Source organism: Moschus berezovskii, chromosome X (assembly GCF_049115385.1).
Source record: "Moschus berezovskii isolate FMDL1 chromosome X, NW_MosBer_1.0, whole genome shotgun sequence".
In the NCBI taxonomy this organism is placed as follows: Eukaryota; Metazoa; Chordata; class Mammalia; order Artiodactyla; family Moschidae; genus Moschus; species Moschus berezovskii.
Window position 1 is genome coordinate 95,666,668 of NC_142488.1, and position 127,072 is coordinate 95,793,739.

General features: G+C 42.5%; 3 long non-coding RNA genes and 2 pseudogenes across 25 annotated transcripts; 2 read left to right on the forward strand and 3 right to left on the reverse strand.

The window, feature by feature from the left end:
- Positions 1-9,326: 9,326 nt before the first annotated feature.
- On the reverse strand, positions 9,327-11,025 carry LOC129564582 (E3 ubiquitin-protein ligase RNF168 pseudogene; annotated as a pseudogene).
- A 3,114-nt stretch (positions 11,026-14,139) lies between these two features.
- On the forward strand, positions 14,140-27,271 carry LOC129549526 (uncharacterized). The gene is made up of 4 exons (XR_016036853.1): positions 14,140-14,210; positions 22,204-22,347; positions 23,538-23,665; positions 26,764-27,271. It is a non-coding gene; the product is annotated as an uncharacterized LOC129549526 (long non-coding RNA).
- A 9,028-nt stretch (positions 27,272-36,299) lies between these two features.
- Positions 36,300-42,940, reverse strand: LOC148773389 (uncharacterized). Of its 2 annotated transcripts, none has more exons than XR_016036755.1 (3): positions 42,747-42,940; positions 39,743-39,913; positions 36,300-36,717 (listed from the first exon to the last, which is right to left on the reverse strand). It is a non-coding gene; the product is annotated as an uncharacterized LOC148773389 (long non-coding RNA). The 2 variants fall into 2 exon arrangements; XR_016036756.1 differs by lacking the exon at positions 42,747-42,940 and adding an exon at positions 40,839-40,952 and having other exon boundaries at positions 39,743-39,882.
- LOC129564600 (uncharacterized) lies at positions 40,962-72,961 on the forward strand. Of its 22 annotated transcripts, XR_016036738.1 has the most exons (15): positions 41,116-41,254; positions 43,815-43,933; positions 44,055-44,255; positions 44,585-44,674; positions 46,309-46,445; positions 48,365-49,627; positions 50,166-50,277; positions 50,837-50,920; positions 52,228-52,276; positions 58,222-58,302; positions 63,662-63,765; positions 65,310-65,607; positions 67,214-67,441; positions 68,003-68,105; positions 68,359-72,961. It is a non-coding gene; the product is annotated as an uncharacterized LOC129564600 (long non-coding RNA). The 22 variants fall into 22 exon arrangements; XR_016036735.1 differs by lacking the exon at positions 50,166-50,277; XR_016036733.1 differs by lacking the exons at positions 50,166-50,277; positions 50,837-50,920.
- A 27,387-nt stretch (positions 72,962-100,348) lies between these two features.
- Positions 100,349-102,047, reverse strand: LOC148773390 (E3 ubiquitin-protein ligase RNF168 pseudogene; annotated as a pseudogene).
- Between the last annotated feature and the right edge of the window lie 25,025 nt (positions 102,048-127,072).

The following is a 127,072-nucleotide window of genomic DNA, read 5'->3' on the forward strand; positions in this document are numbered from 1 at the left end:
CTCCAGACTGTTTTCCAGAGTGGTTGCACCTATTTACATTCCCACGAACAGTGCACAAAGTGCTCCACGGCCCTGCCAACACTTGCTATTTCCTGTCTTTTCTAAAATAACAGTCATTCTAACAAGTGTAAAGTGATATCTCATTTTGGTTTTGATTTGCCTTTCCCCAACAATTAATAATGCTTAACAACTTTTCATGTACCTCCTGGCCATCTGTATGTATTCTCTGGAAAAATGTCTCTTCGGATCTGCCCATTTTTAAATTGGATTATTATTATTTGCTGTTGAGCTGTATGTGTTCTTTGTGTATTTTGGACATTGGCCCCTTATCAGATATTTGCAGTCATTTTATCCCATTCAGTAGGTTGTCTTTTAATTCTGTTGATGGTTTCCTTTGCTGTGCAGAAGCTCTGTAGTTTGATGTAGTCCCATTTATTTTTGTTGCTTTTGCTTTGGTGTCAGATTGAAAAATCACTGCCAAGATCTATGTCAAGAGGTGTACTGCTTGTTTTCTTCTAGGAGTTTAGTGATTTCAGGTCTTATGTTCAAGTCTTTAACCCCATTTTGAGTTCATTTTTATGTATGGTTGAAGATACTGGTCAAGTTTCATTATTTTGCATGTGGTTTTCTAATTTTCCCAACACCATTTCTTGAAGAGACTGTCCTTTCCCCAGTGTATATTCTTGGTTCCTTTTGTCATAAATTAATTGACCAGGGACTTCGCTGGTGTTCCAGTGATTAAGAATCAGCTGCCAAGCAGGGGACACAGTTTCCATCCCTGGTCGAGGAAGAGCCCACACACTGAGGAGCAACTAAGCCAGTGCACCACAACTACTGAGCCCACACTCTAGAGCCCACGAGCTGCAACTACCGAAGCCTGTGAGCCCAGAGCCCATGCTTGCAACAGGAGAAGCCACCACAATGGGAAGCCTGCACACCAGAACTAGAGAGTAGCCCGCACTCACTGCAACTAGAGAAAGCCCACACACAGCAACAAAGACCCAGTGCAACCAAAAATAAAGAAATAAAAATAATAATCTATAAAATAAATTAGTTGATTACACATGTGTCTAAATCTATATTTTTAAGAAATTGAGTGGACCCAAAGCAGAGTACACCTAAAGAAGTTTAGGAAAAGACACATCATAGTCAAAGCTCAGAAAAGTAACGGCAAAAGGGAAATCAGGGAAAGAAAACAACATACTACCTATAGGAGAAAAGGAAGCAAAGTGGCTCAGTCGTGTCTGACTCTTTGCGACCCCATGGACTGTAGCCTACCAGGCTTCTCCGTCCATGGGATTTTCCAGGCAAGAATACTGGAGTGGGTTGCCATTTCCTTCTCCAGGAGATCTTCCTGACCCAGGGATTGAACCTGGGTCTCCCCCATTGTAGGCAGACGCTTTACCATCTGAGCCACCAGGGAAGGAGAAAAGTGGTATATAAAGGACAGCAATTTCTTATCGGAAATGATGTGGTCCACAAGGAAGTGCACATTTTCCAAGTGCTGAAATAAAGGAACTGACAACCTCAAATCCTGTATCTAGCTTAATTATCCTTCAGAAATTATTGGGGATTAAAAAGGCATTCTCAAGTGAAGAAAGATTAAGAGAAAGTTTTTACTAGCAGATGGAACAACAGATTGGTTCCAAATAGGAAAAGGAGTACGTCAAGTCTGTATATTGTCACCTTGCTTATTTAACTTATATGCAGAGTACATCATGAGGAATCCTGGGCTGGAAGAAGCGTAAGCTGGAATCAAGATTGCCAGGAGAAATATCAATAACCTCAGATATGCAGATGACACTACCCTTATGGCAGAAAGTGAAGACGAACTAAAAAGCCTCTTGATGAAAGTGAAAGAGGAGAGTGAAAAGGTTGGCTTGAAGCTCAACATTCAGAAAACAAAGATCATGGCATCTGGTCCCATCACTTCACGGCAAATAGATGGAAAAACAGTGGAAACAGTGTCAGATTTTATTTTTTTGGGCTCCAAAATCACTGCAGATGCTGATTGCAGCCATGAAATTAAAAGGTGCTTACTCCTTGGAAGGAAAGTTATGACCAACCTTGATAGTATATTAAAAAGCAGAGACATTACTTTGCCAACCAAGGTCCGTCTAGTCAAGGCTATGGTTTTTCCAGTGGTCATGTATGGATGTGAGAGTTGGACTGTGAAGAAAGCTGATCGCCGAAGAATTGATGCTTTTGAACTGTGGTGTTGGAGAAGACTCTTGAGAGTCCCTTGGACTGCAAGGAGATCCAACCAGTCCATTCTAAAGGAGATCAATCCTGGGTGTTCATTGGAAGGACTGATGCTAAAGCTGAAACTGCAATACTTTGGCCACCTCATGCGACGAGTTGACTCACTGGAAAAGACTCTGATGCTGGGAAAGGTTGAGGGCGGGAGGAGAAGGGGACGACCGAGAATGAGATGGCTGGATGGCATCACCGACTCTATGGACATGAGTTTGAGTGAACTCCAGGAGTTGGTGATGGACAGGGAGGCCTGGCGTGCTGTGATTCATGGGGTCGCGGAGAGTCGGACACGACTGAGCGACTGAACTGAACTGAACTGAACTGAACACCCTGAAGAATGAATAGACGAAACAGAAAGGAAGTAGTAAAAGAATAAATCTAGAAACATCTGGAAGGAAAAACAGCCCCAAAATATGATTAAATACTTTCCTTTTCCTCTTGAGATTTCCAAATTCTGTTTAAGAGTAGAAGCAAAATATATAATACCAGGGAGGTCCCCAGAGGTCCAGTGCTTAAAACTCCACACTTCCACTGCAAGGAGCATGGGTTTAATCCCCAGTTGGGGAACTAATATTCTGCATGCCATGCAACATGGTAAAAAAAAAAACAACCCCCCAAAATGCAGTATGATACTAAAGGATGTTGTTTCAATGTATGTAGCAGAAAACTGAAAGTGTCTTGTTCTACAAATCGTAGATGATAAAGGGACTTCATTGACCACACCAGTGGGAAGAGCTAGGTGTGCAGACACTCACCGCTGTTGGGGCACATAGTATTTATTAATATGAATGTACAAGTCAATGAGTTAATGACAGATAAGGATACACATTTTCTCCATATCCTAAACAGGCAGTTGGGAAGTGAACATCACCTCCTTGGATATTTGGTTACTTTGACTTCAATGACTTTTTCTCTTTCCTTGAAACATAGCTCTATTTGAATGTGATGTTCCAAACTGTACTAGCACCTCCTATCTGATTTTGTCAGATCGATTCCATGGTTATTAAATATTTCTCCTCTAAGGTCAAAGGACTCAGGGAAGCCTAGGAATTATCCCTTGTATCTTTGTTAATCTCCATCTTCAGAGGTTGGCAGAGATGAATTTAAGATAAATGGCAGGGGCATTGTGGGCCCACCTGGTAAAGCACAAAAGCTACAAAGAAAAGAAGAGAGGGATAACTTAGGTATGGCATTGCATTTGTTTTTTCTTTTTGCAGCTTGAGGCAGTTGTAAAATAACTTATAGCTTTTTGCAACTGTGTATTCTATAGTATCTTTTTCATTTGGTGAAATTTTAACTGTTAATGTTTATGGCATTGTGCTTTGTACCATTTATTAAATAAAAATTTTTTAAAAAAGAATCCAAAATGATAGGGCCAACTGTGTATGAAGGAACCTCTCCAGATAACACATTTCTATTTACAGAAACAAACTATTATATCCCAGGGGAGATCCTGTGCAGAGATTCTACTAAACAGAGTTTGAAAAGGTCAGTTAGTGTGGACAACAGTAAAATGCACACTTGAGTAGTAAGATAGGAATAACCCATGTGCCTCCCACAGCACAGAATTACCCAAACATAAGGGGGTGGTTTAGTCAACAAATGCAGTTCTGTGTGGGAGGTGGTCATGATGTTGGATTTAACTCTGCAGAAATAAGTGCACAAAAGCTAGGTCCAGCCTGCCCAAGGCCCACTTCTCTTCAGGGCCCCCACACAAGTGCATGGCTCCATGCAGCAGGAGGAGGAGGCAGAAGGCAAGGGGTCCCATCCACCTTGGCTGCGTCTGAGCCAGGAGGAAAGGTATGGGAAGAAGGAAAAGAACCACAAGGAAGAAAATTCATTTCCAAGACAAAATAGTGTCTTGTCTCTGTTTCCCAGAAAATGCAAACTTTCTGCTTCCAGGTTCTGCAGCATTCCAGAACTCAAGCCTTGAATCAGGATGGGCTCCACTTGAGCCCAAGTTGGCAGCATGTGCTGTTTGGGGTCTAGAAGCCCAAGTTATCTGGAAGTGGAACACACAGTCACAGAAACCTGTCCTCAGCTGTAGTTCAGGACCTCTTCAAAACCACCAGCCCATGCATGGCAGCATAGGTTGGGAGAATGTGTCGAGCTTAACTCTGGGACCTGTCGATGCTCCCATTATGTGAATGAATCCTGCTGCATTGTCTTCATTTAATTTATTTAAAAATCATGTGGTGGGCTTCCCTGGTGGCTCAGTGGTGAAGAATTCACCTGCCAATGCAGGACGCACTGGTTCGATCTGTGGTCCAGGAAGATACCACATGCTGTGGGACAAGTAAGCCCATGCAACACTCCTGCGCCAGCACTCTAGAGCCCGTGAACTGCAACTGCTGAGCACACATGCTGTAAACACGGACGCCTGCGTGCCTAGAGCCCGTCCTCCGCCAGAAGAGAAGACACCGCAATGAGAAGCTCCTGCACCACCACTGGAGAGTAGCCCCCGCTCGCTGCAACTGGAGAAGACTCATTACAACCATAAAGAAATCAATAAATCTTTACAGAAAAAGTGGGTGGTGATGGTGTGGTTTTACTCAACGGGCAAATATTCAAGTCAAAAGATCTGAGTTTTCTTCTGCCAGGAATGGGAGACGGGGAGAAGCGACACAATCTAAGAAACCATACATGTGCTCTTCAAGACACCGCTGTCTCATTTCTTGGAAGAAATGGGTGAGAGCGAGCAGATTTGCTTGCCACCATCCTCTGCTGTTCCTGAGAATACAGAATGTGCAATGGAACATCAGGATGGGGCTGAGGTCAGAATGCGCTGGGCCAGGCGGCATCACCCATCTTACTGCTGTGCTGCATTCTCACATCCTGCCACTTTCCCCTTGCAACGTCAATGAAAAAAAAGCTTTTGAACATGAAGGGATTGTTCTCTTTATGTAGAATTCATGGTTTTAGAGTCGAGTGGTCATTTACAGTTTTTTTAATAAGTATACTATAAGCTTTTTTAAAATTTATTTATTTTAATTGGAGGCTAGTTACATTAATGCATTGGTTTATTTCACATCTTGTAACTCCACAAATTCACAGAAATCTAATGGATGTGATTACCACAAGGACAAAAGGTGCGATTTGTTCAGAATTAGCACAGAATCCAGGGTATGAATAGGACTTTGACCCCTTGTTCCTTTAACCTTCTTCACGATGTTTGGTTTTAAAGAAGCTGTGTGATTCTCATTGCCAGGATTGTCACTTGTGTCATTTGATGCGATGCTCAGACACCATCTGCCTGGAAGAAGCTTTATCATACATTTGCACTAATCAGGTGATTGTGAAATAGCTTCTAGAAAAAGATAATATTTTCTTTCTTCCTTGAAACAGAAAATTTAGCTACATACACTGATTGCTAGATGTTTTAGCGAGAGCAAATGTCACAGTAGGATACTAGTTTTCTCCTTAACACCAAAACATGAAGGGGTTGTTATAAACAAATGTGATGACAGGTACTGTTAAGTGCCATGGATTGATATCAGGATGGCCAGCTCTGGCCTAAACCACCCACCTTTAATTTGCACAACAGTGTCGATACTCAAGGTTATACTCATTACTGTTGAATTGTTCTATGTTAAAAGTTGTGTTTAATTTCTAAAGGTTAAAAAAAGCATAAAAACATTGATGCTGAACTCTCACCCCCGAGCATGTTTAGTGAGACTGGTCATGCAAGCATTTATAGTGCCATGCTCTTCAAGCCTATATTTTCTGATACAAATGTTGCCCTATTTCTCTTCCCCACTACATAGTGTTTTCATTTCATTGAGGGTGGGATCCAATACCTGCCATTTAACAAAATGAAGACAAAATAGAAAAAAAAAAAATAAGAAGTGTGGGGGAAAAACTGGTGCACAAGAGTTGGGCCAGTTAAGTCCAGCACCACACTGAAGTAGCCTCAGTGGTTTTGGAGTGAAGAAGACTTACTCTCGCATATTCTCTCATGCTCCCACTAAAGTCCAGCAACAAATGTTCTCAAGTTCCTCTTGCCTTGCCATGGGGACTCAGGAGTTGACCAAGAAAAACTACTTGGCCCCATGAAGAATGGCACTGTCAGTGTCTGTCCTGAAAGGAGCCTAGTCAGGAAGCAGTCTCAAAGTATACGGTCTTGATCATCTCATGAAGTTGTGTGGCAAGTGGCTCTCAGGAAAAATATTAAGTCTGGATCATCCACATGGCAGCTTTGCATGGGAACATGGTGGCTCTGAACTGGAACTGATCTGCCTTCCACTCACTTGAGCAAAGCAATGAGACTGACCAGTATGGGTGAAGTGAGTGTGTGTGTATGTGTGCGCACACACGCCCACGTGCATGCTCAGTTGTGTCCCATTCTTTGCGATCCCATAGACTGTAACCTGCCAGACTCCTCTGTCCATGGAATTTTCCAGGCACGAGTACTGGAGTGGGTTGCCATTTCCTACTCCAGGCTATCTTCCTGACCCAGGAAGCGAACCTGTGTCTCTTGTGTATCCTGCAATTGAAGGTAGATTATTTACCATTGTGCCACCTGGGGAGCCCAAGGTAGGTTTACAGAGAAGGGAATGTTTTCTAATTTCCTTTGTCTTTGAGGGCTCAAGCTGAAGAATATGTAACCACTGTTTTAAAGGAAGCAGCTCCGCTTGGCTGGATTGGATCAGACCTCATTTCATCCCAAGTCTTGAGTGCCTTTTGGTCTGGAAAAGTGGCTTGTCTCCTCCTATACACAACTGGGACATTCTCTCTGTAATTATGAATTGTTTTACATAAACTAAAAGAGAATGTCTTTGATCACTAGAGTTTGTCAGTGTTGGATTGCTTACTGTGGTGTTCTGAAACTTTTTCGCCTCAAAATAGTAAAGCAGCTCATGTTAGAGACACTTTAGCATGAAAGTTTTATAGTTGAGACATTACATATATTTTCCTGTTTATAATAAATGCCATCTATACAAAAGCCTGGGTGTTAATTTTAATATTAGCACAAGATCTGTTTTCCGTGATATGTTAACCCCTACAATTTCACTAACTGTTGAGGGACTATTTTTTATTGAGATTCTGAAGGAAAGGAGCCTTGTGTTCTTTTTGTTCATTTTTCTTATGTCCTTGAAATAAGAGATTTTGTACAGTCTTCACTGTGAAGACTTCAGCTCAATCTTTGTATTACACTTGGTTGTCTCTTAGCTATATAACTTCTGAGTGTAAATCATTGAACTCTTCAAAGAAACATTATAAGGAATAAATCATACTAGGGGTGAAGGAAAGCACAGTGTTGTGATAGACCTCACTGAGCTGATGAAAGGGGTTGAGGCAACAGAGGAGGAGAAAAGCCTGAGTGATCTCAGGGACGATGCAGAGATGGAACAAACCAGAGTGTGGGGAGAGCTAACGGGTGGACAGAGTGTACTGGTTAGGACTGTGACTCCAGGAGGCAGACAGGACCTCACTGGCAGATGGAGTCCATGGGACCTGGGGTCAGAAAGAAACTAAAGGGGGTGTATTATCTCCAGAAGGTGTAGGGGACCCTTAGTCATGAATCCTTCTGCTTTATGCCTGCTTCCTACTTTAAAGGAGGCTCTGGGAACTTAGCATCAGCTCGACTTTCCTACTGTCAGTGGACCTGGTCCTTCTCTGCCCTGTAGACCAGTGTCGGAAGCACGGGGCACTTTACTCCTAACCAACGTTGTACACCATATCAGTGTATAAAGGGGCTGTGTAGTGTCCCATGGCAACTCTGGTCCTTCCCCAATCAGTCCTACACCGGGATGGCCTCAGATCCCTGGATGTCCCATCAGTTACCTCTGAGCCCTGTCTGCTCACCTGGCAGCCCCACTCTTCACTCCAGTCAGGATGGACTCCCCATCCCCTCCTTTCCATCTAGCCCCCTTAGGTCCTGCCCACTATCCCAGGCCCAGCTCCTCTTTCAGGGGTTTCTGATGACTCCAGTCAGCCCTTCCTCCTCGCTGTAAATTAAGGGGGTTCTATAGAGATGACACTGGAGAAGGCAATGGCGACCCACTCCAGTACTCTTGCCTGGAAAATCCCATGGATGGAGGAGCCTGGTGGGCTGCAGTCCATGGGGTCGCTAAGAGTCGGGCACGACTGAGCGACTTCACTTTCACGCATTGGAGAAGGAAATGGCTACCCACTCCGGTGTCCTTGCCTGGAGAATCCCCGGGACAGAGGAGCCTGACGGGTTACATTCCACAAGGTCACGAAAGAGTTGGACACGACTGAGCAACTAAACAACAACACACACTTCTGCCTCTCTTTCGAACTTTTTGTATTTTTCTCGGGTAACCTCTTCCCTCTCCCCCAAGTTCTTCTCCCTGTCCCTCAGTTATCCTATTTTTTTTTGGTAAGTTTTCCTATTATAAAATGGGAATTAGTCACGATGACTACCTCACAGGGATGCTGTGAGCACTGAAAGTGACGATCCATTTTAAAAACCTTGCTAATAAGAAATGTTATACATATATTTATTTCACCTTATAAATCTTTATTGCAATTTCTCTCACAGTAGGCATGAGAAATATAGAATGCAGTGTGTTGATTATTTACAAGAACATTTGGGGATGCTGTTAGTGAGCATATTAGCTACTGAAGACTGCTTAACAAAACTCCACAGACTATGTCGTTTGAAATGTCAAAAATGTAATGAGAAAGTTGCAAGAAAACAGATTTTAAACTCTGCCTGGCTTCCTTAGTTACTTGGTATATCATAATGTTGCTCTCATTACTAGTCAGGACAAAAATGTGCTCAAAGGCACTAAAATATGCATCTTGGGGGAAATGCATGGACATGAAGATTTCTTGGGAGTTGGCCAAGGCATGTTTACATCCACAAAGACTGTCAACTTAAACTTAGTCCATCACAGTTATTAAAAAATGAAAGGCGCAGAACTCTTGCTTACCACTGGGATTGGCAGAAACACATCTGTATACTCTGCCCCTGAAATCACACAGGCCTTTAACTAGGGACAATGAGTGTGCCCACAGAGCAGCACTAATGAAAAACTTATCATCTAAGATAGAGCTTCACAATCCAGCTTTACTAGGTTGTAAACACTCTTCTTACCCAAGCATTACTTTGTGTTTCTGTGAAACATCTGAAAAATACTTTGACTTCCCAGGCTGTAGGGAATGAATCGTTTTATTTATAAGTATCTGTAGTAGAACTGGGTACTTTCTTGAATTAACTGAACAATGTTACAACTGGAACTTAAAAGAAGGTTGCCAATTTTTTTTTGAGGCTCTGTGAGGTACTGGATGCTCTAGATCACTTTGTCTTTGGAAGCTTCTCTCTTTGGCATTCTTCCTCTGTCCATTTAATAATTTGCCCGCAGGTGAAGACGGAGCACGTAACTGATATTCATCTGGGGATCCTTTTAGCCAGGCTGGCCTCATTTGTTCTTGATTCACCTCTTTCTGAAGCTGCAATGCTAATAACCTATCCTGTTCTTCTTGCTTATGTCTCTCAAAAAATAGACGTTCCAAATCTATCCGTTTTTGGTAAAGTGGACATGTTTACTCTTGGTCTGAGGAAGCTTTGAGGAACATTTTCCTTTTTGTAGAACAGCATGGATCGCTGACGGCTTCAGACAAAGATTCCTGATTTTTTGCTCTGGAGATATCTTTATTGTTCAGTAGGCGAGGCTCCTCATTTTCTGTCACAGCTGTGTTATTTTTCAGTGTCTGCGTCATAACTGACACTGTACATCCACTCTCTGTTTTGCCATAAGGCTTAACTGCAGCTTCTCCAGAAGAGGAAACTCCAGCTTTAGGTTCTTCATGACTGATGACACATAACTCTCTTTCAGGACTGCCTTGTTTTGTTCTCACTTTTCCTTCAAGGTACCATTCTCCACCACTGGCACATAAGTGAGGTCTAGGTGACTCCACTGAAGCTTCTGCATCTTGCTTTTGAACTTCAAGGCATATCTGAGGAGAAAGTGCTGGCATATCTTCCTCAATTTCTGTGTCTTGCCTTGTAGGCTTCTTCCTATCTCTGCTGTTAGTTCCCTTGGACCTGGAGGTTTTCCTGTCTTCTTCTACAACTTCAGACTGTGACGCTGACTCAAGTTGAGAATTCGGTGGCAAATACTTCTGAATATCGCCAGTGTTTTTTTGTTTGCGCTTCCTTTTCCTTTGTGACTTGGTTGTGACGGGATTCGATGTTTTGGAATCCGAGCGGAAAGCCGGGACACTTTCCTCACAGACATTGCTCATATCAAGGCTTAGCCTTCTTGCCAGCGCTTCATCACTTTTCAGTTGTTCTTCCATCTCTCTGCACCTTTTTTCTGCCTGTCTCTTTTCCTCTTCTTCCTCCTCTGCCAGTAATCTCCGTATGTATTCTTCACTGGCTCTGTTTTCTTCCTCCTGAATGGCTTGTCGCTCTGCCTCCATCTTGTTTCTCTCCTCTTCATATTCTCTTCTTAATTCCCCAGGCTGACTTAGCAGACGAACTGGCTGATGGTCATCAACGATTTCCTCCGATTGTTGCCCAGAGACTCTAAGGCGGCATTCCTCTGGATAGTGTTTTTGAATTATCGTCCACAGTCCCATATTGACAAGAGAATTTCTTGGGGTGTGGTACCGAGTCCACGAAGAGACCCGGCGGCGACAGAAAGGACAGCACAAATTTGCCTTCTCCATAGTCGACTGGAAGCAGGCTTTACAGAGCGTGTGGTTGCAAGGCAGCGTCACAGGTTCAATGAGGATTTCCAGACAGATGTGGCACTGGCATTCCGACAAGGAAGGGATGGTGTCTTTGGGTACAGCCATCGGAATATGCTAATAAGGTGTATTCAACATCAATACCAGAATTCCAGGATTGGGAGCACTGAATGTCTTTAAGTAAAAAGGTTCTGTGGGCCAGGTAAACAGTACGACCCCAGAAGGCGGTGTACCTGTCCGTGTTAAAGACAAGGATCCCAAACGGAGGGAAACGAACCTTGACTGTCCCCAGGCACTGACAACCGTTGAAGTACGGCAGTGGTGGGCACAGGGCTCTCTAGTGAGGCAGAAGGCAGGCGCCAAGTTCCATTCCTCCCCATTCCCAGGTGAGGCTTCTCCCTTAGTTCTTCTCCCGTAGTTTCAGCTAAGCCCGAGACCGCTCAGGTACGCATGCCCCAGGCCACCACTCCGCGAAGACCGAAGCTTCTAACGGAATGCCGCCTCAGCAGAGGAACTTCCGTTTGTTTGACCGTTGCTATGGGGTCGCGCCTGCGCACTTCTCAGGGCTCCGAGCCGACCCTCCTCTCGCGCAGTGCAAGTCCCTCAGGGGTGTCTGACTCTCTGCAACCCCGTGGACTATACAGTCCATGGAATTCTCCAGGTCAGAATACGGGAGAGGGTAGCCTTTCCCTTCTCCAGGGGATCTTCCCAACCCAGGGATTGAACCCAGGTCTCCCGCATTGCAGGCGGATTCTTTAGGAACAGAGCTATCAGGGAAGCCTAATCCTGGAGAAGGCAATGGCAAGCCACTCCAGTACTCTTGCCTAGAAAATCCCATGGACGGAGGAGCCTGGTAGGCTGCAGTCCATGGGGTCGCTACGAGTCAGACATGACTGAGCGACTTCACTTTCACTTTTCACTTTCACACACTGGAGAAGGAAATGGCAACCCGCTCCAGTGTTCTTGCCTGGAGAATCCCAGGGATGGAGGAGCCTGGTGGGCTGCCGTCTATGCGGTCACACACAGTCGGACACGACTGAAGTGACTTAGCAGCAGCAATCTTGGGGGCGGTGCTGTAGCAATCTCAAAAGGGCTAGTGAGGTCACAGCTCTCTCCCTGTCGCCTTTTTCTTATAGGACACCAATCATTAGATGTAGAGTCGATCCTAAATACAGGATGATTTCATGTCAGTTTCATGATTTCCTGTAGTTTCATGCCACAGACCTTATTCCCCAAAATGGTCTCATCACAGGTTCAGGGATTGCGGTTTGGACATGTCTTTTTCCCACTCTAGTGATCGGAGGGTTGGAAAACTAAAATGAGATCTTACCTTTTGTAGATCGGGATAGAAACACATGCCTACATGCATAAATATATGAATGCCTGCATAAGAAAGAATATAATATATTCTTGAACAATGAAATGCAGATAAAAACCTTCAGCAGGTGTTTGGGGGTTGTATGTTTTGGGGAAAGGTTGCTTCTCCGCTCTTTATTATATTATTTATTTATTTTTTTACCTAAAAGAGATGTCTATTGTTCTTGCAAGTGTTAAAAACATAAAATGGCAGGGAAGCAAGTACATTCTTACTACATCCCCAGAAAAGCCTTTAGAACGGTAATGTTTTTTCAGGGACAGGAAGAGAGATGAGAGGTTGAGGAAGCCCCTTCCTCCATATAACAAGAAAATCAGTGCTTTAAATTTCTTGTTATTAAATTGGAGGAAAATATTGGACCTCCGTTTGACAGTTTAATTTTTTAAATGGAGGATAATTGCATTCCAGTGTTGTGCTGGTTTCTGCCATACAACATTACAAATCAGTTGTAACTATGTATATGTATCCTCTCCCTCTCCACTCCCCTCACCCCATCCTGCCCCTTTAGTTCATACAAAGCTCCAGTCTGGGTTCCCTGTGTTACACAGCAACTTCTCACTAGCTGTCTCTTCCACACATGGTAGTGTGTGTGTGTGTGTGTGTGTGTGTGTGTATAGTGCTACTTTTTCAGTTCGTCTCACCCTCTCATTCCCCTGCTATGTCCTCAAGTCTGCTCTCTGTTCTGTTTCTCCATTCCTTCCCTGCAAATAGGTTCATCAGTGCCATTTGTCTGGATTTAATATATATCCTTTAATATACTATATTTGGTGTTCTCTGACTTAAGTCACACTGGATAACAGTCTCTAGGTTCATCTGCCTCATTATGACTGACTCAAATTCGTTCCTTTTCGTAGCTGAGTAATACTCCATGGTATATATGTACCACTACTTCTTTGTCTGTTCATCCGTTGACAGATATCTAGGTTGCTTCTGTGTCCTGGCTATTGTAAATAATGCTGTAGTAAACATTAGGGTACATGTTTCTTTTTGAGTTGTGGGTTTCTCAGGGTATATGCCCAGATGTGGAATTGCTGGATCATATGATAGTTAAAGCTGAAACTCCAATACTTTGGCCACCTCATGCGACGAGTTGACTCACTGGAAAAGAGTCTGATGCTAGGAGGGATTGGGGGTGGGAGGAGACGGGGACGACAGAGCATGAGATGGCTGGATGGCATCACCGACTCGATGGACATGAGTTTGAGTGAACTCCGGGAGTTGGCGATGGACAGGGAGGCCTGGCGTGCTGTGATTCCTGGGGTCGCAAGGAGCTGGACACGACTGAACGACTGAACTGATGATAGTTTTATTCCAAGTTTTTTTTTTGAGGATGCTCCATACTGCTCCCCAGAGTGGCTGTATCAATTTACACTCCCACCCCAGTGTGCAAGAGGGTTCCCCTTTCTTCACATCTTCTCTAGCATTTACTGTTTATAGATTTTTTGATGATAGCCATTCTGACTGGTATTGGGTGGTACTTCCTTTTAGTTTTGATTTGCATTTCTCTAATAATGAGCAATGTGGAGCACCTTTTCATGTGTTTAATGGCCATCAGCATGTCTTCTTTGGAGAATGGCTGTTTTGGTCTTCTGCCTATTTTTTTGATTGGGTTGTTTGTATTTCTGACTGAGATGCTTTGAGCTGACTAAGATGCTTATATATTTTAGAGATTCATCCTTTGTCAGTTTTTTGGTTTGGAATACCTTTTGCTCCCATTCTGAGTGCTGACTTTCCATTTTGTTTATAGTTTCCCTTACTGTACAAAAACTTTTAAGTTTTATTAGATTGCTTTTGTTAATTTCTGCTTTTATTTCCATTAGGTTAGCATGAGGGTCCAAGAGGATCTTGCTACGGTTTATGGCATAGAGTGTTCTGCCTATGTTTTCATCAAACAGTTTTATCATTTCTGGCCTTACACGTAAGTCTTTAGTCCACTTTGAATTTGTTTTTGTGTGTGGTTTTCCAAAGAGTTGTGTGCCCTGATGACAGTGAGTCTTATCAGGTGAGAAGTAGCAGTGGGCACTAGTTAGATGTGGGGCTCAGCAGGCACCTAGAATCTGTTCACGTCTTAGTCTTGTGACTGCTTAGCTCTGCCCTCAATGTGCCTCATTTCCCTGATGTTTAAAGTTGGGCAAGAGTAGCTCCTCCTCATAGACTGTGGTGAGGGTTTAATGAGCAACTACAGGTTTAGCACTTACAACTGTGTGGGGAACCAAGGGAGTCAGCAATAATAATGAACAGTTCTTAGAAGTATCATACCTAAATTGGCCATTGGTGTTTCTATTCCCATTTTTATGATTACATGGGCCTATATTATGTGTGACTCTTTGTGACCCCATGGACACTAGCCGACCAGGCTCCTCTGTCCATGGGATTCTCCAGGCAAGAATATTGAAATGGGTTGCCAGGCCCTCCTTGAAGACATCTTCCTGACCCAGGGATCGAGCCCCTGTCTCTCAGCTCTCTTGCACTGGCAGATGGGTTCTTTTACCACTAGCACCACCCGGGAAGCCCACATTGGTATTGCTCGAAAGAAAGCAGTTGTATGAAATGATAAGTAGGCCATCACCTAATTACTATGCTATAAGATGAACACTTATATAGCAAAATATCTCAAAAACAAACATATAGTCAAATGTTAAGGATTCTTCTCCATAAATAATATGGTTTTAAGAGATTTTAATGATTTTTTCCGAAATGCATTTTCATTTTTTTCTACAAATAGAGTGTCTTGGATAAATCCTCTTAAGTGAGTAATGCGAAGAAATAAAAGAGAACAACAGGATGGGAAAGACTAGAGATGTCTTCAAGAAAATTAAGATATCAAGGGAACATTTTATGCAAGGATGGGCACAATGAAACATGCAAACAGCAAGTACCTAACAAAAGCAAAAGAGATTAAGAAGAAGTGGCAAAAACACATAAGAACTATACAAAAACATAGTAGTGACCCAGAAAGCCACAATGGTGTGGCTACTCACCTAGAGCCAGACATCCTGCAGGGTGAAGTCAACTGGGCCTTCAGTCAGTTCAGTTCAGTTCAGTCGCTCAGCCGTGTCCGACTCTCCGCAACCCCATGAATCACAGCACGCCAGGCCTCCCTATCCATCACCAACTCCCGGAGTACACTCAAACTCATGTCCACAGAGTCGGTGATGCCATCCAGCCATCTCATTCTCGGTCGTCCCCTTCTCCTCCCGTCCCCAACCTTTCCCAGCATCAGAGTCTTTTCCAGTGAGTCAGCTTGTCGCATGAGGTGGCCAAAGTATTGCAGTTTCAGCTTTAGCATCAGTCCTTCCAATGAACACCCAGGATTGATCTCCTCTAGAATGGACTGGTTGGATCTCCTTGCAGTCCAAGGGACTCTCAAGAGTCTTCTCCAACACCACAGTTCAAAAGCATCGATTCTTCGGCGATCAGCTTTCTTCACAGTCCAACTCTCACATCCATACATGACCACGGGAAAAACTATTGCCTTGACTAGATGGACCTTGGTTGGCAAAGTAATGCCTCTGCTTTTTAATATACTGTCAAGGTTGGTCATAACTTTCCTTCCAAGGAGCAAGCGTCTTTTAATTTCATGGCTGCAATCAGCATCTGCAGTGATTTTGGAGCCCAAAAAAATAAAGTCTGACAACTGGGCCTTAGGAAACATGATTATGAAAAGCCAGTGGAAGTGATGGAATTCCAGCTGAGCTATTTAAATCCTAAAGGATGATGCTGTTAAAGTGTTGCACTCAACATGCCCGCAAATATGGAAAACTCAACAGTGGCTATGAGACTAGAAAAGTCAGTTTTCATTCCAATCCCAAAGAAGGCCAAGGACAAAGAATGCGCGAACTACCATACAATTGAGATCATTTCACATGCCGGCAAAGTTGTGCTCAAAAACCATCAAGTTAGGGTTCATCAGTAAGGCGAACTGAGAACTTCCAGATGCACAAATGGATCGAGAAAAGGCAGTGGAACCAGAGATCAATTGCCAGCCTCCATTGGGTCATAGAAAAAGCAAGGGGATTCCAGAAAAACACCTGTACTAAGTCGCTTCAACTGTGTCTGACACCTTGTGACACTATGGACCGTAGCCTGCCAGGCCCCTCTGTCCAAGGGATTCTCCAGGCAAGAATACTGGAGTGGATTGCCATGCCCTCCTCCAGGGAATCGTCCTGACCCAGGGATTGAACCTGTTTTGCTGATGTCTCCTGCACTGGCAGGTGGGTTCTTTACCACTACTGCCACCTGTTAGCATATGAAGTGAGCACAATTGTACCATAGTTTGTATATTCTTTGGCATTGCTCTTTGGGATTGGAATGAAAACCGACTATTTCCAGTCCTGCGGCCACTGATGAGTTTTCTAACGTTGCTGGCCTATTGAGTGCAACACTTGAACACCATCCATGTTTTAGGATTTGAAATAGCTCAGCTGAAATTCCATCACATCTGGTAGCTGTGCTCCTAGTAATGCTTCCTAAGGCCCACTTGACTTCACAGTCCAGGATGTCTGGCTCTAGGGGAGTGATCACACCATTGTGGTTATCTGTTTCATTAAGGTCTTTTCTGTATAGTTCTTCTGTGTATTCTTGCCACCTCTTCTTAATATCTTCTGCTTCTGTTAGGTCCATACCATTTCTGTCCATTTTTGTGCCCATCTTTGCATGAAATGTTCCTTGGTATCTCCAATTTTCTTGAAGTGACCTCTAGTCATTCCCATTCTATTGTTTTCCTCTATTTCATCTCATTGTCCACTTAAGAAAGCTTTCTTATCTCTCCTTGCTATTCTTTGAAACTCTGCATTCACATAGGTATATCTTTCCTTTTTTCATCTGCCTTTTGCTTGTTTTTTTCCCCTCATATTTGTAATGCTTTCTCAGACAACCGTTTTGCCCTTTGACATTTCGTCTTCTTGGGGATGGTTTTGATCACCATCTACTGTGAAATGTTATGAACCTCTGTCCATACTTCTTCAGGCATTCTATCAGATCTAATCCCCTGAATCTGTTTTTCACTTGCACTGTATAACCGTAAGGTACTTGATTTAGATCATACAGGAATGGCCTTGTGGTTTTCCCTGCTAACTGCTGCTAAGTCACTTCAGTCGTGTCCGACTCTGTGTGACCCAATAGACGGCAGCCCACCAAGCTCCCCCGTCCCTGGGATTCTCCAGGCAAGAACACTGGAGTGGGTTGCCATTTCCTTCTCCTACTTTCCTCAATTTAATCCTGAATTTAACATTAAGCAGCTCCTGATCTGAGCCTCAGTCAGCTCCCGGTCTTGTTTCTTCTGAGTGCATAGAAATTCTCTACCTTCGGCTGCAAAGAATATAATCAGTATGATTTTGGTATTGACCATCTAGTGATATCCATGTGTAGTCATCTCTTGTGTTGTTGGAAGATGGTGTTTGCTATGACCAGTGCATTCTCTTGGCAAAACTCTATTGTGCTTTGCCCGGCTTCATTTTGTACTCCAAGGCCAAACTTGCCTGATACTCCAGGTACCTCTTGACTTCCTCCTTTTGCATTCCAATGCAAAATGGACAGCTGAAGAAATGGACAGCTCTTTCTGGTGTTTGTTCTAGACGTTTTCTGGTACTGCTTCAACATCATGTGAACTCACTTCATATAATTTGCAATTACTTACTCCAGCCTGGTCAAGCAAGATTTAATGATTATTTTGTAATACTGTTTTTTTTTTTAACATTTTCAATATTATAATTTGAAAATAATATGGCTCATTACACTTTAAAAAATTTGCTATCCTGGAAAGAATGAAATGTGAGTACTGAAAGAATTTAGGATTCGGACATGTTCTGGAGGTTTCAGGACATAATGGAAAAAACTTTAGTGAAATCTAGGTTACATGACTAAGCACATATTAAAAAGCAGTTTCCCCCTTTTATCTAGCTTCTCCTAACTTCTGATTATGCTTGTTTTTGTTGTTCAGTCACTAAATCGTGTCGACCCTTTGCGACTCCATGGACTGCAGCATGCCAGGCTTCTTTGTCCTTCACCATCTCACGGAGTTTGCTTAAATTCATATCCCTTGAGTCGGTGATGTCATCCAATCATCTCATCCGCTGCCATCAACTTCTTTTGCCTCTGTCTTTTCCAGCATCAGGATCTTTCCCGGTGACTCAGCTCTTCACATCAAGTGGCCAAAGTATTGGAGTTTCAGCTTCAGCATCAGCGCTTCCAATGAATATTCAGGACTGATTTCCTTTAGGATTGACTGGTTTGAACTCCTTGCAGTCCAAGGAACTCTCAAAAGTCTTCTCCAATACCACAGTTCAAAAGCCTCAATTCTTCAGCACTCAGTTTTCTTTAAGGTCCAACTCTCACATCCGTATAAGACTATTGGAAAAACCATAGCTTTGACTAGATGGACTTTGTCAGTTAAGTAATATCTCTGCTTTCTAATATGCTGTCTAGGTTTGTCACAGCTGTTCTTCCAAGGAGCAAGTGTCTTTTAATTTCATGGCTGCAGTCACCATCTGCAGTGATTTTGGAGCCCAAGAAAATAGTCGGTCACTCTTTCCGTTGTTTACCCATCTATTTGCCATGAAGTGATGGGACCGGATGCAAGATCTTTGTTCTTTGAATGTTGAGTTTTAAGCCAGCTTCCTCACTCTCCTCTTTCACTTTCATCAAGAGGCTCTTTAGTTCTTCTTCGCTTTCTGCCACAAGGGTGGTGTCATCTGCATATCTGAGGTTATTGATATTTCTCCCGGCAATCGCAATTCCAGCTTGCTCTTCATCCAGCCCAGCGTTTCTCATGACGTACTCTGCATATAAGTTAAATAAGCCTGGTGACAATATACAGACTTGACGTACCCCTTTCCCAATTTGGAACCAGTCCGTTGTTCCATGTCCGGTTCTAACTGTTGCTTCTTGACTTGCACCCAGATTTCTCAGGAGGCAGGTCAGGTGCTCTGGTATTCCCATTTCTTTAAGAATTTTCCACGGTTTGTGGTAATCTACACGGTCAAAGGCTTTGGCATAGTCAACAAAGTGGAAGTAGATCCTTTTCTGGAATTCTCTTGCTTTTTCTATGATCCAGTGGATGTCGGCAATTTGATCTCTGGTTCTCTGCCTTTTCTTAATCCACCTTACTGGATTTCATATAAATAATTCCAGTCCAGTATGAGTGGAATCATTTATATGAAATGTTCAAAAAGACTATGTATATAGCTGTACCCAGGGAATTTCCCCCTTTTACCCAGACTTGTGGAAAGTTTCATCTGGTGGGTTTGGGCTCGAGTGCATGCGTGTTTAGTTGTGTCCCACTCTTTGTGACTCCACGGACTATAGCCTGCCAGACTCCTCTGTTCATGGAATTTTCCAGGCAAGAATACTGAAGTGCGTTGCCATTTCCTCTTCCAGGGCATCTTCCCGATCCAAGGATCGAACCCATGTCTCCTGCCGCTCTTGCTTGGCACGCAGATTCTTCACCACTGTGCCACCTGTGAAGCCCCCAAAGGTCCCTACATCCTTCCTTCAGGCTGCAATTAATGTTCTGTCACAAGTGGCAGTAGTACACTGCCATTTTCAAATCTCTCTACAAAGACATTTATTTATTAAAGAGCGACAAACGAAACACAATACCCTTTCTTAAAATCCAACCTATGATTGGTAAGCACAGAGTGATTCCAATGCTGTCTGAAAAAAAAAAAAAAAAAAACAACCTGACAATGTAAAAGACTGTAAAAACATATTCTGAGCCTACACGTGATGAAATACCAGGTGGCAGAAGTGCATGCAGACAGTGGTGGGTGAAAGGCAGTGTTGGTCCAGGGACATGAGTGAGGTTGGCGAATGAGATCGGCCTCTGGGCAGCTGTGTCCACTATCCTAGCTAGAAGATGACTAGCTAGGGGTGGGAGAAAGACTTGGTGGCAAGTACAGGGGTGGGATAATGCAGGGTGAATGCCCTGCTCCCTGCTCCCTGCTCCCTGAGACAGACTTCCACTGTGGTCCACATTGTACATCATGTGACTCTGATGAGGGATGAATCAATGAACGTAAGCACACTTGGGGTCAACAGCAAGCAGAACTGATTTAATATACGTATCAATATGCCAAATAGAATTTATATCGTTGTAAACAAACTGTTTCATCACATCTTTTCACTCTGAGAATTGTACTGCTTTCCGTTAAAAAAAGAACAAACAAAGAGACGGTTATGATGCCACATGGGGGCCAAATCCAGTATGGAAGCTCTGAGAGTGCTGGGAGAGAGGGTGCTGAGCAAGTAGGAGGGAGAGATGGAGTTTGGGAGCTTGACTGAATGGCAACAGCCAGGGTTTTCTGGATTTTCACGTAACTGGAGCAATCCTCTCTATCCATCACTTTTCTGTGATGTTAAAACATTTCATTTCCTGACATTTGTAAACCTGAGATTGGAAGTCCACCTCCGGTCTGAACCGAGGGTAAAGCTGCAACTGTGAGTGAGTATTTGATGTAGTAGAACCAGAGGGGACAGCGACAGAAACACACACACACAGTCGGTTCAGTTTGAAACTCTACTTCATTTCCCCATGAAATTGAATACAAGGAATGCTTTCACAAAGTAATGAATAGTACACAGTAATTTTTGTCACTCTGTTCACAAGTATTTTCTGCTTTCAAAGTTTTACCCACATACTGGTTTTCCTGAGTAGAGCATTTCAAACACTATATATGAGTATATTTATAAATTGAAATTATCCTACCTCTTTCACCAGTCCTAGTCCTACCCCCCAACCTAAAGGGGGCTGTTGTCATAGGATGGTGCCTCCTCTCCAGGGACCTGTAGGTGAAAGCACACTTGCACACTCTCATGGTCTTTTCCAAGAGATTTCATATCTTTTCTTTTCCACTTAATATTAATTCATAGGATTTAAAAAATATTTTCATAATATTAGTCCTTGTGATTTTGGCATATTTTAACATGTTCATTGTTTCTCTGTATTTTTTATGTGAATCTCAGTTGAAATTATTTGCCAATCTCTTTGAAAGTAAGGATGTTGGACAAATCACAGATACTAACCCAATATCTGGGGTATAGTTTGCAAGTATTCCTCCCAAATTCTTCACAAACTTCTCTGGGTTTTAAAATTTAGAATCTGCTTTTCAATTTCAATCATGTTGTGACTTTAAAACTTTACAGATCATAATACTAAAAAGCATTGGACGGCACTTCGAGAGCATGTAATATCATTTTCAGTCAGTTCAGTTCAGTTCAGTCGCTCAATCATGTCCAGGTCCCTGCGACCCCATGAACCGCAGCACGCCAGGCCTCCCTGTCCATCACCAAATCCCAGGGTTTACCCAAACTCATGTCCATCGAGTTGGTGATGCCATCCAGCCATCTCATTCTCTGTCGTCCCCTTCTCCTCCTGCCCCCAATCCCTCCCAGCATCAGGGTCTTTTCCAATGAGTCAACTCGTCGCATGAGGTGGCCAAAGTATTGGAGTTTCAGCTTCAACATCAGTCCTTCCAATGAACACCCAGGACTGGTCTCCTTTAGGATGGACTGGTTGGATCTCCTTGCAGTCCAAGGGACTCTCAAGAGTCTTCTCCAGCACCACAGTTCAAAAGCATCAATTCTTCGGTGCTCAGCTTTCTTCACAGTCCAACTCTCACATCCATACATGACTACCGGAAAAACCATAGCCTTCTACAGGGAGTTAAATCCTTCAGAGCCCAGAAGGCATAAAGACAAGATGTTAAAAGTTTAGAGTAATTCCAGAGTGAGCTGCATAGGAAGACTATCAAAAGTGTTCCCTGGTTCACATTATCTCCTCTAAAATCAGTACCCTGGTATGAGTGTTGGTCATAATAATAGGTGATTTGAATAGCTGCTAGGATTAAAGATCATGAAATATAAAGTACAATTCCTTAAAGTACTTTCTTACATATCACTTTCCCTCCCTCCAGATCACCTGCTCAAGGTCAACACCTGAGCTTCTGCCCGAGCCCCAGGGATGAGCCAACGCATGTAGCCTGGACACTGGGGTCAGCTGCCGGAAGGGGCAGGGTCTCATCTCCTCTGTCCTCTTCCTCACCCAGAGGGATTTGTGAGTGAGTACTGCGGGACCACAACAGCAAGGGTGTGTGACCATTTCTCTAGCCCTGGAAGCCTATCTTCTGAAAGGGAGGTTCCTCTGTGTCCTCAGGGAGGGTGAGAAATGGTACCTCATCCCATCTGGACACTTACCTCCAGAGGTGACCCAGGTTCTGTCACCATGAGCTTGGACTCTGTGACTTGAACTCACAATATCTTTGTTACAGAGCTGTCCTGAGGGGTGAATGAGGAAACCTTCACGTGGACAGCACGTGGTGGGACTTCAGTGGCCTTTAAGTGTTGGGGGAAAGCTGTAGGGGCTGTCTGAGCCTTGGTCCTAAGGAAGGCACTGTGAAAAGTCATTTCTCATTTTTTTCTCTTAGGAGAATATAAATATCTTTATGAAGGAAGCAAGTATCTTTTTGTTAGATCATGAGACAAACTTTTGAAATGAGATGGCTCCTTCAAATTAACTGGTAATCTTTCAAAGAACTAATGATTTTAAAGAGAGAATAGCACTGAAACACATGCGTTACCATATGTAACATAGATAGCCAGTATCTCTCTGCGTCTGTCCTTCTCTGTTGTGCAAGTGACTTTCTTGATGCCCTTCCTGGGAAAGATAGATATAGAGGAATGCCCACACAGACGGGAAAGTTATTTACACTATCTTGGATTGAAAGATAAAGGCGTTGGAAAAGTGTTTTCCCTTTCTATACACTATGTGCAGATGAGGCTTTGTGCAGAGGCAACATCTGATCGGATGGAATGCCATACAGGAAACCGAGTCACAAAACACTAGGGAGTTATCTATGCTATCTCTATCCATTCACACAGTCTGTTTTCAAAGTGGCTTTTCAGCCGCCCTTCTGGACGAAGATAGAATCAGGGAAATGTTCAGCTACCAAAGACGCAGACTTACTTACAGTGCCTTGGATAGAAAGAGAAAAGCGGCAGTGGTGCTAGTATTCCTATCTCTCTTTCTCCAGGAGGCCGGCAAGCAACCCACTTCCAACACAGACAAGGCTAGACGGATAGAGATAGCCCAGTAACAAGTGCAAGCACATATAACTCCTGGAACTTTTAGACAAGTTTTCCTTCCGTTGTATTTCATAAAGTCAGATGGCACTTGTGTGCAAGGCCTCATTTGCATTCAGCATATATAAATAGACACTATGATCCCCATCGACTTACTCTTTCATTTCAGGGATACTGTAACGTCTGTGCTCGTAACTGAGAACTCTTCTATCTTTGCTCAGAAGGGCATCAAGAATGCCACTTGGAAAACAGAGAATAGCACACGGATCAAGATAGCCCAGGAGATTGCAAGCAAAGGTAACTCTCTCGGGTTTTGTGACACGGTTACCAGTATTGCATGTGATCCAATCAGATGCTGCATCTACTCAAGGCCTCTTTTGCATATTGCTAAGTCACTTCAGTCGTGTCCGACTCTGTGTGACCCCATAGACGGAAGCTCAGCAGGCTGCCCCGTCCCTGGGATTCTCCAGGCAAGAACACTGGAGTGGGTTGCCATTTCCTTCTCCAATGTGTGAAAGTGAAAAGTGAAAGTGAAGTCACTCAGTCGTGTCCGACTCCTAGCGACCCCATGGACTGCAGCCCACCAGGCTTCTCCATCCATGGGATTCTCCAGGCAAGAGTACTGGAGTGGCTTGCCATTGCCTTCTCCGCTTTTGCATATAGGAAGGGTAAAAACATTTGCCAACATCGTTCTCTTTCATCTGAGACTGTAAACGTTTGTTATTTCTGATTGGGCATTCCTCTATATGTGTCTTTCCGAGACAGGGCTTCAAGAAAGTACCTTCCACATCGGAGAAGGAGAGACAAAGAGAAATACTCCAGTAACACTTCCAGACACACTTAACTTCCTGGGATTTTCTTGACATGGCTTCTTGTAGAGCGTTTCGTCCAATCAGATGTTGTCTGTTCACATGGCCTCATTTGCGTACAGTGTATATAAATGGACAACACTAGCACCACAGCTGCTTGTCTTTCAGTCCAAGGCACTTTAAATGTGTGTGCTTGGTGGCTGAACATTTCCCTAATTCTCTCATTGAACAGAGGCGTGCCTGAAAAGCCACTTTGAAAACAGATTTTGATGAACAGATAGACATAGCATAGTAGATCGCAAGCACAGATAACTCCCTATGTTTTGTGATTCAGGTTCTGTATGACGTATCATCCAATGAGATGCTGCCTCTACATAAGGCCTCATTTTCGTACAATGTATAAAATGGAAAATACGTTTGAGACAGCCATTCTCTCTCACTCTTAGAGACATTAAATGTCTGTCCTTCTCGACTGAGCATTCCATCCTCTCTGTCTTTCCCCAGGAACCTGGCAAGGAAGCCATGTCCAATAAATACCTGTTCAAACATTATGTCTTCGTTGCAGTGTGTAGGGTCTTCGTTGTGGTGCACAGGCTTCTCTAGTTGTGGCATGTGGGCTTCAGAGTGAGCGGGCTCAGTAGTTGTGGTGGGTGAGCTTAGTTGCCCCACAGCAAGTGGGATCTTAGGTCCATAACTAGGGACTGAACTTGTGTCCCCAGCATTGAAAGGCAGATTCTTAACCGCTGGAAGTCCCCCCAAATTTAACATTCTTTTTGGCTGTGCCACATGGCATGCAGGTTCTAGTTCCCCAACCAGGATTGAACCGGTGCCTCCCACAGTGGAAGCTCAGTCTTAACCACTGGACCTCCAGGGATGTCCCCAGGGTACATGTATCTTTTTGAATTAAAGTTTTTGTCTTTTTCAGATATATGCCCAGGAGTGGAATTGCTGGATCATATGATAGCTCCATTTGTAGTTTTTTAAGGAACCTCCATACTCTTTTCCATAGTAGCTGTTCTAATTTGCGTTCCCATCAACAGTGTAGGAGGGTTCCTTTTTCTCCACACTCTCTCCAGCATTTATTATTTGTAGACTTTTTGATAATAGCCATTCTGGCTAGTTTTTGAAACTGTAGTTTTTGAAACTGTGACCCTCAGATTGGGACTCAGGTCCACATGACCTGCACTTCAGATGGAACTTGAACCCACAATCTCTGGCTTAGGAGGGGACTCGAACCCAAAATCTTCTAGCTGAATCCGCATACCTGATCTCAGGACAATGAAATTCAGGTTGTTTATGTCTCATTGCAGAAGGAATTCAGTGAGAAGCACAGTGATAAGTAAGAAGTGGATTTGTTTGACAGATAGACACACTCCGAGGACAGAGCATGGGCCATCTCAGAAGATGAGAACGGGCCCCAAAATATAGGGTGGTTAGTTTTTATGGGGTAATTTCATAGACTAAGTGTAAAGAATTGGGCCAAAGACCCGATTTTGGCCTTTTTTGGCCTGGGAACTGTCATGGAGCCTGTGGGTGTGCCCTTTAGCATGCTAATGTGTTACAATGAATGTATAATGAGGCTCAGGGTCTTCTGGACGTCTTCTATCATCATGATATAGAGAGGAAGGCAGGGGGTGGGGCACAACCATTAAAAGATGACACTGCCATTAAGAGCAGGATATCACAAAATCCAGAGAGAACCTAACTAGAAACTGTTCATGGACAAGAGGCCCATATTCCCCCATAACATTTTCTCTATTACAATCATACCCAGTCACAGTTCCTGATCATTTGGTGTTCTTAAAAGATACTATTATTATTCACCAAGGATAGAACATCTTCCCTTTTGTTGTTGGTCAATCGCTAAGTCATGTCGGACTCTTTGCAACTCCATGGACTGCAGCACACCAGGCGTCCCTGTCCTTCACCGTCTCCTGGAATTTGCTCAAGCTTTGTGTCCATTGAGTCTGTGATGCCATCCAGCCCACTCATCCTCTGTCACCCTCTTGTCCTCCTGCCCTCAATCTTTCCCAGCATCAGGGTCTTTTCCAATGAGTTGGCTCTTCACATCATGTGGTCAATGTATTGGCGCTTCAACTTCAGCATCAGTCCTTCCAATGAATATTCAGGGTTGAAATGAACTATGATTCTGAAGGAACATAGATCACATTTATTTAACTTTTTAGCTGTAGCCACTGAACTTCATTTTATTTTTTGCCTTTTTAGATTACAAACCGTATGGAGCTCATTATCATTCCTACATTAATTTCAGTGGATCAGAGAGTTAGACAAATGTGTTTTAAGTGTATAATGAATATTATTTTTATGCTGCTCAGTACTCTCACTGTTTATCATAATATCTTCCATATATACTGTTTCATGATGGATTATAAATATAAATAATTTATGTGTGGCTTAAAATGCCTCACAGCTGGACAAAGTGAAATCCTTTGCATTCCACTCCCCAAAGGTAACCACTGCTACTGTTGGACTGGTACTTGGTATACAGTTTTCTATGTATATTGAAATACACGTAGGTAAGTAGATACATTGGTGTACTCATCAACTGTTTTATTTACTCGTTAGATATGAAATTGGAATCACAGAATAATACTGGTCTGCTACGAGTTTGAGTGAACTCCGGGAGTTGGTGATGGACAGGGAGGCCTGGCGTGCTGTGATTCATGGGGTCGCGGAGAGTCGGACACGACTGAGCGACTGAACTGAACTGAACTTATGTTCTTCACTTAACACGATGCTTCTTTTAAAATATTTTCATTAAGGTATAATTTAAAGAAAATAAAATTCACTTCTTTTAGTGTCCAGTTCGGTAAGCCTTGAAAATTACATACAATTGTATAACCACAACACAACCAGGATATGCGAGAGTTCCATTATGCCGAAAATATCTCCTGTGTCTTTTTGTAGTCAACCTGAAAATGATCTATGTGTTTTCTGACTCCCCAGTTTTGATAACTGTAGGTTTTTGCTTTTATTTTCACTTTAATACTGTTCTATGTATTTTTTAATTTAATTTATTTTGATTGGAGGCTAATTACTTTACATTACTGTATTGGTTTTGCCATACATTGACATGAATCTGCTCTGTTCTATGTATTTTTCATTTCCCTTGAGACTTCCTCTTTGAGCCATGAATTAAATATGTGTTGTTCAGTTTCCCAGTTCTTGGAGATTTCCATATTACCTTTCTGTTATTGATTTCTAGAGTTTTATTCCATTATTTCCAATAGCACAATCCGTTTGGTTTCAGGGTTTTTTTTAATTATTAAGATTTGGTTTTTGACTCAGGATATAGTCAATCTTGCTGAATGTTCTGTGTGCATTTGAAAAGAATGTGCATTCTGCTGTTTTCTGGTGGACCACTCTATAAATGTCAATTAAAATTAGTTGGTTGATGGTGGTGTTCAGTTCATCTATAAATTTGCTGATTTTTTGCCTACTAATTCTATCTATTAGTGAGAGCGGAATGTTGACGATCCCAATTATAATTGTGGATTTGTCTATTTCCCTTTCGGTTCCTTCAGTTTTGCTTCAAGTATTTTAAGACTGTTGTTAGCTATAATGCATATTTATATTATTGTATCTTCCTGGTGAATCGACTGACCCTCTTTATCCCTGGTAACTATGTTTGTTTTCAAGTTGACATTGTCTGATCATATAATCTATAGATTCTCCTGCTTTCTTCTGATCAGTGTTTGCATGGTGTGTTTTTATTCATCGTTTTACTCTTATGCTACCTATGTCACTATATTTGAAGTGAGTCTCGTAGCCAACATATAGTTGGAGCATTATTTGTGTTTCTCGTTATTGTTTTTTAAATCCGTTCTGTCAATCTAGTTCATTTAGTTATGTATTTAGGCCATGGACAATTATTTATTGGTGGTATGTTTTGATTTAGATCTACCACTATTTTTCACGTTTCGTTGGTCCTCTCTGTTTCTCTTTACCCTGTTTCCCCTTTCTTGCTTTCCTCTGGCTTATCTGAATGCCTTGGAGTACTTCATTTTAATTTTTTTACTCTGATTTTGAATGTCTCTCTTTGTATAACATTTTTGTGGTTGCTCTGTGGATTATAAACTACCTACTTAACTTTTCACAGTCTATTCAGAATCAGTATGTTACCACTTCAGTTGATATGTAGAAACCTCACCTTAATAGGTTCCTGTTACCACCCCCTTTATGGTATATTTGCCTTGTGTATTATATATACACTGAAGTGTACATAGATATCTACTATAGCTACTGTATTGAAAACTCCATCGGTCAGTGTTATATTTTGCTGTGGTTTTCCACTACTTACCATGCTTTTAGAAACCCACTCAGCAGCGTCTTCATAGTCACTTCCTCCCTAGATCTCTGTGAATCCCAAATTGGGGGAGGAGGCTGTGGGAATAAAAAATTGCCATTCATAGTGTTTTCAAATGTGTAACTATAGTATAATTTTAAAGTAATATATAGGTCATTATTCATACAAATGGCCAACTGCACACGAAAAGTTGCTTAACAACGCTAATTATTAGAGAAATGCAGATCAAAATTACAATGAGGCATTACCTCACAGTGTTCAGAATGGCCATCATTAAAAACTCCACAAATATTCTAATAAAAACTTTAAAAATAAATAAATAAATAAAAATTCCACAAATAACAAATGCTGAAGAGGGTGTGGAGAAATGGGCACCCTCCTACACTGTGGGTGGGAATGTAAATTGGTGCAGCCAAGAGGGAAAGTAATATGGAAGTTCCTTGCTGTTGTTCAGTCACTAAGTCATGTTTGACTCTTTGCAACCCCACGAACTGCAGCATGCCAGACTTCCCTGTCCTTCACTGTCTCCCAGAGTTTGCTCAAACTCATGTCCATTGAGTCCGTGATGCCACCCAACCATCTCCTCTGTCGCCCCCTTCTCCTCCTGCCCTCAAGCTTTCCCAGATTCAGGGTCTTCTCCAGTGACTTGGCTCTTTGCATCAAGTGGCCAAAGTATTGGAGTTTCAGCTTCAGCATCAGTCTTTCTAATGAATATTCAGGGTTGGTTTCCTTTAGGATTGACTGGTTTGATTTCGTTGCTGTCCAAGGGACTCTCAAGAGTTCTCCAGCCCCACAATTCAAAAGCATCAAACCTTCGGTGCTCAGTCCTCTTTATGGTCCAACTCTTACATCCGTACATGACTAGTGAAAAAAACCATAGCTCTGAATATATGGACCTTTGTCAACAAAGTGATGTCTCTGCTAGTTAATATGCTGTCTAGGTTTGTCATAGCTTTTCTAATAAGGAGCAAATATCTTTCAGTTTCTTGGCTGCAGTCACTGTTCACAGTGATTTGGGAGCCCAAGAAAATAAAGTCTGTCCCTGTTTCCATTGTTTCCCCATCTATTTGCCATGAAGTGATGGGACTGGATGCCATGATCTTCGTTTTTTGAATGTTGAGTTTTAAGCCAGATTTTTCACTCTCTTCTTTCACCTTCATCAATAGGCTCTTTAGCTCCTTATCACTTTCTGCCGTTAGAGTGGTATCACGTGCATACCCAAGGTTGTTGATATTTCTCACAGCAATCTTGATTCCTGCTTGAGCTTCATCCATCCAGCCTGGCATTTCACATGATGTATTCTGCATAGAATTTAAATAAGCAGGGTGACAACATACAGCCTTTTTGTACTCCTTTCCCAATTTGGAACCAGTCCGTTGTTGCATGTCTGGTTCTGTTGCTTCTTGCCCTGCGTACAGGTTTCTCAGGAGATGGGTAAGGCGGTCTGGTACTCCCATATCTAAGAATTTTCCACATTTTGTTGTGATACACACTGTCAAAGGCTTTAGTCAATGAAGCAGTCTTTTTTTTTAATTCCCTTGCTATTTCTATGATCCAAAAGATGTTGCCAATTTGATCTCTGGTTCCTCTGCCTTTTCTAAATCCAGCCTGCACATCTGGATGTTCTTGGTTCACATACTGCTGAAGCCTAGCTTGAAAGATTTGGAGCATTACCTTGCTAGCATGTGAAATATGTGCAACTGTGCGGTAGTTTGAGCATTCTTTGGCAGTGCCTTTCTTTGGGATTGGAATGAAAACTGACCTTTTCCAGTCCTGTGGTCACTGCTGAGTTTTCCCAATTTGCTGACATACTGGAAGTTCCTTAGAAAACTAAAAATAGAGCTGCCATGTGATTCAGCAATTCCACTTCTGGGCATATATCTGGAAAAAAGCTCTAATTTGAAAAGATACATGCACCCCAATATTCATAGCAGCACATTTTACAGTAGCCAAGACATGGTAGCAACCTAAACATCCATCAGCAGATGAATGGATAAAGAGGATGTAGTATATATATATATATGTATATAAAATATACGTATATATATATCTATATATATAAAATAGAATGCTATTTGGCCATAAAACAGGATAAAATGATGCCAATTGCATCAACATGGATGGACCAAGGGATTATCCAGGCAAGAACACTGAAATGGGTTCCCAGGCCCTCCTCCAGGGTATCTTCCTGAGTCAGGATCAAACTGCATCTCCAGTCTCCTGAATCACAGGTGGATTCTTTACTGGCTGAGCCCCAAGGGAAGCCCAATCATTTCCATAAGTTTTCACAAAGGACAGAAGAAACACTGGCTTCAGACTTCTGCTTCCAGCTCTGTTATAAACCTCCCACGCAGCAAGGGGCAGGAGCCCAAGACCTGGCTTCCTGTTGCAGGGAGGGTAATCACAGGGAGGGCAAAGATTAACCAATTCGGAAGTACATGTCCTGATACCTTTGCTAAAGCTCTGCCATCAGCAACTAAAAGTGCCCAGGCTGCCTGCTTCCACCCCTGGCTATGGCAGTTGGCATGGGGAGCAACCTCTTGTTCGTTTTTCTCTGCGCTCAGGAGCACATGCTTTGGAGTCACACACATCCACGAAGAGATGATAATGACCCCTCACTAGTAGGGGTGTTGTGATATGAAATCTAGTCACTAACATGAAGAATCTAGATCTGGGTCCCTCTAAACAATCTGCCTCGTAAATAGTAGCTCTTTCCTCTGTTGACTAGAGAACTCATGTGGTCCTGACCTGCTCATTCAGTCAGGGTCCCTTACCCAGACTGCAGGCTAGAATCACCTTGGGGATCTTTTTCTAAACCCTCATATGAAATTCCCTTGTTGGTGTAAATAGGGCTTCTGTATCAAAAGCCATTCAAGTTATTCAGCCATAATGATATGGGCCTTAAAAGATACATATGCCCATTTGGCACCAATAGTGTATCAGTCAGTTAGTCGGTTCAGTCGCTCAGTCGTGTCTGACTTTTTGAGACCCCATGGACTTCAGCAGGCCAGGCCTCCCTGGCCATCACCAACTCCCGGAGTTTGCTCAAACTTAAGTCGGTGATGCCATCCAACCCTCTCATCCTCTGTTGTCCCCTTCTCCTCCCGTCTTCAATCATTCCCAGCATCTGAATCTTTACAAATGAGTCAGTTCTTCGAATCAGGTGACCAAAGTATTGGAGTTTCAGCTTCAGCATCAGTCCTTCCAATAATATTCAGGACTGATTTCCTTTAGGAAGGACAGGTTGGATCTCCTTGCAGTCCAAGGGACTCTCAAGAGTCTTCTCCAGCACCACAGTTCAAAAGCATCAATTCTTTGGTGCTCAGCTTTCTTTATACCCAACTCTCACATGCATACATGACTACTGGAAAAACCATAGCCTTGACTAGATGGACCTTTGTTGGCAAAGTAACGTCTCTGCTTTGTAATATGCTGTCTAGGTTGCTCATAAACTTTCTCCCAAGGAGTAAGCCTCTTTTACTTTCATGGCTGCAGTCACTATCTGCAGTGATTTTGGAGCCCCCCAAACTAAACTCTGTCATTGTTTCTACTGTTTCCCCATCTATTTGCCATGAAGTGATGGGACCAGATGCCACGATCTTAGTTTTCTGAATGTTGAGCGTTAAGCCAGCTTTTTCACTCTCCTCTTTCACTTTCTTTTTTTTTTTTTTTCCTCTTTCACTTTCATCAAGAGGCTCTTTAGTTCTTTGCTTTTTGCCTAAGGGTGGTGTCATCTGCATATCTGAGTTTATTGATATTTCTCCTGGCAGTCTTGACTCCAGCTTCTGCTTCATCCAGCCCAGTGTTTTTCATGATGTATTCTGCATATAAGTTCAATAAGCAAGGTGACAATATACAGCCTAAATGTACTCCTTTCCCGATTTGGAACCAGTCTGTTGTTCCATGTCCAGTTCTAACTGTTGCTTCCTGACCTGCATACAGATTTCTCAGGAGGCAGGTAAGGTGGTCTGGTATTCACATATCTTTAAGAATTTTCCACAGTTTGTGGTGATCCACACAGTCAAAGCCTTTGGCATAGTGAATAAAGCAGACATAGATGTTTTTCTGGACCAGTATGGAGATTCCTTAAAAAAAACTAAGAATTAAACTACCATATGACCCAGCAAACCCACTACTGTGCATTCAGTTCAGTTCAGTCGCTCAGTCGTGTCCAAATCTTTGCGACCCCATGAATCACAGCATGCCAGGCCTCCCTGTCCATCACCAACTCCTGGAGTTCACTCAAACTCATGTCCATCGAGTCGGTGATGCCATCCAGCCATCTCTATCTCTGTCGTCCCCTTCTCTTCCCGCTCCCAATCCTTCCCAGCATCAGACTCTTTTCCAGTGAGTCAACTCGTCGCATGAGGTGGCCAAAGTATTGGAGTTTCCGCTTTAGCATCAGTCCTTCCAATGAACACCCAGGATTGATCTCCTTTAGAATGGCCTGGTTGGATCTCCTTGCAGTCCAAGGGACTCTCAAGAGTCTTCTCCAGCACCACAGTTCAAAAGCATCAATTCTTCGGCGATCAGCTTTCTTCACAGTCCAACTCTCACATGCATACATGACCACGGGAAAAACCATAGCCTTGACTAGACGGACCTTTGTTGGCAAAGTAATGTCTCTACTTTTTAATATGCTATCTAGGTTGGTCATAACTTTCCTTCCAAGGAGTAAGCGTCTTTTAATTTCCTGGCTGCAGTCAGCATCCGCAGTGATTTTGGAGCCCCCCAAAAATAAAGTCTGACACTGTTTCCACTGTTTTCCCATCTATTTCCCATGAAGTGATGGGACCAGATGCCATGATCTACTGTGCATATACCCTGAGAAAACCATAATTCAAAAAAACACCATACCCCAGTGTTCACTGCAGCACTATTTACAAGAGCCAGGACAGGGAAGCAACCTAGATGTCTATCAACTGATGAATGGATAAAGAATTGTGGTACATATATACAATGGAATATTACTAAGGCCCGAAAAGGAATGAATTCGAGTGAGTTCTAGTGAAGTGGATGAACCTAGAACTTATTATTCAGAATGAAAAGCAAATACATTAATGCATCTATATGGAATCTAGAAAAATGGTACTGATGAACCTCTTTGCAGGGCAGGAATAGAGATGGAGAATAGAGAACAGATTTGTGTTCACAGGGCAGGAGAGGGTAGGATGAAATGAGATAGTAGCACTGAAATATATACATTTCCTTATGTAAAATAGATAGCTAGTGGGAATTTGTTGTATAACACAGGAAGCCCAACCCGGTCCTCTGCGACAACCTAGAGGGTGGGATGGGGTGGGGAGTGGGAGGGAGATTCAAGAGAGAGGAGACCTATGTATATTTATGGCTGATGCACATTGTTGTATGACAGAAACCAATTGAACATTGTAAAGCAATTACCCTCCAATTAAAAAGGGGAAAAAAGCCCCATTGTGCTTGAATTCAGTTAAAGCCCATACCCATCCCAAGCCCACTTTCTCTCCAAAGACTCATCTATTTTGGACATTTCATATGACGAAATGTCACACTATTCTCACTTCTAAAGAATAGAGTTATTCTTTATAACAAGCTCCACTTATTTTTCTGATATGTGGTTTCTTGCACTTGACATACTGTTTTCAAGGTTCATCCCTTTTGTAGCATGTACGAGTACTTCATTTCTGTTTTCTTGCCAAATAATACCCTACATTTGATTTATCTATTCATTAATTGGTAGGCATTTGAGTTGTTTCCTCTTTTGGCTGTTATGAATAATGATGCTACATACATTCACGTACAAGTTTTTATGTAGACAAATGTTGCCATTTCTCTTGGCTGTGTACCAATGCAATCACTGGGTCATATGGTAACTGATTAACTGTTTGAGGAATTGACAGACTGTTTCCATGACTTTGACTGTCTTGAAGAGTACAGGCAGTCTGTTTTTTTCTTATGATTAGACCGTGGTTGTGGGTTTTGAGAAAGAATACCACCGAGTTGAAGCGCCCTTCTCATCACAGCATATCTGGGAGGACACGGTACCTGCATGACATCGCTGAATCACTAGAATTGTTAACCTTCATCACTGGGTTCAGGTGGTGGTTGTTGAGTTTCTGCAGCATACAGTAACTGTTTTCCATTCGCCTATTCGATTCCTTAGAAGTGAGTCAGTCACCAAGTCCACCCTGCCCTCAGAGGTGGGAGGCAGATTTCACGTTCATTTTATAGAGACAGGGTATCTACAGGTACTACTTAGAATACTATATTATAGTATGCAATATTTAGAATATGTCTCCTCACATTCATTTATTAATTCAAATATTTATATAATTGTTTCTATCAATATGGCTTCATTTTTTTTAAAGTCTGCATTTTTATTTCATTTAGCATCATCCTATTCTTTTGTTTTCCACTCTAGAATCTTTCATTTTTAACCAGAAATCTTTATTGCTTGTCTTTATATGTCATTTGACTAACAGCAACCTGCAGTGATGTAAGCCCCCTCCCACCTGCCTGTCCACTGGCCCGGACAGTCAGGAATTGTAGCCCTGAGCTCCACCCTTTGACTCCAAGTGTGGGAAAGTCATCCAGACTGAGTCAGTAGAAGACTTTCTGGGATGTTCAGATTTGTGTAGCATTTGTCTCTTGTTTGTTTGCTTGCTTGCTTTTAATCGTGGATGGGCATGGACATGAATCTAGAGCTGCCAGTGAGCATACCCAGCCTTCCTTGGAGCAAATTACAAAAAGGATGGTGACCAATTAAGGTCACAGGGTGGTGTTCTTTCTTTTTCCTCAAAAAATTTGAGCACTGTTTTGTTTTGTTTTTTTTTTTCACTTTCAAGCACACATGTTGGACAGATAAATCCCACCATGTTAGCTTGGCATGATGAAAAGTACATCCCAGTTCAATGCCCAGTAAAATGGAATTGGTCCTTATTCCCTTCTTGATATTTCATCAAACTTTCTCTTTAATCATGTGCATTGATTATCCATACTCTAAGGAGCATTAAGTATGTGTGTGTGTGTGTGTGTGTGTGTGTATGTGTTTGTGCACCCAACAAAAAGCAAAGGTAAAGAAAATTCTAGACACATGGAGAAGAAATCATTGTGTTCCATCAGAACAATGCTAAGTGTGTTCAGAGCTTAATGAAAATGGTCTTTATAACCAGAAAAACATAAGATAGGCAGCAGACATAGAAAATTAAGCTCAGTTCTAGTAATGAGGCTAAACCTTGTCAGTTCATATTTTAGAAAAAGTCTTTGTGGCAAAATGTACATATAACAGGAGCCTACAACCTTGATAGTATATTAAAAAGCAGAGACATTACTTTGCCAACAAAGGTCCGTCTAGTCAAGGCTATGGTTTTTCCCGTGGTCATGTATGGATGTGAGAGTTGGACTGTGAAGAAAGCTGATCGCCGAAGAATTGATGCTTTTGAACTGTGGTGCTGGAGACGACTCTTGAGAGTCCCTTGGACTGCAAGGAGATCCAACCAGTCCATTCTAGAGGAGATCAATCCTGGGTGTTCATTGGAAGGACTGATGCTAAAGCTGAAACTGCAGTACTTTGGCCACCTCATGCGATGAGTTGACTCACTGGAAAAGACTCTGATGCTGGGAAAGGTTGGGGGCAGGAGGAGAAGGGGACGACGGAGAATGAGATGGCTGGATGGCATCACCGACTCTGTGGACATGAGTTTGAGTGAACTCCGGATGTTGGTGATGGACAGGGAGGCTTGGCGTGCTGTGATTCATGGGGTCGCGGAGAGTCGGACACGACTGAGCGACTGAACTGTACTGAACTGATGCAGATTTTAATGATATAGAAACATTAGTTAACAGAGTTAAAACTTGTTGATACAGGAAGTGCTATAGGTTTGAATGTTTGTGTCCCCTCAGAATTTATATGTTGAAATCCTAACTCCTAAGGTGATGGGGGTCTTGGGTTGATTAGGTCCTGAGGGCAGAACTCTAATGAATGGGCTTAATGCTGTTATAAGAGACTTCAGAGAGCTTCTTCCACCATGTGGAGATACAGTGCAAAACGGGTGATCTGGAGGAGGGCCTTTTCCTGACCATGTTTGCAACATGATCTCGGACTTCCAGCTTCCAGAACTACAAGAAACATATTTCTGTTGTTTATAAGCCATGTGGTTTTTGGTATTTTTCTTACAGCAGCACGAATGGAATAAGACAGGAAATGATGCCTCGGACAGGAATGAAAATGGTTTCTGTTAAAAATGAAAAGCCAGAGATTAAGTTAGTTATTTACATCAAAGGAAAGCTCAAAAAAGAACAGGCAAGGGGATTTCAAAATGAATAAAACCCCATTATTTGGCCACAACTCACTTTTTGTTTAGAGATTTAAAACAAGAAAAATCTGGGCAATTTCCTGGCAGTCCAGTAGTTGGTACTCTGTGCTTTCACTGCCTAGGGCATTGGTTCAATCCCTGGTCGGGGAACTCAGATCCCACAAGCTGTACTGCCAAAACAATGGCAACAAATCTATCCTCATAGTTTTGGAGGACAGAAGTCCAAAATTAGTATTACTGGGCTAAAATTAAGATATCACCTGGGCTGCATCCCTTCTGGAGGGTTTAGGGGAGGACAAGTTTCCTTGCCTATTCCAGCTTCAAGAGGCTGACTGCATTCCTAGGCTTGTGGCCCCTTCTGGCTCATGGATTGAGGCTTGTGGCCTCCATCTTCAAAGCCAGCACGGTAGCAACTTCCAAACTTTTTCTCACTTCTATCCTTGCATCTGTCGTAACATCTCTTTCTCTCATCCTTTTGCCTCCTTCTTTCCCTTGAAATGACACTTTTTTACAAAAAATTGTGGTAAAATATACATGATAGAATTCAGTTTTAACCAGTTTCAAGTATACAGTTCAGTAGCCTTACTTACATTCACAATGTTGTATAAGCGTTACCACTATGTATTTCTAGAACTTTCTTAGCATCTCGAATAGAAACTCTGTACTGATTAAACAATAACTCCCCATTTTCTTCTTCCCCCAGTCCTTGGTAACCTCTCTTATTCTTTCTGTCTCTGAGTTTACCTATTCTAGATACCTCCTGTAAGTCGAATCATACAGTACTTGTCCTTTTGGGTCAGGATTATTTCACATAGCATAATGTTTTCAAGGTTCATCCATGTTGCAGCATATATCAGAATTTTATTCCAATTTAAGGCTGAGTAATATTCCACTGTATGTGTATATCAGATTTTTAAAAATCCATTGATCTTACTGATGGACACTTGGGTTGCCCCCACCTTCTGGCTATTGTGAATAATGCTGCTATGAACTTTGGTGTGTAAGTATCTGTTTGAGTCCCTGCTTTCAGTTCTTTTGGGAATATGCCTAGAAGTGGAACTGTTAGATAATATAGTAATTCTGTGTTTACTTACTTGAGAACCCAGCATCCTGCTTTCTGCACAGGCTGCACCATTTTACATTCCCACCAACAGTGTACAAGTGTCCTAGTTTCTGTATAACCTTGCCAACACTTGTTAGTTTCCATTAAGAAAAAAATCCATACCATTAGATGTGAAGTGGTTTCTCATTGTGGTTTTGATTTGCATTTCCCTAGTGACTAGTGTTGAGCATCTTTTCATGTGTTTATTGTCCATTTGTTTATCTTTTTTGGAGAAATGTGTATTCAAGTCCTTTCTCCATTTTTGCATTGTGTTGTTAGTGTTTTCTGTTCCTGGGTTACAAAACTTCTATATATCCTAGATATAAATCTGTTGTCAGATATTTGATTTAAAAATATCTTCTCCCATTCTGTACATTGTCATTTCACTCTCCTGATAGCGTGCTTTGATTCAGAAAAGTTTGTGATTTTGATGAAGCTCAATTTATGTTTTCTTTTGTTTCCTCATACTTTTGCTGTTGTATCCAAGAAATAACTGCCAAGTCTAGTGTCATGAACGTTCCTCCAGTGTTTTCTTAGAGTTTTATAGTTTTAGCTCTTATGTTTAGGTCTTAGATCCATTTTGAATTCACTTTAAAATATGGTATAAAGTAAGGGTGTAACTTCCTTTTTATGCATATGGATGTCCACCTTCCCCTGCACCATTTGTTGAGAAGACTTTTCTTTTCCCATTGAATAGGGTTGTCAGTGAAGCTCTTCTGTTGAGTTCTTATATTGAATCACTATGTTGTCTACCTGAAACTAATATTATATGTCCACATTTTATCCGTATAAAACCCCCAAAACAAGAAAGTATGCCTCAGGTGATGAATAGGATGCAGCTACAAGATAATGAGACTTTATTAAAGACATATGAAATCTGTAAAACTATCAAAACTATGAAAATATCAAGTTGCTCATATTTATACAAAGTCTAACATTTATTGAGCTGTTACTGTGCCTAGCACTGTTCAAAGGGATTTCATCTATTAATTAAATCTCAAAGTAACAACCCATCGGGAACAAGACAAGGATGCCTGTTTTCGCCACTCCTGTTCAATCTAGTATGGGAATTTCACTACACGGTAGGCATCAAGCTAATGGTACAGAAAGAGAACGCTTCACTGACAACTCCATCTACAGTAATCCCTGACCCAGTGTTCTGCTCTATTTATGTGATTATTTTCTTCAAAACACTCATCCCCATATGAAATTGCTCTGCTTATTCATTTATCTACTCATTGCCAGTTTTCCCAAACTAAAATGAAACTCCAGGGATCTTGCCATGGACCACACTTGGGAAAATGTTGACCAAACTGCTGACATTTGTGTAGCATTAATTTAATGCCTACCATGCAGAGTTCTCGGAGAAGGCAATGGCAAGCCACTCCAGTACTCTTGCCTAGAAAATCCCATGGATGGAGGAGCCTGGTGGGCTGCAGTCCATGGGGTCGCTAAGGGTCGGACACGACTGAGCGACTTCACTTTCAATTTTCACTTTCACACATTGGAGAAGGAAATGGCAACCCACTCCAGTGTTCTTGCCTGGAGAATCCCAGGGACGGGGCAGCCTGGTGGGCTGCCGTCTATGGGGTCACACAGAGTCGGACACGACTGAAATGACTTAGCAGCAGCAGCAGCAGCATGCAGAGTTCTATGATTTCTGGGATCTCCGTTAATGTAATTACTCCAAAATGCATTGGTCCTTCCCTCCCACATACAGTCACAGACTGTTTTCCCACATGGACACATACCTAAACTCCACAATACTCCTGGGTGGTCAGAAGCATTGGGTACTGTTATCCTGTTGTATAGAAGACAATGGAGGGAAGGGTGGTGACTTACCTGGAGTGTCCCGATGATGGGGCCCTATCTCTTCACTCTTGCTCCGGGAACCTGTCTAGCAGACTCAACATCACAGCTGGTTCTTGTCTACTGAATCCTGTTTCTGGGGCTCAGTGTCCACATCCTTCTGTGATGTCCCACTTTAAGGAAGAATACGGAGATAAGACAGCCCTTGGAACAGAGAGGAAAGTGAGAGGAGCGGAAAGTACATGAAACGCAGGGAAAAGGGTTGGGGACTCTCTGCCTGTCCCCTCTCAGTTCCCTGGAAGCTGTGCAATGATGTTTCCCCAGCTCCATCACACAGCCCCCTCCACACGCAGCCCCCTCCACACACTGTGAAACTATTTTGTAAAGAGTAAAAAATGTCTTTAAATGGTTTGTTTTCATTGATATCAACTCTTTTTGGGAAATGCATACGTTTTCAAGGGGCTTCCCTGGTGGCTCAGAGATTAAAGGACCTGGGTTCGATCCCTGGGTCTGGAAGATCCCCTGCAGAAGGAAATGGCAAGCCACTCCAGTATTCCTGCCTGGAGAATCCCATGGACAGAGGAGCCTGCTGGGCTACAGTCCGTGGGGTCGCAAAGAGTCGGACACGATTGAGCGACCTCACTTTCACTTTCACTTATGTATTCAAAGCAGTTCCAAATGCTGTTGACCACAAGTCTGCATTATTTTTATTCAGCCATCACTTCCCTCAACAGTGTAGGTTGACTGGTCCACACTGTGGAGGGGTCCCTCCCAGAGAGCAGGGTATTCACCCTCCATTACCCCACCCCTGCCCAGGCTTCTCAGACTTTCTCCCACCACCTGTCACCCTTTGTCCACAACACTGGACACAGCCTTTGAGACCCCGCTCCTATGCCCCATTGGTCTCTCAAGTCACCTTCCCCCTTGCCTTGTGCTCCTTTTTGCCCGCCCACCACCCACTGCCAAGGTACGGCCGACAGTGTTTCACCTTATGCAGGTCCCGGAGTACATGTGTCTATAGTCTTTTACAACTATCAGTTTTTTTCAGATAGAATTAAGAACCATTCTACACAGACATTCACAGGCTGCCTTTTAAGAAAGGGTATTGCTTTTTTTGCTTCTAGTTGACCTTGTTTGTCGAGTTTGACGATGGTGATACGTTGGTGCCACCTCGTGACAGAAACCTGAACTGCAGCTCGAAAAACCTCAGCGGAGCAGAGGCAGAAGGGAGGGAGGGGCTGCGGCTCACAGAGACCTGGAAGAGCTTTCTGGAAGCCTGAGTGGGGAGTGCGGACAGATTGCCATGGTACGAGGATATTGATGGCCTATAGACAGAAAGTGGGAGAAGGAAATGGCAACCCACTCCAGTGTTCTTGCCTGGAGAATCCCAGGGACGGGGGAGCCTGGTGGGCTGCCGTCTAAGCGGTCGCACAGAGTCGGACACGGACACGACTGAAGCGACTTAGGAGCAGCAGCAGCAGCAGCAGACAGAAAGTGAAGACTCCGTCTACCTTAAAGAGAAAGGTCGATGTGAGTAGAAGTAAGGTAAGGTATTATTTTCATTTCTATTTTACTGGTCCATAAATTGAAAAATTAATGGAACAATAGAAAATAGTGATATAACCCCAATTATAATTAGAAATTTAGACCATAACAAAAGCAGCATTACAAATCAGTGGAGATATGATGGAGCATTAAGAAGTGGTTTTGAGATAACTAGATAACCATCAGGTTAAAAAGATAAAAAGGGATCCATTTCTATATCTTATAGCAGGATACATTCCAAAAAGGTTCTGAATGAAATATGAAAGGAATGTCCATACAAGTATTAGAAGAAAAATAAAAGAAATGTTCATACAAGTATTGGAAGAAAACAGAGGGGAATTCTATGATCTGGAAGCAGAGGAAATTTTCCTAAGTATACATCAATATCCAGGAGCGTTAAGGAAGAAGGTGGACATAAGAATGACAACTCTGCATGGCAAAAATACACTAGCCAATTAAAGACACTGGGGAAAACATTTGCAGCTAACATCTTTACCAAAGCATTACTATCCCTCCAATATAAACACTTATCAATATAAAAGCATGGGAAAACCCTATCAAAGTTAACAGAAAAAAATAGATTGTCTTTAAACCTATGAAAAGTCTCTGGCTTGTTTTAATTAAGTTAAAGTGAAGTGGCTCAGTCGTGTCCGACTCTTTGCAACCCCATGGACTGTGGCCTACCAGGCTCCTCCGTCCGTGGGATTCTCCAGGCAAGAGTACTGGAGCGGGTTGCCGTTTCCTTCTCCAGGAGATCTTCCCAACCCAGGGATCGAAGCCGGGTCTCCCGCATTGCAGGCAGAGGCTTTACCATCTGAGCCACTAGGGAAGCTCTGTTTTAATTAAGAGAGATGCAATTAACAGTACAGTAAAATACTGTTTTTTTTACTCTTAGATTAGCAATGATCCAGATGTTTGTCAACACAGTGGGTGAGGATGTGGAAAACCATGTCCTTTTGCACCCTGCTCACAGGGATGCAAAATGGTGCGCTCACTGTTGTAGGCTTAATGGTCTGCAAAGATAGCAGGTTCTAACTCCTGGAACCTCTAAACATTGCCTTATATGGAAAAGGGTGTTTGTAGAGATAATTGAATTAAGGATCTTAAAATTGGGAGATTACTTTAGATTTTCCACAAGGGCTCTAAAGGCAAACCCAAGTGTCTTTATAAGAGAGGAGTAGAGGGACAGTTGACACAGAGAGAAGAGAAGGCAGTGTGGCCAAGGATGCAGATGCTGGAGTGATGGAGCCACACACTAAGGAATGCTGGTAGCCAACCAAAGCTGAAAGAGGCAAGGAGGCTCCCTTATAGTCCCAGAAAGAAGTTAAGTCTGCCAACACCTTGATTTTGGCCCACTGAAACTATTTTTGGACTTCTAGCCTCCGGAACTCTGAAATAATATTTCTGTTGTTTAAGGACACTAAGTTTGTAGTAATTTATTTTAGTAGTCATAGGAAACAAACGCACTCAAATGGTGGGGAATTTTACATACCTTTACCCTTTGACTCACAGGTCTTGTATAGGAATTCAGTTCAGTTCAGTTCAGTTCAGTCGCTCAGTCGTGTCCGACTCTCCGCGACCCCATGAATCACAGCACGCCAGGCCTCCCTGTCCATCACCAACTCCCGGAGTACACTCAAACTCATGTCCACAGAGTCGGTGATGCCATCCAGCCATCTCATTCTCCGTCGTCCCCTTCTCCTCCCGCCCCCAACCTTTCCCAGCATCAGAGTCTTTTCCAGTGAGTCAACTCGTCTCATGAGGTGGCCAAAGTATTGGAGTTTCAGCTTTAGCATCAGTCCCTCCAATGAACATCCAGGATTGATCTCCTTTAGAATGGACTATATCCTGATGATATATTGGCAGTGACAGAAAAAGATTTTAGATATAATAAAAATACAGATATGGATATTCACTCTGGCACTGTTTGAACAGCAAAAGAATGGCAGCAACTTAAATTTCATCAGTTATGTGATGGATGAATAAAGTACCAAATAACCACACAAAGGTGTACACTAAGTAAGGTATAAAGAATGATGAAAATTTCCACATAGGCTATGGAAGGATCTCCAGAATCAAGGTCTATATGGGTGTATTGTTTACTTACATTTTGAAAAAGTTGCAGGATATAAAATTAATACCCAGAAATCCCTTGCATTCCTATACACTAACAATGAGAAAACAGAAAGAGAAATTAAGGAAACAATGCCATTCACCATTGTGATGAAAAGAATAAAATACTTAGGCATAAATCTACCTAAAGAAACAAAAGACCTACAAAGAAACAAAAGGCGAAGGTGGGATGATTTGAGAGCATAGCATTGAAACATGCATATTACCATATGTGAAATAGACCACCAGTCCAAGTTCGATGCCTGAAACAGGGCACTCAAAGCTGGTATTCTGGGACAACCCAGAGGGAGGGGGATGGGGATTCGGGATGGGGGACACATGTCCACCTGTGGCTGATTCTTGTCAAAGTATGGCAAAACCCACCACAATATTGTAAAGTAATTAACCTCCAATTAAAATAAATAATTTTTTAACTAAAAAAATGTAGATGGATGGAACCTGTGTCCCCTGAATTGGAAGGCTGATTCTTAACCACTGGACCACCAGGGAAATCCCTACACTTCTGTTTCTTCTCCAAGGTGCAGCTAACATCTCTGGATATTACAGGTAAAACAAATATAGAACTCTGAAAGGTAGAAAGAAAAAAGAGAGTATCTTGGGACTTGGGGACCCAAGGTATGACATGCATTGAATTCCTTTGGTTTTATTTCTGTCTCGTCTGTCCTAGGTGGGGTGCTGGAAGAGCAAGTGACTCACAGATGTCAACAGGAAAAAGCAAGAATTGCTCCAGACACAGGACCAGAAAAGAAAGAAAGCTTTTAGACAATAACTGCCCTAACATCACAGAGTTAAACACATCTGTGCCCTCACCATGGCAGCAAAGACTGAGTGGGAAATGTGGATTCCACGCTCACTGGATTGTAACCAGGTACCCCTCCCCCACTCTTTGGGATGGTATCAGAGAAGACCCCATGGGAAAGAGGGACTGTCATCCCCACCTGGTGGAAATGAGCACCCACCTTACTGCCCTGCACAGTGTCGAGGGAGGCCACATAGACAGCAGTAAGGAAGTGTCTTTCCCTACCTTCCAGGGTGGTATCAGTGGAAGGCTGGTGGGAGTGAAATTCTACTTTACCCAAGCAGTAGTAACGAGGCACCACTTCCCTTCCACTCCCATCCCTGTCCCTCCCCATGTTAATAAAGATTGAGTGGGAAGCCTGGACTTTTATCTTCTTTGCCATCTGTCTCTGTGGTTAGGAATGCATGCTTGGAGGCATTAACATCCATGGAGAGGATCCTGATACCTCACCAGCAAGGTTGTGGTGAGGAGTAAATTCAGCCAACAAGGTGAGAAACCTATCCCTTGGCCAAGTTTTTTTTTTTAAGCTTCATGAATATTAGCTGTCTGTCCCCCACAGATCGCAGAACTCATGTAGCTTCTTTATCTGCGCCTCCTCAACTAGGGCCTTTAACCTGGATGCAGGTCAGAATCACCAGCACTGAAACACGTACATTACCATATGTGAAATAGATCACCAGTCCAAGTTTGATGCATGAAACAGGGCACTCAAAGCCAGCTCACTGGGACAACCCTGAGGGATAGGATGGGAAGGGAGGTCAATGTATGGCAAAAACCACTACGATATTGTAAAGTAATTAGCCTCCGATTAAAATAAATAAAAAAAGAATCACCTTGGGAATCCTTTCCTAAACCCTCCCTCACCTCACATTTTCTTGTTGGTGGAAATAGGACTTCTGTATCCAAGGCCATTGAAGTTATTCCGCTGTAATAACATGGGCATCAGAAAATGGATATGCTGATTTGGCATCAACAGTGTATTCCCGTGTCCATTGCCCCTTCATTGCTCCAACACCATCTATTACCATCCTATGTCTTTGTGGTGAATCTGATTGCTCATTTCCCCAGACCTGGCCTATAGGAAGGGTCATCTAAGATGGCTGATCTGAAGAGGGAAGGTCTTTCATTCTGCTGAGAAGGGACATAGTGGTGGCTCAGACAGTAAAGAAATCTGCGTTCAGTGCGAGAGACCTGGGTTCGATCCCTGGGTCAGGAAGATCCCCTGAGACGGGCATGGCTACCCACTCCAATTTTCTTGCCTGGACAAGCCCGTGAACAGAGGTGCCTTGGTGGGCTTACAATCCATGGGGTCGCAAAGAGTCGGACATGACTAAGCGACTAAGCACACATAGTGCCCGCCCGGGCACACACTTACAGCCTGGCGGTTACCATAGAAACGTGACGTCAGCAAGGCGACCTTGACGACTTTTTAATGGAGACAAAAGCGCCCGCTGGCGGCGAGGAGAGCACGTTTCGCCTTCAGTTGTTGGGAACTGAGTTGGGAGGGTGAGGACCTACGGTGGGCGCTGGACCCCCCTGGGGTGTGGGAGACAAGGGATCCGCATTCAAGCCGCCGCTTTCCCGCCTTGGGGCTCGGTGCCCCGCTGTCTCGTAGGTAAAGCGTGGGGTCCCGCCCGGCCCCAGTGAGTGCGGTGTCCTGCTCCAGGGGTGTCGTGGAGCCACTATCCTCCTAAAGGCAGGAGCGCGGGAGGTGAGACAGGTAGCGACTCTCTCTGGCCTCAGCTTTACCCCTCTGTAAAATGAGGCTAAGAATGCTTTCCCCACAGGATCGCTGAGAACGTTCAGTGATAACACATGAGTAAGCCGATGGCCCTCTGGTTATTGTGGGATCATGAACGTCTTTATGACTTCAGGCCACTTTTTATACCGTTTCCACTTTGTTGTTAAGGGCCAGATGAGGAAAGGAGAAGAAAAAGTCCGTGGTGGGAAACTCGTTGTAACATCTGGTTGTTAGGATCACTACCCAATGGTTTCAATGTCCTTGTCACTAAGACAGTACCTAGCACGGCGCGTGGCGCACCGTTAGGCCAGTAAACCATGGGGAGTGCTGGATGTGTCTCTCCCTGTGCAGCCCTCATGCCTGTGGCCTTGCTCATATCAGGTGTCTGAAGGAGACCGCTTCTGAGGAGCAGTGTCCTGCTGGCTGATGGAGCTTCTACTTCTACTCCGTTCAAGGGCAGCGGTCCTCAGGAGACCCCAACACTTCACATCTTCAGTTGGATATGAGGCCTGACTCAAGTGAGTTCCTAGATCTGATAAAAGCATGTTGTGAAATAGCTCCTGTAAGCTTCTAGCCTAGAAATAGAGACGCCACTTTGATCTCATCATGGGAAAGAGATTTAGCAAGTGGAATATCATTCCATCAGGTGCTAGCTTCATGCATAGTAGTAGTCCTGAGGCCCATCTGAGAGAAGACTTTTTTTTCTTTTTGGTTGAGAAAAGCAGTGAATTGTCCAGTTGATGAAGGAACTTACTTAGTCTTAAACAAGCATTTGTAATAAATATACCAAATAGTTTTCACTGTACAAATAATAATCATTTCCCATGAATCTCTCAGATGAATGTGGAAATATACAGTTGTTAGCTCTACTAGCAATTTAAGATTGTAATCTAGATTGTTCTCTGCTGACCATGTTTTTTTGTTGCATCATATATTGAAATTTTTCAAAAAGGCAGAAAATTTTCAAGTGTTAGTGTATTTATTTATTGTTTGGCTACACCTCATGGCAGGTGGGAATCTTAGTTCCCCAACCAAGAATCAAAACCATGCCCTCCACAGTGGAAGTGCAGTCTTAACCACTGGACCACCAGTGAAGTCCAAGTGTTAGTCTAAAATGTCAATTTTGCAACTTCATATGTAAAAATTATCATCGTAGAGTTTACTCTCTCATAATGATACTCAGCCTCATTCTCCAAAAGAACCAGTTACTCTTAAATACCATTATGATTATTTTCCTAGAATATAATATTTTTATTTCTGTATTTCAGATAGAAATGGATATCAGCTTTCACTAAATACTTGGATACATTTCATTGCAAATGATTGTTTCTCTTTTGGTTATATGTTGTGTGGACCAATTTGATAAAATATGGAGTGAACCTGTAAATACTATAAGAGCCTAATTGTGGGAATCTTTCAACTGATTAATTGTATCAGAGAATTTTAAATATATAGATATATTCCAAATATTTTATTGAGGTATGGTTAACATACAATATAATGTACATATTTAAAGTATATGCTTTGATGTTTAGATATAGGTATGCACCTGTGAATCCAAAACTACAGTCCAGATAATGAACATATCCGTCACCTTAAAAAGCATCCTAGTGCTCCTTTGTGATCTACCCACCTCTCTCTCTGCATCACCCCACTCCTTTCCCAGATAACTAGTGACCTTCTGTCACTATAGATTAGTTTTCTTTTCCTATAATTTTGTATGAATGGAATCATACAATGTATATTTTTTGTCTTCTTTCCTTCGACCTAATTATTTCTGAATTTATCCTTCTGTTACACATACAAATACTTCTTTCTTTTTAATGTTGACTAATATTCCATTATACGACTATACCACAATTTGTTTTATCCATTGATCTGTTAATGGGTATTTGAGTGGTTTCCAATTTGGGACTCTGCTAAATAAAGCTGCTACTAACATTTGTATATTAGTCTTTGTATAGACATAGACTTTCTTCCTCTAGGGTAAATGGCTGGATAATGTGATGGATGTGAAGTTAATGTTATAGGAAACCACGAAACTTTTCCAAAGTGGCTGCACCATTTTTCACAGCCAACAGCAGTGTACAACAGTTCCATCCTCCACAACCTTGCCAAGACTTTGGTCAGTCTTTTAAATTGTGTCCTTTCTCAGAGAGGTATAGTGGTCGCACATAGTTTTCATTTATATTTCCCTAATGACTTTGAATATTTGACAAAAGATGATTAGCGTCTTTTCATGTACTTATTTGACATTTGTATATCTACTCTGGTGGAGTGTCTATTCAAATATTTTGTCCATTTATTTGTTAGAGTGTCTGTTTTCCTATTTACCTGTGTGAAATTTTCTATATTCTGGGTACAAGACTTTTATCAGATATGCGATTTGCAAATATTTCCTCCCAGTGAGTGGCTTGCCTTTTAATTCTCTCAACAGAGTCTTTGGAATGGGAAGATGTTGAAGTTTGGGGGATCCCAATTTATTTGTCCGTTCACTTATGGATTGTAGTTTTGGTTTTGCATCTATGGAATCTTACCTGACCTAAGGTCACAAGGATTTTCTCCTGTGTTTTCTTCTAGAAGTTTTATGTTTTATATTTGGGTCTGTGCTCAATTTTGAGTTGACTTTTGTATGAGGTGCATTACTCAGATCAAAATTTATATTTGTGCACGTGGATATTCATCTGTCCCAGCCCCATTTGTTGAAAAAGCTATCTTTTCTTCATTGAATTGCCATTACAGCTTTGTCGAAAATCAGCTGTCTGAGTCCAGAAATGGACTCCTTGTTCTATTCTATTGATATCCTTGTCTTCCTTGATGGCAGTAAGTACCACACTGTCTTGATTACTGAAGATGTATGATGATTCTTTATGTCTTTGATCCTCCAGCTTTGTTCTTTTTCAAAGTTGTTTTTCATAGTTTAGGTCCTTTGCATTTAAATGTGAATTTTAGAATCAGTCTGTCACTTCATGGCAGATAGATGGAGAAACAATGGAAACAATGACAAACTTGATTTGTGGGGGCTCCAGAATCACTGCAGACGGTGACTGCAGCCATGAAATTAAAAGACGCTTGCTCCTTGGAAGAAAAGCTATGACCAACCTAGACAGCATATTAAAAAGCAGAGACATTACTTTACCAAGAAAGGTCTGTCGAGTCAAAGTTATGGTTTTTCCTGTAGTCATGTATGGATGTGAGAGTTGGACTATAAAGAAAGCTGAGTGCCGAAGAATTGATGCTTTTAAACTGTGGTATTGGAGAAGCCTCTTGAGAGTCCCTTGAACTGCAGGGAGATCCAACCAGTCCATCCTAAAGGAAATCAGTCCTGAATATTCATTGGAAGGACTGATGTTGAAGCTGAAGCTCCAGTACTTTGGCCACCTGATGCAAAGTGCTGACTCATTTGAAAAGACCCTGATACTGGGAAAGATTGAAGGCGCGAGGAGAAGGGGATGACAGAGGAGGAGATGGTTGGATGGCATCACCGACTCAAAGGACATGAGTTTGAGTAAACTCCAGGAGTTGGTGATGGACAGCGAGGCCTGGTGTACTGTAGTCTTTGGGGTCGCAAAGAGCTGGACACAACTGAGCGAGTGAACTGAACTGAAATGAGAGAAGAACCAGTTGTGATATTGAGTCTCCTAGACACGTTCCTGGAGCAAGAGTGAAACGATTGGGCCCCGTCATTGGGACACTTTAGGTAAGTCCCTACCCTTTCCCATGCCTTGTCTATACAACAGGATAATGCTCCCAACCATACAGAATTATTGTGGAGTTTAATTGTGATCATGTGAGAAAGCAATCAGTAGTTGTAGGTGGGAGGGAAGGGTCAGTGTACTGCATTGACAGACAAACCCCAGACATATTAGAACTCTACATGGCAGACATTAAAGTAGTGCTACACAAATGTCACATGTTTAGGTCAGGATCTTTTCAGATGTGGTCCGTGGACCACTTTAACAAAATTGTCAGAGGTGCTTATTGAAATTGCCAATTTCTTGGCTCGGTCTAGATCTGAGGGGACATGGGATGGAAAGCGTCAAACAGTTGGTTCTGGCATCAGTTCAGTGTCTACTCATAAATAGAGTAGAAAACTTTGGGTCAGAGGTTCCTGTCCATGGGGTTGTCAGTGAAGCTCTTCCTTAGGAAGTGACATTTGAGCTGAGCCCTGAAAGACAAGCAGATGCCAGGCCTGAGCAGGCCTTTTTGTCAGCAGCCTTTCACTGTGTGTGCCCCAGTTATTCCGGGAGGAGATGACCAGCTTGACTGATTGGAGCCCTGCAGACCAAGTGTGGAGTGGTAGGAGATGAGGTCAAAAAGCCAGATAGGAGCCGATCCAGTGACTGTAAGGTGAGGTGAAAGTATTTACACTCACACGTTTTATAAGTGACAGATCTTACATTTGGCCCTGATCTGTCTCCAGAGCCCACACTCCTAAAAGTGAAAGTGTTAGTCGCTTCTGTCGTGTCCGACTCTTTTTGACTCCATGGGCTGTAGCCCGCCAGGCTCTTCTGTCCATGGAATTCTCCAGTCATGAATACTAGAGTGTGTCGGTATTCCCTTCTCCAGGGAATCTTCCCGACCCAGGGATCAAAACCGGGTCTCCTGCACTGCAGGCAGATTCTTTATCGTCTGAGCCATCACACTGCTAACTGGTACAGTTATGAAGAAGAAAAAGACGTGCTGATAGTGACTGATGTTAGGCCGAGACCGTATCTGTTTGGATGAAGACTATGTTTCAATAGCTGTTGTCCATTTATCGAGGGTATTTATTTAAGAAAAATGAAAAGATAATAATTATAAAAACAAAAAAGTAATAATTATTACAGTTACTATGCATTAGACAATTTGGCTGTTAAAATAGTTATTTGGACTCCCATGGTGAATTCTTTTCCTTTTATGATTTCAGAGTGCTTGTCGAATGGTGATCTGATTGCTCTATGTATGAGGTTTTCCTGGTTGGGCATCAGGGATAGTCTGAATCACTTGACAGGTGAGACCAGAGGAAGTGTGGTGACCTACCCAGTGTCACATAGGGTTAGTGGGTTAGGTCTTCCCCTTGGGTGACTCCTGTCTACCACCCAGTTTTTTGTCCATCAGACATGGCTCTAGCCTGTGTATATGTAGTAAATCACTTCTTGACTCAGAGGATACATGCTTCTTTGAGGTTAACCTGCAGGTAACATAGAACAATACTAAGTGCCTTCAATTAAAAGGTACTTCTTCTTCCCCAAACTCAGCTGGGAGATTAGAAGAAAAATTCCTGAAATCTTACGGCATATACTCTTTTGTGTCTGGCTCCTTTCAGTGAACATAGTGTGTGTGTGATTTATATTACTGTTGTCTGTAGTGGTAGATCATTCATTCTCATTGGTGTACAGTGTTATATTGTGTGGATATTTCACAATATATGTATTTATAATGGAGGTTTGGGTATTTCCCAGTTTTTGACTTACTGTCAATAATGTTGCTATGAATGATCTTGTGCATAGCTTTTGGGTAGATGTTTATTTTCTTTCTCTTGGGCGTGGACCTAAGAGAGGCATTTCTACATCGTAGGACTGAGCTCGGTAGGATTTGCCAAGTAGTTGTCAAAGGGTTCTTTTCAGTCTATATTCCCTATCATCTGCAACACTTGGTAGTTTCCATGTTTCTCATATTTGATGTTCAGGTAAGCATGCTATAGTATCTTACTGTGGTTTTAACTGTGATTTCTCTGAAGTCATAAGTGTCGTGTATATAAAAAAGGCCTCCTTTTTTTTTAACCTTCCACCCATTTGCTTAAGAAATTGCATCTTTTGTCCTGTGGAGTTTATATCCCTCATTCAGTTGATTATATCCTTATTATTGTGTTGTTTGTATTCCTCTGCCTTCCTCCTCTATTACTGTAAAAGTGGTGATTAGATTTAGAGGCTTGACCAGTTCACATTTTTTGGTAAGAATGCTTCACTTTTAATGTTGTACATCTTTTAATCTTACACCAGGAGGCTCATTCTGTCTGGCTGTCTCTTCTGACACTAAATTGATCACTGGATTCAGGTGTTATCAACCTGACCTATCCATTAGAAAGTATCCCATCTGCTTCTTACCTCGTGTTTTTTTGTAGCCTCCCAACATAGTTGGCTAGATCTGCTTGTCATTAACATCTGTAAAAAGGTGATGTGCAAGTTCTGTGATTTCTTAGGCATTTATTAGCCAGAATTCTTCTATAAAACGAACTTCCCCTCATCAACAGTTAGGTTACTCTGAGGTATAGTTTGCACAGGAAGGGCAGAATTAATGTTTTTAATTCTTTTGCAGTATTTCCCGTTTTTGAAAGAATGAGCCTTTTCCCTGGGATCCTCCAAAGGTGAGCAGTGAGTTGGTTTTGTGTTCTGCTTTTCTTTTAGATTGTCATCATGACTCCCAGGCATGTATATATTTGTCCATTGTAGTCATTATTTTCCTTGGTGTCAAGTTGTTCTATCTTTGACCGGTGGGAGGCCCTTTCAAGCTGGCTTCTGAGTCCTTCTGATGTGCTTTCTGGTATGAGAGTGTGGTCTAGACACATGTGGTACACAGTTCCTTCTTTGGAGCTAGAATCATCCATTTCTCCAAAGGCGCCTGGTCTCCTTTAGTGGGATAGGTGCTTAGAGGGTTCAGTCTGGGGGCTAGAATCATTCATTGCTACTTGATTGATCATAGTTGTTTCGTCCTGAGAAAACCACTGTAAGTTGAAAATGCATTTAATACAGCAAACATACCAAATCTAACCTACCTTAAACATGCTCAGAGCACTTATATTAGCCTACAGTTGTGCAAAATCATCAACCACAAAGCCTATTTTATCATAGAGTGTTGAATATCTCATGTACTTTATTGAATGCTGGTCTGAGGTGAAAAGCAAAATGGCTGTGTGGGTACAGATTGGTTGGAAGAGTCCTGGTTGTTTACCCTCATGATCTTGTGACTGACTGGGAGCTGTGGCTCAATGCCACTGACCAGCATTACAAGAGAGTATCGTATCACATATCTTGAGCTCAGGGAAAGATCAAAATTCAAAATTTGTAATGCAGTTTCTACTAAGTATATATGATACCGTCTCACATCCTTTGGTTTCAACTTGAAGGATTCTCTTTAGCAATTTTTACAAGGTAGGTCTAATTGTGATGAACTCCCTCAGGTTTTGTTTATCTGGGATGGTCTCTATTTCTCCTTCATTTGAGAAGGAAAGCTTTGTCAGATAAAGTATTCTTGTTGGGGATTTTTTTCTCTCAACACTGAATGTCTCATCCGACTCCCTTCTAGTCTTCTGAGAAATCCACTTATAATTTTATGAGATCTCTCTTGATACGTGGTGATCCACTTTCTCTTGCTGGTATCCAGATTTTCTCATTGTCTCTACTTTTGACAGTTTGTCATAATGCTTGTTTGTGTTCATCCTAGTTGAAGTCACAGCTATGGTTTTTCCAGTAGTCATGTATGGATGTGAGAGTTTGACTCTAAAGAAAGCTGAGTGCCGAAGAATTGATGCTTTTGAACTGTGGTGTTGGAGAAGATTCTTGAGAGTCCCTTGGACTGCAAGGAGATCCAACCAGTCCATCCTAAGGGAAATCAGTCCTGAATATTCATTGGAATGACTGATGTTGAAGCTGAAACTCCAATACTTTGGCCACCTGATGTGAAGAGCTGACTCATTTGAAAAGACCCCGATGCTGGGAAAGATTGAGGGCAGGAGGAGAAGGGGACGACAGAGGATGAGATGGTTGGATGGCATCACCGACTCAATGGACACGAGTTTGAGTAAACTCCGGGAGTTGGTGATGGACAGCGAGGCCTGGCGAGCTGCAGTCCATGGGGTCGCAAAGAGTTGGACGAGACTGAGAGACTGAACTGAACTGAACTGAAATAGTTGAAGTCATTTGAGCTTCTTGAATTTGGATGTCCATTTTGTGAAATTCGTGGCCATTATTTCCTCAAATCAACTCTCTGCCCTCTTCTCTCCCTCTCCTCCTTCTTGGAGTCCTATAATGTATATACTGATCTTCTTCCTGGTGTACTTTGAATCTCTTAAGCTTTCTTCACTTTTCTTAATTGTTTTTTTCTTTTTGTTCCTCTGACTCCATGCTTTCAAATGACCTATCTGCAAGTTTGCTGATTCTTCTGCTTGATCAAATATTCTGTTGTTGTTGTTGTTGAGTCACTAAGTCGTGTAGACGCTTTGCGACCCCACGGACTACAGCACTCCAGGATTCCCTGTCCTTCACCAACTCCCGGAGCTTACACAAACTCATGTCCATTGAGTGAGTGATACCATCCAGCCATCTCATGCTCTGTTATCTCCTTTTCCTCCAGCTTTCAGTCTTTCCCAGCATCAGAGTTTTTTCCAGTCAGTTGGCTCTTTGCATCACGTGACCAAAGTATTGGAGCTTCAGCTTCAGCATCAGTCCTTAAGTGAATATTCAGGGTTGATTTTCTTTAGGATTAACTGGTTTGATCTTCTCGCAGTCCAAGGAACTCTCAAGAGTCTTCTCCAACACCACAGTTCAAAAGTATCAATTCTTCAGTGCTCAACTTTCTTTATGGTCCAACTCTCACATCTGTACATGACTACTGGAAAAACCATAGCTTTGACAATATGGACCTTTGTCGGCAATGTCTCTGCTTTTTAATATTACACTGTGTAGGTTTGTCATAGCTTTTCTTCCAAGGAGCAAGTGTATTATTTTAATTTCATGGCTTCAGTCTCTATCTGCAGTGATTTTGGACCCGAAGAAAATGAAATCTGTCGCTGTTTCCGTTGTTTCCCGGTCTATTTGCCATGAATTGATGGGACCAGAAGCCATGATCTTCGTTTTTTGAATGTTGAGTTTGAAGCCTGCTTTTTCACTCTCCTCTTTCACCTTCATCAAGAGATTCTTGAGTTCCTCTTCGCTTTCTGCCGTAAGGCTGGTGTCATCTGCATATCTGAGGTTATTGATATTTCTCCCGGCAATCTTGATTCCAGTTTGTGCTTCATCCAGCCTGGCATTTCACGTGATGTACTCTGCATACAAGTTCAATAAGCAGGGTGACAGTATACAGCCTTGATGTACTCCTTCTCCAATTTTGAACCAGTCCATTGTTCCAGGTCCAGTTCTAACTGTTGCTTCTTTGCCTGCATACAGGTTTCTCAGGAGGCAGGTCAGGTGGTCTGGTATTCTCATTTCTTGAAGAATTTTCCACAGTTTGTTGTGATCCACATAGTAGAAGGCTTAGTCAAGGAAGCAGATGTTTTCCTGTAATTCTCTTGCTTTTTCTATGATTCAACAGATGTTGGCCATTTGACCTCTGATTCCTCTGCCTTTTCTAAATCCAGCTTGTACATTTGGAAGTTCTCAGTTCACGTACTGTTGAGCCTAGCTGGGAGGATTTTGAGCATTACCTTGCCAGCATGTAAAATGAGTGCAATTGTGCGGTAGTTTGTACATTCTTTGGCATTGCCTTTCTCTGAGAGATGAATGGAATGAAAACTGACCTTTTCCAGTCTATGGCCACTGCTGAGTTGTCCTAATTTGCTGTCTTATTGAGTGCAGCACTTTCATGGCATCATCTTTTTGGATTTGAAAAAGCTCAGCTGGAATTCCATCACCTCCTATAATGAAATTTTCAATTCAATTATTGTATTCTTCAGCTACATAATTTGTTTGGTTCTTTTTTTTTTTAATTTCTATCCCTGTTGATATATTCATTTCGTTCATGATCACTCTCCTGATTTTGTTCGTTGTCTTTGATGATAATTTTGAATTCTCTGTCACATAATTTTCGATCATTTATCTATCATTCATTTCTCTAGATTTATTTTGTTCCTTTGATTGGGCCAGGTTTCTCTGCATGCCTTTATTACTTATTTTCTGGGATTTGAAAAAGCAGTCTTCTCCCTTAGTCTTTTATAAAACCTATTTTTTTTTTTATTTGACTCTGTCAGTTCTTAATTGAGCATACTGGATCTTTGTTGTGGCACTCGAGCTTAGTTGCTCCATGGCATGTAGGATCTTAGTTCCCTGACCAGGGATCGAACCCATGTTCTTTGCATTGCAAGGTGGATTCTTAACCACTGGACCACCAGGGAAGTCCCCTGCTCCAAGTCTTCATGGACTAGTTTTATACAGGGTAAGATCATCTCCAGCCCAGCCTGGCTGGAAATTCTGGGGGCCTTAACAACACTTTTTGGAGGATGCATATTCTCCAGCTTTGTTCAGGTAATTTCCCAATTTGAGAGATTTGCTGGACTTCTTTTCTTCATTGGAGTTTGTAATCTCTTTCGCTCTCTGATGTCTGTGGTCCTGCAGGATCTCTGGTTGCACAATAAGCTGCAGAGCTCTCATTTTTCTCAGTGGCCCCCAGGCATCCAGAGTAGGCTGATTCCCTGTCAGGAACTAGTCCCTTGGGCAGCACCTGAAGAGACTCCATGTTTGATGTATGAACCACTTTTCCTCCTAAGAGAAAAGCTGCACTTGGCTAACTGGTTGCCAAAACTGGTGGGCGTGCTTTCAATTTAAGGAGCTTTATTTGGAGGGAACAGAAAGCCCACCCAATAATAACAATGACTGTAGAAATCATAATGTTCCATTTAGGGATGATAAGAATGATAAATATTTATTGCTGACTTCCTCAGTGCCCAACAGTGGTATAAGTGCTCAAAGTATACTTACTTGTTTCTTCCTCACTATAACCTGTGAGGAGACTTTAAGCATGAGGGAACTGAGGCACAGTGAGGGCAGGGCTAGCAGGTGGTGGGGCTTTGATTTGAATACAGGTTTGTAGTCCCTGAGCCCTTCATCTAAGCAGTGTACGCTACTGCCTTTCAGATGAGAAGAGCCTACTTTTTCAATCAAGGTAACACAAAGTCAAACACAGTAAAGTACCATGTTTTTCTCCTAATTAACTAAGCAGAGATTTAAATATTGATAATAATTAATGTAGTGTAGAATTTGGGGGCCTGTGACCTGTCCTACCAGTAGGGACTCCCCCAATATCTCGCCTCCCATTCTATGCTTCTGGGTGTTCCTTTTCTAAAGTTGAGTTGCTTTCTTGTAGGTTTCCTGTAAGGCTAAGAATGCTTAAATTTCTCAGAACTTTCTTATTTTAAATGATTGAAACAGTGTGTGCTGTGGGGTGTTTAGTAGAGTAAAAAATTAATTACTAAAAAGGGAAAGAAAATATCCTGAAACATATTACGAAAAGAAAAGCCTCGCTAAGATTTTCATTTGTATCCTATCCTTTTTTTTAAAAGAAAAAAACTTGTCATTGGAGTCTAGTTGATTTACAGTTTTGTGTTAGTTTCAGGTGTACAGCAAAGTGAATCAGTTATTTGTATACATTTATCATACTCTAGAAATTTTCTCTTGCTGTTATTTATACATTTGTGCATGTGTGTCTGTATTTACATATTTACGTATAAAAGATAAGTTCTCATCATACATTGAGTTTTGTGACCCACTCACCTTCTGTCAGCATACCTCCAGAGTCAGTGATTAAAAATCAGTTTATACCACAGGGATGGTAGAAATGCTCATAGCCAGTGAAGATATAAGCAAAGAAATAAAAACGACTAAAATACATTTAACCAAATGCTTTTTATGTATTGACTCATTGTGCTCACAACAGTACTATGAATTAGATATGGTGTTAACCCACATTTCATAGATGAAATGATAAGGGACAGAGACATAAGGACTTAGCTCAGGACTGCACAGTTTGGGAACAGAGCATTTTGGGTTTGTACCCAGTTTCTCATGCTCCAGAACCTGGGAAGATGTCAAAGATTTGTTAGGAGCAGTCTATGCAAGTGTACACATTTTAGATGGTCATTAAAAAGTTATAGTATTTGTATATTAATATATTTATAGAAAGTATTGGACTTAGTGACCAAAAGGTAGCTTGTGACCTCGGTGAGTGCACGTTCATTGCAATCACAGGGACAGAAGCTACAGTGCAGTAAGATGAGGAGACAGTGGGAAGTGAAGAATGTTAACAGGGAATGCAGAAAACGCTTCCTGAAACTTTTGATGAGAGAACAGAGAGATTTTTTTTTTTTAAATCTTCAAATCCTTGAAACTTCAGCAATTTTAAAAGTTAATGTGAAGCTCATCTCAGAAATAACCCTTGAATTTGTCCTTTCTACACTCTTACTTGCACTGTGGAATTAATAAGAACCTTACAATGGAATAGTATGAGCCCTAAAGTTCAATATATATTACGGTATCAGTGAATGGAAGAATGGATAATTGTCTGTCAAGAAATGGTAGTAATTTGTGGAATTTTGCCTCTCAGGAGGCAGCACATGGCTGAAATCTTGATGTGATGTGGCTGGAAAATGTATGATCTGAGAGCCCCTGCACTGCTGACTACGGGGTGAGTCCCAGATTTTCTTATCAATGTATTAACACAAGGAGCAGTCCAGGAGCAGAAGTTAGACAAACACCACAGCCCACTACCGCAGTGCCATCTCTCACTGAGCTCACCAGGTGAGTCAAAGGCAAGTCTGTCTTCCCAGGGTGGGGACTGGATTAGGATCAACACACAGGTATGTTGTGAGCAGCTCTTAGGAAATTCTGGTACACCAAAGAATGAAGAGAACCTGCTATCTCAAACCTTCAAGACAGCACATGTCAGAGAGTTGTTTGCTTCCTTCCCCTAGATGCATGTAATCTCTGTAGGAGAAAGAGTGAGGAATGACTTTTCACCGTGCCTTCCTTAGGACCAGGGCTCAGATAGCCCGCATTGCTATTCAGTTCAATTCGGTTCAGTTCAGTCGCTCAGTCGTGTCCGACTCTTTGTGACCGCACGGACTGCAGCACGCCAGGCCTCCCTGTCCATCACCAACTCCTGGAGTTTGCTCAAACTCAGGTCCATAGAGTTAGTGATGCCATCCAACCATCTCATCCTCTGTCAGCCCCTTCTCCTCACGCCTTCAGTCTTTCCCAGCATCAGGGTCTTTTCAAATGAGTCAGTTTTTCCCATCAGGTGGCCAAAGTATTTGAATTTCAGCTTCAACATCAGTCCTTCCAATGAATATTCAGGACTGATTTCCTTTAGGATGGACTGGTTGGATCTCCTTGCTATCCACGGGACTCTCGAGGGTCTTCTCCAACACCACAGTTCAAAAGCATCAATTCTTCGGCACTCAGCTTTCTTTACAGTCTAACTCTCACATGCATACATGACTACTGGAAAAACCATAGCCTTGACTAGATGAACCTTTGTTGGCAAAGTAGTGTCTCTGCTTTTTAATATGATGTCTAGGTTGCTCATAACTTTTCTTCCAAGGAGTAAGCATCTTTTAATTTCATGGCTGCAGTCACTGTCTGCAGTGATTTTGGAGCCCCCCCAAAATTAAGTCTGTCACTGTTTCCTTGTTTCCCCATCTATTTGCCATGAAGTGATGGGACCGAGTGCCATGATCTTCATTTTCTGAGTGTTGAGCTTTAAGCCAGCTCTTTCACTCTCCTCTTTCACTTTCAACAAGCGGCTCTTTAGTTCCTTTTCACTTTCTTCCATGAGGGTGGTATCATCTGTGTATCTGAGGTTATTGATATTTCTCCCAGCAATCTTGATTCCAGCTTGTGCTTCATTCAGCCCAGCGTTTCTCATGATGTACTCTGCATTTGAGTTAAATAAGCAGGGTGACAATATACAGCCTTGACGTACTCCTTTCCCGATGTGGAATCAGTCTGTTTTTCCATGTCCAGTTCTAACTGTTGCTTCCTGACCTGCATACAGATTTCTCAATGGGCAGGTCAGGTGGTCTGATATTCTCATCTCTTTAAGAATTTTCCACAGTTTGTGGTGATCCACACAGTCAGAGGCTTTGGCATAGTCAATAAAGCAGAGATAAGTGTTTTTCTAGAACTTTCTTGATTTATTGATAATCCAACGGATGTTGGCAATATTGTCTCTGGTTCCTCTGGGGTTCTTTCATAGCTCAGTTGGTAAAGAACCCGCCTGCAATGCAGGAGACCCTGGTTTTGTTCCTGGGTCGGGAAGATCAGCTGGAGAATGGATGGGCTACGCACTCCAGTATTCTTGGGCTTCCCTTGTTTCTCAGCTGGTAGAGAATCCGCCTGCAATGCGGGAGACCTGGGTTCCATCCCTGGGTTGAGAAGATCCCCTGGAGATGGGAAAGGCTACCCACTCCAGTATTCTGGCCTAGAGAATTCCACTGACTGTCTAGTCCACGGGGTCACAAAGAGTCAGACAAGACTGAGGGATTTTCACTTTCTTTCCTCTGCCTTTTCTAAAACCAGCTTGAACATCTGGAAGTTCATGGTTCACATACTGCTGAAGCCTGGCTTGGAGAATTTTGAGCATTACTTTACTAGCATGTAACATGAGTGCTATTGTGCGGTAGTTTGAACATTTTTGGCATTGCCTTTCTTTGCGATTGCAATGAAAACTGACCTTTTCCATCCCTGTGGCCACTGCTGAGTTTTCCAAATTTGCTGGCATATGGAGTGCAGCACTTTCACAGCATCAACTTTTAGGATTTGAAATAGCTCAACTGGAATTCCATCATCTCCACTAGCTTTGTTTGTAGTGATGCTTCCTAAGGCCCGCTTGACTTTGCATTCCAGGATGTCTGGCTCTAGGTGAGTGATCACACCATCGTGATTATCTGGGTCGGGAAGATCTTTTTTGTACAGTTCTTCTGTGTATTCTTGCCACCTCTTAATATCTTCTGCTTCTGTTAGGTCCTTACCATTTCTGTCCTTTCTTGAGCCCATCTTTGCATGAAATGTTCCCTTGGTATCTCTCATTTTCTTGAAGAGATCTCTAGTCTTTCCCATTCTATTGTTTTCCTCTAGTTCTTTGCACTGATCACTGAGGAAGGCTTTCTTATCTCTCCTTGCTATTCTTTGGAACTCTGCATTTAAATGAGTATATCTCTCCTCTGCTCCTTTGCTTTTTTGCTTCTCTTCTTTTCACCGCTATTTGGAAGGCCTCCTCAGACAGCCATTTTGCTTTTTGGCATTTCTTTTTCTTGGGGATGATCTTGATCACTGCCTCCTGGACAATGTCACGAACCTCCGTCCATAGTTCATCAGGCACTCTGTCTATCAGCTCTACTCCCTTGAATCTATTTCTCACTTCCACTGTATAATCGTAAGGGATTTGATTTAGGTCATACCTGAATGGTCTAGTGGCTTTCCCTACTTTGTTCAATTTAAGTCTGAATTTGGCAATAAGGAGTTCATGATCTGAGCCACAGTCAGCTCCTGGTCTTGTTTTCGCTGCCTGTATAGAGCTTCTGCATTTTTGGCTGCAAAGAATATAATGAATCTGATTTCGGTATTGACCATCTGGTGATGTCCATGTGTAGAGTCTTCTCTTGTGTTGTTGGAATGAAGAGGAAAAGTTAAAATTTGACATAATCTCCTTCTCCTTCTGCCTCTGTAACTCGGCTTGCCCCTTGCAAATCTAGATCACATAGGTCACGCAGTCTCAGAAAGTGGGGACTTGCAATACTAGGAACTGGAGTTTATCTCACTCACCCTTGTCCTGCTCTTTGCAATTGCCCAGCACCCGCAGCCCTGCTTAATCAATCCTGTCCAGGCAAGGCATCCCTCTCCCCATCTTGACTGCTGTTCCCATGCATGCAAAGCCCCTTAGTTTAAACCATCCTATTAGCAGCTAGTGTTGCCCACTACAGTCTGTCTATAAGAACTCTGGAACCCTTTGTTCAGGGCTCAGAGCTTGGAGTGTTAACTCCTCTGGGCCCACTGGCGTAATAAACCTGAGTTCTCCAATTCTCTGAGTGGGGTGCTTGGTTTCTCAAGTACTGGTTTCTGTAACAGAAGGAGGGTATTTGCTACGACCAGTGAATTCTCTTAGCAAAACTATTAGCCTTTGTCCTGCTTCATTCCGTGCTCCAAGGCCAAATTTGCCTGTTACTCCAGGTGTTTCTTGACTTCTTACTTTTGCATTCCAGTCCCCTATAATGAAAAGGACATCTTTTTTGGGTGTTAGTTCTAGAATGTCTTGTAGGTCTTCATAGAACCGTTCAACTTCAGCTTCTTCAGCATTACTGGTCGGGGCATAGGCTTGGATTACTGTGCTATTGAATGGTTTGCCTTGGAAATGAACAGAGATCATTCTGTGGTTTTTGAGACTGCATCCAAGTACTGCATTTCGAACTCTTTTGTTGACTATGATGGCTACTCCAATTCTTCTAAGGGATTCTTGGCCACAGTAGTAGATATAATGGTCATCTGAGTTAAAGTCACCCATTCCAGTCCATTTTAGTTCGCTGATTCCTAAAATGTTGATGTTCACTCTTTCCATCCTCTCCTGTTTGGCCACTACAATTTGCCTTGATTCATGGACCTGATATTCCAGGTTCCTATGCAATGTTGCTCTTTACAGCATCATACTTCTATCACCAGTCACATCCACAGCTGGGTGTTGTTTTTGCTTTGGCTCCATCCCTTCATTCTTTCTGGAGTTATTTCTCCACTGATCTCCCGTAGCATATTGGGCACCTAACGACCTGGGGAGTTCATCTTTCAGTGTCCTATCTTTGCCTTTTCATACTGTTCATGGGGTTCTCAAGGCAGGAACACTGAAGTGGTTTGCCATTCCCATTCTCCAGTGGACCACATTTTGTCAGAACTCTCCACCATGACCCGTCCATCTTGGGTGCCCCTACATGGCATGGCTCATAGTTTCATTGAGTTGTACAAGGCTGTGGTCCATGTGATCAGATTGGTTAGTTTTCTGTGATTGTGGTTTTCAGTCTGTCTGTCCTCTGATGGAGAAGGATAAGAGACTTATGGAAACTTCCTGATGGGAGAGACTGACTGAGGGGTATCTGGGTCTTGTTGTGATGGGTGGGGCCATGCTCAGTAAATCTTTAATCCGATTTTCTGTTGATGGGCGGAGCTGTGTTCCCTCCATGCTATTTACCTGGGGCCAAACTATGGGCTTCCCTGGTGGCTCAGAGGTTAAAGCGTCTGCCTCCAATGTGGGAGACCCGGGTTCGTTCCCTGGGTTGGGAAGATCCCCTGGAGAAGGAAATGGTAACCCACTCCAGTATTCTTGCCTGGAGAATCCCATGGACGGAGAAGCCTCGTAGGCTACAGTCCACGGGGTCGCAGAGAGTCGGACACGACTGAGCGACGGAACGGAACGGAACGGAAACTATGGTGGAGGTAATGAAGATAATGGTGACCTCCTTCGAAAGATCCCATGCATGTACTGCTACACTCACTGCCCCCAATCCTGCAGCAGAGCACCACTGACCCATGCCTCCACTGGAGATTCCTGGACACTCCGGGGCACGTCTGGGTCAGTCTCGTGTGGGGTCACTGCTCCTTTCTCCTGGTCCTGGTGCACAGAAGGTTCTGTTTGTGCCCTCCAAGAGTCTGTTTCCCAGTCCTGTGTAAGTTCTGGCAGATCTGTGGTGGGGTTAATGGCGACCTCCTCCAAGAGGGCTTATGCCATACCCAAGTCTGCTGCACCCAGAGCCCCTGTCCACTGCTGACCCGTACCATACCTCCACAGGGGATGCTCAAACACAGTTCTGTCTCAGTCTCTATGGGGTCCCTGAGTCCTGGTGCGTACAAGGTTTGTTTGAGCCCTCTGAGCATTTCTGGCGGGAATGGGGTTTGATTCTAAGCATGAATTCGCCCCTCCTACCATCTTTCTGGGGCTGCTGTACCCCAACATTTATTTAAATGGCACTGAAGTCCCACCTCATGCCATATACTCTGGGCAGGTTTTCTCGTTCACCTCTCAGGACAGCTCTGTGACAGAGGCACCATGAGTCCCAGCCACAGATGCCCAAGATCATGGTGACAAGAGCCTGGGTCACCTCTGCAGGTAAGTGTCAGGATGGGATGGGGTCCCATCCCTCACCCTCCCTGAGGATGCAGAGCAGCCTCCCTTTCCGAAGATGTGCTTCCAGGGCTGGAGAAATGGTCATGCACCCCTCCCGTTGTCGTCCCTCAGTACTCACTCACCTACCCCTCTGGATGAGGAAGATAACGTGCCAGGTGGCATCATATCCATCTCTATTTTTGTTCTTTTTTTTAATGTAAAGGAGTATATTTGGAGAGAGTAAACTAGGAAACTGATGATGATGGTAGCCATTCTATTTGGAAAATTTTTATTTGTGTTGAAGCAATTCCATCTGCTCTTGACTACTCCAAATTTACATCGCGTGCACTGATTTATTTCTTCTCTTATTAATGTTTGCTAATGAACAGTGTGGACTCTACAGAGAGTCCCTACCAGAGAACACGTGCTAACCCCCATTACCCTCCAGGCTGCACATGCTGCCCATTCTTTCTCTCACACACTCTGTCATCCCCTGCTGGGACACTGAACACTACCGCTCAGGCTGCCCACACCAGGATCCAAGGTCCCATACGCCATCAGTCACCTCTTTCCTGCCCTTTGCCCGACCACCAACTGCTGCTGCCACTTGGTGTTTCATCTTGTGCAGGCCCCAGCGTATATTTTCTACCGCCTTCTTTTACACTTATCAGTGTTTTCTAACAGAATTAGTTTCATCCTGTACATATATTCAGAGGCTGAACTTTAATTTTTGGTAGTTGTTTGAATAAACTCGTTTGTAAGAAAATTGAAAGTGGCGATTTGTTAGTGCCACCTAGTGGCAGATGCCTGAACTGTAGCCTGAACGTTTCAAGACAGAAAGGTGGGAGGGAGGGCCTGTGGCAAAGAGCCACAACAAAGAGCTTTCTGGAAGTCTGGTATAAAGGGGGGATTCCCTTGGGTACAGCTATATTGATGACATCTTTCTGGACATTGCATGTAGATAGAATCATATGCTATGTGACTTTTTGCATATTTGGCTTCTTTCCCTTGGCATACTGTTTTCAACGTTCACCGGTCTTATGGCATATATCGGTACTTCATTCCTTTTTATTGTCAAATAGTATGCAATATTTTACTTACACACTCTTTAGTTGGTGGACATTTGGGTTGTTTCCACTTTTGGCTCTTCTGAATAACAATGCTATATACATTTGTGTGCAAGTTTTTATGTAAATATATGTCATCACTTCTCTTGGTTTTGTACCTAGGAGTGCAATTGCTGCGTCATATGGTAACTCTCTGTTTAGCCATTTGAGGAACTGTCACACTGTTTTCATGCCCCTGACAGTCTTGAGTACAGGCTGTTTTTTAGTATACTTGTGATTAGGCAGTTTGCTGGACTATTTGTGGTTATCAGTTTTGAGGAAAAATACCACAGAGTTGAAGTGCCCCTCTTATCACCATGGTACCCACATGACATCACTGAGTCACTGGATATGATGACCTGCTTCACTGGGTTAACGTGCTGTTTGTCCAGTTTCTCCATTGTACAGTAACTTTTTCCATTTGCCTTCTCTATCCTTCAGAAGTCAGTCACTAAGTCCTCTCTGCCCTCAGAGGTAGAAGCCAGAATTATGGGTTACTTCATGGAGGCAATCAGGCTTCCCCAGTGGCGCAGCAGTAAGGAATCCACCTGTAATACAGGAGACGGTGGTTCAGTCCCTGCGTCGGGAAGATCCCCTGGAGGAGGAAAAGGCAACCCACTCCAGTATCCTTGCTTGGAGAATCCCAAGGACCACGGAGCCTGGCAGGCTATAGTCCATGGGGTCACAAAGAATCAGACACGACTGAGCACACACGCAGGCACGCTTCATGGAGGCAATGGTATTTACATATATTATTTGGAATTTTTTGATAAAGACGTTTATTCTCAACACCATTTCTTCATTAATTCAAATATTTGTTGATATCAATATGGATTCATGTATACTTTTTGTAGGTTGGGTTTTATTCTTCTTATTTAATGGATACATCCCCAGAGAATGTCAAGCATCATAATTTCTACAACCCAGTAAAAGAATTTTGACTTAACAGAAAACTGCAAAAGAGGTCCCTATCCCTACCAATATAGTGTCCAAATATGGTATATCGCACAGTTCTTTCAAACAATATATTTTCATGGCAGAGTTTGAATAACAATATAATTTCAGAGAAGTTTATTCCCTACATGCTAAGTTCTTGAGAAAGAAATAAATGGAAAAAACACAGGTTCTTGAAGTGACTATAAAAATTATTGCTAACTTGCACTTAACATATTTGCAAAATCACTTTCATTGAAGTAAAATTATGAGATATGTCTGAGAAAAACTGTGCTTCATTTGAAAGCCTGTTGTTGAAAGCACAGCCTTCATGTTATCTCACTCTTACTCTATGGAATGTATTTTACAGCTTGAGCTTCTGGATAGCTGGCTGTCCTGTAATGTGATTCCCCATCTGTAGTCAAGTAATTGAATTCTGAACTACAGAAGGGAAGTTCTCGTCTCTTTCTCTTTTTATAAAACATATTTATTTGGCTACATGGGGTCTTAGTTGCTGTATGTGGGATCTCATTTAGTTGCGGCATGTGGGATCTATTTCCCTGATCAGGGATTGAACCCTGGCCCCCTGCATTAGGAGCAGAGTCTTAGCCACTGGACCACCAGGGAAGTCCTGCAAGCCTCTTCTCTTGAGAAAATAACCGTATTTGCCTGTATTTGAAAAATCCTCTCAACATTCTGGATCTGTTGTATAAGTGTGACAAACAAGTGGTTGTTGAGTTGGCAAGTGTAATTTCAGTGAAAGCGCAGAGGAACACAGCCCCTTTAGATGAGGGAAGGGAGGTGCGGGAAGATGTGAATTAAGTGTGCAGAATTCTTGGTAGAACTTCGGTGCGAGAGAGAATCCATGGAAAGAGGACAGTAACTAGAAATGTGGAGAGGGAGCTAGGGCTGAAAGCATGTTTTAGAATCATCAAATAGAAACTTGAGCTGGTTGAAATCTTAATATGCATTTATTTGTCCTCAGTTATTCGCTTCAGGTAGCTCTTTGCGACCCTACGGACTGTAGCCCACCAGGCTCCTCTGTCCAAGGGTCTCTTCAGGCAAGAATACTGAATTGCCCTGCCCTCCGCCAGGGAATCATCCCGACCCGGGTATCGAACTCGTGTCTCTTATGTCTCCTGCTTTGGCAGGCGGGTTCTTTATCACTAGTGCCATCTGGGAAGCCTGGAATCTTAAAGGGAGGGAGCCATGTCTTCTTAGAGTTAACAACTGAATTTTCCACACCTGCTTTCCTACACTTTAATTTCCTGTTGCTATTCTAGAGAAGCCTAAAACTTAACCAAAGAGATCATATAAACTTTGGTCTTAATACCTGTTAACTGGGTGAATAGATGGATGGATGCAGGATGTGTCAAACACGTGTTGGGTATTCACGAATTTTTATGCCCCAGTGCAGATGACAGAACCCATGGTGTTGGATGACTGCGAGGATGCAGCTTGTCAAGACTGCAAATGATGGTTACAACATAGGAGACATTCCAGGTGTAAACAGGGCTGCACACCGCGGAGCCGTAGAAACCTGACGTCATTGCGGCGACCGTGATATTTTAATATAGACAGAGGCTGCCTGGCGCGGAAAGCAGGTTTCACCTTCAGGTGTTTGGAACTGAGTTGGGAGAGTAAGTTCCTGCGGTGGGCACGAGCTCACCCTGGGGTGTGGGGAGACAAATGGATGGACACCCAAGTCACCTCTTTCCTGCTTTGGGGTTCGGTGCCCCGCTGTCTTGGTGGTAAAAAGGGTCCCGCCTGGCCCCAGTGAGTGCAGTGTCCTGGAGCCACTTTCCTCCTAAAGGCAGGGTCACAGGAGGTGAGACAGGTAGCAACTCTCTCTACACCTCAGCCTTCCCCTCTGTAAAATGGGGGTAAGAATGTGTTACCTACAATGTCTCTGTGACCATTCAATGATAACACATGAATAAACCCATGGTCCTGTGGTTATTGTGAGATCATGAATGTCTGCATGAATTCAGGCCATTTCTTATTCCTTTTCCACTTTGTTCTCTGGGGACAAACGAGAAAAGGAGAAGAAAGGGGCCTTGGGAGAAGCCCATTATATCGTGTGCTGGGTGTGTCTCCCTGTGCCACCCTCATGCCAGTGGCCTTGCTCATTTCAGGTGTCTGAAGGAGACAGCTTCTGAGAATCAGTGTCCTGATGACTTATGGAGCTTCTTCTATTCCAGGTTCAAGGGCAGCAGTCCTCGGGAGACCCCAACATTTATATTTTTTGGTTTTCCTACACTGATACTGGTTCCCATGGAAGTTTCTGCTGATGGTTTTGCTTTGGTAAGTTGTATTCTCAGTATTCACCTGTCTCTTTAATTTTGGAGACAGAAATTTGACTTGTGGCCTCACCTCTCTGATCTGAGAAGAGCTGTTGTTGTTTTTTTTTTAGTTTGCCTTTGTACTTATTAGGATGGAGTGCTGGCTTCAAAACTCCTTACATATCAGACTAGATTTGGACACCTATTTATTTTTTGATTTATCTATTTTGTTGTATGTGTCAATAGCTCTTTTTTTTTTTTTGATTGCTGAGCAGCAATCCAGTATCTGAAAGAGTTATTCGCTTAGTCGTGTCTGATTCTTTGCGACACCCTGAACTGCGGCCCACCAGGCTCCTTCTTCCATGAGATTTTCAATGCAAGAATACTGGAGTGGGTTGCCATTTCCTTCTTCAGGCGATCTTCCTGACCCAGAGATTAAACCCGGGTCTTTGCAGGCAGATTCTCTACCGTCTGAGCCACCCATCCAGTATATGCGTATGCCACAATTTGCTTTATTCATTCACCTCTTGAGGGACATTTGAGGTGTTTCCAAGTGGGTTTCTTCTAAATAAAGCTGCTATGAACATTGGTGTGTAAGTCTGGGCATGTACATATGCTTTCTTCCTCTAGAATACATCCTTACCAGAGCAACAGCTGGATCATATGGTAGATGTAAGATTAACCTTGTAAGATACGAACAAACGGTTTTCCAAGGTGGTGACACCATTTTCATCACCACCATTAGTGTGTGAGAGGTCCATGTCCCATAGTCGTGCCAAAACTTGATTTGGTCATTCTTTTTCTTCATGAGCATTCCCTGTCAGGTGTAGTGGTAGCTAATTGTAGTTTTCAATTATATTTGCACAATGATAATGATGAGAATAGTTTCATGTGCTTCTTTGCCAATTCTATGTCTTCTTTGATGAAGTCGCTCTTGAAATCTTTTCTCAGTTTATCTATGAGTGTGTCTGTTTTCTTCCTATTGACTTTTGATTCTTTTTTCTGTATAGTAGCCCTTTATCTGGAGAAGGAAATGGCAGCCCACTCCAGTGTTCTTGCCTGGAGAATCCCAGGGACAGGGGAGGCCGTCTATGGGGTCACACAGAGCCGGACACGACTGAAGTGACTTAGCAGCAGCAGCAGCAGCAGCAGCAGCAGTCCTTTATCAGATATATGATTTATGAATATTTTCTTCCAGTCAGTGGCTTGTCTTTGTGGTGGATGAGGTTTTGCATTTGTTTTGAAAAGTCTCACCTTCTGGTTACAGGAAATAAGGGTCTCCTTCAAGGCACTAATGAAAGCTTACAGACCATTTTTGTGGCACTTGAGCTGGGAATTCCAATTTCTGAGCTCATCCTTTTCTTTCTCCATTTTGTCTAGTGACATTAGGGGCAATCAGCCAATCTTCTTATATTTGTTATCTTGCAAAAATGTTTGAAAGTATCATATACACAGTCACCCACATCCTTTCTTCTTTTAGGTATCTGCAGTGGTGACATTTAGGTTATATCCATTCCCAGATCACAGCATGGACTATCAGGGCTCTCTTTACTACTGGAAATATAGCACCTTTAAATATGATCAGATTCGAGAGCCAATTCCAGAAACCTCCCCCTGCCCCCAGGCCAGTTCAGAAAACTCAACCTTAAATTTCTCTCCTTTTAAAACCACTGTTGGTACCAAAATCTGTATTAGTCAGAAACAGAACCAATAGCCTGTTATAGAGGGGGGAGTAGACTGACTTCAGGAATTGTTTCAGGTCATTATAGAAGCTGAGAAGTCCCACGATCTATGTTCAGCAAGCCCTGGGCCTAAAGGAGCCAATGGTGTGAGTTCCAATCCAAAAGCCAACAGGCTCAAGACCCAAGAAGAGCCCATTTTTCATTTAGTCTGAGTGCAGGAACAAGCTGCCAATATGCTTTACTTCATGCACCCGTTCAAATGTTAATCTCATCCAGGAAAACCCCCATAGACGCACAGAATAATGTTTAACCAAATGTGTATGCACTCTGTGGCCCCATCAGGTTGACACATGAAATTAACCATCACATCCTCCAATTTATTTGCATAAGAAGCTATGTCTTTTGTTGTGTGGGTTTGCATTCTAGAGTCTGCTGTGCTCAGTCACGTCTGACTCTTTGCGACTCCATGGACTGTAGCCCACCAGCCTCCTCTGTCCGTGGAATTTTCCAGGTAAAATACTGGAGTGGGTTGCCATTTCCTCCTCCAGGGGATCTTCCCAACCCAGGGATCAAACCCGTGTCTCCTGTGCCTCCTGCATTGCAGTTGGGTTCTTTACCCGCTAAACTATCAATCTGCTGACTCTGTCCCTATTGTTTTGTTTATGTGGTTCTGTCCCCTCCCCCTTTGATCGGTGATTAGATGCAGAGGCTATATCAATTCATATTTTTGGCAAGCATACCTCAGGTGTGGTGGAGTTTACTCCATAGCCTTCTTCCAGGAGACTCGTTGTGTCTAGTTGTCTCTCCAGTTGTGACACTAAGGTTAATCACTGGTTTCATGTATTGTCAGCCCGCTACCACCATTGTAACATTTCCCATGTGTTTTTCACCTGAAGTTTGTGGCCTCCAAATACCATTGCCAAATCTGCATTTCATTTAAGGTTGCAAAATTTTGTATGCATTTGTTAGTTGGAATTCCTTTATAAAAGGAATTTCCTAATCAACTATTAGGTTGCATGGGAGGATAGGATGAATGTTTAATTCTTTTACAGTCTTTTCACTTTTCAGAACAGCAGGTAGTTTCCTTAGGATCCTCCAAAGGTGAGCAATAAGTTGGTTTCTGTGGACTTTTTTTCCCATTAGAATGGCGTTACGAGCTGTAGATTTTTCTATATCTGATGTGTTTTAATATAGTGTAGTCATTATTTTTATGGAGAAGGCAATGGCAAGCCACTCCAGTACTCTTGCCTAGAAAATCCCATGGATGGAGGAGCCTGGTAGGCTGCAGTCCGTGGGGTCGCTAAGGGTTGGACACGACTGAGCGACTTCACTTTCACTTTTCACTTTCACACACTGGAGAAGGAAATAGCAACCCACTCCAGTGTTCTTGCCTGGAGAATCCCAGGGAAGGGGGAGCCTGGTGGGCTTCCGTCTATGGGGTCGCACAGAGTCGGACACGACTGAAGTGACTTAGCAGCAGCAGCAGTCATTATTTTACTTGACATTCTAATTGTTCCGCCTTTAGCCTGTGTGAGCTCCTTCTGGTTGACTTTTGTGCCTTAATTGTGTTTTCTCGTATGAGAGTTTGGTCCAGATTCATCTGGTACAATCCCTACGCAAACCTGCAATCAGACATTTTTTCCAAAGAAGCCTGGTTCTTTGTAGGGCTTCCCTTGTGGCTCAGGGGTAAAGAATCCACCTGCCAAGCAGGAGATGCAGGTTTGATCCCTGAGTCAGGAAGATCCCCTGGAGGAGGAAATGACAACCCACTCCAGTATTCTTGCCTGGGAAATCCCATTGTCAGAGGAGCCCGACTGGCTATAGACCATGAGGTTGCAAAGAGTCAGACACAACTAGGCGACTGAGCATGCACTAGTGTTGCTCATTGCTGCTTTAATTAGATTCTGATATGTTGTGTTTTCGTTAACATTATCGTCATCAAATTCTGCCATTTTTAATGTGTATTTCCATCTGGGCTGAAGATTTGTTTACCAGCCTCAGATAGAGTCAGTTTTCCTGAATGTTCCATATTCATCTAAAAAGTGTGTTATCTAAGACCCTTCACAGTCAGTATGTTCATCTATCAGATCTACTCTTGAGACTGTGTTGTTTAAGTCTTTTCTGCAATGAGTAAATATTTCTCTACTTGACTATTTTGGATTAAGGGAAGTATGTTAGAATCATCTATTATTAGTGCATTTCTTCCTATATCCCTTGCATGTACTGTAGTTTTGGCTCTGTGAATAGTTTTGCTGTGTGATTGGTTATATAACTATTAATATTTCATATCTTCCTTCTGAATTTTAAACCTTTAACAATAACAACTATGCTATTTTGTCTTTTGCCAGTCAACTACCTTACCTAAGATTAATCCCAACTCTTATAGATAGCAACATATATTTTTTTAAAGTTTTGTTCTGATTTGGGCCATTTTAAAAGTCTTTATTGAATTTGTTACTATATTGCTTCTGTTTTATGTTTTGGTTTTTTGGCCTCAAGGCATGTGGGATCTTAGCTGTGCCACCAGAATTGCTCCAGATTTATTCTTATGCAGGTTTTATATATTTACAGATGTACGCATACATTTATATATTTACATACAAAACACAAGGTCTCATCTTACATTTAATTTTGTAGCTTGCTTATGTCACTCTAGTGGTTGAATTGTGTGCCCTCCAATAATTCCAAATCATAACACCCCCATGCCTTAGTTGGAAATAGGGTCTTTGCAGGTACATTTAAGTTAAAGACCTCGAGAGATGACTGGATTTAGGACAGTTCCTAAACCCCAAGACGGGCATCCTTATAAGAGAAAGGAGGGAGACTGCACCCACACAGGGAAGAAGGCCATGCGAAGACAGAGGCAGAGACTGGAGTTATGCTCCCATGAACCAAGAAAGCCAAGAGCCACCAGAAGCTGGAAGACGAACGAAGGAGACTCCTGTGGAAGCTTCAGAGGAAGTTTGGCCCTGCCGACAACCTTGATTTCAGGTTTCTGGTCTCTAAAACGATAAGATAATGAATTTCTCTTGTTCTGAGTCATGAAGTTCCTGTTCATTAGTATCGGCAGCCCTAGGAAACGAACACACTCGCTAACCACATACTTCAAATGTCATTGTGAATAAACACCACTCTGTATCCTGTTTTTGTGCCTGTGGGGATAGTAATGCGAATAAAGATATACATGAAAACTAAACATGGCTACATTTTAAAGTCCTAACAGTATTCCCCATATCAATTCATTTAATGGTCCAGGCACCCCTATGAGGTAGACACTTGCTCATCTCCATTTTGTAGACGAAAAGCTGAGGAACAGAGAGAACTTGGCCTAGGGCTGCGCATTTAGAGAACAGGACAGCCAGGGTTTGTACCTCACGCTCCAGAGCCTGGGAAACAGTCAAAGACTTGTTTCAGTAACAGAAGCAGTCTGCATAAGCGTGTGTACTTTGCTGGTGGTGGTTTAGTTGCTAAGTCGTGTCCGACTCTTTGTGACCCCATGGACTGTAGCCCGCCAGGCTCCTCTGTCCATGGGAGTCTCCCGGCAAGAGTACTGGAGTGGGTTGCCCTTTCCTCCTCCAGGGGATCATCCCGACCCAGGAATTGAACCCTAGTCTCCTGCTTTGAAGGCGGATTCTTTACTGACTGAACCACCAGGGACGTCCATGTATACTTTAGGGAATCGTTAAAGCAATATTCATGTACTAACATATTTACCTAGTGACCTTGGTAAGAGCACGTCCACTGCAATCATGGGGACAGATTCAGTAGTACAGTGAGATAAGAGGTTAGCGGGAAGTGAAGAATGTTAACAAGGCATGCAGAAAATGCTTTCTGGAACTTTGGTTTTGAAGGACAGGAGAGTGGGGGAGAGAGGTCTGTGGTTAAATGGGTAAAAGGGATCCAAAGGAGAATTGTTTTTAACATCTTCAATGCCTTGAACGTATAAAAGTTAACATGCAGGAGCCATGTCATCTCACATTTAACCTCTGACAGGATATTTCCACTACAGAGTTAACGGGATACTTCTAATGAAGAGTATGGGTTTGAGCTCAATATATATTTAGCTGTGAGTGACTGGAAGAATGGATACTTGTCTATCAAAGCGATGGTAGTAATTTGTGGATTTTTGCCTCGAAAGGAGGCAGCACGTGGCTGAAATGATCTGAGGACCCCTGCCATTTTGAATGGAATACAGGTCTCGAATTTCTTACCAATGTAAGGAGCATAGGGAGCAGTTCAGGAGCAGAAGTTAGACAAACATCACAGCCCACTGCCCTGGTGCCATCTCTCACTGAGCTCACCAGGTGAGTCAAAGGCAAGCCTGTCTTCCCAGCGTGGAGACTGGATTAGGATCAGCACACAGGTATTATGTGGAGCAGCTCTTAGGAGATTCTGTAACACCAGAAATTCAAGAGAACCTGCTACCTCAAACCCTTCAAGTCAGCACTTGTCAGAGAGTTGTTTGCTCCCTTCCCCTAGATGCATGTAATCTCTGTAGGAGAATCAGTGAGAGATGACTTTCCACCGTGCCTTCCTTAGGACCAGGGCTCAGATAGACCCCACTGCTGTACCCTAACATTTAAAGGGCACTGAAGAAGTCCCTTATACTGCAAGGAGATCCAACCAGTCCATTCCAGAGGAGATCAATCCTGGATGTTCATTGGAGGGACTGATGCTAAAGCTGAAGCTGCAATACTTTGGCCACCTCATGCGACGAGTTGACTCACTGGAAAAGACTCTGATGCTGGGAAAGGTTGGGGGCGGGAGGAGAAGGGGACAACAGATGATGAGATGGCTGGATGGCATCACCGACTCTGTGGACATGAGTTTGAGTGTCCTCCGGGAGTTGGTGATGGACAGGGAGGCCTGGCGTGCTGTGATTCATGGGGTCGCGGAGAGTCGGACACGACTGAGCGACTGAACTGAACTGAAGTCCTACCACATGCTATACACTCTGGACAGGTTTCGTCATTTACCCCTCAGGGCAGCTCTGTGACAAAGGTATTGCGAGTCCCAGTCACAGATGCCCAAGCTCAGGCTGACAGAGCCTGGGTCACCTCTGCAGGTAAGTGTCAGGATGGGATGAGGTCCCATCCCTCACCCTCCCTGAGGACACAGAGCAGCCACCCTTTCAGAAGATGGGCTTTCAGGGCTGGAGAAATGGTCACTCACCCCTGCTGTTGTCCCGCAGTACTCACTCACCTATCCCACTGGGAGAGGAAGAGGACAGAGGAGATGAAATCCTGCCCCTTCTGCCAGCTGACCTTGGTGTCCGGGCCCCATGCACTGGCTCACCCCTGAAGAGAGGGGTGGGGCTCGGGCAGAAGCTCAGGTATTGCCCTTGAGACAGGTGATCTGCAGGGAGGGCAAGTGATATGTGTTTTAAGGAATTGTACTTTATATTTCATGTCCTTTAATCCTAGCAGCTATTCAAGTTACCCATTATTATGACCATTATTCAGAACAGAGTACTGACTTTGCGTGAGTGTGTGCTAAGTTGCTTCAGTCTTGTCTGATTTTTTGCGACCCTGTAAACTGTAGCCTGCCAGGCCCCTCGTGGGATTCTCCGTGCACGAGTAGTAGAGAGAAGGAACAAGATGGCGGAGGAATAGGTCGGTGAGACCAATCTCTTCCCAACAAATTCATCAAAAGAACATTTGAACGCGGAGTAAAGTCCACAAAACAACTTATGAATGCTGGCAGAGGACATCAGGCACCCAGAAAAGCAGCCCATTGTCTTCGAAAGGAGGTAGGAAAAAACATAAAAGATAAAAAGAGAGACAAAAGAAGTAAGGATGGAGCTCCGTCCCGGGAAGGGAGGCTTTAAAAAGAGAGAAGTTTCCAAACACCAGGAAACACTCTCACTGGCGAATCTGTGGCGAGCCTTGGAAGCTCAGAGGGCCACATAACCCTTTTTTTCTTTAAGATTTTTTTAAAACCCACAGATTACCCACCAAACGGTAACTCCCAGCGGAGAAGCAGCGCAGACGCCTGCATACGCCATTAGCAAGTGGGGGCTGGGCAGGGAGGAGCCGGCTGAACTGCTTAGAGAGAGGACTGGGCTTGAATGCCGCGAGAACAATCTGAGAGAACTGGGGAGAGCAAAGCAGACTGTGGGATAGCTTCCCCACGAAAAGGTGGAAAGCTCTAACCTAAGACTCGGCCAGCCCCGCTCACAGAATAAAGGACTGAGCAGAGCAAGCAGGCTGCAGTCGGCCCATCCCTCATCCCTCGCCGAGACAGGCAGGGAGGGCAGCCAGAGCCGGAGGGGGCAACCGCAGCCCCAGAAAGGCATCTGATACAGACTGCAGGCAGGCTTGTTGCTAATCAGGACTTCTTGGGCTCGGGCCGGTCGATATCCCCCTGAGAAGGTGCGCTGGTTGTACACCCAGCAAACTGAGTGGCGGGGACTGGGGAGGCGATAAGTCGCAGAGACCGCGCTCGCCAAACACCTGGTCCCCTGAGCTGCTCGGACCAGGGAAGGCACAAAACGCAGGCCCAACCAAGTCTGCGCCTTTGTGGAGTACCTGAGAACCTGAACTTGAGCCGCTCAGACCTGGGAAGTGCATACAACCCAGCGCCGGCCTCGGACAGTTCCCGGCAGAGCAACCTAGAGCCCGTGCGGTGTAGACTGGGACAGCATACGTGCTGTGAGCAGGGGCAAACCCAGTGTGGCCGAGACGCTGCGAGTACTCCCCACAGACGCCAGAAATATTCGTCTGCAGCATTCCTCCCTTCCCAGAACAGGACTGAACAACTGAGCCTTAAAAAGTGTCCACCCATCCCCTAGTATCAGGGTGGAAATTAGACACTGAAGAGACCAGCAAACAGAAGCTAAAACAGAGGGAACCACCTTGGAAATGACAGATAGAGACGTCTAGAGGCTACTCCAAGAATAAGACCAAAAACCAGAGGCAAGAGGCTTAAGCCCAAATCCTGAGGACACCAGAGAACTCCTGACTCCAGGGAACATTTATCGATAGGAGCTCATCAAACGTCTCCATACCTACACTAAAACCAAGCACCACCCAAGGGTCAACAAGTTCCAGAGCAAGACATACGACGCACATTCTCCAGTAACACAGGAAACTAGCCCTGAGCTTCAATATACAGGCTGCCCAAAGTCACTCCAAACCCACTGACATCTCATAACTCATTACTGGACACTTCATTGCACTCCAGAGAGAAGAAATCCAGCTCCACCCACCAGAACACCGACACAAGCTTCCATAACCAGGGAACCTTGATAAGTCACCCGTCCAACACCACACACTGTGAGAAAACTACATAATAAAGAGAACTCCACAAACGGCCAGAAGAGGGAAAGGCCACCCCAAACAAAGCAATATAAGCAAGATGAAGAGGCAGAGAAATACCCAGCAAGTAAAGGAACAAGATAAATGCCCACCAACACAAACAAAAGAGGAAGATATAGGGAATCTACCTGATAAAGAATTTCGAATTTTGGTGGTGACAATGATTCAAAATCTTGAAAGCAAAATGGAGTTACAGATAAATAACCTGGAGAAAAGGATTGAGAAGATGGAAGAAAGGTTTAATAAGGACTTAGAGGAAATAAAAAAGAGTCAATATACAATGAATAGTGCAATAGATGAGATCAGAAACACTCTGGAGGGAACAGTAGAATAACAGAGGCAGAAGACAGGATAAGCGAGCTAGAAGATAGAATTGTAGAAATAAATGAAACAGAGAGGAAAAAAGAAAAACAAATTAAAAGAAATGAGAACAATATTAGAGACCTCTGGGACAATGTTAAACGCTCCAACATTCGAAGCATAGGAATCCCAGAAGAAGACAAAAAGAAAGACCATGAAAGAATACTTGAGGAGATAATAGTTGAAAACTTCCCTAAAATAGGGAAAGAAATGATCACCCAAGTCCAAGAAACCAAGAGAGTCGCAACAGGATAAACCCAAGGCGAAATCCTCCAAGACACATATTAATCAAATTAACAAAGATCAAACACAAAGAACAAATATTAAAAGCAGCAAGGGAAAAACAGCAAATAACACACAAGGGGATTCCCATAAGGATAACAGCCGATCTTTCAACAGAAACTCTTCAGGCCAGGAGGGAATGGCAAGACATACTTAAAGTGATGAAAGAAAATAACCTACAGCCCAGACTACTGTACCCATCAAGGATCTCATTCAAATATGAAGGAGAAATCAAAAGCTTTACAGACAAGCACAAGCTGAGAGAATTCAGCATTACCAAACCAGCTCTCCAACAAATGCTAAAGGATATTTTCTAGACAGGAAACACAGAAAGGGTGTATAAACTCGAACCCAAAGCAATAAAGAAAATGGCTACGGGATCGTACGTATCAATAATTACCTTAAACATAAATGGGTTGAATGCCCCAACCAAAAGACAAAGGCTGGCTGAATGGATACAAAAACAAGACCCCCATATATGTTGTCTGCAAGAGACTCACCTCAAAACGAGGGACACATACAGACTGAAAGTGAACGGCTGGAAAAAGATATTGCATGCAAATAGAGACCAAAAGAAAGCAGGAGTAGCAATACTCATATCAGATAAAATAGACTTTAAAACAAAGGCTGTGAAAAGAGACAAAGAAGGAAACTACATAATGATCAAAGGATCAATCCAAGATGAAGATATAACAATTATAAATATTTATGCACCCAACATAGGAGCACCGCAATATGTAAGACAATTACTAACAAGTATGAAAGGGGAAATTAACAATAATGCAATAATAGTGGGAGATTTTAATACCCCACTTACATCTATGGATAGATCAACTAAACAGAAAATTAACAAGGAAACACAAACTTTAAATGATACAATAGACCAATTAGACCTAATAGATATCTATAGGACATTTCACCCCAAAACAATGAATTTCACCTTTTTCTCAAGCACACACGGAACCTTTTCCAGGATAGATCACATCCTGGGCCATAAATCTAGCCTTGGTAAATTCAAAAAAGTTGAAATCATTCCAAGCATCTTTGCTGACCACAATGCAGTAAGATTAGATCTTAATTACGGGAGAACAACTATTAAAAATGCCAACATATGGAGGCTGAACAACACGCTGCTGAATAATGAACAAATCATAGAAGAAATCAAAAGAGAAATCAAAATATGCATAGAAATGAATGAAAATGAAAACACAACAACCCAAAACCTCTGGGACACTGTAAAAGCAGTGCTAAGGGGGAAGTTCATAGCAATACAGGCACACCTCAAGAAACAAGAAAAAAGTCAACTAAATAACCTAACTCTACATCTAAAGCAACTAGAAAAGGAAGAAATGAAGAACCCCAGGGTCAGTAGAAGGAAAGAAATTGTAAAAATTAGGGCAGAGATAAATGCAAAAGAAACAAAAGAGACCATAGCAAAAATCAACAAAGCCAAAAGCTGGTTCTTTGAGAAGGTAAATAAAATTGACAAACCACTAGCCAGACTCATCAAGAAAGAAAGGGAGAAGAACCAAATCAATAAAATTAGAAATGAAAATGGAGAGATCACAACTGACAACACAGAAATACAAAGGATTATTAGAGAATACTATCGGAGGCCTGGCGTGCTGTGATTCATGGGGTCGCGGAGAGTCGGACACGACTGAGCGACTGAACTGAACTGAACTGAACTGATCAGCAATTATATGGCAATAAAATGAATAACCTGGAAGAAATGGACCAATTCCTAGAAAAGTACAACTTTCCAAAACTGAACCAGGAAGAAATAGAAAATCTGAACAGACCCATCACAAGCACGGAACTAGAGGCTGTAATTAGGAATCTTCCAGCAAACAAAAGCCCAGGTCCAGACGGCTTCACAGCCGAATTCTACCAAAAATTTAGAGAAGAGCTAACACCTATTCTACTCAAACTCTTCCAGAAAATTGCTGAGGAAGGGAAACTTCCAAACTCATTCTATGAGGCCACCATCACCCTAATCCCAAAACCTGGTAAAGACCCCACAAAAAAAGAAAACTACAGGCCAATATCACTGATGAACATAGATGCAAAAATCCTTAACAAAATTCTAGCAATCAGAATCCAACAACATATTAAGAAGATCATACATCATGACCAAGTGGGCTTTATCCCAGGAATGCAAGGATTCTTCAATATCCACAAATCAATCAACGTAATACACCACATTAACAAACTGAAAAATAAAAATCATATGATTATCTCAATAGATGCAGAGAAAGCCTTCGACAAAATTCAACATCCATTGATGATAAAAACCCTCCAGAAAGTGGGAATAGAAGGGACATACCTCAGCATAATAAAAGCTATATATGACAAACCCACAGCAAACATTATCCTCAATGGTGAAAAACTGAAAGCATTTCCCCTAAAGTCAGGAACAAGACAAGGGTGCCCACTCTCACCGCTACTATTCAACATAGTTCTGGAAGTTTTGGCTACAGCAATCAGAGCAGAAAAAGACATAAAAGGAATACAAATTGGAAAAGAAGAAGTAAAACTTTCACTGTTCGCTGATGACATGATCCTCTACACAGAAAACCCTAGAGACTCTACCAGAAAACTACTAGAGCTAATCAATGAATACAGTAAAGTTGCAGGATATAAAATCAACACACAGAAATCCCTTGCATTCCTATACACTAATAATGAGAAAATAGAAAGAGAATTTAAGGAAACTATTCCATTCACTGTTGCAACGAAAAGAATTAAATACTTAGGAATATATCTACCTAAGGAAACAAAAGACTTGTACGTAGAAAACTATAAAACACTACTGAAAGTAATCAAAGAGGACACTAATAGATGGAGAAATATACCATGTTCATGGATTGGAAGAATAAATATTATAAAAATGAGTATACTACCCAAAGTAATTTATACATTCAATGCAATCCCTATCAAGCTACCAACGATATTTTTCACAGAACTAGAACAAACAATCTCACAATTTGTATGGAAATACAAAAAACCTCGAATAGCCAAAGCAATCTTGAGGAAGAAGAATGGAACTGGGGGAATTAACCTGCCGGACTTCAGGCTCTACTACAAAGCCACAGTCATCAAGACAGTATGGTACTGGCATAAAGACAGAAATATAGATCAATGGAACAAAATAGAAAGCCCAGAGATAAATCCACACACCTATGGACACCTTATCTTTGACAAAGGAGGCAAGAATATAAAATGGAGAAAAGACAGTCTCTTTAACAAGTGGTGCTGGGAAAACTGGTCAGCCACTTGTAAAAGAATGAAACTAGAACACTTCCTAACACCATACACCAAAATAAACTCAAAATGGATTAGAGAGCTAAATGTAAGACCAGAAACTATAAAACTCGTAGAGGAGAACGTAGGCAAAACACTCTCCGACATAAATCACAGCAGGATCCTCCATGCCCCACCACCCAGAATATTGGAAATAAAAGCAAAAATAAACAAATGGGACCTAATTGAAATCAAACGCTTCTGCACAGCAAAGGAAACTATAAGTAAGGTGAAAAGACAGCCTTCAGAATGGGAGAGAATAATAGCAAATGAAGCAACTGATAAAGGATTAATCTCCAAAATATACAAGCAGCTCCTGCAGCTCAATTCCAGAAAAATAAAGGACCCAATCAAAAAATGGGCCAAAGAACTAAACAGACATTTCTCCAAAGAAGACAAAGATGGCTAACAAACACATGAAAAAATGCTCAACATCCCTCATAATCAGAGAGATGCAAATCAAAACCACAATGAGATACCATTTCACACCAGTCAGAATGGCTGCTATCCAAAAGTCTACATGCAATAAATGCTGGAGAGGATGTGGAGAGAAAGGAACCCTCTTACACTGTTGGTGGGAATGCAAACTAATACAACCACTATGGAGAACAGTGTGGAGATTCCTCAAAAAACTGAAAATAGAACTGCCATATGATCCAGCAATCGCACTCGTGGGCATACACACCGAGGCAACCAGAATTGAAAGAGACACATGTACTCCAATGTTCATTGCAGCACTGTTTATAATAGCCAGGACATGGAAGCAACCTAGATGTCCATCTGCAGACGAATGGATAAGAAAGCTTTGGTACCTTTACACAATGGAGTATTATTCAGCCATTAAAAAGAATACATTTGAATCAGTTCTAATGAGGTGGATGAAACTGGAGCCTATTATACAGAGTGAAGTAAGCCAGAAAGAAAAACACCAATACAGTATACTAACGCATATATATGGAATTTAGAAAGATGCAAATGATAACCCTGTATGAGAGACAGCAAAAGAGACACAGATGTATAGAACAGTCTTTGGGACTCTGTGGGAGAGGGTGAGGGTGGGATGATTTGGGAGAATGGCATTGAAACACGTATGTTGTCATATGTGAAATGAATCACTAGTTCAGGGTCAATGCATGTTATAGGATGCTCGGGGCTGGCATGCGGGGATGACCCAGAGGGAGGATAAAGGGAGGAGGGAGGTGGGAGGGGGGTTCAGGAGGGGGAACTTATGTAAACCCTGGGCGAATTCATGTCAATGTATGGCAAAACCAACCAATATAATATTGTAAAATAATTTGCCTCCAATAAAAAATAAATTAATTACTAAAAAATAAAAACCAAAAAAAAAAAAAAAAAAGAATGGTAGAGTGGGTTGCCATTTCTCTCCTCCAGGGGAATCTTCCCAAGCCAGGGGTGGAACCCATGTCTCCCGCGTCTCCTGCATTGCAGGTGGATGCTTTACTGCTGAGCCACCAGATAAGCAAAAACAAGAATACTGGAGTGGGCTGCTATGCCTTCCTCCAGGACTGACTTTAGGGGATTTCAGTTAATCAGGGACACAGCTTTGTTTTCTTCCTGATCAGTAGTTAACTCTGGAATTTCAGGGTTTTTTTTTTTCCATTTTGCCTTGAAGCCCATAGAGAAGTATAAATGGTTGTTAGCCTTTTACTTACATAGTTATGGACATTTGGACAGCTTCCTATAGTTCCCTTTTTCTTTCCTATTTCATGCAATGCTGCAGCAAATATCCTCTTACCAGCTTACTTTTGTACCTGTGTACCTGTGTAAAAATTTCCCTGCCGTCTTCCCTGGGATGTGATTTCAATAGTTTAAATTCTCTCATAAGGTGTCAGAGCATTGTCATTTCTTACCCACCTCTAAACTTTTGTTCATAATGTTTACATTTATTTCTGACTGTGTTCTGTTTCCTTGACTTATGCTGAAGTTGAGCCTCCCCAACCCGCCCCCCCATACACACAAGTCAGTTTTCAAATGTTTGTGAATTTTTTCTTGATTTTTGTTTTTCATATATTTCATATTTGTCAGATGATAGATAATGAAAGGATATTTAGACGCTTTTACTAGCATTCCTTAAATTATTGGTGAGAACATATTTTTATGATTATCAGCCATTTTAATTTCTTCATCTGTAAACTGTTTACACATTTTGTCCACTTTGGTATTTTGTCGTAGGAGCTCTCCATGCACTCACTGATCCATGGACTTGTGATCTCAATGCATTTTTATTGGGTGAATATTATTTGCCAGACACTCCAGTGAAAATCCATGTCCCAGAAGATCTCTCTTCAGAGATCTAGATGTTATATTTATTGAAAATGTCCACCTGAAGAAAGAAAAGTATTAGTACCCATCCATACATGCATGATTGTCAAGGAAAAAATACTCAGTTCAAAATACTTATCCCTAAGCCCCGCATCACCACAAAGGAAAAAGGATGCAGTGTTTTACATGAGGAGAGCACTGCCTCAGGATTAGCATTTCTGTGATCTCTAAGTAGGATATTTTACATAATTCTTAGAAATTATATAATATTCTTAGAAATTATATAATATTTCTGAGTGTGCCTTTTCTAATTTATAAAATGGAAACAATTGTTCTGAGGAGCAAAAGCAGAAAATATGTCGGATGTCATACACAGCATATTGTACATAGGACACTCAATAGATGTTAGTTCCCCTCCTATCCCATACCCATCCTTCCTTTATAGGAGCGTCCCTTGACATAATCCAAATAACATTACTCTATGATGACAATTGGAAATATTAAGCAGAAGAGAAATGTAGAAGTTTCCATTATGTATTAACTTCTGTGTCCTATCTCTTCGCTGGTGTAACTTGTCAATTAGTTTAGGAAGAAGGAAACAATCACTGGACCAGCTCCGTATGGTTTGAGAAAGAAACCACCAAAACCATTACCCCACGTCACTTTATTGCCTTAGAATGGACTGGTTGGATCTCCTTGCAGTCCAAGGGACTCTCTCTCTCAACATGTGTAAATTTTTGGCATATCAATTATACCTCGGTAAAAGCTGATCACTGAAGAATCGATGCTTTTGAACTGTGGTGTTGGAGAAGACTCTGAGAGTCCCTTGGACTGCAAGGAGATCCAACCAGTCCATTCTAAAGGAGATCAGTCCTGAGTGTTCATTGGAAGGACTGATGCTAAAGCGGAAACTCCAATACTTTGGCCCCTTCATGCGAAGAGTTGACTCACTGGAAAAGACTCTGATGCTGGGAGGGATTGAGGGCAGGAGGAGACAGGGACGACAGAGAATGAGATGGCTGGATGGCATCACCGACTCTGTGGACATGAGTTTGAGTGAACTCCGGGAGTTGGTGATGGACAGGGAGGCCTGGCGTGCTGTGATTCATGGGGTCGCAAAGAGCTGGACACGACTGAGCAACTGAACTGAACTGAACTGAAAGCTAAAACAAAGAAAAAGGGACTATGTTTAAACTATTATAGGTATTTTTGAAAGCAGAGTCCCCAGACAACCTATATGTCATAAGGAATATGCACTCTCTAATAGAGGGACGATTCTCCTGTTGAGGATTAATACTTGAAGGAGCAGTCCCCAAATACATACAGACAGGAAGTGCACAGACTCTTTAATGGACACTGACAAATCAACCTGGAAAGATGTACTGATTGAGGGCCCCACCAGCGGTATCAGAACGTGTAGGTTTCCCCTCATGCTCACCCACTCGAAATACTCCATAGTTTGTTGTTATACTTTCCGATGTGATGAATGAAAAACCTATTGCCATCATTTTTAACTGCATATCAAGGTTATTGAAAATAAAAGTTTTCCTCCTATACAGGACTCTGTCAGTCATAACTGTCATTTTTTTTTTAACTGCAAATAGGTCTAGTTACATAGGAAACCTAACAATGAGTGACAGTCACTTAAGCCTGCAGGTTCTCCTAATGCTACTGCCTGCAAGTTCCAGCTGTGTGTTCATGTGTGTGTGTGTGTGTGTGTGTGTGGACTCTGGGGGCCCCCAATGGTTGTGTATCTCTGGAAAGAGGTTGAGAATATCTCTGTGATGTATGTTGAGTTCAGGATTAGAAAGGAACTGGATCTGCTCATTCCCAAGTCTTTCTAAATGGCACACAGCTAGACCACAAGGTGCTTCTGAGCAGACAGTGGTCCCTTTCCCCAGATGGAAAGCAAGCCTGTCTGCACTCACCTGCTCAGGTCAGGGATGGACGTAAGGTGTGGCAGTCTGGCAGTCTGACTAAATCTGCTGCTGAGCTCTGAAATTGAGGGCTCCCATCTTGCTGCCTCAGTTGCAGAGTCCTGAGGAGCTATATCCTCTCAACCACCCACCACACAGGTTCAGTCATCTGCCTGAGGAGTTCCACACTCATGGATAAAGATCTTAAATTCTTATCACATCTTGACACATTGTGCATCCATCTATTCTTCCATTTGATGGGCCTTAGGAAGAAACTCTACATCACTCTTTGGGTAAGTCTTAGGTGTCTCCAGAAGGGAAACAAGGAAGTAAGGCGTGGGAAGCCTGGTGTGGTACCTTGAGATGTTACATCTAAGAAGAGATGGATCCTTCTCATTAACATTTCAACCTGCTCAAATGTTCTATAAATGGTGATTTTTACAACTTCATTTAATGCTGTGAGCCTCTGTCCGCATCTCTAGTTACTGTCCTCTTGATTTATATTCTTCCCTTTGCACCAAAATTTTACAAAGAATTCTTGATACTCAACTCACATCTCCTTGCACCTGCCCTCTGACTCAATCTTCATCCCTCATCTAACGGGCTGTGTTCTCCCACACTTTTAAATTTACCATGACAGTGTCAATATTCACCTCTTTGTCACATGTATAGATCATGAGTCAAATGTAGACAAACAGATATTTCTCCAGGAGGTATCTGTCCCCAGGACAGAATTCATTTGCTTGTATATAGACAGAGATTATAATGTCATGCTATCAGTTACCAAAAAGCTCAAATTGTAAAATACCTTCCATAGAATCAGTCAGTGTGAAGGCTGTCTTAGACATCGCACTTATAAATAAAGCATACACTTTCCCTTTTACATCCCATATTCTTGCTTCATTGAAAGGGATTTTGCAAAGAAATTTAAGGCATGTTAGCAATTTTTTAATGGTCATTTAAATAAAATCTGATGTACCTGTTTTCATTTCTTTGTTAAAGATTTCCAAGTATGCAATGAAATCATCTAAAATTATGTCTCACACTTTGCCACAGTTAAATGTGTCACCTAAAGTATTGTCTGTTATACCCCAATTAAGCAATATACTAGTTTTGAAATACCAGTGTAAGGGTGGTGATAAGTCTTTGGCAGGTTCCTGGCTCTTAAGTCAAAATATTGTACTGCATTACAGAAATCACAATTTTAGGATGTATCCATTCAGTAAAATAACACCAACTTTATAATAAAAATATATACAAATCCATACTAATATAAATGGATGAATTAATAAAAAGAGCAGATAGTTTTTCTTGATTAAACAATTCAAGATAATACAAATAGATACCTTCCCTCCATGAGATGAACCTTTCCCCTTCTATCCCTGAAGGCAGGGCTGACGTAGTGATTCACTTATAAAGAACAGAGTAGGTGAACGGAAAACTGTTATTGTACACTGGAGGAACTCAGCAAACAGCATCTTAACCCAGTGACGAAGGTCAACCTCTCCAATGATTCAGTGATGTCATGTGGGTACCATGTCCTCCCAGATATGATGTGATGAGAAGGGCACTTCAACTCTGTGGTATATTTTCCCCCTAAATCCACAACCACAGTCTAATCATGAGAAAAATAACGAAACATGCCTGTACTCTTCAGGATTGTCAGAGTCATGAAAACGGTGTGACAGATCCTCAGACGGTTAAACAGAGAGTTCTTGCAATGGAGAAAAGACAGTCTCTTCAATAAATGGTGCATGGGAAAACTGGACAACTACAAATAAAAGAATACAATTGGAGCATTCCCTAACATACAGAAAAATAAACTCAAAATAGATTAAAGACCTAAATGTAAGGCTGCATACTGTATAACTCCTAGAGGAAATCATAGGCAGACCACACTTGGATATAAATTGCAGCAATGTTTTTTGTTTGTTTGTTTTTTGATCCATCTCCTGAAGTAAAGGAAATAAAAGCAAAACTAAACAAATATGGCCTAATTAAACTTGAAAGATTTTGCACAGCAAAGGGAACCACTGACAAAATGAAAAGACAACCTACTGAATGGGACAAAATATTTGCAAATGATGTGATTGATTAGGGATTAATATTCTGCATACATAAGCAGCTCATGCAAATCAACATTAAAAAAACAACCCCACACCAATTAAAAAGTGGGCATAAGAACTGAAGAGACATTTTTCCCAAGAAGAAATGCACATGGCCAATAGGTACATGAAAAGATGTTCACCATTGCTAATGATAAGAGAAATGCAAATCAAAACTACAGTGAGATATCACTTCCCACCTGTCAGATGGCTATCCTTAATGAAAGCCCCACAAATAACAAATGTTGCCTAGGATGTGGAGATTTAGGAACCCTGCTACACTGTTGATGGGAGTGTAAACTGGTGCAGCCACTGTGGAAAACAGTATGGAGGTTTCTTAAAAACTAAAACATAGAACTACTGCATGACCCAGCATTTCCACTTCTGTGTATATAACCAAAACCAAACCACTAACATGAAGAGATACATGTGCATTAATGTTCATGGCATTATTTATATTTGCCAAGATATAGAAGCAACTTAAGTGTCCATCAGCAGATGAATGGATAAAGAAGATGTGGTATATATATATATATAGAGAGAGAGAGAGAGAGAGAAAGGATGGAATGTTTCAGATCAGTTGAGTCGCTCAGTTGTGTCCGACTCTGTGACCCCATGAGCCGCAGCACGCCAGGCCTCCCTGTCCATCACCAACTCCCGGAGTCCAACCAAACCCATGTCCATTGAGTTGGTGATGCCATCCAACCATCTTATTCTCTGTCGTCCCTTTCTCCTCCTGCCCTCAGTCTTTCCTAGCATCAGGGTCTTTTCAAATGAGTACAGCTTTTCGCATGAGGTGGCCAAAGTATTGGAGTCGCAGCTTCAACATCAGTCCTTCCAATGAATGGAATACTACTCAGCCATAAAAAAAGAATGAAATAATGCCTGCAGCAAGCAACGAACATGGATTGACTTGGAGGGAATTATGCTCTGTCTGAAATGTCAGACACAGACAGACAAATACTATATGATATCACTTACATGTGTAGTCCAAAAAATAAACTAGCAAATAGGGTAGAAATAGGCTCACAGATACAGAGAACAAACTCATGGCTAGCAGTGGTGGGTGGGAAGGAACAAAAGAGGGGTGGAGGAGTAGGAGTGGGAGGTGCAAACTATTGGGTATAAAATAGACTCAATGATGTACTGTACATCATGGGGAATATAGCCAATTTTTCATAATAACTATAAATGGAAAGTAACCTTTTAAAATCCAATGAGACATTTAAATATTAAAATCAGTATACGAATGGAAATCATTGTTAATAATAGCCAAAGGTGGAAACAACCTAAATATTCACCAATTTGTGAATGAATAAATAAAACATGGTATGTTATTTGGCAATAAAAAAAATGAAGTACTGATACACGCTACAGCTTAGAGGAACCTTGAAAAATTTACGCCAAGTGAAAACCCGAATATGCAGAAGATCTCGTTTTATATGATTCCCTTTATATGAAATGGCCAGAAAGAGGCCATCAGTATAACCATACCCAAGCAATTCCCCACTTTCCATCCAGACTTCTAGAAAGCTCTGTCTGGTGAGTTTAACCCTCTGTGCCACTTTCCTGTTCCCAAATGTTTAAGCTGCAGTTCAGGCTTTTGTCACAAGGTGGAACCAACATACCTCCGTTACCAGACTTCTGTGTCAGTCAGTTCAATGGCTCAGTCCTGACTCTGACCCCATGGACTGCAGCATGCCAGGCTTCCCTGTCCATCACCAACTCCTGGAGCTTGCTTAAACTCATGTCCGTCGAGTCAGTGATGCCATCCAACCGTCTCATCCTGTGTCGTCCCCTTCTCCTCCTGCCTTCAATCTTTCCTAGCATCAGGGTCTTTTCCAATGAGTCAGTTCGCGTCAGATGGCCAGAGTATTGGAGTTTCTGCTTCAGCATCAGTCCTTCCAATGAATATTCAGGACTGGTTTCCTTTAGGATTAACTGGTTTGATCTCCTCGCATTCCAAGTGACTCTCAAGAGTCTTCTCCAACACCACAGTTCAAAATTATGGAGCTTATTCTAATAATGTAAAGGGGCTTCAATATGAGGACCTGGCACAGCCAAATAAATAATAAATAAAAATAAATAAATAAGATACAGAGTGTCAAATCACCTTATTCAAAATCTGGATACAATATCCAAGAATCAGATAAATCTCAAATTGAAAAAAAGCGATCAACAGACACCAACACAGAAATAACTCGGATGTTGGAATTATCTGACCAGGAATTTAAAGTAGACCTTATGAAAATGTTTCAATAATTACAAATGTTCTTGCAACAAATGAAAAAAAATCAAGTCTCAGCAAATAAACACAAGATATAGAGAAAACCAATTAGAAAGTTTAGAACTGAAACATACAGGGTTCAGGTTACCATTTTTCTAAATTCCATATATATGCGTTAATATACAGTATTGATGTTCTTCTTTCTGGCTTACTTCACTCTGTATAATTGGCTCCAATTTCATCCACCTCATTAAAACTGATTCAAATGCATTCTTTTTGATGGCTGAGAAATACTCCATTGTGTATATGTACCAAAGCTTTCTTATCCATTCATCTGCAGATGGACATATGTTAAAAGCTCAATGGATAGACTGAAGAGCAGAATAGAGAAAAGAATCAGTGAACTTGAAGACAGTATGTTAGAGACTATACAATCAGAACAATAAAGAGAAAAGGTATTTTACAAAAGAACAAAGTCTCAGGAACCCATTGATCTAACAAAGGATATACTATGCTTCTCATTTTTGTTCTGGAAGGAGAGGAGAAAAAAATGCATGGGTGAAAATGGATTTGAAAAATAATGGCTGCTGCTGCTGCTGCTGCTAAGTCACTTCAGTCGTGCCCGACTCTGTGTGACCCCATAGACGGAAACCCACCAGGCTCCCCCGTCCCTGGGATTCTCCAGGCTAGAACACTGGAGTGGGTTGCCATTTCCTTCTCCAATGTGTGAAAGCGAAAATTGAAAGTGAAGTCGCTCAGTCGTGTCCGACCCTTAGCGACCCCACGGACTGCAGCCAACCAGGCCTCCATCCATGGGATTTTCTAATCGTCAAATCTGGAAAAAAATTCTAAACTTACATTTTTAATTAAAGTTCTTTATTTAAGCTAAAAACGGTTCTCCATGTTTCTCACCCCCCACCCCTCACCTACTGTAACCACCAAACTATTCACTCTATCTATGAGCTTGATTGGGGGGGGTTGTTTTAGATTCTACATAAAAGAGATCAAACAGTATTTGTCTTTTTCTGTTTGAATTACTTAGCATGATGCCCTCAAGATCCATCCATGTTATCCCAAGCAAAAAGATTTCTGTTCTTTCTTATGGGCAAATAATATTCCATTAAGTACCTGTACCACGTTGTCTTTATCCATTCGCACATTGTGGATACTTAGGTTGTTTCCCTATCTTCGCTACTGTAAATAATACTGCAATGAACATGAGGATGCAATTTACCTTTTCAGATTAGTGTTTTTATTTTCTTTGGATAAATCCCCAGAAGTGGAACTGCCAGGTCTTATGATAGTTCTTGTGGTTTTTTTTTTTTCAATTTCTCTGGAACCTCCAGACTGTTTTCCAGAGTGGTTGCACCTATTTACATTCCCACGAACAGTGCACAAAGTGCTCCACGGCCCTGCCAACACTTGCTATTTCCTGTCTTTTCTAAAATAACAGTCATTCTAACAAGTGTAAAGTGATATCTCATTTTGGTTTTGATTTGCCTTTCCCCAACAATTAATAATGCTTAACAACTTTTCATGTACCTCCTGGCCATCTGTATGTATTCTCTGGAAAAATGTCTCTTCGGATCTGCCCATTTTTAAATTGGATTATTATTATTTGCTGTTGAGCTGTATGTGTTCTTTGTGTATTTTGGACATTGGCCCCTTATCAGATATTTGCAGTCATTTTATCCCATTCAGTAGGTTGTCTTTTAATTCTGTTGATGGTTTCCTTTGCTGTGCAGAAGCTCTGTAGTTTGATGTAGTCCCATTTATTTTTGTTGCTTTTGCTTTGGTGTCAGATTGAAAAATCACTGCCAAGATCTATGTCAAGAGGTGTACTGCTTGTTTTCTTCTAGGAGTTTAGTGATTTCAGGTCTTATGTTCAAGTCTTTAACCCCATTTTGAGTTCATTTTTATGTATGGTTGAAGATACTGGTCAAGTTTCATTATTTTGCATGTGGTTTTCTAATTTTCCCAACACCATTTCTTGAAGAGACTGTCCTTTCCCCAGTGTATATTCTTGGTTCCTTTTGTCATAAATTAATTGACCAGGGACTTCGCTGGTGTTCCAGTGATTAAGAATCAGCTGCCAAGCAGGGGACACAGTTTCCATCCCTGGTCGAGGAAGAGCCCACACACTGAGGAGCAACTAAGCCAGTGCACCACAACTACTGAGCCCACACTCTAGAGCCCACGAGCTGCAACTACCGAAGCCTGTGAGCCCAGAGCCCATGCTTGCAACAGGAGAAGCCACCACAATGGGAAGCCTGCACACCAGAACTAGAGAGTAGCCCGCACTCACTGCAACTAGAGAAAGCCCACACACAGCAACAAAGACCCAGTGCAACCAAAAATAAAGAAATAAAAATAATAATCTATAAAATAAATTAGTTGATTACACATGTGTCTAAATCTATATTTTTAAGAAATTGAGTGGACCCAAAGCAGAGTACACCTAAAGAAGTTTAGGAAAAGACACATCATAGTCAAAGCTCAGAAAAGTAACGGCAAAAGGGAAATCAGGGAAAGAAAACAACATACTACCTATAGGAGAAAAGGAAGCAAAGTGGCTCAGTCGTGTCTGACTCTTTGCGACCCCGTGGACTGTAGCCTACCAGGCTTCTCCGTCCATGGGATTTTCCAGGCAAGAATACTGGAGTGGGTTGCCATTTCCTTCTCCAGGAGATCTTCCTGACCCAGGGATTGAACCTGGGTCTCCCCCATTGTAGGCAGACGCTTTACCATCTGAGCCACCAGGGAAGGAGAAAAGTGGTATATAAAGGACAGCAATTTCTTATCGGAAATGATGTGGTCCACAAGGAAGTGCACATTTTCCAAGTGCTGAAATAAAGGAACTGACAACCTCAAATCCTGTATCTAGCTTAATTATCCTTCAGAAATTATTGGGGATTAAAAAGGCATTCTCAAGTGAAGAAAGATTAAGAGAAAGTTTTTACTAGCAGATGGAACAACAGATTGGTTCCAAATAGGAAAAGGAGTACGTCAAGTCTGTATATTGTCACCTTGCTTATTTAACTTATATGCAGAGTACATCATGAGGAATCCTGGGCTGGAAGAAGCGTAAGCTGGAATCAAGATTGCCAGGAGAAATATCAATAACCTCAGATATGCAGATGACACTACCCTTATGGCAGAAAGTGAAGACGAACTAAAAAGCCTCTTGATGAAAGTGAAAGAGGAGAGTGAAAAGGTTGGCTTGAAGCTCAACATTCAGAAAACAAAGATCATGGCATCTGGTCCCATCACTTCACGGCAAATAGATGGAAAAACAGTGGAAACAGTGTCAGATTTTATTTTTTTGGGCTCCAAAATCACTGCAGATGCTGATTGCAGCCATGAAATTAAAAGGTGCTTACTCCTTGGAAGGAAAGTTATGACCAACCTTGATAGTATATTAAAAAGCAGAGACATTACTTTGCCAACCAAGGTCCGTCTAGTCAAGGCTATGGTTTTTCCAGTGATCATGTATGGATGTGAGAGTTGGACTGTGAAGAAAGCTGATCGCCGAAGGATTGATGCTTTTGAACTGTGGTGTTGGAGAAGACTCTTGAGAGTCCCTTGGACTGCAAGGAGATCCAACCAGTCCATTCTAAAGGAGATCAATCCTGGGTGTTCATTGGAAGGACTGATGCTAAAGCTGAAACTGCAATACTTTGGCCACCTCATGCGACGAGTTGACTCACTGGAAAAGACTCTGATGCTGGGAAAGGTTGAGGGCGGGAGGAGAAGGGGACGACCGAGAATGAGATGGCTGGATGACATCACCGACTCTGTGGACATGAGTTTGAGTGAACTCCGGGAGTTGGTGATGGACAGGGAGGCCTGGCGTGCTGTGATTCATGGGGTCGCGTAGAGTCGGACACGACTGAGCGACTGAACTGAACTGAACTGAACTGAACACCCTGAAGAATGAATAGACGAAACAGAAAGGAAGTAGTAAAAGAATAAATCTAGAAACATCTGGAAGGAAAAACAGCCCCAAAATATGATTAAATACTTTCCTTTTCCTCTTGAGATTTCCAAATTCTGTTTAAGAGTAGAAGCAAAATATATAATACCAGGGAGGTCCCCAGAGGTCCAGTGCTTAAAACTCCACACTTCCACTGCAAGGAGCATGGGTTTAATCCCCAGTTGGGGAACTAATATTCTGCATGCCATGCAACATGGTAAAAAAAAAAAAAAACCCAAAATGCAGTATGATACTAAAGGATGTTGTTTCAATGTATGTAGCAGAAAACTGAAAGTGTCTTGTTCTACAAATCGTAGATGATAAAGGGACTTCATTGACCACACCAGTGGGAAGAGCTAGGTGTGCAGACACTCACCGCTGTTGGGGCACATAGTATTTATTAATATGAATGTACAAGTCAATGAGTTAATGACAGATAAGGATACACATTTTCTCCATATCCTAAACAGGCAGTTGGGAAGTGAACATCACCTCCTTGGATATTTGGTTACTTTGACTTCAATGACTTTTTCTCTTTCCTTGAAACATAGCTCTATTTGAATGTGATGTTCCAAACTGTACTAGCACCTCCTATCTGATTTTGTCAGATCGATTCCATGGTTATTAAATATTTCTCCTCTAAGGTCAAAGGACTCAGGGTAGCCTAGGAATTATCCCTTGTATCTTTGTTAATCTCCATCTTCAGAGGTTGGCAGAGAGATGAATTTAAGATAAATGGCAGGGGCATTGTGGGCCCACCTGGTAAAGCACAAAAGCTACAAAGAAAAGAAGAGAGGGATAACTTAGGTATGGCATTGCATTTTTTTTTTTCTTTTTGCAGCTTGAGGCAGTTGTAAAATAACTTATAGCTTTTTGCAACTGTGTATTCTATAGTATCTTTTTCATTTGGTGAAATTTTAACTGTTAATGTTTATGGCATTGTGCTTTGTACCATTTATTAAATAAAAATTTTTTAAAAAAGAATCCAAAATGATAGGGCCAACTGTGTATGAAGGAACCTCTCCAGATAACACATTTCTATTTACAGAAACAAACTATTATATCCCAGGGGAGATCCTGTGCAGAGATTCTACTAAACAGAGTTTGAAAAGGTCAGTTAGTGTGGACAACAGTAAAATGCACACTTGAGTAGTAAGATAGGAATAACCCATGTGCCTCCCACAGCACAGAATTACCCAAACATAAATGGCAACCCACTCCAGTGTTCTTGCCTGGAGAATCCCAGGGACGGGGGAGCCTGGTGGGCTTCCGTCTATGGGGTCACACAGAGTCGGACACGACTGAAGTGACTTAGCAGCAGCAGCAGCAGCAAGGGGGTGGTTTAGTCAACAAATGCAGTTCTGTGTGGGAGGTGGTCATGATGTTGGATTTAACTCTGCAGAAATAAGTGCACAAAAGCTAGGTCCAGCCTGCCCAAGGCCCACTTCTCTTCAGGGCCCCCACACAAGTGCATGGCTCCATGCAGCAGGAGGAGGAGGCAGAAGGCAAGGGGTCCCATCCACCTTGGCTGCGTCTGAGCCAGGAGGAAAGGTATGGGAAGAAGGAAAAGAACCACAAGGAAGAAAATTCATTTCCAAGACAAAATAGTGTCTTGTCTCTGTTTCCCAGAAAATGCAAACTTTCTGCTTCCAGGTTCTGCAGCATTCCAGAACTCAAGCCTTGAATCAGGATGGGCTCCACTTGAGCCCAAGTTGGCAGCATGTGCTGTTTGGGGTCTAGAAGCCCAAGTTATCTGGAAGTGGAACACACAGTCACAGAAACCTGTCCTCAGCTGTAGTTCAGGACCTCTTCAAAACCACCAGCCCATGCATGGCAGCATAGGTTGGGAGAATGTGTCGAGCTTAACTCTAGGACCTGTCGATGCTCCCATTATGTGAATGAATCCTGCTGCATTGTCTTCATTTAATTTATTTAAAAATCATGTGGTGGGCTTCCCTGGTGGCTCAGTGGTGAAGAATTCACCTGCCAATGCAGGACGCACTGGTTCGATCTGTGGTCCAGGAAGATACCACATGCTGTGGGACAAGTAAGCCCATGCAACACTGCTGCGCCAGCACTCTAGAGCCCGTGAACTGCAACTGCTGAGCACACATGCTGTAAACACGGACGCCTGCGTGCCTAGAGCCCGTCCTCCGCCAGAAGAGAAGACACCGCAATGAGAAGCTCCTGCACCACCACTGGAGAGTAGCCCCCGCTTGCTGCAACTGGAGAAGACTCATTACAACCATAAAGAAATCAATAAATCTTTACAGAAAAAGTGGGTGGTGATGGTGTGGTTTTACTCAACGGGCAAATATTCAAGTCAAAAGATCTGAGTTTTCTTCTGCCAGGAATGGGAGACGGGGAGAAGCGACACAATCTAAGAAACCATACATGTGCTCTTCAAGACACCGCTGTCTCATTTCTTGGAAGAAATGGGTGAGAGCGAGCAGATTTGCTTGCCACCATCCTCTGCTGTTCCTGAGAATACAGAATGTGCAATGGAACATCAGGATGGGGCTGAGGTCAGAATGCGCTGGGCCAGGCGGCATCACCCATCTTACTGCTGTGCTGCATTCTCACATCCTGCCACTTTCCCCTTGCAACGTCAATGAAAAAAAAGCTTTCGAACATGAAGGGATTGTTCTCTTTATGTAGAATTCATGGTTTTAGAGTAGAGTGGTCATTTACAGTTTTTTTAATAAGTATACTATAAGCTTTTTTAAAATTTATTTATTTTAATTGGAGGCTAGTTACATTATTGCATTGGTTTATTTCACATCTTGTAACTCCACAAATTCACAGAAATCTAATGGATGTGATTACCACAAGGACAAAAGGTGCGATTTGTTCAGAATTAGCACAGAATCCAGGGTATGAATAGGACTTTGACCCCTTGTTCCTTTAACCTTCTTCACGATGTTTGGTTTTAAAGAAGCTGTGTGATTCTCATTGCCAGGATTGTCACTTGTGTCATTTGATGCGATGCTCAGACACCATCTGCCTGGAAGAAGCTTTATCATACATTTGCACTAATCAGGTGATTGTGAAATAGCTTCTAGAAAAAGATAATATTTTCTTTCTTCCTTGAAACAGAAAATTTAGCTACATACACTGATTGCTAGATGTTTTAGCGAGAGCAAATGTCACAGTAGGATACTAGTTTTCTCCTTAACACCAAAACATGAAGGGGTTGTTATAAACAAATGTGATGACAGGTACTGTTAAGTGCCATGGATTGATATCAGGATGGCCAGCTCTGGCCTAAACCACCCACCTTTAATTTGCACAACAGTGTCGATACTCAAGGTTATACTCATTACTGTTGAATTGTTCTATGTTAAAAGTTGTGTTTAATTTCTAAAGGTTAAAAAAAGCATAAAAACATTGATGCTGAACTCTCACCCCCGAGCATGTTTAGTGAGACTGGTCATGCAAGCATTTATAGTGCCATGCTCTTCAAGCCTATATTTTCTGATACAAATGTTGCCCTATTTCTCTTCCCCACTACATAGTGTTTTCATTTCATTGAGGGTGGGATCCAATACCTGCCATTTAACAAAATGAAGACAAAATAGAAAAAAAAATAAGAAGTGTGGGGGAAAAACTGGTGCACAAGAGTTGGGCCAGTTAAGTCCAGCACCACACTGAAGTAGCCTCAGTGGTTTTGGAGTGAAGAAGACTTACTCTCGCATATTCTCTCATGCTCCCACTAAAGTCCAGCAACAAATGTTCTCAAGTTCCTCTTGCCTTGCCATGGGGACTCAGGAGTTGACCAAGAAAAACTACTTGGCCCCATGAAGAATGGCACTGTCAGTGTCTGTCCTGAAAGGAGCCTAGTCAGGAAGCAGTCTCAAAGTATACGGTCTTGATCATCTCATGAAGTTGTGTGGCAAGTGGCTCTCAGGAAAAATATTAAGTCTGGATCATCCACATGGCAGCTTTGCATGGGAACATGGTGGCTCTGAACTGGAACTGATCTGCCTTCCACTCACTTGAGCAAAGCAATGAGACTGACCAGTATGGGTGAAGTGAGTGTGTGTGTATGTGTGCGCACACACGCCCACGTGCATGCTCAGTTGTGTCCCATTCTTTGCGATCCCATAGACTGTAACCTGCCAGACTCCTCTGTCCATGGAATTTTCCAGGCACGAGTACTGGAGTGGGTTGCCATTTCCTACTCCAGGCTATCTTCCTGACCCAGGAAGCGAACCTGTGTCTCTTGTGTATCCTGCAATTGAAGGTAGATTATTTACCATTGTGCCACCTGGGGAGCCCAAGGTAGGTTTACAGAGAAGGGAATGTTTTCTAATTTCCTTTGTCTTTGAGGGCTCAAGCTGAAGAATATGTAACCACTGTTTTAAAGGAAGCAGCTCCACTTGGCTGGATTGGATCAGACCTCATTTCATCCCAAGTCTTGAGTGCCTTTTGGTCTGGAAAAGTGGCTTGTCTCCTCCTATACACAACTGGGACATTCTCTCTGTAATTATGAATTGTTTTACATAAACTAAAAGAGAATGTCTTTGATCACTAGAGTTTGTCAGTGTTGGATTGCTTACTGTGGTGTTCTGAAACTTTTTCGTCTCGAAATAGTAAAGCAGCTCATGTTAGAGACACTTTAGCATGAAAGTTTTATAGTTGAGACATTACATATATTTTCCTGTTTATAATAAATGCCATCTATACAAAAGCCTGGGTGTTAATTTTAATATTAGCACAAGATCTGTTTTCCGTGATATGTTAACCCCTACAATTTCACTAACTGTTGAGGGACTATTTTTTATTGAGATTCTGAAGGAAAGGAGCCTTGTGTTCTTTTTGTTCATTTTTCTTATGTCCTTGAAATAAGAGATTTTGTACAGTCTTCACTGTGAAGACTTCAGCTCAATCTTTGTATTACACTTGGTTGTCTCTTAGCTATATAACTTCTGAGTGTAAATCATTGAACTCTTCAAAGAAACATTATAAGGAATAAATCATACTAGGGGTGAAGGAAAGCACAGTGTTGTGATAGACCTCACTGAGCTGATGAAAGGGGTTGAGGCAACAGAGGAGGAGAAAAGCCTGAGTGATCTCAGGGACGATGCAGAGATGGAACAAACCAGAGTGTGGGGAGAGCTAACGGGTGGACAGAGTGTACTGGTTAGGAATGTGACTCCAGGAGGCAGACAGGACCTCACTGGCAGATGGAGTCCATGGGACCTGGGGTCAGAAAGAAACTAAAGGGGGTGTATTATCTCCAGAAGGTGTGGGGGACCCTTAGTCATGAATCCTTCTGCTTTATGCCTGCTTCCTACTTTAAAGGAGGCTCTGGGAACTTAGCATCAGCTCGACTTTCCTACTGTCAGTGGACCTGGTCCTTCTCTGCCCTGTAGACCAGTGTCGGAAGCACGGGGCACTTTACTCCTAACCAACGTTGTACACCATATCAGTGTATAAAGGGGCTGTGTAGTGTCCCATGGCAACTCTGGTCCTTCCCCAATCAGTCCTACACCGGGATGGCCTCAGATCCCTGGATGTCCCATCAGTTACCTCTGAGCCCTGTCTGCTCACCTGGCAGCCCCACTCTTCACTCCAGTCAGGATGGACTCCCCATCCCCTCCTTTCCATCTAGCCCCCTTAGGTCCTGCCCACTATCCCAGGCCCAGCTCCTCTTTCAGGGGTTTCTGATGACTCCAGTCAGCCCTTCCTCCTCGCTGTAAATTAAGGGGGTTCTATAGAGATGACACTGGAGAAGGCAATGGCGACCCACTCCAGTACTCTTGCCTGGAAAATCCCATGGATGGAGGAGCCTGGTGGGCTGCAGTCCATGGGGTCGCTAAGAGTCGGGCACGACTGAGCGACTTCACTTTCACGCATTGGAGAAGGAAATGGCTACCCACTCCGGTGTCCTTGCCTGGAGAATCCCCGGGACAGAGGAGCCTGACGGGTTACATTCCACAAGGTCACGAAAGAGTTGGACACGACTGAGCAACTAAACAACAACACACACTTCTGCCTCTCTTTCGAACTTTTTGTATTTTTCTCGGGTAACCTCTTCCCTCTCCCCCAAGTTCTTCTCCCTGTCCCTCAGTTATCCTATTTTTTTTTGGTAAGTTTTCCTATTATAAAATGGGAATTAGTCACGATGACTACCTCACAGGGATGCTGTGAGCACTGAAAGTGACGATCCATTTTAAAAACCTTGCTAATAAGAAATGTTATACATATATTTATTTCACCTTATAAATCTTTATTGCAATTTCTCTCACAGTAGGCATGAGAAATATAGAATGCAGTGTGTTGATTATTTACAAGAACATTTGGGGATGCTGTTAGTGAGCATATTAGCTACTGAAGACTGCTTAACAAAACTCCACAGACTATGTTGTTTGAAATGTCAAAAATGTAATGAGAAAGTTGCAAGAAAACAGATTTTAAACTCTGCCTGGCTTCCTTAGTTACTTGGTATATCATAATGTTGCTCTCATTACTAGTCAGGACAAAAATGTGCTCAAAGGTACTAAAATATGCATCTTGGGGGAAATGCATGGACATGAAGATTTCTTGGGAGTTGGCCAAGGCATGTTTACATCCACAAAGACTGTCAACTTAAACTTAGTCCATCACAGTTATTAAAAAATGAAAGGCGCAGAACTCTTGCTTACCACTGGGATTGGCAGAAACACATCTGTATACTCTGCCCCTGAAATCACACAGGCCTTTAACTAGGGACAATGAGTGTGCCCACAGAGCAGCACTAATGAAAAACTTATCATCTAAGATAGAGCTTCACAATCCAGCTTTACTAGGTTGTAAACACTCTTCTTACCCAAGCATTACTTTGTGTTTCTGTGAAACATCTGAAAAATACTTTGACTTCCCAGGCTGTAGGGAATGAATCGTTTTATTTATATGTATCTGTAGTAGAACTGGGTACTTTCTTGAATTAACTGAACAATGTTACAACTGGAACTTAAAAGAAGGTTGCCAATTTTTTTTTGAGGCTCTGTGAGGTACTGGATGCTCTAGATCACTTTGTCTTTGGAAGCTTCTCTCTTTGGCATTCTTCCTCTGTCCATTTAATAATTTGCCCGCAGGTGAAGACGGAGCACGTAACTGATATTCATCTGGGGATCCTTTTAGCCAGGCTGGCCTCATTTGTTCTTGATTCACCTCTTTCTGAAGCTGCAATGCTAATAACCTATCCTGTTCTTCTTGCTTATGTCTCTCAAAAAATAGACGTTCCAAATCTATCCGTTTTTGGTAAAGTGGACATGTTTACTCTTGGTCTGAGGAAGCTTTGAGGAACATTTTCCTTTTTGTAGAACAGCATGGATCGCTGACGGCTTCAGACAAAGATTCCTGATTTTTTGCTCTGGAGATATCTTTATTGTTCAGTAGGCGAGGCTCCTCATTTTCTGTCACAGCTGTGTTATTTTTCAGTGTCTGCGTCATAACTGACACTGTACATCCACTCTCTGTTTTGCCATAAGGCTTAACTGCAGCTTCTCCAGAAGAGGAAACTCCAGCTTTAGGTTCTTCATGACTGATGACACATAACTCTCTTTCAGGACTGCCTTGTTTTGTTCTCACTTTTCCTTCAAGGTACCATTCTCCACCACTGGCACATAAGTGAGGTCTAGGTGACTCCACTGAAGCTTCTGCATCTTGCTTTTGAACTTCAAGGCATATCTGAGGAGAAAGTGCTGGCATATCTTCCTCAATTTCTGTGTCTTGCCTTGTAGGCTTCTTCCTATCTCTGCTGTTAGTTCCCTTGGACCTGGAGGTTTTCCTGTCTTCTTCTACAACTTCAGACTGTGACGCTGACTCAAGTTGAGAATTCGGTGGCAAATACTTCTGAATATCGCCAGTGTTTTTTTGTTTGCGCTTCCTTTTCCTTTGTGACTTGGTTGTGACGGGATTCGATGTTTTGGAATCCGAGCGGAAAGCCGGGACACTTTCCTCACAGACATTGCTAATATCAAGGCTTAGCCTTCTTGCCAGCGCTTCATCACTTTTCAGTTGTTCTTCCATCTCTCTGCACCTTTTTTCTGCCTGTCTCTTTTCCTCTTCTTCCTCCTCTGCCAGTAATCTCCGTATGTATTCTTCACTGGCTCTGTTTTCTTCCTCCTGAATGGCTTGTCGCTCTGCCTCCATCTTGTTTCTCTCCTCTTCATATTCTCTTCTTAATTCCCCAGGCTGACTTAGCAGACGAACTGGCTGATGGTCATCAACGATTTCCTCCGATTGTTTCCCAGAGACTCTAAGGCGGCATTCCTCTGGATAGTGTTTTTGAATTATCGTCCACAGTCCCATATTGACAAGAGAATTTCTTGGGGTGTGGTACCGAGTCCACGAAGAGACCCGGCGGCGACAGAAAGGACAGCACAAATTTGCCTTCTCCATAGTCGATAGGAAGCAGGCTTTACAGAGCGTGTGGTTGCAAGGCAGCGTCACAGGCTCAATGAGGATTTCCAGACAGATGTGGCACTGGCATTCCGACAAGGAAGGGATGGTGTCTTTGGGTACAGCCATCGGAATATGCTAATAAGGTGTATTCAACATCAATACCAGAATTCCAGGATTGGGAGCACTGAATGTCTTTAAGTAAAAAGGTTCTGTGGGCCAGGTAAACAGTACGACCCCAGAAGGCGGTGTACCTGTCCGTGTTAAAGACAAGGATCCCAAACGGAGGGAAACGAACCTTGACTGTCCCCAGGCACTGACAACCGTTGAAGTACGGCAGTGGTGGGCACAGGGCTCTCTAGTGAGGCAGAAGGCAGGCGCCAAGTTCCATTCCTCCCCATTCCCAGGTGAGGCTTCTCCCTTAGTTCTTCTCCCGTAGTTTCAGCTAAGCCCGAGACCGCTCAGGTACGCATGCCCCAGGCCACCACTCCGCGAAGACCGAAGCTTCTAACGGAATGCCGCCTCAGCAGAGGAACTTCCGTTTGTTTGACCGTTGCTATGGGGTCGCGCCTGCGCACTTCTCAGGGCTCCGAGCCGACCCTCCTCTCGCGCAGTGCAAGTCCCTCAGGGGTGTCTGACTCTCTGCAACCCCGTGGACTATACAGTCCATGGAATTCTCCAGGTCAGAATACGGGAGAGGGTAGCCTTTCCCTTCTCCAGGGGATCTTCCCAACCCAGGGACTGAACCCAGGTCTCCCGCATTGCAGGCGGATTCTTTAGGAACAGAGCTATCAGGGAAGCCTAATCCTGGAGAAGGCAATGGCAAGCCACTCCAGTACTCTTGCCTAGAAAATCCCATGGACGGAGGAGCCTGGTAGGCTGCAGTCCATGGGGTCGCTACGAGTCAGACATGACTGAGCGACTTCACTTTCACTTTTCACTTTCACACACTGGAGAAGGAAATGGCAACCCGCTCCAGTGTTCTTGCCTGGAGAATCCCAGGGATGGAGGAGCCTGGTGGGCTGCCGTCTATGCGGTCACACACAGTCGGACACGACTGAAGTGACTTAGCAGCAGCAATCTTGGGGGCGGTGCTGTAGCAATCTCAAAAGGGCTAGTGAGGTCACAGCTCTCTCCCTGTCGCCTTTTTCTTATAGGACACCAATCATTAGATGTAGAGTCGATCCTAAATACAGGATGATTTCATGTCAGTTTCATGATTTCCTGTAGTTTCATGCCACAGACCTTATTCCCCAAAATGGTCTCATCACAGGTTCAGGGATTGCGGTTTGGACATGTCTTTTTCCCACTCTAGTGATCGGAGGGTTGGAAAACTAAAATGAGATCTTACCTTTTGTAGATCGGGATAGAAACACATGCCTACATGCATAAATATATGAATGCCTGCATAAGAAAGAATATAATATATTCTTGAACAATGAAATGCAGATAAAAACCTTCAGCAGGTGTTTGGGGGTTGTATGTTTTGGGGAAAGGTTGCTTCTCCGCTCTTTATTATATTATTTATTTATTTTTTTACCTAAAAGAGATGTCTATTGTTCTTGCAAGTGTTAAAAACATAAAATGGCAGGGAAGCAAGTACATTCTTACTACATCCCCAGAAAAGCCTTTAGAACGGTAATGTTTTTTCAGGGACAGGAAGAGAGATGAGAGGTTGAGGAAGCCCCTTCCTCCATATAACAAGAAAATCAGTGCTTTAAATTTCTTGTTATTAAATTGGAGGAAAATATTGGACCTCCGTTTGACAGTTTAATTTTTTAAATGGAGGATAATTGCATTCCAGTGTTGTGCTGGTTTCTGCCATACAACATTACAAATCAGTTGTAACTATGTATATGTATCCTCTCCCTCTCCACTCCCCTCACCCCATCCTGCCCCTTTAGTTCATACAAAGCTCCAATCTGGGTTCCCTGTGTTACACAGCAACTTCTCACTAGCTGTCTCTTCCACACATGGTAGTGTGTGTGTGTGTGTGTGTGTGTGTATAGTGCTACTTTTTCAGTTCGTCTCACCCTCTCATTCCCCTGCTATGTCCTCAAGTCTGCTCTCTGTTCTGTTTCTCCATTCCTTCCCTGCAAATAGGTTCATCAGTGCCATTTGTCTGGATTTAATATATATCCTTTAATATACTATATTTGGTGTTCTCTGACTTAAGTCACACTGGATAACAGTCTCTAGGTTCATCTGCCTCATTATGACTGACTCAAATTCGTTCCTTTTCGTAGCTGAGTAATACTCCATGGTATATATGTACCACTACTTCTTTGTCTGTTCATCCGTTGACAGATATCTAGGTTGCTTCTGTGTCCTGGCTATTGTAAATAATGCTGTAGTAAACATTAGGGTACATGTTTCTTTTTGAGTTGTGGGTTTCTCAGGGTATATGCCCAGATGTGGAATTGCTGGATCATATGATAGTTAAAGCTGAAACTCCAATACTTTGGCCACCTCATGCGACGAGTTGACTCACTGGAAAAGAGTCTGATGCTAGGAGGGATTGGGGGTGGGAGGAGACGGGGACGACAGAGCATGAGATGGCTGGATGGCATCACCGACTCGATGGACATGAGTTTGAGTGAACTCCGGGAGCTGGCGATGGACAGGGAGGCCTGGCGTGCTGTGATTCCTGGGGTCGCAAGGAGCTGGACACGACTGAACGACTGAACTGATGATAGTTTTATTCCAAGTTTTTTTTTTTTGAGGATGCTCCATACTGCTCCCCAGAGTGGCTGTATCAATTTACACTCCCACCCCAGTGTGCAAGAGGGTTCCCCTTTCTTCACATCTTCTCTAGCATTTACTGTTTATAGATTTTTTGATGATAGCCATTCTGACTGGTATTGGGTGGTACTTCCTTTTAGTTTTGATTTGCATTTCTCTAATAATGAGCAATGTGGAGCACCTTTTCATGTGTTTAATGGCCATCAGCATGTCTTCTTTGGAGAATGGCTGTTTTGGTCTTCTGCCTATTTTTTTGATTGGGTTGTTTGTATTTCTGACTGAGATGCTTTGAGCTGACTAAGATGCTTATATATTTTAGAGATTCATCCTTTGTCAGTTTTTTTGTTTGGAATATCTTTTGCTCCCATTCTGAGTGCTGACTTTCCATTTTGTTTATAGTTTCCCTTACTGTGCAAAAACTTTTAAGTTTTATTAGATTGCTTTTGTTAATTTCTGCTTTTATTTCCATTAGGTTAGCATGAGGGTCCAAGAGGATCTTGCTACGGTTTATGGCATAGAGTGTTCTGCCTATGTTTTCATCAAACAGTTTTATCATTTCTGGCCTTACACGTAAGTCTTTAGTCCACTTTGAATTTGTTTTTGTGTGTGGTTTTCCAAAGAGTTGTGTGCCCTGATGACAGTGAGTCTTATCAGGTGAGAAGTAGCAGTGGGCACTAGTTAGATGTGGGGCTCAGCAGGCACCTAGAATCTGTTCACGTCTTAGTCTTGTGACTGCTTAGCTCTGCCCTCAATGTGCCTCATTTCCCTGATGTTTAAAGTTGGGCAAGAGTAGCTCCTCCTCATAGACTGTGGTGAGGGTTTAATGAGCAACTACAGGTTTAGCACTTACAACTGTGTGGGGAACCAAGGGAGTCAGCAATAATAATGAACAGTTCTTAGAAGTATCATACCTAAATTGGCCATTGGTGTTTCTATTCCCATTTTTATGATTACATGGGCCTATATTATGTGTGACTCTTTGTGACCCCATGGACACTAGCCGACCAGGCTCCTCTGTCCATGGGATTCTCCAGGCAAGAATATTGAAATGGGTTGCCAGGCCCTCCTTGAAGACATCTTCCTGACCCAGGGATCGAGCCCCTGTCTCTCAGCTCTCTTGCACTGGCAGATGGGTTCTTTTACCACTAGCACCACCCGGGAAGCCCACATTGGTATTGCTCGAAAGAAAGCAGTTGTATGAAATGATAAGTAGGCCATCACCTAATTACTATGCTATAAGATGAACACTTATATAGCAAAATATCTCAAAAACAAACATATAGTCAAATGTTAAGGATTCTTCTCCATAAATAATATGGTTTTAAGAGATTTTAATGATTTTTTCCAAAATGCATTTTCATTTTTTTCTACAAATAGAGTGTCTTGGATAAATCCTCTTAAGTGAGTAATGCGAAGAAATAAAAGAGAACAACAGGATGGGAAAGACTAGAGATGTCTTCAAGAAAATTAAGATATCAAGGGAACATTTTATGCAAGGATGGGCACAATGAAACATGCAAACAGCAAGTACCTAACAAAAGCAAAAGAGATTAAGAAGAAGTGGCAAAAACACATAAGAACTATACAAAAACATAGTAGTGACCCAGAAAGCCACAATGGTGTGGCTACTCACCTAGAGCCAGACATCCTGCAGGGTGAAGTCAACTGGGCCTTCAGTCAGTTCAGTTCAGTTCAGTCGCTCAGCCGTGTCCGACTCTCCGCAACCCCATGAATCACAGCACGCCAGGCCTCCCTATCCATCACCAACTCCCGGAGTACACTCAAACTCATGTCCACAGAGTCGGTGATGCCATCCAGCCATCTCATTCTCGGTCGTCCCCTTCTCCTCCCGTCCCCAACCTTTCCCAGCATCAGAGTCTTTTCCAGTGAGTCAGCTTGTCGCATGAGGTGGCCAAAGTATTGCAGTTTCAGCTTTAGCATCAGTCCTTCCAATGAACACCCAGGATTGATCTCCTCTAGAATGGACTGGTTGGATCTCCTTGCAGTCCAAGGGACTCTCAAGAGTCTTCTCCAACACCACAGTTCAAAAGCATCGATTCTTCGGCGATCAGCTTTCTTCACAGTCCAACTCTCACATCCATACATGACCACGGGAAAAACTATTGCCTTGACTAGATGGACCTTGGTTGGCAAAGTAATGTCTCTGCTTTTTAATATACTGTCAAGGTTGGTCATAACTTTCCTTCCAAGGAGCAAGCGTCTTTTAATTTCATGGCTGCAATCAGCATCTGCAGTGATTTTGGAGCCCAAAAAAATAAAGTCTGACAACTGGGCTTTAGGAAACATGATTATGAAAAGCCAGTGGAAGTGATGGAATTCCAGCTGAGCTATTTAAATCCTAAAGGATGATGCTGTTAAAGTGTTGCACTCAACATGCCCGCAAATATGGAAAACTCAACAGTGGCTATGAGACTAGAAAAGTCAGTTTTCATTCCAATCCCAAAGAAGGCCAAGGACAAAGAATGCGCGAACTACCATACAATTGAGATCATTTCACATGCCGGCAAAGTTGTGCTCAAAAACCATCAAGTTAGGGTTCATCAGTAAGGCGAACTGAGAACTTCCAGATGCACAAATGGATCGAGAAAAGGCAGTGGAACCAGAGATCAATTGCCAGCCTCCATTGGGTCATAGAAAAAGCAAGGGGATTCCAGAAAAACACCTGTACTAAGTCGCTTCAACTGTGTCTGACACCTTGTGACACTATGGACCATAGCCTGCCAGGCCCCTCTGTCCAAGGGATTCTCCAGGCAAGAATACTGGAGTGTATTGCCATGCCCTCCTCCAGGGAATCGTCCTGACCCAGGGATTGAACCTGTTTTGCTGATGTCTCCTGCACTGGCAGGTGGGTTCTTTACCACTACTGCCACCTGTTAGCATATGAAGTGAGCACAGTTGTACCATAGTTTGTATATTCTTTGGCATTGCTCTTTGGGATTGGAATGAAAACCGACTATTTCCAGTCCTGCGGCCACTGATGAGTTTTCTAACGTTGCTGGCCTATTGAGTGCAACACTTGAACACCATCCATGTTTTAGGATTTGAAATAGCTCAGCTGAAATTCCATCACATCCGGTAGCTGTGCTCCTAGTAATGCTTCCTAAGGCCCACTTGACTTCACAGTCCAGGATGTCTGGCTCTAGGGGAGTGATCACACCATTGTGGTTATCTGTTTCATTAAGGTCTTTTCTGTATAGTTCTTCTGCGTATTCTTGCCACCTCTTCTTAATATCTTCTGCTTCTGTTAGGTCCATACCATTTCTGTCCATTTTTGTGCCCATCTTTGCATGAAATGTTCCTTGGTATCTCCAATTTTCTTGAAGTGACCTCTAGTCATTCCCATTCTATTGTTTTCCTCTATTTCATCTCATTGTCCACTTAAGAAAGCTTTCTTATCTCTCCTTGCTATTCTTTGAAACTCTGCATTCACATAGGTATATCTTTCCTTTTTTCATCTGCCTTTTGCTTGTTTTTTTCCCCTCATATTTGTAATGCTTTCTCAGACAACCGTTTTGCCCTTTGACATTTCGTCTTCTTGGGGATGGTTTTGATCACCATCTCCTGTGAAATGTTATGAACCTCTGTCCATACTTCTTCAGGCATTCTATCAGATCTAATCCCCTGAATCTCGTTTTCACTTGCACTGTATAACCATAAGGTACTTGATTTAGATCATACAGGAATGGCCTTGTGGTTTTCCCTGCTAACTGCTGCTAAGTCACTTCAGTCGTGTCCGACTCTGTGTGACCCAATAGACGGCAGCCCACCAAGCTCCCCCGTCCCTGGGATTCTCCAGGCAAGAACACTGGAGTGGGTTGCCATTTCCTTCTCCTACTTTCCTCAATTTAATCCTGAATTTAACATTAAGCAGCTCCTGATCTGAGCCTCAGTCAGCTCCCGGTCTTGTTTCTTCTGAGTGCATAGAAATTCTCTACCTTCGGCTGCAAAGAATATAATCAGTATGATTTTGGTATTGACCATCTAGTGATATCCATGTGTAGTCATCTCTTGTGTTGTTGGAAGATGGTGTTTGCTATGACCAGTGCATTCTCTTGGCAAAACTCTATTGTGCTTTGCCCGGCTTCATTTTGTACTCCAAGGCCAAACTTGCCTGATACTCCAGGTACCTCTTGACTTCCTCCTTTTGCATTCCAATGCAAAATGGACAGCTGAAGAAATGGACAGCTCTTTCTGGTGTTTGTTCTAGACGTTTTCTGGTACTGCTTCAACATCATGTGAACTCACTTCATATAATTTGCAATTACTTACTCCAGCCTGGTCAAGCAAGATTTAATGATTATTTTGTAATACTGTTTTTTTTTTTAACATTTTCAATATTATAATTTGAAAATAATATGGCTCATTACACTTTAAAAAATTTGCTATCCTGGAAAGAATGAAATGTGAGTACTGAAAGAATTTAGGATTCGGACATGTTCTGGAGGTTTCAGGACATAATGGAAAAAACTTTAGTGAAATCTAGGTTACATGACTAAGCACATATTAAAAAGCAGTTTCCCCCTTTTATCTAGCTTCTCCTAACTTCTGATTATGCTTGTTTTTGTTGTTCAGTCACTAAATCGTGTCGACCCTTTGCGACTCCATGGACTGCAGCATGCCAGGCTTCTTTGTCCTTCACCATCTCACGGAGTTTGCTTAAATTCATATCCCTTGAGTCGGTGATGTCATCCAATCATCTCATCCGCTGCCATCAACTTCTTTTGCCTCTGTCTTTTCCAGCATCAGGATCTTTCCCGGTGACTCAGCTCTTCACATCAAGTGGCCAAAGTATTGGAGTTTCAGCTTCAGCATCAGCGCTTCCAATGAATATTCAGGACTGATTTCCTTTAGGATTGACTGGTTTGAACTCCTTGCAGTCCAAGGAACTCTCAAAAGTCTTCTCCAATACCACAGTTCAAAAGCCTCAATTCTTCAGCACTCAGTTTTCTTTAAGGTCCAACTCTCACATCCGTATAAGACTATTGGAAAAACCATAGCTTTGACTAGATGGACTTTGTCAGTTAAGTAATATCTCTGCTTTCTAATATGCTGTCTAGGTTTGTCACAGCTGTTCTTCCAAGGAGCAAGTGTCTTTTAATTTCATGGCTGCAGTCACCATCTGCAGTGATTTTGGAGCCCAAGAAAATAGTCGGTCACTCTTTCCGTTGTTTACCCATCTATTTGCCATGAAGTGATGGGACCGGATGCAAGATCTTTGTTCTTTGAATGTTGAGTTTTAAGCCAGCTTCCTCACTCTCCTCTTTCACTTTCATCAAGAGGCTCTTTAGTTCTTCTTCGCTTTCTGCCACAAGGGTGGTGTCATCTGCATATCTGAGGTTATTGATATTTCTCCCGGCAATCGCAATTCCAGCTTGCTCTTCATCCAGCCCAGCGTTTCTCATGACGTACTCTGCATATAAGTTAAATAAGCCTGGTGACAATATACAGACTTGACGTACCCCTTTCCCAATTTGGAACCAGTCCGTTGTTCCATGTCCGGTTCTAACTGTTGCTTCTTGACTTGCACCCAGATTTCTCAGGAGGCAGGTCAGGTGCTCTGGTATTCCCATTTCTTTAAGAATTTTCCACGGTTTGTGGTAATCTACACGGTCAAAGGCTTTGGCATAGTCAACAAAGTGGAAGTAGATCCTTTTCTGGAATTCTCTTGCTTTTTCTATGATCCAGTGGATGTCGGCAATTTGATCTCTGGTTCTCTGCCTTTTCTTAATCCACCTTACTGGATTTCATATAAATAATTCCAGTCCAGTATGAGTGGAATCATTTATATGAAATGTTCAAAAAGACTATGTATATAGCTGTACCCAGGGAATTTCCCCCTTTTACCCAGACTTGTGGAAAGTTTCATCTGGTGGGTTTGGGCTCGAGTGCATGCGTGTCTAGTTGTGTCCCACTCTTTGTGACTCCACGGACTATAGCCTGCCAGACTCCTCTGTTCATGGAATTTTCCAGGCAAGAATACTGAAGTGCGTTGCCATTTCCTCTTCCAGGGCATCTTCCCGATCCAAGGATCGAACCCATGTCTCCTGCCGCTCTTGCTTGGCACGCAGATTCTTCACCACTGTGCCACCTGTGAAGCCCCCAAAGGTCCCTACATCCTTCCTTCAGGCTGCAATTAATGTTCTGTCACAAGTGGCAGTAGTACACTGCCATTTTCAAATCTCTCTACAAAGACATTTATTTATTAAAGAGCGACAAACGAAACACAATACCCTTTCTTAAAATCCAACCTATGATTGGTAAGCACAGAGTGATTCCAATGCTGTCTGAAAAAAAAAAAAAAAAACAACCTGACAATGTAAAAGACTGTAAAAACATATTCTGAGCCTACACGTGATGAAATACCAGGTGGCAGAAGTGCATGCAGACAGTGGTGGGTGAAAGGCAGTGTTGGTCCAGGGACATGAGTGAGGTTGGCGAATGAGATCGGCCTCTGGGCAGCTGTGTCCACTATCCTAGCTAGAAGATGACTAGCTAGGGGTGGGAGAAAGACTTGGTGGCAAGTACAGGGGTGGGATAATGCAGGGTGAATGCCCTGCTCCCTGCTCCCTGCTCCCTGAGACAGACTTCCACTGTGGTCCACATTGTACATCATGTGACTCTGATGAGGGATGAATCAATGAACGTAAGCACACTTGGGGTCAACAGCAAGCAGAACTGATTTAATATACGTATCAATATGCCAAATAGAATTTATATCGTTGTAAACAAACTGTTTCATCACATCTTTTCACTCTGAGAATTGTACTGCTTTCCGTTAAAAAAAGAACAAACAAAGAGACGGTTATGATGCCACATGGGGGCCAAATCCAGTATGGAAGCTCTGAGAGTGCTGGGAGAGAGGGTGCTGAGCAAGTAGGAGGGAGAGATGGAGTTTGGGAGCTTGACTGAATGGCAACAGCCAGGGTTTTCTGGATTTTCACGTAACTGGAGCAATCCTCTCTATCCATCACTTTTCTGTGATGTTAAAACATTTCATTTCCTGACATTTGTAAACCTGAGATTGGAAGTCCACCTCCGGTCTGAACCGAGGGTAAAGCTGCAACTGTGAGTGAGTATTTGATGTAGTAGAACCAGAGGGGACAGCGACAGAAACACACACACACAGTCGGTTCAGTTTGAAACTCTACTTCATTTCCCCATGAAATTGAATACAAGGAATGCTTTCACAAAGTAATGAATAGTACACAGTAATTTTTGTCACTCTGTTCACAAGTATTTTCTGCTTTCAAAGTTTTACCCACATACTGGTTTTCCTGAGTAGAGCATTTCAAACACTATATATGAGTATATTTATAAATTGAAATTATCCTACCTCTTTCACCAGTCCTAGTCCTACCCCCCAACCTAAAGGGGGCTGTTGTCATAGGATGGTGCCTCCTCTCCAGGGACCTGTAGGTGAAAGCACACTTGCACACTCTCATGGTCTTTTCCAAGAGATTTCATATCTTTTCTTTTCCACTTAATATTAATTCATAGGATTTAAAAAATATTTTCATAATATTAGTCCTTGTGATTTTGGCATATTTTAACATGTTCATTGTTTCTCTGTATTTTTTATGTGAATCTCAGTTGAAATTATTTGCCAATCTCTTTGAAAGTAAGGATGTTGGACAAATCACAGATACTAACCCAATATCTGGGGTATAGTTTGCAAGTATTCCTCCCAAATTCTTCACAAACTTCTCTGGGTTTTAAAATTTAGAATCTGCTTTTCAATTTCAATCATGTTGTGACTTTAAAACTTTACAGATCATAATACTAAAAAGCATTGGACGGCACTTCGAGAGCATGTAATATCATTTTCAGTCAGTTCAGTTCAGTTCAGTCGCTCAATCATGTCCAAGTCCCTGCGACCCCATGAACCGCAGCACGCCAGGCCTCCCTGTCCATCACCAAATCCCAGGGTTTACCCAAACTCATGTCCATCGAGTTGGTGATGCCATCCAGCCATCTCATTCTCTGTCGTCCCCTTCTCCTCCTGCCCCCAATCCCTCCCAGCATCAGGGTCTTTTCCAATGAGTCAACTCGTCGCATGAGGTGGCCAAAGTATTGGAGTTTCAGCTTCAACATCAGTCCTTCCAATGAACACCCAGGACTGGTCTCCTTTAGGATGGACTGGTTGGATCTCCTTGCAGTCCAAGGGACTCTCAAGAGTCTTCTCCAGCACCACAGTTCAAAAGCATCAATTCTTCGGTGCTCAGCTTTCTTCACAGTCCAACTCTCACATCCATACATGACTACCGGAAAAACCATAGCCTTCTACAGGGAGTTAAATCCTTCAGAGCCCAGAAGGCATAAAGACAAGATGTTAAAAGTTTAGAGTAATTCCAGAGTGAGCTGCATAGGAAGACTATCAAAAGTGTTCCCTGGTTCACATTATCTCCTCTAAAATCAGTACCCTGGTATGAGTGTTGGTCATAATAATAGGTGATTTGAATAGCTGCTAGGATTAAAGATCATGAAATATAAAGTACAATTCCTTAAAGTACTTTCTTACATATCACTTTCCCTCCCTCCAGATCACCTGCTCAAGGTCAACACCTGAGCTTCTGCCCGAGCCCCAGGGATGAGCCAACGCATGTAGCCTGGACACTGGGGTCAGCTGCCGGAAGGGGCAGGGTCTCATCTCCTCTGTCCTCTTCCTCACCCAGAGGGATTTGTGAGTGAGTACTGCGGGACCACAACAGCAAGGGTGTGTGACCATTTCTCTAGCCCTGGAAGCCTATCTTCTGAAAGGGAGGTTCCTCTGTGTCCTCAGGGAGGGTGAGAAATGGTACCTCATCCCATCTGGACACTTACCTCCAGAGGTGACCCAGGTTCTGTCACCATGAGCTTGGACTCTGTGACTTGAACTCACAATATCTTTGTTACAGAGCTGTCCTGAGGGGTGAATGAGGAAACCTTCACGTGGACAGCACGTGGTGGGACTTCAGTGGCCTTTAAGTGTTGGGGGAAAGCTGTAGGGGCTGTCTGAGCCTTGGTCCTAAGGAAGGCACTGTGAAAAGTCATTTCTCATTTTTTTCTCTTAGGAGAATATAAATATCTTTATGAAGGAAGCAAGTATCTTTTTGTTAGATCATGAGACAAACTTTTGAAATGAGATGGCTCCTTCAAATTAACTGGTAATCTTTCAAAGAACTAATGATTTTAAAGAGAGAATAGCACTGAAACACATGCGTTACCATATGTAACATAGATAGCCAGTATCTCTCTGCGTCTGTCCTTCTCTGTTGTGCAAGTGACTTTCTTGATGCCCTTCCTGGGAAAGATAGATATAGAGGAATGCCCACACAGACGGGAAAGTTATTTACACTATCTTGGATTGAAAGATAAAGGCGTTGGAAAAGTGTTTTCCCTTTCTATACACTATGTGCAGATGAGGCTTTGTGCAGAGGCAACATCTGATCGGATGGAATGCCATACAGGAAACCGAGTCACAAAACACTAGGGAGTTATCTATGCTATCTCTATCCATTCACACAGTCTGTTTTCAAAGTGGCTTTTCAGCCGCCCTTCTGGACGAAGATAGAATCAGGGAAATGTTCAGCTACCAAAGACGCAGACTTACTTACAGTGCCTTGGATAGAAAGAGAAAAGCGGCAGTGGTGCTAGTATTCCTATCTCTCTTTCTCCAGGAGGCCGGCAAGCAACCCACTTCCAACACAGACAAGGCTAGACGGATAGAGATAGCCCAGTAACAAGTGCAAGCACATATAACTCCTGGAACTTTTAGACAAGTTTTCCTTCCGTTGTATTTCATAAAGTCAGATGGCACTTGTGTGCAAGGCCTCATTTGCATTCAGCATATATAAATAGACACTATGATCCCCATCGACTTACTCTTTCATTTCAGGGATACTGTAACGTCTGTGCTCGTAACTGAGAACTCTTCTATCTTTGCTCAGAAGGGCATCAAGAATGCCACTTGGAAAACAGAGAATAGCACACGGATCAAGATAGCCCAGGAGATTGCAAGCAAAGGTAACTCTCTCGGGTTTTGTGACACGGTTACCAGTATTGCATGTGATCCAATCAGATGCTGCATCTACTCAAGGCCTCTTTTGCATATTGCTAAGTCACTTCAGTCGTGTCCGACTCTGTGTGACCCCATAGACGGAAGCTCAGCAGGCTGCCCCGTCCCTGGGATTCTCCAGGCAAGAACACTGGAGTGGGTTGCCATTTCCTTCTCCAATGTGTGAAAGTGAAAAGTGAAAGTGAAGTCACTCAGTCGTGTCCGACTCCTAGCGACCCCATGGACTGCAGCCCACCAGGCTTCTCCATCCATGGGATTCTCCAGGCAAGAGTACTGGAGTGGCTTGCCATTGCCTTCTCCGCTTTTGCATATAGGAAGGGTAAAAACATTTGCCAACATCGTTCTCTTTCATCTGAGACTGTAAACGTTTGTTATTTCTGATTGGGCATTCCTCTATATGTGTCTTTCCGAGACAGGGCTTCAAGAAAGTACCTTCCACATCGGAGAAGGAGAGACAAAGAGAAATACTCCAGTAACACTTCCAGACACACTTAACTTCCTGGGATTTTCTTGACATGGCTTCTTGTAGAGCGTTTCGTCCAATCAGATGTTGTCTGTTCACATGGCCTCATTTGCGTACAGTGTATATAAATGGACAACACTAGCACCACAGCTGCTTGTCTTTCAGTCCAAGGCACTTTAAATGTGTGTGCTTGGTGGCTGAACATTTCCCTAATTCTCTCATTGAACAGAGGCGTGCCTGAAAAGCCACTTTGAAAACAGATTTTGATGAACAGATAGACATAGCATAGTAGATCGCAAGCACAGATAACTCCCTATGTTTTGTGATTCAGGTTCTGTATGACGTATCATCCAATGAGATGCTGCCTCTACATAAGGCCTCATTTTCGTACAATGTATAAAATGGAAAATACGTTTGAGACAGCCATTCTCTCTCACTCTTAGAGACATTAAATGTCTGTCCTTCTCGACTGAGCATTCCATCCTCTCTGTCTTTCCCCAGGAACCTGGCAAGGAAGCCATGTCCAATAAATACCTGTTCAAACATTATGTCTTCGTTGCAGTGTGTAGGGTCTTCGTTGTGGTGCACAGGCTTCTCTAGTTGTGGCATGTGGGCTTCAGAGTGAGCGGGCTCAGTAGTTGTGGTGGGTGAGCTTAGTTGCCCCACAGCAAGTGGGATCTTAGGTCCATAACTAGGGACTGAACTTGTGTCCCCAGCATTGAAAGGCAGATTCTTAACCGCTGGAAGTCCCCCCAAATTTAACATTCTTTTTGGCTGTGCCACATGGCATGCAGGTTCTAGTTCCCCAACCAGGATTGAACCGGTGCCTCCCACAGTGGAAGCTCAGTCTTAACCACTGGACCTCCAGGGATGTCCCCAGGGTACATGTATCTTTTTGAATTAAAGTTTTTGTCTTTTTCAGATATATGCCCAGGAGTGGAATTGCTGGATCATATGATAGCTCCATTTGTAGTTTTTTAAGGAACCTCCATACTCTTTTCCATAGTAGCTGTTCTAATTTGCGTTCCCATCAACAGTGTAGGAGGGTTCCTTTTTCTCCACACTCTCTCCAGCATTTATTATTTGTAGACTTTTTGATAATAGCCATTCTGGCTAGTTTTTGAAACTGTAGTTTTTGAAACTGTGACCCTCAGATTGGGACTCAGGTCCACATGACCTGCACTTCAGATGGAACTTGAACCCACAATCTCTGGCTTAGGAGGGGACTCGAACCCAAAATCTTCTAGCTGAATCCGCATACCTGATCTCAGGACAATGAAATTCAGGTTGTTTATGTCTCATTGCAGAAGGAATTCAGTGAGAAGCACAGTGATAAGTAAGAAGTGGATTTATTTGACAGATAGACACACTCCGAGGACAGAGCATGGGCCATCTCAGAAGATGAGAACGGGCCCCAAAATATAGGGTGGTTAGTTTTTATGGGGTAATTTCATAGACTAAGTGTAAAGAATTGGGCCAAAGACCCGATTTTGGCCTTTTTTGGCCTGGGAACTGTCATGGAGCCTGTGGGTGTGCCCTTTAGCATGCTAATGTGTTACAATGAATGTATAATGAGGCTCAGGGTCTTCTGGACGTCTTCTATCATCATGATATAGAGAGGAAGGCAGGGGGTGGGGCACAACCATTAAAAGATGACACTGCCATTAAGAGCAGGATATCACAAAATCCAGAGAGAACCTAACTAGAAACTGTTCATGGACAAGAGGCCCATATTCCCCCATAACATTTTCTCTATTACAATCATACCCAGTCACAGTTCCTGATCATTTGGTGTTCTTAAAAGATACTATTATTATTCACCAAGGATAGAACATCTTCCCTTTTGTTGTTGGTCAATCGCTAAGTCATGTCGGACTCTTTGCAACTCCATGGACTGCAGCACACCAGGCGTCCCTGTCCTTCACCGTCTCCTGGAATTTGCTCAAGCTTTGTGTCCATTGAGTCTGTGATGCCATCCAGCCCACTCATCCTCTGTCACCCTCTTGTCCTCCTGCCCTCAATCTTTCCCAGCATCAGGGTCTTTTCCAATGAGTTGGCTCTTCACATCATGTGGTCAATGTATTGGCGCTTCAACTTCAGCATCAGTCCTTCCAATGAATATTCAGGGTTGAAATGAACTATGATTCTGAAGGAACATAGATCACATTTATTTAACTTTTTAGCTGTAGCCACTGAACTTCATTTTATTTTTTGCCTTTTTAGATTACAAACCGTATGGAGCTCATTATCATTCCTACATTAATTTCAGTGGATCAGAGAGTTAGACAAATGTGTTTTAAGTGTATAATGAATATTATTTTTATGCTGCTCAGTACTCTCACTGTTTATCATAATATCTTCCATATATACTGTTTCATGATGGATTATAAATATAAATAATTTATGTGTGGCTTAAAATGCCTCACAGCTGGACAAAGTGAAATCCTTTGCATTCCACTCCCCAAAGGTAACCACTGCTACTGTTGGACTGGTACTTGGTATACAGTTTTCTATGTATATTGAAATACACGTAGGTAAGTAGATACATTGGTGTACTCATCAACTGTTTTATTTACTCGTTAGATATGAAATTGGAATCACAGAATAATACTGGTCTGCTACGAGTTTGAGTGAACTCCGGGAGTTGGTGATGGACAGGGAGGCCTGGCGTGCTGTGATTCATGGGGTCGCGGAGAGTCGGACACGACTGAGCGACTGAACTGAACTGAACTTATGTTCTTCACTTAACACGATGCTTCTTTTAAAATATTTTCATTAAGGTATAATTTAAAGAAAATAAAATTCACTTCTTTTAGTGTCCAGTTCGGTAAGCCTTGAAAATTACATACAATTGTATAACCACAACACAACCAGGATATGCGAGAGTTCCATTATGCCGAAAATATCTCCTGTGTCTTTTTGTAGTCAACCTGAAAATGATCTATGTGTTTTCTGACTCCCCAGTTTTGATAACTGTAGGTTTTTGCTTTTATTTTCACTTTAATACTGTTCTATGTATTTTTTAATTTAATTTATTTTGATTGGAGGCTAATTACTTTACATTACTGTATTGGTTTTGCCATACATTGACATGAATCTGCTCTGTTCTATGTATTTTTCATTTCCCTTGAGACTTCCTCTTTGAGCCATGAATTAAATATGTGTTGTTCAGTTTCCCAGTTCTTGGAGATTTCCATATTACCTTTCTGTTATTGATTTCTAGAGTTTTATTCCATTATTTCCAATAGCACAATCCGTTTGGTTTCAGGGTTTTTTTTAATTATTAAGATTTGGTTTTTGACTCAGGATATAGTCAATCTTGCTGAATGTTCTGTGTGCATTTGAAAAGAATGTGCATTCTGCTGTTTTCTGGTGGACCACTCTATAAATGTCAATTAAAATTAGTTGGTTGATGGTGGTGTTCAGTTCATCTATAAATTTGCTGATTTTTTGCCTACTAATTCTATCTATTAGTGAGAGCGGAATGTTGACGATCCCAATTATAATTGTGGATTTGTCTATTTCCCTTTCGGTTCCTTCAGTTTTGCTTCAAGTATTTTAAGACTGTTGTTAGCTATAATGCATATTTATATTATTGTATCTTCCTGGTGAATCGACTGACCCTCTTTATCCCTGGTAACTATGTTTGTTTTCAAGTTGACATTGTCTGATCATATAATCTATAGATTCTCCTGCTTTCTTCTGATCAGTGTTTGCATGGTGTGTTTTTATTCATCGTTTTACTCTTATGCTACCTATGTCACTATATTTGAAGTGAGTCTCGTAGCCAACATATAGTTGGAGCATTATTTGTGTTTCTCGTTATTGTTTTTTAAATCCGTTCTGTCAATCTAGTTCATTTAGTTATGTATTTAGGCCATGGACAATTATTTATTGGTGGTATGTTTTGATTTAGATCTACCACTATTTTTCACGTTTCGTTGGTCCTCTCTGTTTCTCTTTACCCTGTTTCCCCTTTCTTGCTTTCCTCTGGCTTATCTGAATGCCTTGGAGTACTTCATTTTAATTTTTTTACTCTGATTTTGAATGTCTCTCTTTGTATAACATTTTTGTGGTTGCTCTGTGGATTATAAACTACCTACTTAACTTTTCACAGTCTATTCAGAATCAGTATGTTACCACTTCAGTTGATATGTAGAAACCTCACCTTAATAGGTTCCTGTTACCACCCCCTTTATGGTATATTTGCCTTGTGTATTATATATACACTGAAGTGTACATAGATATCTACTATAGCTACTGTATTGAAAACTCCATCGGTCAGTGTTATATTTTGCTGTGGTTTTCCACTACTTACCATGCTTTTAGAAACCCACTCAGCAGCGTCTTCATAGTCACTTCCTCCCTAGATCTCTGTGAATCCCAAATTGGGGGAGGAGGCTGTGGGAATAAAAAATTGCCATTCATAGTGTTTTCAAATGTGTAACTATAGTATAATTTTAAAGTAATATATAGGTCATTATTCATACAAATGGCCAACTGCACACGAAAAGTTGCTTAACAACGCTAATTATTAGAGAAATGCAGATCAAAATTACAATGAGGCATTACCTCACAGTGTTCAGAATGGCCATCATTAAAAACTCCACAAATATTCTAATAAAAACTTTAAAAATAAATAAATAAATAAAAATTCCACAAATAACAAATGCTGAAGAGGGTGTGGAGAAATGGGCACCCTCCTACACTGTGGGTGGGAATGTAAATTGGTGCAGCCAAGAGGGAAAGTAATATGGAAGTTCCTTGCTGTTGTTCAGTCACTAAGTCATGTTTGACTCTTTGCAACCCCACGAACTGCAGCATGCCAGACTTCCCTGTCCTTCACTGTCTCCCAGAGTTTGCTCAAACTCATGTCCATTGAGTCCGTGATGCCACCCAACCATCTCCTCTGTCGCCCCCTTCTCCTCCTGCCCTCAAGCTTTCCCAGATTCAGGGTCTTCTCCAGTGACTTGGCTCTTTGCATCAAGTGGCCAAAGTATTGGAGTTTCAGCTTCAGCATCAGTCTTTCTAATGAATATTCAGGGTTGGTTTCCTTTAGGATTGACTGGTTTGATTTCGTTGCTGTCCAAGGGACTCTCAAGAGTTCTCCAGCCCCACAATTCAAAAGCATCAAACCTTCGGTGCTCAGTCCTCTTTATGGTCCAACTCTTACATCCGTACATGACTAGTGAAAAAAACCATAGCTCTGAATATATGGACCTTTGTCAACAAAGTGATGTCTCTGCTAGTTAATATGCTGTCTAGGTTTGTCATAGCTTTTCTAATAAGGAGCAAATATCTTTCAGTTTCTTGGCTGCAGTCACTGTTCACAGTGATTTGGGAGCCCAAGAAAATAAAGTCTGTCCCTGTTTCCATTGTTTCCCCATCTATTTGCCATGAAGTGATGGGACTGGATGCCATGATCTTCGTTTTTTGAATGTTGAGTTTTAAGCCAGATTTTTCACTCTCTTCTTTCACCTTCATCAATAGGCTCTTTAGCTCCTTATCACTTTCTGCCGTTAGAGTGGTATCACGTGCATACCCAAGGTTGTTGATATTTCTCACAGCAATCTTGATTCCTGCTTGAGCTTCATCCATCCAGCCTGGCATTTCACATGATGTATTCTGCATAGAATTTAAATAAGCAGGGTGACAACATACAGCCTTTTTGTACTCCTTTCCCAATTTGGAACCAGTCCGTTGTTGCATGTCTGGTTCTGTTGCTTCTTGCCCTGCGTACAGGTTTCTCAGGAGATGGGTAAGGCGGTCTGGTACTCCCATATCTAAGAATTTTCCACATTTTGTTGTGATACACACTGTCAAAGGCTTTAGTCAATGAAGCAGTCTTTTTTTTTAATTCCCTTGCTATTTCTATGATCCAAAAGATGTTGCCAATTTGATCTCTGGTTCCTCTGCCTTTTCTAAATCCAGCCTGCACATCTGGATGTTCTTGGTTCACATACTGCTGAAGCCTAGCTTGAAAGATTTGGAGCATTACCTTGCTAGCATGTGAAATATGTGCAACTGTGCGGTAGTTTGAGCATTCTTTGGCAGTGCCTTTCTTTGGGATTGGAATGAAAACTGACCTTTTCCAGTCCTGTGGTCACTGCTGAGTTTTCCCAATTTGCTGACATACTGGAAGTTCCTTAGAAAACTAAAAATAGAGCTGCCATGTGATTCAGCAATTCCACTTCTGGGCATATATCTGGAAAAAAGCTCTAATTTGAAAAGATACATGCACCCCAATATTCATAGCAGCACATTTTACAGTAGCCAAGACATGGTAGCAACCTAAACATCCATCAGCAGATGAATGGATAAAGAGGATGTAGTATATATATATATATGTATATAAAATATACGTATATATATATCTATATATATAAAATAGAATGCTATTTGGCCATAAAACAGGATAAAATGATGCCAATTGCATCAACATGGATGGACCAAGGGATTATCCAGGCAAGAACACTGAAATGGGTTCCCAGGCCCTCCTCCAGGGTATCTTCCTGAGTCAGGATCAAACTGCATCTCCAGTCTCCTGAATCACAGGTGGATTCTTTACTGGCTGAGCCCCAAGGGAAGCCCAATCATTTCCATAAGTTTTCACAAAGGACAGAAGAAACACTGGCTTCAGACTTCTGCTTCCAGCTCTGTTATAAACCTCCCACGCAGCAAGGGGCAGGAGCCCAAGACCTGGCTTCCTGTTGCAGGGAGGGTAATCACAGGGAGGGCAAAGATTAACCAATTCGGAAGTACATGTCCTGATACCTTTGCTAAAGCTCTGCCATCAGCAACTAAAAGTGCCCAGGCTGCCTGCTTCCACCCCTGGCTATGGCAGTTGGCATGGGGAGCAACCTCTTGTTCGTTTTTCTCTGCGCTCAGGAGCACATGCTTTGGAGTCACACACATCCACGAAGAGATGATAATGACCCCTCACTAGTAGGGGTGTTGTGATATGAAATCTAGTCACTAACATGAAGAATCTAGATCTGGGTCCCTCTAAACAATCTGCCTCGTAAATAGTAGCTCTTTCCTCTGTTGACTAGAGAACTCATGTGGTCCTGACCTGCTCATTCAGTCAGGGTCCCTTACCCAGACTGCAGGCTAGAATCACCTTGGGGATCTTTTTCTAAACCCTCATATGAAATTCCCTTGTTGGTGTAAATAGGGCTTCTGTATCAAAAGCCATTCAAGTTATTCAGCCATAATGATATGGGCCTTAAAAGATACATATGCCCATTTGGCACCAATAGTGTATCAGTCAGTTAGTCGGTTCAGTCGCTCAGTCGTGTCTGACTTTTTGAGACCCCATGGACTTCAGCAGGCCAGGCCTCCCTGGCCATCACCAACTCCCGGAGTTTGCTCAAACTTAAGTCGGTGATGCCATCCAACCCTCTCATCCTCTGTTGTCCCCTTCTCCTCCCGTCTTCAATCATTCCCAGCATCTGAATCTTTACAAATGAGTCAGTTCTTCGAATCAGGTGACCAAAGTATTGGAGTTTCAGCTTCAGCATCAGTCCTTCCAATAATATTCAGGACTGATTTCCTTTAGGAAGGACAGGTTGGATCTCCTTGCAGTCCAAGGGACTCTCAAGAGTCTCCTCCAACACCACAGTTCAAAAGCATCAATTCTTTGGTGCTCAGCTTTCTTTATACCCAACTCTCACATGCATACATGACTACTGGAAAAACCATAGCCTTGACTAGATGGACCTTTGTTGGCAAAGTAACGTCTCTGCTTTGTAATATGCTGTCTAGGTTGCTCATAAACTTTCTCCCAAGGAGTAAGCCTCTTTTACTTTCATGGCTGCAGTCACTATCTGCAGTGATTTTGGAGCCCCCCAAACTAAACTCTGTCATTGTTTCTACTGTTTCCCCATCTATTTGCCATGAAGTGATGGGACCAGATGCCACGATCTTAGTTTTCTGAATGTTGAGCGTTAAGCCAGCTTTTTCACTCTCCTCTTTCACTTTCTTTTTTTTTTTTTTTCCTCTTTCACTTTCATCAAGAGGCTCTTTAGTTCTTTGCTTTTTGCCTAAGGGTGGTGTCATCTGCATATCTGAGTTTATTGATATTTCTCCTGGCAGTCTTGACTCCAGCTTCTGCTTCATCCAGCCCAGTGTTTTTCATGATGTATTCTGCATATAAGTTCAATAAGCAAGGTGACAATATACAGCCTAAATGTACTCCTTTCCCGATTTGGAACCAGTCTGTTGTTCCATGTCCAGTTCTAACTGTTGCTTCCTGACCTGCATACAGATTTCTCAGGAGGCAGGTAAGGTGGTCTGGTATTCACATATCTTTAAGAATTTTCCACAGTTTGTGGTGATCCACACAGTCAAAGCCTTTGGCATAGTGAATAAAGCAGACATAGATGTTTTTCTGGACCAGTATGGAGATTCCTTAAAAAAAACTAAGAATTAAACTACCATATGACCCAGCAAACCCACTACTGTGCATTCAGTTCAGTTCAGTCGCTCAGTCGTGTCCAAATCTTTGCGACCCCATGAATCACAGCATGCCAGGCCTCCCTGTCCATCACCAACTCCTGGAGTTCACTCAAACTCATGTCCATCGAGTCGGTGATGCCATCCAGCCATCTCTATCTCTGTCGTCCCCTTCTCTTCCCGCTCCCAATCCTTCCCAGCATCAGACTCTTTTCCAGTGAGTCAACTCGTCGCATGAGGTGGCCAAAGTATTGGAGTTTCCGCTTTAGCATCAGTCCTTCCAATGAACACCCAGGATTGATCTCCTTTAGAATGGCCTGGTTGGATCTCCTTGCAGTCCAAGGGACTCTCAAGAGTCTTCTCCAGCACCACAGTTCAAAAGCATCAATTCTTCGGCGATCAGCTTTCTTCACAGTCCAACTCTCACATGCATACATGACCACGGGAAAAACCATAGCCTTGACTAGACGGACCTTTGTTGGCAAAGTAATGTCTCTACTTTTTAATATGCTATCTAGGTTGGTCATAACTTTCCTTCCAAGGAGTAAGCGTCTTTTAATTTCCTGGCTGCAGTCAGCATCCGCAGTGATTTTGGAGCCCCCCAAAAATAAAGTCTGACACTGTTTCCACTGTTTTCCCATCTATTTCCCATGAAGTGATGGGACCAGATGCCATGATCTACTGTGCATATACCCTGAGAAAACCATAATTCAAAAAAACACCATACCCCAGTGTTCACTGCAGCACTATTTACAAGAGCCAGGACAGGGAAGCAACCTAGATGTCTATCAACTGATGAATGGATAAAGAATTGTGGTACATATATACAATGGAATATTACTAAGGCCCGAAAAGGAATGAATTCGAGTGAGTTCTAGTGAAGTGGATGAACCTAGAACTTATTATTCAGAATGAAAAGCAAATACATTAATGCATCTATATGGAATCTAGAAAAATGGTACTGATGAACCTCTTTGCAGGGCAGGAATAGAGATGGAGAATAGAGAACAGATTTGTGTTCACAGGGCAGGAGAGGGTAGGATGAAATGAGATAGTAGCACTGAAATATATACATTTCCTTATGTAAAATAGATAGCTAGTGGGAATTTGTTGTATAACACAGGAAGCCCAACCCGGTCCTCTGCGACAACCTAGAGGGTGGGATGGGGTGGGGAGTGGGAGGGAGATTCAAGAGAGAGGAGACCTATGTATATTTATGGCTGATGCACATTGTTGTATGACAGAAACCAATTGAACATTGTAAAGCAATTACCCTCCAATTAAAAAGGGGAAAAAAGCCCCATTGTGCTTGAATTCAGTTAAAGCCCATACCCATCCCAAGCCCACTTTCTCTCCAAAGACTCATCTATTTTGGACATTTCATATGACGAAATGTCACACTATTCTCACTTCTAAAGAATAGAGTTATTCTTTATAACAAGCTCCACTTATTTTTCTGATATGTGGTTTCTTTCACTTGACATACTGTTTTCAAGATTCATCCCTTTTGTAGCATGTACGAGTACTTCATTTCTGTTTTCTTGCCAAATAATACCCTACATTTGATTTATCTATTCATTAATTGGTAGGCATTTGAGTTGTTTCCTCTTTTGGCTGTTATGAATAATGATGCTACATACATTCACGTACAAGTTTTTATGTAGACAAATGTTGCCATTTCTCTTGGCTGTGTACCAATGCAATCACTGGGTCATATGGTAACTGATTAACTGTTTGAGGAATTGACAGACTGTTTCCATGACTTTGACTGTCTTGAAGAGTACAGGCAGTCTGTTTTTTTCTTATGATTAGACCGTGGTTGTGGGTTTTGAGAAGGAATACCACCGAGTTGAAGCGCCCTTCTCATCACAGCATATCTGGGAGGACACGGTACCTGCATGACATCGCTGAATCACTAGAATTGTTAACCTTCATCACTGGGTTCAGGTGGTGGTTGTTGAGTTTCTGCAGCATACAGTAACTGTTTTCCATTCGCCTATTCGATTCCTTAGAAGTGAGTCAGTCACCAAGTCCACCCTGCCCTCAGAGGTGGGAGGCAGATTTCACGTTCATTTTATAGAGACAGGGTATCTACAGGTACTACTTAGAATACTATATTATAGTATGCAATATTTAGAATATGTCTCCTCACATTCATTTATTAATTCAAATATTTATATAATTGTTTCTATCAATATGGCTTCATTTTTTTTAAAGTCTGCATTTTTATTTCATTTAGCATCATCCTATTCTTTTGTTTTCCACTCTAGAATCTTTCATTTTTAACCAGAAATCTTTATTGCTTGTCTTTATATGTCATTTGACTAACAGCAACCTGCAGTGATGTAAGCCCCCTCCCACCTGCCTGTCCACTGGCCCGGACAGTCAGGAATTGTAGCCCTGAGCTCCACCCTTTGACTCCAAGTGTGGGAAAGTCATCCAGACTGAGTCAGTAGAAGACTTTCTGGGATGTTCAGATTTGTGTAGCATTTGTCTCTTGTTTGTTTGCTTGCTTGCTTTTAATCGTGGATGGGCATGGACATGAATCTAGAGCTGCCAGTGAGCATACCCAGCCTTCCTTGGAGCAAATTACAAAAAGGATGGTGACCAATTAAGGTCACAGGGTGGTGTTCTTTCTTTTTCCTCAAAAAATTTGAGCACTGTTTTGTTTTGTTTTTTTTTTTCACTTTCAAGCACACATGTTGGACAGATAAATCCCACCATGTTAGCTTGGCATGATGAAAAGTACATCCCAGTTCAATGCCCAGTAAAATGGAATTGGTCCTTATTCCCTTCTTGATATTTCATCAAACTTTCTCTTTAATCATGTGCATTGATTATCCATACTCTAAGGAGCATTAAGTATGTGTGTGTGTGTGTGTGTGTGTGTGTATGTGTTTGTGCACCCAACAAAAAGCAAAGGTAAAGAAAATTCTAGACACATGGAGAAGAAATCATTGTGTTCCATCAGAACAATGCTAAGTGTGTTCAGAGCTTAATGAAAATGGTCTTTATAACCAGAAAAACATAAGATAGGCAGCAGACATAGAAAATTAAGCTCAGTTCTAGTAATGAGGCTAAACCTTGTCAGTTCATATTTTAGAAAAAGTCTTTGTGGCAAAATGTACATATAACAGGAGCCTACAACCTTGATAGTATATTAAAAAGCAGAGACATTACTTTGCCAACAAAGGTCCGTCTAGTCAAGGCTATGGTTTTTCCCGTGGTCATGTATGGATGTGAGAGTTGGACTGTGAAGAAAGCTGATCGCCGAAGAATTGATGCTTTTGAACTGTGGTGCTGGAGACGACTCTTGAGAGTCCCTTGGACTGCAAGGAGATCCAACCAGTCCATTCTAGAGGAGATCAATCCTGGGTGTTCATTGGAAGGACTGATGCTAAAGCTGAAACTGCAGTACTT